Source organism: Castor canadensis, chromosome 1 (genome assembly GCF_047511655.1).
Source record: "Castor canadensis chromosome 1, mCasCan1.hap1v2, whole genome shotgun sequence".
Lineage (NCBI taxonomy): Eukaryota > Metazoa > Chordata > Mammalia > Rodentia > Castoridae > Castor > Castor canadensis.
Genome location: NC_133386.1, coordinates 9,220,478 through 9,363,611, shown reverse-complemented (window position 1 = coordinate 9,363,611; position 143,134 = coordinate 9,220,478). Strand labels below are relative to the sequence as shown.

The following is a 143,134-nucleotide window of genomic DNA, read 5'->3' as shown; positions in this document are numbered from 1 at the left end:
GTATGAGTTGGCAGTTTTTAGCATCATTACCACCTCGGACTGCAGATCCCTGGACAGTCCACCAGGAAAAACTGGGGCTTTCATTAAGTTTTATTTTTATCTAATACTTTTTGGTGATTTTGGATTGCTTTGTAACACTTTTCATCATTCACCTCATGTGCACATGTATTTAGGTGTGCACATATTCTGCATTAATGTGGTTCCTTTTTACTTGTCATTTTTATCACTGACCATGAGTATCATTTAGTCAAAACATTACATTTTTTTACAGCTGGTGTTCTAATTGAAAAAAAATCCAAAAATCTATAGTGGCCATGCTTCTACACAGAGGTGCCTGGTTGACTTGCACTCCAGCTTTGCTCCCATCGGCCGCTACTGACACCTGGTAGTAGCTTTGGGAAAGGGGTTCTGTCCCATTCCTATATGTCCCAAGTGTAGGTTCCACTGGTCTGAGCTGAACGCTAGGCCTGCATAGGTACCTCCTCACTACCTGCTCTGGGTATTGGGTTTGCTGCAGAGTGGAAGGTGACCTGGATCGCTGTGGGCTCTGTTTTGCAGGAACCAGCTTTTGCACGTGCCCCTGAGGCAGCACCAGGTGAACTGCTGCGACTGGCTACTGAAGGTCATCTGTGGGGTGGTGGCCATCCGCACAGTGTATGCCTCGCACAAGCAGGCCAAGGCCTGTCTCATCTCTCGCATCAGTTGTGAGTGTGCCGGTGCTCGCTTCCACACCCGTGGCGTGAATGATGACGGCCATGTTTCCAACTTCGTGGAGACTGAGCAGGTGAGGGCCAGGCCTATCAATGGCACTGAGTGGTCAGATTCAGTGCAACTCAGGCAAACATATGTTCTGTTGTGGGGCAGAGGAGGCCTTGATGTGTGGGAGCTGATTTCCCATCATGGCTCCTTCCTGCATGTGTGTAATTGGAGCCTTGAACGAAAATGCTTGCCTGGCTTGTCTTTTTTGATTTACATCTTATTCTGGGAAAATGTTGCTGAGCTAAGGTATTTTTAACTAAAAGGAATCAGGAATGGTTGCTGTGGTCAGAAGGGTGTGTCTTATTCTGAGAGCAGCAGACAGATGAACCAATAAGAGTTGAAAAATCTTTTTAGGACAGAAAAAAAAAAAGATCAACATAATGGAAGGATGAAACATTTTTAATTCTCCCTCAGTAGGAGCGTCATCCAAAAGTGTGTTAGCCCCTGGGAGTTGTGAAGTGTGTGTTGAGCAGCATGTTGCACTCCCTCCGAGTAGAACCATCTGTGCCATTCCTCCCTGATTCCTTTTCCTAAATTCTGTTCTCACTCCCAGAGACGCTGTCTTACACCTGTTGTTTTTTGCTCTGACTTGCACTCTGTAGGATAATGCCACCTTGCAAAATAACAGGTGGAATCGGCTGGAAGGAAGGAAATCCCCAAGAGAAGTACAGGTGTGATGCTGCTCAGGGTGGCAAGTTCAAGTTCAGTGGCTTCTGTATCACTCAGCCTGAGAGGCTTCAGGCCAGGTTAATGGAGCACACAATGGTGCGTTTTCCTCCACCACATGTGAGCTGCGTGCTCAGTCTTCAAAGGCCAGTCAAACCTGCATGGTGCTCTGCTGTGCAGGAACAGGTGGTGGTATGGAAATGAGGCAGCTGCTCTTGAATAAGGCTCTTTAGGAGAGGCATTGGGCAGGAGCCTCAAGTGAGAGCAGGTACAATTACTTCCTTGGGGCTCTGCTCAGAGTTCACACACTCCTCCATACTGACAAGAGAGAGAAATAACTGTGTGGTTAAAAATGAGAGAGAGAAACAGAGACAGACAGACAGACACTATGTGTGGAGGCTGCTCTCTTTTTTCTTGCTCATACCTGCACGGTGATCACTTTCATTACCACTTCTCTGCTCTTGTTTTTATTCTGTGATGTTAACTTCAGATACTCATTTCATTCGACAGATCTTTATTTTCTGTCACCTGTCATAAGCTGGATGCTGTGCTGGAATATGGGCCTGAAGGCGCAAAGCACATTTGTACGAATCAGCATGCCAGAGACCCTGAACTTGGTGCTAGAGCCAGATTCCAGATCTTGTGCTGGCCTGGAGGGAGGGGTACCTCCACTCCTGCATCCAGCCTGAGAGTAGACTAGCCTTTATTTGGTCCTGGTGTTGGTGGTCCCCAGGTTTTTTGGATTTCAACCTTTTTTTTGTTTTTGTTTTTTGTTTTTCAAACCATGTTTTCATCTGCTATCTTATTGAGAATGTCAAGAAAATCTGTGTGTCACCATTCTTTCCTAAAAGATGTGACTTTTTAACACTGAGCATCAGAGGGGGCTGTATGAGTTCCTAGGGCTGCTATAAAACAAAGCCATACAGTGGGGAGCTTAAAACAACAGGCGTTTTTGTCTCTAACAGTTCTGGAGGCTGGAAGGCAGAAATCAAGGCTAAGCAGGGCTGTGCTCTCTTGAATGACCTTAGGGGAGCATCCTTCCTTGCCTCTCCCAGCTTCTAGTGCCCAGGCGTAACCAGGCTTGGGGCAGTATCACTCTGGTCTCTACCTCTTTTCCTTGTTTCTATCTTTATAAGGACACCAATCATACTGGATCAAGGGCCCACCCTCCTCCACTATGGTTTCACAACTAATTATGTCTACAAAGACCCTATTTCCAAACAAGGTCACAGTTTGAAGTATTGGGGTTTAGGTTTTTAACATACCTTTTTTGAAAGAGACACAGCTCAACCCATAACAGGACATAAACCCATGTTAAAGAACTGTGCTTTGAATGCAGTACATTTAGCGAAAGATACAGTCTTCCTGTGATCTTTGCTTTTCTCATATTCTAAGGGCTGTCAGACATCGTCAGACTTGGGCTGGGGCCTTTACTCTGTGCCTGGTGACTTGTGTGTCTGCTGTTTTCCCAGGTTACCTGTTAGGGCTTAGGAGCAGGGACCTTGACCATGTCTCCTGAATCTCTCCCTTGGGGCAGCCCCCCGCCACCCCAGCCAGATCTTAGAGAAGTGAACAGCCTGCCCCTCCGGCTCCTGTGATCTGTTTTCTATTGCTAGTAACATAGCACCTCAACCGGAAGGGTTATGAAGAGCTTTATTCTGGCTCACAGCTCTAGTCCAAGTTGAGGAGCCACGTGTAGTGATGGCTTTCTGCTGGCAGAATCCCTAGGTTCAGGGTATCACCTGGTGAGAGCCCAGGGAGCACACAAGAGGCCTAGTGAACTGGCTGTTGTTAGAAGACACACTCCAGATATCCGTTAATTGCATGAATGGATTAATCAGTTCATGAGGGCAGAGCCCTAATCGCCTCTTAAAGGTCCCACCTCTTAATATGTCATTATGGAGATTACATTTCAACCTGGGTTTCAGAGGGGACAAACTGTAGCAAGGTCATTGCTATTTAAATTGATTTCTTGGTTTCCATTAGCTTTTTCAGTCTCCCTAGTTTCTGGTTTTCATCCTTTTTCCTCCCCTGGGCTAGACAGTGCTGGTCTTTGTGAAGTCCCCCCTCCCCCCCAGCACCTACTCTCAGGAGCAGAAACCACTGATGGGCAGCTAGACACCTGCTGTTCACCCAGAGATACAGACAGCTATAGACTCTGGCCTGTGCTCGAACCAGAGGGTGTAACTTAACCTCACTGTGACTCCATTTTCACCAGACACATAACAGGCATAGGGTTGTGGCCTGTTCTTGAACTCAGAACAGTTCTTTGTTGGGCATGTGCATTGAGGGTGCTCCTCATGGACCACGTGGGAAACAGGGAACCCAGGATGGCTCAGGCCCTCAGAGACCCTGGGCAGTCTGACCATCATGATGCTGGGGAGAAGACAACCACCTGGGACTGGAGCATCACTCCCCAGAGCTGTGTCCAGGGGTGTCCTCACTGGAAACCAGGAAACAAACCCTTGGGCCCTTCAGCAGAATCTGCATGTGAGCCTGCCCCTCTGTGTTGAAGGGTGGGGTAGAGTGGTGAAGAATGCGGCAGGAAGGAGACTGGGAGGCTTTTGCCCTTTTGGGGGTGCTCAGCCCTTGCTTCCCATCTGGCCTTCTGACCACCTGCTGACAAAGGTGCTTCTAATGGAGCTGGGTGGAGGGCAGCTGAGCCTTTGCTGAGCTCAGGGGCAACTTGGTGGAGGGGCACCATGCTGTGAGTAGGGCCCTGCCTGTGACCTATTTCCCACAAGGACTGAGGTATTCCTTGGGAGCCTGGCATGTCCTCCTCTGGAGCCTACTGGGCTGGGACTGTGGGTCCCTTGGTCGATTTGGTACTGGGGCAGAGGTGTCCGCTCATGAATTAATTTTCAGGGAGCCCAGGGAGGAAAGGCTTCAGCACCTCCACTTTCACACTGCCTTAGCATTCTTCTCAGACGAGTAAGCAATCTTCCTCTTTCCAGGCTGTGTATGTGTGTACATACACATCTTTGTATATGGCATGAATTGCGTGTTGTGTGTCTTTTTCTGTGTGGTGTGTGTAGTGTTTGTATATTGTGTGCTTGTGTGCTTGGTGTATACTCGTGTCATATGTGCATTGTGTGCTTGTGTTGTAGGTGTATGTGTGCCATGTGGGTTTGTTTGTGCACACATGTGCTGTGTGTGTGTGGATGGCCTTGAAGGCTGTTGGGGAGAAGCCTGGAATCTTCTTGGCTCAGCCATGAGTCATATGAGGTGGGCTTCCTCTGCAGCAATGACTCATTGTACAGGAAAACATCCCCCAAAGTACCTCTGCCCAACACTGAAAGGAGGCAAGATGAATCTTTGGCCATTGCCGATGAGGCCACTGACCAACCCAGGGAGGTTAGGATGACTGCTAAGGCCTCCTGAGAGTGCAGACTTGGAAGGAATTGATTTATAATCACACATCTGGAAGTGGAAGCCCAGCAAAGCTCCATTCAGGTGAAAGTGCTTATGCATAGCTGCGTGCCTTCCTGCTTTGTCCCTCTTTTTGTGGTCCTTTGGTGATGATGGGCCACTCAGGGTGGCCCTTCTGGTCACCTAGTTTAAGGGCCAAAGCCCCTCTTGCAGCATTGGCTGGGCTCTCACCTTCCTGAAAGGGTTCCTGTTTGCCTTTTGGGGTCTTTGCTTATGCTGGTCTTCCTCCCCATCTTGTCTGTCCTTGGATTCCTCCCCCTTCTCAACAGCCTAGCCGTACCTGCCTTGGTGTCTGCCCCTACCCTAGTAGTCCTTGCTCTCTGAGTGACCTCATCCATACTCACAGCAGTGATGTTTTTTGAATGACTCTGGGCTGGAAGTGTGTGCCCTCATTTAGTCTTTATTCACCAAGTAGCACTGATTCCATTTAGAGAGGGAAACTGAGTCTGAAAGTGGTTTTGTAATGTACCCAGAACAATCCTGCTAGGCAGGTGGGAGTTTGCAAAATGGAAGTTGGACCAGACTGACCCTCTCCCAAAGCCATGTTATCACCTGTGTTGCTTTCCATCCCACCTCCCTCCCCAAGCACACTGTGAAGATGACATCCAAAGGCCAGGCTTGGTAGCAAACATCTATAATCACAGCTACTTGGGAGGCGCAGATAGGAGGATTGTGGTCCACAGTTGGCCAAGGTGAAACCACAAGACCTTCTGTGAAAAACAAACTTAAAAAAAAAGAAAAAAATGGGATAGGGCTGGTAGAGTGGCTCAAGCAGCAAGAGTGCCTTCCTAGCAAGCATGAGGCCCTGAGTTCAAACCCCAGTGCTACCAAAAAAAAAAAAAACAAAAACAAAAAAACAAAGGGCTGAAGGTGTGGCTCAAGTGGCACAGCACTTGCCTAGCAATCATGAAGCCCTGAGTTCAATCTGCAGTACCACCAAGGAAGGAAAAAACAAAATAGGCATCCAGGAAGTAAGATGGCCCCACAAGCGTTCAGATTCCTTCTCCTCCTCCCCCGACCCTTCCTGTTCCTCTGTCCCGAATCCCTGACTGTTCTTTTGCCCAGAATGGAAGCACAGTGGAGCATCTTTGCACCAGTGACTAGTTCTAGGCCTGATGGGAACACAGACATTTCCTGGGGAGGAAGGAGTGCAGAACTTTGCAGTGTCCTTTCTTCATGCCCCAGTTGGGGAGTTATCTCGGGCATTGCCTGCCCACTGGTGTTTTAGGAAGCTCAGGAGGAACGAGGTTGGTGCTGAAAGTCACATCACAGCATGTGTTCATGAGAGTGAAGGATGGGAGTTCCTGAACATAGGTCAGATGCAGGGCATTGTGAGCAGCTGTCTTTATGTAGTAATGTTGGCTGGGTTGTTTTCTTTCTCAAAACCTGAGATTATGCAGATCATGGTGCCAGTTAGGCATGTGTCCTTAATCGTTCTGTTGCAACCATGCCTGCCATGTTTGCAGCAAGCTGCTCTTTTGCCCCGCTTTATTAGTGGAGGGTAACACATTTGCTTGCAGTCAATACTTGGAAACAGGCAGCGTGTTTTTAACCAGTGCTTTTTTTCCTTTAGAGACTAAAGCTTAGAATTACAGTTCACAGCATAGATACCAGGCTGTGTCATTCCTGTGGTCCAGGAACTGTGGGTCTCATTGTCAAACCCTCTTCTTCCCCTGCAGAATTACTAATGCATGTGTGATCTGAGCATGATCTAGCCAGCATGGAAAGCTACCCTGTAAAGGAGCAGGCTGGTGAGCAATGGAAAGGGCTTGCAGCAGCGCTCAGACCAGCCCTGCCAGGCCAGGGTAGGGTTGCTCAGATAAAGGCCGGCATCTGATAACCACTGTGGCTGTCCCCTGAGGGTGCTCAGGACAGTACTTTTTGTTCTTTAAACTCCTATGCACTCCAGTGTCATTGGAGGCTTGCAGGACACTTGGAATAACTGGAGGAGGAGTGGTTTTTTTTTAAATGTGTCATTTGTTTTTATGCAGGAAGTGTACATTGTGGAGACTGTGTTGTGTGTGTTGACTGAGTGGCATGTTTAAGAACACAGTGGCACACGGCCAGAACCGAGAAAAAGCTCAAGTTGAGTCTTGTGTTGTTAAGTCCAAGACTGACAGGTGCAGTCAGCTGGGTCCTTTGGGGTACTGGTTGTTTTATTTTGTTCTGTCCTTTCCCAATAGCTTCCTGCTCCTTAGCAATTGGGCAGGTAAAAATAGAGGGCTTTCATGAAGATCTTAGCTAAATCCCAGGGCACATTTGCTTCTGTTCCTAACATGAGGGATAGGTAAGGTTGCACTCTAAAAGTGCAAATTCCCAGAGACCCTTAGGAGGCACCAGGTCTGGGCCCTGGGGCCCATTCCAGGTCCCTCCTTGGAGGCTAGTCAGCAGGCTGTGTGCCCTGCTGCCCGTCCAGTGTTTGGGGAGCAGCGCCAGCCATGCTGGGTGAGAGCAGAGGGCACGGGAGTCCACTGTCCGCCCTTCATTGCTGGTGTCGGGTCGCAGGCACCAGCTCCTGTTACCAGCCCAGGACGTTGGGTTTCATTGAAGAACACCTTTCCCTTTCTGTTTCCTTGTGCTGCAGACAATATACATGGATGATGGAGTGTCGTCTTTTGTCCAGATCAGAGGCTCGGTTCCACTCTTTTGGGAGCAGCCAGGGCTTCAGGTAGGTAATTTAAACAGAGAACAGCCTATTGTGTCATTATTCCCTTTTAACAGCTTTGGTTGGTTTTTTAAAATGTGTTTCTTTCATGATGTTGTTTTTTGTCTTTATCCTCAGCCCAGTTGTATTGATCCAAGCTGTTAAACTACACGTGTGTGGTGGATGGGGAGATGGCTCAGTGATAGAGCATTTTCCTTAGTACACGTGTGTGTGTGTGTTGTGTGGTGTGTGTGTGGTGTGTGTTTGTGTATAGAACATGCATGCTGGCTGCATCTTGGGACCAGTAAGTGTGTGCTGTGCTCACTGTTGACCCAGTGCAGTGTGGATGTCTGCTGAGGAAGTGAACCACAGAGCTCTTGGGTGGGATTTCCCCAAGTAAGACCCTAAGTCAGTGTATCAAGAATGAGTGTGTCCCTCACAGAGAGCTTCAGAAGGGGCTGTGGGGCCCTTTGTGGCCACGTCTTGGATCTGGCACTTGGTGGAGCCACATGAGGATTGCACAGAGCTCTCCCGTGGTTTCTGAAAATAACCCTGTACCATGCAATGCATGGTTGTGGTCAGTGCCAGAAGGATTTGGCTTCTGTGTCCTGGAAAGCGTTCGGGGCAGAGGACACAGCCCAAAACATGTGTATTATCAATGAAAAGATGCACTGCCTCCTCAATGGGTTCTAACAAGGTGGTCTGGGGGCAGATCTTCTGATCTCCTCTTCTGTCCTCAGGGAACATGGGGGTGTTCAGAAAACCTCTCTTCTGGGACCTTTGTCTCCGGTTCTTCTTACCAAGGGCTCTTGTGTGACTGTTGGGTTATCAGCCAGTGACTGAAGAGACCCAGGGCATCATGTGCCAGATTCTTAGGGGTGTTTGACAACATGGGGCTCAGAGTTCCAAGTCTTGGGTTCTGCTTCTTACCTCAGACCTGGACTTGACCCATGTCACCCGTCGATGAGCCTCTTGTCCTCTAGGCTGCCAGCATGCTGCGTTAACAGCACTGGCAGTGCCATGTCAGCCCATAGAGTGAGATGGATGGATTGAGTGTCTCATTTGTACTCTGAGTTCTCTAGGTGGAAAAGGCTTCACTGACATTCAGTGTTTCCCTCAGAAAGGAATAATTCAGACATATGAGCATGGTAAGTGCCATTGAGAGGTAGCACACACCTTGAGTTTGATGCTAACATAGAACACTATCTTGGAGCACTTCCTAAACAAGGTTTTGGACCCAACTTTGAGATGTAACTTCTATACCATAAACTCCACCCCTATGAAGATCAACTCAGTGGTTTTCAGTGCATTTATAGAGTTGTATAACAAGCATCTTGATCTAATTTTGGAACATTCTTTTTTCTTGTGCTAGGGATCAAACCCAAGGCCTCACATATGCTAGGCAAATGCTCTACTGCTGAGCCATGTCCCTAGTCCCTAATTTTAGAACCTTCTCATCACTGCTGAAAAATTCTGTGCCATTAGCAATACCCCTCCCCACTTGGGACTCAGACCTAAGCAACACTTAGTCTATTTCCTGCCTCCAGAGATTTCCTATTCCAGTCATTCATAAAGGGCTTTTGAAATTTGATTTTCTTTAAATTTGGGGGTTTCTTTCTGTAATGTCTTTAGCTCTGTATTTATGAGGATGAAAAACATAAATTAGGTAGACATGGTGGTGCATGTCTATAATCCCAGTACTTTGGAGGCCGAGGCCAGGAGGATCCCAAGTTCCAGGGCAGCCTGAGCTACATAGTGAAGCCTTGTCTCAAAAAAACAAAACAAGCGGGCTGGGGTGTGGCTCAAGTGGAAGAACACCTGTCTAGCAAGGGTGAAGCCCTGAGTTCAAACCCCAGTACTGAGAAAAAGAAAAAAACCCTTAGAAAATAAACTAAGCATAGGTCAAATGAGTATAGTATAAGAAGGAATCAGGGAGCTCTGTTACTTTTCATGCAAAATTTGTAAGAAATCTCCAAATTAGTTTTGACAGAGTTTTAGAATTTGAGAAGGAATGTTGTGAAATTTGCTCATTTCACCCTCCCACCCAACTTAAGGATCCTCTTTCTAGTACCTCAGAGAAGCCAGGCTCCAGGCCATACCTGGGGACAGCTCTGATTATCCACAAGTTCCAGCTTGTACTGGGCCCTCTCTGTCTCGACACAGTGTTCATGTATGCACAGAAAGGTGACTTCTCTGTGTGGGTCTCTTGCAGCCCTGGAGGTGGAGCCTCATGGTCCTCTGTCTCTCTCTTGTCTTCTCTGAGACCTTTCAACTCCTCTGGCCATCTTCTGTCCAGAAGGACTCCAGTGTTCTGGCCTCCTCCCTCTAAAGAACAAGCTCACACTTGTTTGTTATTCCCCCTCAGAATTTACCAAAAGGTCTCCAGCTTTAGGGCTGGGAATGTGGCTCAGTGGCAGAGCATTTGTCTAGCATGCTCAAAGCCCGGGTTTGGTCCCCAGCACTGCCAAACACAAAGGTCTACAGCTTAACCTTCATGGTCCTCCAGGTGCAGCCTGGCTCTGCCATGGGGTGACTGTGCCTCAGTCGGACATGAGCCAGCATCGGGGGGATGTGACAGCTGCATCAGCCTTTTAACTCCCTAACTTCTGTGCTTCCCCAAAGCCTCTGTGATGTCTTCAAATGCAGTTTCAAAGGCTTTAGCTCTCTGTTATACTAGGGACCTGCTAACTTTTGGGCTTCATACCTGTGCTTATTCTTTAAGGACTGTCTGTTATTGAAGAAAGATTAAGTCATTTTCAAAGGAGAGGAAGGGTGTCTACAGTCACCCAGCCTGAGCTAAGTGTCAGTTTGGGTTGTCTCCATTTTGAGCTTCCCTGTCCTTCTTCACTTATGTAGCATGAAGAGTGCAGAGGTTTGTGGGCAAATGGCTTGCATTCTAAGTTGCACTGTTGTACCTACTTGGGGACTGCCCCTGGGAACAAGAGCCCTGCCAGGGATGGAGGAAGGGAGGAGGAATAGGCAAAGAAGGCCACGAGTAATGAGCTGTCTGTACATGGTCGTGGGCATGCTGCCTTCAACACAAACTCCTGAGTCCTGAGTTTCTGTCTGGCATTGATGGACCTTTAACAATTTCATCTTTACCCTGTAAATAGGTTGTGTGGTTTATAAATAGCCACAGTGAAATTTGCCCTTATAACTCAGGGCTCCACTGGTATAACTCATTCTAGGGTGTCTTTATCATCTTGTCAGCCTGGGGAAGACTCTGCTCTCTTTGCCACTGTAAGACCTTCCTCCCTGTGGCATGCATAGACAGACACACATCTAGTACATAAGTCTGACCTGTGACCCTGTGACCTGACAGGACCAGCCAGAGAAGGATGCACTGTGGATTAGGGCCTCTTGCTTGCATTCGTTGCTTCTCAGTCAAATACAGTTTCTTGAATTCTTAGACGCGTGGCACTGCATGTGTTCATGTGTGTGTTCCTTTCTGTGTTCACTAAGGATGTGAAATGTGGTAATAGCACTTCCCAGGATAAGTGGCTAAAGGGGAGAAGTCCTCCAGATGGAAAGGGACTGCAGCAGTGCATGCGTGGGCTGGTGAGCTCTCAGGCAGCAGCTTCGTGTTTGTCTTGGGCTCTGACAGCCACCATAGAAGGAACCGAGATTGCAAGATGACTTATCACAGGGATCCAGAGCACAGGCCTTGCAGCTGTACAGACTAGGGTTCAAACTCAGGTTCTGGCATCCCATTTATGACCTTATTATTTTGAGAAGTTCTTATCCTTGCTAAGCCTTAGTTTACTCTTCTGTAAAGTGGGGTTAACAATACCTACCTTGTAGGACTCAAGTGGTAGAGCACCTGCCTAGCAAGCTCAAGGCCCTGAGTTCAAGCCCCAGTATTGCTAAGAAATAAAGAATTTAGCACAGTCTCTGGAACCCAAAATACTCAATGGTAGCTGTGATTATTAATAATAATGGAGATAAACGATAATATTGGGGACAAACTCAAGTTGCATTGGGAGAAGCATGCTGTCTACATGCCAAGGGCTGAGTAGAGTCCTCATGAAGACTCAGTGTAGTGACACTGCACCAGTTTCCCTTGGATGGACGGGGAATCAGCAATGCCACGCTGAGCTGTGAGTGCTCATGGAGTGTCTGCTGGGTGTGGGGGTCACCTGGGATCAGACGCAACCCCTGCCTTCAAGGAGCAGGGGTCAGGAACATTGACAGTGGTGTGTGATAGAGCTTTGACAAGAAAGCTGAGATCAAGTGGCAGCTCTTGGAAGTAGCAGCTGGCCAGGTCAGGCCCAGAGTTGTCCTTTAGGTTTCTTGTCTGGGAACACTTGGGGGAAACCACTCAGGGAAGAGATGAAACCCCAGCAGAGGGAACAGCAGGTGTAGTCGTAGCCCCTGAGGTCATGGCATATCCAGGGAATGGCTCAGTGCCTGGGGCCATAGGCACGGGCCACGGGAGAGGTGGGCAGTTCCAGGGCACAACAGCTGTGTTCGAAGGAGTTGGAATTCCACACCATGAGGCACCAACGCAGTGGTGGCTAATGCTTCCACATGTTAGAATCACCTAGGAATTTAACTGTCCTGATGCCCAGGCAGGCTATAGCCATTAAATCAGTGTCTGGTGGAGAAGCCAGCAGCAGTACTTCTGAAGATCTCTAGGTGGCTCCACTGTGCAGGAGGATGTGGGGACCACTCTAGTGTGCAGAGAAGAGTTTTCTTGGGATGTGCCTTGATCTGTAGCATCTGTCAGTTTCTGTAAACAGTTCCAGCCCGCCAGGGTGTCCCTGAGCTGGAACTAGAATGAACCTGCTCCACAGTCAGCCGGTGGGTCTCATGTGCTCTCATGAACACCACACCACTGACTGCACTGATGGCTTTGGGGTGGGGACGTGACTAGGCCTCAGGAGTGCTCCTGTGAGGCTGGGGGACTGGAGGCAAAGAGTCCCCATGGGAGCTGTTGCAGGTGAGCTGAGCTGGCCGGCAGCCTTCCCGTAGGAGCAGTGGGTGCTAGGAGTGCTGGAGGTACTCTGTGGGATGGCAGGGCCTCTCATTTGGCCATGGGGCCTCTGCTGGGACCCATTGCCAGGTATACTTGAGATGTGGATGATTAGTGCAGTGTGTAGGCTGTAGGTTGAACTAATGACCCTAGGGACCAGATGAGTTATTGGCCCTTTAGTCAGAGCAGGAAGGCTGGGGTGAAAGAGGAGGAGGGGAAGCTAAAAAAAGTAGCACACTCAGCTCCAGGGGCCCCAGGCCAATGAAGTTTCATTCTGCCCTGGCTGCCACTCCTTAAGTCTTCTGACACATGGGACCTTAGGAGTGACCCTAGAGGAGGGCCAAGCTAGTTGGCACTGGAGTTGGTCAGAGGAGGAGGGACTGGCAAGGTTGGGGCACGAGAGGCAGGATACAGGACTTGAGGAATCCTGCTAATGGGATGCATGGGTGATGGAGGAAACTGCTCCAACCCCTCCATTTCCACCTGACGCTCCCCTGTGCTTTAGGAAATGGGGGGACCCAGTCTGAGGCCATGATGCCAAGAGGCCACCGAGGCCCCTGTGGTTTGCCCTGTGGATGTGACCCAGAGCTGCTCTCCCTGTTGTGCCCTCCTCTGCCCCTTCACAGGCCTCTGCAACCTGAGCAAAGGGAAAGGAGAAGATAGGAAGTGAGTCAAGACCAGCCTGCCGGAACTGCCACAGGTGTGCATCGAAAGCACGGGCAGGGCAGATGACATTGCATTCCTGGCCTCTCCCTCGGAAATTTGGTTCAGCAAGTCTGAGCTGGACTCAAGCCCTGGCCTTTCTATCAGGGGCCCAGGTCATTCGTGCAGGGTGTGCCTTGACTTCTTTGTGCCCCCAGCTGGGTTTTGTCAGCAGTGATGTTACACTAGCCACGATGGTAGATGTGACCATGGTGACAACTGTTGTGCACATTCTGTCCCCATGGAAAGGTCATCTAAGCCCAGGGTAAGAAGCATGCTCTACCTTCCGGTCTGGGTCATGCCTTTTCTGGCCCGTAGCTGCTGCTTCCCGGCATCCTGTCTGCTTCCCACCTTCTGAGTTCCTGCCAATGTAGTGGAAGGGCACAGATAGTGAGGTGCCTCACCTCACCCCGTGATGCTGCTGTTCTCAATGCAAAAGGCACAGTCTTCCCCAAGCTTATTTGCACTTGCCATGCAGACTTGTTAGGAACTTTTCAGTGTTTCTGGGAATCATCCAGGGACTCTGTCTTCACCTCATTTCTGATGCCCTGTTGACTCCCACTCACTTACTCAGCAAGGGGCTGAGTTCAAGAGCCTGGGAATAGCACTGCCAGGTGTAGTCAGCTGGGCCTTGCAGGCTCTATCTGCCTAAAAGAAGAGCCTTTTATAATTTTTTAATTTTATTTTATAATTTTGCATTTACTTACATGTGTACACATTTTTTGGATCACCCCTCCCTTCAACCCAAACCGGTTCATCTCTATCAGACCTCTTCACTACTTCCTAGTTCTCTTCCCATAGTGGCCTCTGCCAGTTTAAGATTACTGTATTCGTTCCTATACAGTGAGCACATCAACTACATTCAGGTTTTTGGTTTCCTTCCCTTTTCCTATCCTTCCTGTGCATAGTCTCCCCTTAGTGTGTGACCCCATGTCCAGTAATATTACTGCATTTATTTTGGGTCTATAAGCTGCACATGAGGGAGAAAATGTGATTTTTGGCCTTCTGAGCCTAATTAACTTTGCTTAAGATGGTGTTCTCTAGTTCCATCCATTTACTTGGAAATGACAAAATTTCATTCTTCTTTGTGGCTGAATAAAATTCTGCTGGTGGGAATGTAAGCTGGTACAACCACTATGCAAAACAACATGGAGGCTTCTTAAAAAACTCAACATAAATCTGCCATATGATCCAGCAATATCACTCCTAGGGATCTACCCAAAGGAATGCGACTCAGGTTATTCCAAAGGCACCTGCACACCCATGTTTATTGCAACACTATTTACAATAGCCAAGCTATGGAAACAGCCAAGATGCCCCACTATCAACGAATGGATTAAGAAGAGCCTTTTGACTGTGATGCAGGAACACAGGCAGACCTATCCTATGCCAGAGCTCCTCATGACTAAAGACTGGTTTCTGAACTTAGACAGTTGACTTTGGTGGTCTTCTTCTTCTTCTTTCTTCCTTCCTTCTTCCTTCTTCCTCCTTCCTCCTTTCTTTCCTTCTCCTTCCTCCTCCTTTTCTTCCTTCTTCCATACTGGGGGTTGAACTTAGGGTCTGTTACTTGCTAGACAGGTTTGCTACTCCTTGAGCCACACCTCCAGCCCTTTTTCTCTGGTTATTTTGGAAATAGGGTTCTCAGCTTATGCCCAGGTTAGCCTAGACTGCAGTCTTCCTATTTGTGCTTCTCTGTGTAGCTGGGATGACAGTAGTATGCCTCACCCAGCCATTGGTTGAGATGGGTCCCTGAACTTTTTGCCTGGGCTGGCCTACTACCACAGTCCTCCCCATCTCCACCTCCTGAGTAGCTAGGTATAAACCACCTTGCCTGACCTAGTTCTTTGTATGCTCCCACAAGGACTACTGCCTGTCCTTGACTGGGAGATTTCTCATGCTGACTGACAAGTGACACGGAACAAGCAACTCCTCCCTCAGACCCCAGCCCTTGGTGATCTCAGAGTGCAGCTAAGGGAAGCACAGATTGCTCACCAGTGACCACCTCTCTGTGAGCCCAAAAGATGAGCCAACCAAGATGAGTGGTTTTCTAAGTACTGGATGCCCATGGGCGTTAAATTTCTGACATTTCCTCAACCAGGCATTGGTGGCCACTGGGGAAAGGAAAGCAAGGGAAATCCAAGCAGCAAAATGAAGACATCTGGCCAGGTCTTTCTTGGGGAGTTCCATTAGTTCAGAGCCAAGAGGCCTCATTTTATGGACTTGTTTCCCTTGTGACCACAATCTCATAGGACCAATAGGGATTTGCATTTGGTGGATCATTTGTATAGGTACCTTTCTCCCACAATTTCTAAATCTCTTGCTGAGAAACCCATTTGTTAGGTGCTTTCATGTAGCCTGCAGTGTTTTGAGCTGTAAGAGTAATTAATGCACAGTATACGCTCAGTAATGGCTGTAGCTGGTCATGTGGGCCAGTCTTAAGACACCACTCCTGCTGCTTTCCAAAAGAAGCTAAATACTTGGTACATTTTCCAAAACTTCAATTTCAGACCTACAGAAAAGTTGTAATAACAAAAGAGAGAGCTTCCCTACTTTCTTTATCCAGAGTCTCTAACTTGTCAACTGTGGTCACCACATGTGTGTTATTTATTTTCTCAGCCATTTGAGAGCAGGTTACTTGCATCGTGTCTTTTTGCCTATTAATATTTCAGGATGTTTTTCCCAGAACAGTTCTACTGTCTTGCAGCACCACAGCAAAGATACACATTTGGGAAATTTGACATTGACAGAATACCGTAATCAGATTGGTAGTCATTTTCCAAATTGATCAGTTGTCTCCGAAGCACCGTTGGTAGCACCTTTTCCCCTGGGTCACACTCTGCGTGTAGTTGTCACATCTCTTGTCTTAACCTGGATTGCTTTCTCAGCCTTTCTCTTTCATAGCAGTGACAGTTTTCAATATGCAAAGATACACAATGCCTTCTTTATCTTTACTAGGACAGTGTCTTGCTGTGGGTTTTCCTGGTGTTTTGGGGTATGGATCCTTGGCCAGAATGCTATTTTGTGACACTGTGTCCATCTGCCCCTCATGGTGATGTTAATTTTGATCACCAGTCAAGGTGCTCTTCAGTTTTACTACTTGCAATTATTGTTTTCTGTTCCAACTAATTTAACAGTCTCTGCTAGACTCTTAGAAGTCATGAAAATACCTTGCTGCTCACCAAACTGGATACTTTTCATCATTGGATGACTCTTGCTATTCTTTACAATTATGGTTATAAAATGATGAATTTCCACTCCTCCTCCACGTTTATCAGTTGAAGTTCTATAAGGAAGAGGCCTCCATTCATCCCTCTTTTCCCCATTTCCCACTCACACCCACCCATCTGTCCATCTAGCAGTCATCCATCGAGTCATCCGCCCATCTGTCCATCCATCCCTTCCAGCAGTCATCCATTGAGTCATCCACCCATCTGTCCAACTATCATTAATGAGGATGTGTAGATTCTGATTTTATTCATTGGGTTTTAAGCTACTACTGTCCTATAGTTCTATGGTCAGATTGCCCCAGATTTGATCAGGGAGGCTCAGGTAATGATTTGTATTTCAGAATTTTTTAGAGTAAATTGAATTTTAAATAGGTAGTTCTAAACATTAAGACAAATCAGATAAGTAGGATAATTCAGATTTTAGGCTTAATAAGGAGGCTGGAAAGCAGTTTCCCTGTCCCCACGTGGCTGCTTTGGATAGTTTAAGGACCTGACATCTCCTGTGGTCTCACTCTGGAATTTCTGGCTGTGGAAAGATTCTATCCAGCAGGGCCCATGCTGCAGTCAGGATCCTGCAGCAGCAGAGACAGACTGGAGGCTTCTGGGCCTGGCTTGGGAGTACTGTTAGCCCAGTCTAGTGAGCCTGACCTGCATGAGCAGAGAATGGATCACAGAGGTGGATGAATGGCTGTCTTTTGTGGCCCAGCTGGCAGGGAAAACCCTCAGTCCCTCCCTGGCAGAGCAGTACTATCACTCTATTCTCTCTCTTTACCGTAGGTTGGCTCCCATCATCTGAGACTTCACAGAGGCCTGGAGGCCAATGCCCCTGCTTTTGACAGGTAAGAACTGTTGGATCCTACCTGAGGCTTATCGTCCTCCATTCAGACAGTGGCCCCAATCCTGAATCCAAATCTGCCTTTTACTTTGGTTCTTTATGCAAGAAAAGAGTCATCAAGTGGGATTTTCACTTACTGTCAGGGTTGCCTGAAGACTCATCAGTCAGTGTTCAAGTAGTGCTTTGTGATTCGTGTATCAGTTCCTTCTTACAACTAAGTATCATGCATTTGTCCTGGTTAATACGGGATGATCTAATTTATAGGGTGATAGTAGCTATTTGTTTTTGTTTCACAAAGTACCAAAAGATGTGAAGTGAAAGAATACCCTAACTCCCAAACTTCACGTTTAAAGACTTTGCTAGTTTTAAGTATAATCCTGGACCAGAATTTTGACACATATATTTCACTTTTTAAAACACACTGGATCATAACACACTATTTTGCACCTTGCTTAAGAAAAGCTATTGCCAGGCTAAACTAGTTGTAATCTATATCTGAAATAGCTAATTGCTTGTTAAGTGATTTGCTTTTACATCTAAATATGATTTAAGAAATCATCTTAGTAACTATAATGAAAATTCTCAAAAGTAATTTCATGTGTTTAATCATTCCACCTGGGGCTTCATTGAGCTGTTAAATGTGTTTGCATACTTTCTGTGGAATGCAGCACTAGTTACATGAGCACAGCTGTGGCCCTAATTAGCATGTTACAAACAATGGGCTTTTGCTGTAAAGAGAGCTATAATCTAGTGATGAAAACACATTGCCTGTTTCCAGAGTGTGATTAGTGTGCTCTGAGGACCGTACACATGGACTTCTTTTGATTGACACTGATCTAAAAATGTTCTCAGAGTAGTAGACATGTAACTGACCTGAAACATGAGGAGAGAGTCATGCTGGGAGCATTTCAGAACCCATGCGTGGGAACTGAGCACATATACGTACTTACACTTGAATGCGGCACAGCCTAGTAAGGCCAGTGGGTGTGATGCATGTACCCGAGAGTGAGACCTCTGCTCACCACACCCCACACACCGCCTTGCCCCTTGGAAAGCTTCCCTAAATCTAGGAGTAAACTTAGAGCTCTTCTGCAAAACCCAGAACAACTTGCTGAAACTATTAAGTAAGTCTGTTTATAGATTCCTATTGTTTATAATTTGGCCAAGCGTTGTCTTTATTTATTTATTTATTTATTTTTGGTACTTGGGCTTGAACTCAGGGCCTTGCACTCACCACGCAAGCACTCTGCCATTTAACCCACACCCCAGTCTTTTTTGCTTTAGTGATTTTTCAGATAGGGTCTCAGGCTTTTGCCTCAGCTGGCCTTGGACCTCAATCCTCCTACCCTCTCACCTGTACCTTCTTAGTAGCTAAAAATGCTAGGCTTGGTCTTTGAAATAGGATTTCGCTGACTTTTTGCCCAGGCTGGCCTCAAACTGCAGTCTTCCTATAAGCAGCTGGGATTACAGACATGTGCCACTGTATCACAATAAAACTTCTTTAATGCTTTTTAACCATGAAATTTGGAAGGAACTTGGAAATTCCCTTGGAAGGAACTGCCCATTTTCATATTAATTGCTGACCTTGGTGCTCTCCTTTGAGAGTAGTACTTGAAAGTAAGGTGACATGCTGTGAGATCAGGGCTGCTATGACCCCTGAAGGGCAGCGAGGCGTCCCTGGTCTGGTATACCAGATCCTTCCCTCTGGGTCAGTGTTATGCAGGCAAGAGTTTTCCAGCTCTTTGATGGATTTGGTCGAGCAAATCTTTCTTTTCCCATCCTACAAAAAGCCTTCACTTGGGTTGGTTTCTTACCAGAGTGCTGTTTCCCCATCAGTGCTACCTTGGCTCGCTGTGTGTCTGGGCTGTCTGTTCTTGGATCTGTGTGCTCTGTCTGAGAAGGGGGTGTTTGGAGCAGGCCTTTGGCTGTGATTGCTTGAGTTCGGTGACCGGTTTCCATGGGTGCACTCACCTTTCATGAGGGCAGTGCCATGCCTGCAACTTAGTGTGGGCATAGGATTGGTCCCTCCCCAAAGTTGAGAGGAGGGAAGCTTCCAATGGAAATCTGACTGCTCTGAGACATGCCTCCCACCAGCAGGGAGAGGGAAGAGAAAGCACAGATGTCCAGAGCAACCAAGGCCAGGAGTACGTCTTCACATCACTGGCTTCAATGGATGCCAGATTCTTCCTATGCTCTGAGACAGTGAAAAGAATCTTTGATCAACAGCAAGGATATTATATTATTTTAGATTAAAGGCAAGGAAGGAAAAACCAGCTTCCATGTGCTGAGCACTGTCCTTGTCACTTTCATTCATCTTTTTTTTAGTCCTTGAAACTCTTCTTTGCCCAGAGAGGATGAGCTGAATCATGCAGCTGAAGGAACTGGATGATTTGGTTCCGGGGTCAGTGTTGGTGACGGGAGAGAGGATAGGAATGATGAGTAACAGTCTTTCTCGTTCAACCCTGGAATTTAGAGACAGTGAGAAGTAGGGCAGATGGAGATCAGACATTAGCCTTATTTCTGAGATGCTGCATTGTAGAACATGGCTTGGGTGTATGCCTACAATGGAACTTAAGTCACCCCGTGACTAGCAGAGCTGGTGACTTGGCTTTTCTCACTAGAAACACCAGGACACACCTTCTCTGGGCAGATCCCAAAGAGCTGATCTTTGCACATTATTTAGCCCCATCCCTGGGCTTCCAGGAACATTGCTCTAGCAGAGTCCTCCTAGAGACAGGAGACCGTGAGGAGGCTCGCCCTTAACTAAGGTCAGCAACCAAAATAAGTCCATAACATCCACTTCAGAATCCATTTCCTCTCTACTCCAGTGCTATCTGTCCAAGTTAGTAAGAGAATGGCTTTTTTTTTCCTCTTCTTGGACTAAAAGTAGTTCTTTTATGATTAAAAAAAAATCTGTTTATAAAAGAAATATGTCATTGCAGAAATTTGTAAAGGTGAAAAATGTTTAAAGAAAATAAACATTTATATAATCATACAGTGTTCCATCCTTTTATCATCAGTGTATTTTCTTACAGTCTTCTTTTCTATATTTACACATGAATTTAGAAAGTTGCACTACTAAGTTACAGTTTTACATCTGCTTTTCGTGTTGTATCTTTCCTTGTTTTTTAAAGCACTACATTTAAACATTTCTAACATTAAAATTATAAATTTACTTTTAACAAGCTGGAGATAAAAGGATAAATATTGGCCTCTCTCCCAAATATTTTAAAATAGCCTCTGATACAGGAATATTTTGGGTCCAGCATGATGAAATGCAGCACAGTTGGACTCTGTGGTTGAGGCTTACCCACCAGTGTTTATAGATTGAGGAGGATGAGCCCCAAGGGAAAAGAGGGACTAACTGTAGCTATCTGCATGTTGTCCTGACAAGACTGCTCCTGAAAGGTCAGGGGCTGTGTGAAATTTGATGGTGGCACTTTATAGAAAGTACCAGTCTTTGTGTAGAGGTCTGACATGCTGTGCATTACTCCTGGCCCCAGCTATTCATGCAAACAGCACAGAAGGTCTAACTGCTGTCTGTGGGATTCTGCTGAGCAGTGATTGTGGAGGCAAGGAAATGATGCCCTCCCCCATACACGCCCACTCTGGGCCAAGGGCACAGCCAGTTGTGGACCACTGATACTGAGAAAGTGCCACCCCTCCTGCACCTCCTCCCTTGAGGGGCTGCAGGGGCCAGTCTGGCTGATTCCATGGTGTCACCTCTGCCCTGGTGCCGTTGCAGGCACATGGTGCTTCTGAAGGAGCAGTACGGGCAGCAGGTGGTTGTGAACCTGCTGGGAAGCCGAGGCGGAGAGGAGGTGCTCAACAGGGCCTTCAAGGTAATGCTGCCCCTTCTCCACAGTTGGGTGACGGGGTAGGGACGCATGGGGTGCTGATCAGGTAGCCGAGCCCTGAGGCTCAGGCAGTACCTGTGGGCACTGAGGATGGTAGGTGACCCTGCTTAGGTTTTCAGAGGTTCCCCTCCCCCGCTTCTGATGTGTTGAGGGATGATGTGTTTGAGCTGAGGGATGGGAGAATTTGCTTAAAGTCAAAGCAAAGCTGACTTCCCAAGTGTCCCATGGGTATGAAGTTTTCCTGCTCTACTCTCACTTTTTTTTGGCAGTACCAGGGTTTGAGCTGAGGGCCTCATGCTTGCTACACATGTGCTCCACCTCTTGAATCATGCCCCCATCCTTCTAAAGTAGTTGCTGTAGTCCAGAAAGGGAGAAGGGGAAGCCCAGCAGCTGGCCTGGCTGCTCTGAGGGCCTTCTTGCCACAACTGCAAGGCATTTATGCCTCAGTTGCTCTTCAGAGCCCTGCTTTTCAAAACAGGACCTGTGTGGCCCCTCCCGGTGCCTGGGTGGCCTTCAGGTCTTTCATGGGACCATGTGCCAGCTCCTAGCAGATTCCTCCCACCTCCTGTGTGCCCATTTCAGGGGAGGTAGGTCCTCAACAGGGTGAGAAAGTGGTGTCTCTCCCTGGTTATTGTGCCCGGGCCTTCCCAAGAGCTCACAGTCTGCCACAGAAGACTCCAGAGTGAGCTGGGGGGATTCCTCATTCCTTGCCCATGCTTCCATACCCCCTGGCCTCAGCCTTTCATGCTGAGACCCTGTGGTTGTCTGAAGCTCAAGGAAGGACATCCCTAATGGAGAGAGCCTAAGGCCACCTCAGCAGGGGTTGAGGGCTCCCCCCTCTCCCCCTGTGGAGGTGGCCTCCACTGCTACCTTACCCCTGACCTTTGGCTGGAAGAAGCCAAACCCAGCTGGAGTACTTCTTTCACCCTGCTTGGAGAAGTCACATGCTTAAAGCAGGGACTTTCTGGTTCCCAGTTTTATTTGGCCAGACCTGCTTTTTCCTGTTTGGGGTGTTGCTATGAGCAACCAGCTCAGGAAATAATCTCTCTTCCTACCCATCTTGGCAGCGATGCTGACTTGCTTATTTTAAGGAGAAGGAATGGGAAAGCAAAAAAAAAAAAAAAAAAAAAAAAACCTTTTTCCCTTTTCTGCCTTGGGTTGTGAGGAAAGGACATCCTCAGTCCCTCCCCAGCAGCTGGTGGCAGTTCTCATGCCACCAAACTGAAAGGCCTTTTCTCTACCTAGTGCACAGGAGATAGCCCTGGCAGGGAGAGCAGGCAGAGGAAGAAGCGGCACTCCAGCTGGATATCTGGGGCATAGCCCCAACTAGGGAGTTCCTCAACCAACTGAAACTGGTGCTTGGCAGCTTGCCTGGACCTTGAAGGTCATCAGTCCACAGCTGGATAAGGCGCTGACTATAGAGTGTAACTCTTTAAGCCACTGAGCACGCTGTAGTTCCACAGGCTTCTTTTCCCCAGAAAGACTCTTAAAGATGGCAGTGTGTGTTGATTTACATTCTGGCCACCCAGGGTAACTTGGAGTCCTTCTGGTCCTTCAGACCTCAGAACCTTTGGCTGAGCAGATGCTGGCCTGATCTTATCTGAAGCCATGGTGCAGGTGCGATGAGGCTGGAGCTGGGAGGCCTGGGGTGATGGCAGCCAGTCTGTCTTTGACCCTGGGGTGCCTTGGTGGGAAGGCTGAGGAGATGCTGGGCCAGAGAAGCCTCAGGTGGAAGGGAAGACTCACCTCTGTGAGGAGTGTCCCGAGTCATCGGTAGTTCCAGGGATATGCTTCTCCCTCTGTCTCCACCTTCACCCTGGCTTCTGGATCACTTCTCCTGATGTGTCCTGGCTCCCATCCTGAGGTTTCACCATGCTACATGTCCCACTGGTCCCCAGTCTGGAGACTCAGCTGTTGCAGAGCCCACCTCCTTGGGGCTGGTGCCTGTCAGGATGGGGCTGGTTACCAGGGCAACAGGAGCTGGATTGTGAGCTCTGCAGCCTGCCTGCTATGTGCTGCTGTCCTTGAGGACTGGAGCGCTTGGGACACCTGAAGAACAGGGCAGCCCTTCCCTTGCCTGTGCCCTCCAAGAGCCCTGCAGGAGTGGGATGTCCCCAGGGAGTCACCCCTGCTCTGGGCTCTTTTGCCCAAAGGGGACCTTCTGCCCTTGTGCAGGCAAGATTTTCTTTGTGGCTTCTGTGCCCCCCAGAGCCTTTGTCCTACACTTCAAAGTCAGGGCTGATCAAATGTCTGGTCCTCCATGAGCCTCCCAGCTAATGTACACTCTAGTGGGTGACTGTGGTTGGCCACAGAATGCAAGCTACCAGAGGAAGTGTGCAGTCACTGCCTGTTGCCTTCCCCTCCCTGAAGTTCTCATGCCCTCCCCCTTTCCCTTTCAGAAGTTGCTCTGGGCTTCTTGCCACGCCAGTGACACGCCTATGATAAATTTTGACTTCCATCAGTTTGCCAAAGGCGGGAAGCTAGAGAAATTGGAGAACCTTTTGAGGCCTCAGTTAAAGCTTCACTGGGATGACTTTGACGTGTTCGCGAGGGGCAAGAATGTAAGTCCACGGTGAGTCTGGCTGCAAGCTCCATCTTCCTGCCAGGTGAGGAGCCCAGGGCTGCCGTTGCCTCAACGGGCCTCATCAGGGAAGTGTTCCCCTCCCCAACTGCTTGGCCGCTGTACTTGCAGTCTCCTGGGCCCTGTCACACCTCTGGGCTCCTAGCCTTCTTCCCTGCCTTCCTGCAGTCAGAGGTGTGCATATGAATTTTGTGTGCAGATGGTAAAGCCTGGTTCTCTAGAAAAATGAACATCCTAATGTAAGGGACTGTGTTGAAATTTTGAGCTCAAATGACCAGGCAGCTTATCCACACTGTGACAGGACTTGTGAGAGAGAGAAGGGACTGTTGCTGATCATAGCAGGAGAGCTGGCTTAAGGATGAGCAAGGAAATGGGGCTGTGCATTACCCTTTTCAGAGCCAGAAAGGAAGCTCAGCTTCCTCCATACACACACAGTCCATCCTCATTATTTACAGAATTCACCTACTCACTACCTGAATCAAGTCTGTCACCCAGTGTGCACGTGCCCAGTGAGGTCAAACAGGTGGCACTCTCCCTCGTCTCAGCTCTCATCCTGTAAGCAAGTGTCCTTTCACTATTTAGTGCCACATTTTTCACATTTTGTGCTTTGCTTGGTTATTTCAATGTTAAAATGGCCCCCAAGCAGTACTTTTGGTTGCATAGAACCTGAAGTACCACTTGGTGTATCTAAGAAGGCAGTGGTGACATGCCTTAGGATGCACATTAGACAAGCATCATTCAGGCAGGAGTTGTATTCCCATTGCTTGGGACTTCAGTGTCAGTGAAGTAGCCATTGGGAGATGCCCTTGTACTTAAAATGGGATCATCTTAAGTTGTGTCCTGATAAATTCATGGTATGCTGAAAATGTCTTAAGTCAAAATGCCTCTAATAGTCCAATTACACCTCAAAACTTTCTCAGTTGAGCCATCCTGCGGGCTGTCTGTATATATTTAGTAATGTATCTTTAAATAGAAACATGTAAAACAGAGTCGTTTTTGAGGAATTGATGGCACTGTTGTGGCCAGAGGCTTTCAGGTACTAACTGCACTTTTCGCAGGAGTAGGGCTTCAGTATTTGCTAATTTAGTGTCCAGCAATTTTATAGAAAGGCACTGCTGTGGAGCCTAAAGGACTTTCAGCGACCTGGGGGTGGAGCTGCTGAGAGCATGTTCTGGGGACTACTTGCCATTCCTGCAGGGGAGAATTCCTTTGGATGTGTCCCTGGGATGCAGGTGGGCTGCCAGGAAGGCCATGAGGAGTTCTCTCTTGGAACAAGTCTCCATTAGAGTCGATAGACTTAGGCTGTCACGCTATGGTTGCTCTCCAAACATATCTGGTAATTGTTCCCATTTCTTCTTGTGGTCCCAAGTTTTCAGAAAGGCACTTTGCGGATGAACTGTCTCGACTGCCTGGACCGAACCAACACTGTGCAGAGCTTCATCGCACTAGAGGTCTGTCCCCTGGACCATCTGCATCATGTTCCATGCCTTCAGTGGGGCAGGCTGGGACTTTAGCAGCAAGATAGGGTGGCTCCACTGGGTTGATGTTTCCAGTGATGGAGCAGGTGATGGAGATGTACTGGTACATCTAGAGAGGTTCCCTTGATGGATTCTTTCCTGTGCCACCATGAACCTCTCCTGTCATAGGCACACCTAGTCACATACTTTCTGGGATGCATCCCAGCCATGGTAGCCCAAAGGCTCCAGGCACCCTTGAGAAGCAGCACTTCTAGGTAGTGATTGTCATGACCAGTGGCCAGGGCAGTGTGAGGCTGGCTGAGATGAGGCTGGATCTGAAGCCAGGGGAGGGTCACACCCAAGTCTGTTAGGATGGACCTAGCTGCCTGGCTGACCTCTGAGCTCTGTCCTAAGAGGAGTGATCTGGAGTCCCCACACCTGCTGTACCCACTGCTTGCTACCTAGCTTTTTGGCAGTGGTGGGGTAGTCAGACTTAAGGAAATCAGAGGAGAGAGGCTGGGAGATCAGAGGAGGAGCACAGGGCCTTTCAGAGCCCAGAGCATCTGTGGTCTGCTGAATGAGGGGCTCAATAAGAGGCAAATTCCCAGGGACATTCCCATTAAGTAATCAAATGTAACTGCCCCTCATTTCTCCCCCAGGTCCTTCACCTGCAGCTCGAGAGCTTGGGGCTGAATTCAAAACCCATCATTGACCGCTTTGTGGAGTCCTTCAAAGCCATGTGGTCTCTGAATGGGCACAGCTTGAGCAAGGTGTTCACAGGCAGCAGGGCCCTGGAAGGAAAGGCCAAGGTAAGAACAAGTCAAAGGGAGTGCGAGGGGAGCCTCATGAATCCCTCTTACACCTGTGCTTGGGTTCACACAGGTGGGGAAACTGAAAGATGGGGCCCGGTCCATGTCTCGTACCATCCAGTCCAACTTCTTTGACGGGGTCAAGCAGGAGGCCGTCAAGCTGCTGCTAGTTGGAGATGTCCACAACGAGGAGTCAACAGACAAGGGGAGGATGCTGCTGGACAGCACGGCCCTTCTGGGTAATAGGCTCTTGCCCTGCTTGCTTGGGGGTGCCCCTAGCCTCCCAGTTCAAGGGCATAGGTAGAGGTGGTGGATGGAGCTAACCAGACCCACCACCCCACCACGAACCCACCATGGTGGGTGGCAGACACATCAGAGCTTCTGATCTGTGGTTTCTTGGTTGACCAGTTGATCTAAACAGCTTGGAGCTGTCCTGTCACTGCACAGTTGTACCTCTGTATCTGTGGAGCATTGAGTCTAGGATCCCTGAGGATACCAAAATCTGCAGATGCTCAAGTCCCTTAGGAAAATGGCATAGTCTTTACATAGAATCTACAAACATCCTCCGTTATACTTTAAATTGTCTCTAGATTACTTGTAATAATTAGTGCAAATGCAAACAGTTCTTCTGTGGTTTTATTAGGGAAAACGACAAGAATAAAGTCTGTACAGTATGTGTGCAATTTTTGTCAAACGTTTTCAATTCATGGTTGAATGCATCTGATGTAGAACTGCAGATGCCCAGGACAGATACTGTGTGGGAGGAATCCTGTGCCTTCTGGTGTCTTCTACTCTCTTAGCTTGGGCTATTTCCTAAGCCAAGAGTTGGGGAGGCAGGTAGAGGGCTCTGTTGAAAGTCTGTACTATTCTGAAAGTCTCCATGCCTCTGACTTAACTTACTCCAGAAACATCTTTAGCACCCTGGGCTCTTGAACCCACTGTCCTGTTCTGGGCCTTGTAGAAATAGAGAGAATACTGTTGAGAGCTAGGGGTTGAGGGGATAAAGGTATGTCTGGTCTTGACAGGACTGTTGGGGATCCACCAATAGCTAGAGGTTTTTTAGGGGAAATTTTAATGGCATCTTAGTCCCTGGAGCTTGTGAACTTTGTAGGTCTAATGAAAAAGAAAGGGAGACTCAGCATTTTTCCTTGTAAGAGTAAGTTTTAGAAATTCTTGATGTGTTTGAAAGAGGAGTGAGCCCATGTTTAAAATGGCTTCATAGACCTTTTCTCATTCTTCCACATTGGGAAACACTAATTTGGCCTCTGATAGCCAAGGTGGCTTTTAGTTTCTGCTCTGGGGCTGACTCCAGCTCAGGTGAAGCTGAACAAAGTTCCAATACCATAGCAAGGCTTGTCTGTGGCACAGCAGAAAGGATTTGGATTAAATTACTAGTTGAAAAGATTAGATATATTTTGCCTTTCTAAGAGGATGGAGATGACGCAGTGTCTTGATTTTGTCCTAATGCCTCAAGTCTGAGGCCAAGTAAACAGACATCCAGGCTTGCAGGATGGAAGGTCAGAAATGCATATATGGGGGTTTTGGTTGATATGAGTTAAAATTTTATATACATGTAATTTATATACATATCATTTATTATTGCTTATATATATACTGCATGTTTATACACATGCATTTATCTGATCCACTGCATGCCCCTTTGCTCTCATTCTTGTTCCTCCTTCTATGGAATCAGGGCTAGGTTTTCTCCCTGTGCGTGTGTGACATTTCCTATGGCCTGATGTCACATGACCTGGGGCAAGAGCATGGAGGGGAGAACTTCCGGTCCTGCATTTTCATACCTCTATTGCAAATGGGGAAGTGTAGCAGTTACTGTGGTGTTAGCTTTTAACCATCTTTCTAACACACATGTTGGTCCATATCCATGGGCTTGTGAACAAGTTTTCCCTGCCAGTCCACCCCTCCTATAATTTTGGAAGATGTTTGATATTTGGGCATCTTGAGAAATGTGCCCTTTTTTGTGCCTCTAAACAGTGACTCCCAGGATCCTGAAAGCCATGACAGAGCGTCAGTCAGAATTCACTAACTTCAAGCGGGTCCGAATCGCTATGGGGACCTGGAATGTGAATGGAGGAAAGCAGTTCCGCAGCAACCTCCTGGGGACAGCAGAGCTCACTGACTGGCTGCTGGATGCACCCCAGCTCTCAGGAGCTGCTGACTTCCAGGGTGAGGGTGGTCACTCGGTAAAGAACAAACACAATTCTGTCTAACCTGCTGCAACAGCTTGACCTTCTCCATAGCTTTGCTTTTGGGAATTTAGTATTTGGGATTTTCACTCCTCAAAATGTTTATAAGGACCATGGTCAAACCCACTAGAACACTGCCTAGCCACTTAACTGTGAGCCTCCTTTTTTTCTCAAATGTTTGGAAGTTATCAGAGGGTGGATCTGTTTTCTCTTCACTCGCACAGATTCTGTAGCCTTAGTTTGGGGTCGTTAGGACCCAATTGTCATCAGAAGGAGATGTATGTGGCCTCTAGAGCTGAGCTACTGTCAGGAGGCAGCTAGAGCCAGGTTCACAATTAATGATACTCCCACCCAAGATCACCCCTGTCTCAAGCTAGCCAGTTTGGCTATCCCTAATCTGGGACTCTGAAATCCGAAATGCTCCCATGTCCAAAACTTTGTGAGCACCATTGTGACACCTCAAGTGGAAAATTCCATTCCTGATCTCATGTCATGGGTCTCAGTCAAAATGCAGGTGCACTAAAAACGTATAAAATGCCTTTCAGACTAAGTGTATAAGGTATACACAAAACAAATGAATTTCATGTTAGACTTGGGCCCCTCTCCAAAGGTGTCTCATTATGTGTATGCAGATGCTCCAAAATCCAAAATCTGAAATTCATCTGGTCTCAAGCATTTTGATAAGAGATACTCAATCTATAAATAATATTCATCCACTGTAGTCACAAAAGAATTTTTATGCTGAGAACAAAATAACTCCACATTTGTCTCTTTGTCATATCCTGTTCAGTGACCTCAGGACTCAGATTTGAAGAGCAAATGGTTTTTGCCCAGTGTTAACTCAGGAGCCTTGCTTTTTTCCACATTTTTAAACTCAGGAAGAGGTTCGTGACTGAACGAAAGTAGCTGTGATTGGTGGTCCCTGATGGTCTATGCTTAGGTGCTCAAGTAGTAAGAGCTCTTGTCTAACAAATGTGAGGCCCTGAGTTCAAATTCCAGTTCCACACATACAAAAAAAGCAGCAATGAATGCCACCAGAGGAGAATGCCCTCCTAATATCAAAGGATCCCCTTTCTCTGCCTGCAGGAGAGGGCAGTGGTTACAGTGCACTGGTGGCTGTCTTGCAGGATTTACAGGAGTGGGTTCACCAGAAACCTGCTAGGTTCAGGAGAAGAAGGAGTTGAACTTACCGTTGCCAATCAGAGCAGACTGAGGATAGGGATTGTTTCTTTTTTATTCATTCATTCATTCATTTATTTGTGGCACTGGGGTTTGAACTCAGGGCCTCATACTTGCTAGATAGGTGCTCTTACTGCTTGAGCCACTCCACCAGCCTGGGATGTTTTATTTGTAAAAAGAAAGTAGCTTTAAGCTTTATGCTTTCAGCCAGTTTAGCCAGAAGTGCTAGGTGCCTGTGTGACCAGTGGAGAAGGAAGAGGAAAGCCAGCCTTGCCTTTTGCTGTGGAGCCTTCTTCCTCCCCATAGAGCCCAGGGTGGGAGGCATGTCATATCCTGCAGCTGAAACCCTGTCTAGGCCTGATGGTGTGGGGACCTGGGTGTCAGAGGATGTGGCTAGAGATTCAGAAATTCCTGCAGGGATTATATGGAATCCTGGCCTCCTTTGTCAAAGGGAGCAGGGACAGATAGCAGCTCTGGGCTTGCTGCACAGCCAGGTGCTTCTGTAGCAGATCCCATCAGAGCACTTCCTGGGCAGCAGTGGTACCCACCTGGATCTCTTTTCTGACCACCAAACAACCAGATGGCACCATGTCAATCTGTCATTAACTGGGCTATGCCCAGCTCTGTGAAAAGTACTTAGGAGACACAAGCTAAATATGAGATGGTGTAGCCCCTGCATCACATAGGGGGAAGACTAGCTGGAGAGACTGGTCATTAGGAAGGGCCAAGTATTTCACTCACAGTTTCTAAGTTATATTCCCCAACCTCTGGTGAGGTGGTGATTACTGTCTTACAGAGATGTGCACAGGGAAGGCCGTGGATGGTGAGGGAAATAAGTACAAGAAAAGAGGGGAGGAAAGTCTCCAGTGGCTTGTCCCCTGTGAGTGGTCGGGTTGAGTGGACTCTGGCAGTGATCAGAGTGGCTCAGAAGAGAGAGAGGGAACCTCATGAACCAACAATGCAGGACTTGGCAGTTCTCATTTCCTTTATCTCCCACCTTGTTCTCCAGATGACAGCAGCCCAGCTGACGTGTTTGCTGTGGGGTTTGAAGAAATGGTAGAACTGAGTGCAGGAAATATTGTCAATGCCAGGTAAGGGGCCTAGTGTAGAGGACCAGATGCCCCCAAGCCAGGAGTCTGGCTGGGAGCAGGGCCCTGAGTGGTGCAGATCCAGCAGTCTATGGCCATGGCTTTGTGCACACTTCTGGCTGGCTCCTTCCCACACTCACAGAGGGCACTGCCCTGTACCTCTTTCCCTGCCAACTAAGCAGGTAGAAGGAAGGGCTGGTTTCGCTGTGTCTTCTATGAGGTGTTCCAGCCTGGGCCACATGCTAAGGTTGATTCATGCTGCTACAGGGAACTGGTATGTGTGAACCTGGAGCACAGGACAGGGCAGGGCAGGACTGGGAGAGCATCTGACTTGTGTTTCCTGGGGAGAGGTGAGAAAGTGAGTGGGGGAGGAAGTGCTTCTTTTTATACCTGGCACCAAGCAACGACCCAAAACTAGTAGATTAACATTTAGTGTAAGGGAATCCAGGCCTTCTCCCAAACTAGCTACTTTTATTTCCATCGTCTTTCTGAACAAATAAATAAAGCTAACTCTATGGAGCTCTTATGAGCAAGTCCTGTGCTAGGTGCCAGGGAATGAGGAGGGGATACTGTGATATATAAGACTCCTCTGAAAATATTTAGGTAGGACATGGGAGGAACCATATTGGGGTGCAGGCAGCATGGGATCACTTCTGTAAAAAGAGTACTACAGGGGTTTTGGGTGAGAAAAGGCACTTCTGCTCACGGTGAACAGCATGCTTCCTTTTCTTCTCCAGCACCACCAACAGAAAGATGTGGGGCGAGCAGCTTCAGAAAGCCCTCTCACGCTCTCATAGGTACATTCTCTTGACTTCAGCACAGCTGGTGGGCGTCTGTCTTTATATCTTTGTACGTCCATACCATGTCCCGTTCATCAGGTAAGAAGAACATTTAGTTTATAGACATCTGGGGAATGAGGGGCTGTGAGTCTTTGTGTTTTGTTCTGGGACTTCCTCTTAATACCCCACTCCTACAACAGGAATCAGGGCCTGCCATTATTCTAGATAAATGGAGCAAAACTCCTGAGGAAAAACAAGGATGAATAGAATTAAAAAGCCACGACAGAGAACTCCTAACTCAGGAAGCTGACCTCTGTTAAGCAGAGTGTTCCATGCTGGTTATCACCGATACTCAGTTCTGTGCAAGGAAGGGGTTTCTCGTTCATGGTTTACAGACAGGAAACCTCTGAGCAAGAGCTGAGTAACTTACCAGGAAATGCCAAGTCTTTTGTCTCTTTTTGAAAGAATTCTAAGTAGAATTTTTCTCACTTCATTATTATTTCTTCAAGGTGACAGCTTTGTGAGCGTGAGAAAGGAGAAACCTTAGGAAACAGGTCTCTTTTTATGAAAGTTTGTATGTGTGTTTTAAGATTTTGGAGGAACTTGATTTTTCCCTAATGGCCTCCTATTGTTACCTGGTCTTGATCATGGCATTCTAACTGCAGTTGCCAGGTGTTGAGCAGACCTTCCTCCGAAGTCAAGGACAAGACCTGGCCAAGCACCACTGGCATGCCTGTGGTGGCCCTTAGGCTCTGCTTTCACAATCCTCTTCGTGACCTTCAGAAGATGTTTAGGTCCCTGCCCCTCTGACTATGTTCCTGGGGCAGCATGGACTCATCCCAAGTTAGTACAGGAAGGGTCAGGGTGAAGGTCAGCAATAATCCTCAGGGAAGGTGAGGCAGAGGGCCTGCAATTTCCCACATACTGCCTGAGGTCTCGCCACTGTGTCCTTACCTTCCTGCTCCTTGGCCTCCAGCTTATTTAGCTTGTACACCTTTGGCAGTTGTCCCTTCACCTTGTCTACCAGCAAGTCTGTGGCCATGGCCTCCATCTGTGGCCTGGTCACAGAAATAAACAAGAGCTTGCATCATGGTTCTAGGGTCCTGCACAAGTGTGTGTTCCAGGTTGGCATTTAAAGTGAGCAGGAGTCTGCTTTGTGGGAAAGTCAACTTGAGAGCACTCCTGGGGCCAGCTCACGCCAGCCCGAATGACTGTCTCCTAAGTTCTCATAATGTGTTGATTGCCAAGTGAACCCTCCCGTGCTGTGCAGGAGAGCTGTGTGGGGCAGGCTGGGCGTCAGGGAAGTGCTTGCTGATCCTGCTGGTGGGAAAGCTGGGGCAGACACGGGTACAGTGCACCTATAGCTTCGCGGGTATTTGTGGAGGTTAACGCTCTTGCCTTGTACCCCTGCAAGGCCACACTCAGCAGCAAGGGGAAGCGGCCTCCTGACCCCATGGTCGATGATACTCAGGGTGACCTTAGCCGTGAAAGACCGCGTGAAACAAGCCTCTGGGCCAGTGCTTCAGGGTCTCAGAGCACAGACCTCGTGCTGCTGCCGGCTCTTCTCTGCGGCAGGTTGGCACTTTTCTCTGGTCAACTGAACATGCATGTTCTGCTATTCCAGGAATGTGGCCATCGACACAGTGAAGACTGGTATGGGGGGAAAGGCGGGGAACAAGGGTGCCGTGGGCATCCGTTTCCAGTTCCACAGCACCAGCTTCTGCTTCATCTGCAGTCACCTGACAGCCGGGCAGTCGCAGGTGAAGGAGAGGAACGAAGACTACAGGGAAATTACCCATAAGCTCTCCTTCCCTGCGGTGAGTGGGGAACCAGGGCTGGGGCTGGGCCTCCCTGCTCAATTCCACCACCTCTGGCTTTCTGAGCTGCTAGTAGGTACCAGGCACAAGGGCCATAACACACAGAGGGTCCCTGCCATGGTTCCATGCTTGGGGGGAGGGAAGATGCAGGCAGGGTCATACCTGGGAATGACTGTGGATGGTGTGACAGAGGAAGCCCAGAGGAACCCAGTTCTGCAGTGTTCTGTCCCCGCCTACCTACTTCCCCGATATCCTTAGGTACCCCAGCTTTTCTTAGGTGCATTTTCCAATTCAGGTGATGGAATGGGGAGAGAGAACCAGTGTGTCCGTGCTTTCTTTCCAGAGAACATTTGCATCCAAACAGTATAAGATTTCATTGTCTTGGGAGTGAGACTGTAGACTTAGTTTTCTTGGGATGCACAATCTTCGCATATGTTCTGTTACAGTGCAGCTAAGAACTCCCTCTTCCAAATCAGCCAATCATGATTAAGGAGCCTGGGTTTCCCTTCCCACACACACCATCTGCCCTGAGGTTGCCAATAATGCAGGCTAGACTGCCCTCTAGTGGTGGTCCAAAGGTGTCCATGCTGAAGCTAGTGGGTTTTTATTTTCCAATTTAGATTTTTAAAAATTTTGTTTATTTATTTATTTATTTTGTGGGACTAGGGATTGAACCCAGGGCTTCGTGCTTGCAAAACAGGCTCTCTACCACTTGAGCCATACCTCCAGTCCATTTTTTTCTGGTTATTTTGGAGATGGGGGTCTTATGAGCTGTTCCCCCCAGGCTGTCCTCAAACCTCAGTCTTCCCAATCTCAGCCTCTCAAGTAGCTAGCATTATAGGTGTGAACCACTGGTACCCAGCTCAAATTTTGATTTTAATGTCCTCATGCAAATATGTTGCCCTGCTCACCTCCAGCCTAGATGCCTGGGCCACCTCTTCCCCAAGGAAGATTTCACTTGTCCTTGCCACAATTTCTTCCAGCCTCTGAGCAAGGCTGGCTGGGACCTGGAGAACAAGACAGTAGAGAACAGGGTTCCTAGAGAATATACCTATTTCCTTTGAAAACAGATCCCTTAAAACTGACACCCTATCAACTGGGATGCAAGTCTGCAATGCAAAAACATTCTTAATTTTCATTCATCATAGTTTTTGATTTTTGGGGGGAAAGGGGCTTGCTCTTGCAAGGCAGGTGGTTTACCACTTAAACCACATACCCAACCCTTTTTGTTTTAGTTTTCATTCATTTATTTTTTTTGGCAGTACTGAAGTTTGAACTCAGGGCTTTGCGCTTGTTAGGCATGTGGTTGACTGCTTAAGCTGTACCTCCAGCCATTATTACTCCGGTTATTTTGGGGACAGGGCCTCACATTTTGCCCAGACTGGCCTGGACTGTGATGCTCCCATTTCAGGCTTCCTGCCCCTGCTGGGGTGACAGGCACACAACACCATGCCCAGTTTTTTATTGTTTGAATTGGGGGGTCATGAACTTTTTGCCTGGCTGATTTTGAGCCACGATCACCCTGATCATAGCCTCCTGAATAGCTGGGATGACAGGTGTGCACCATCCTGCCACACTTTATTTCTTGTTGTAAAGAATGAACTACATTTTAACAAACGTAGTTAAAAACAAAGTCCAACCCTTCTTGCTTGGGTCACATTCCAAATGATTAGTTTATAGTACGGCTCTTTTTCCCCCCGACAACAGAAATATTGAGGGCACCTGTACATTAATTGTCAATACCTGTAGTATCCAATACAGTAGCCACTGACCACAAGTATTCATTTGAATTAAATTATCCCTTGCACTGGCCACATAGGAAGTGCTCAGCATTCCCTGGCATGTGGTTAGTGGCTCCCATGCTTGTAGAAAGTTCCGCTGGACAGTGCTGTCTGCAGACTTGTTTTATTTGGTTGTGATTATCTTGATCTTCTGTCTAGGTCATCATTATAGGGTGAGGAAGTGGGAACCCCTCATGGCAAGGGGTAGTAGATACGGGTTTTGAAACTAGGCAGATCCAAGTTCAAATGTCATATCGTGCACCAGCTGTGCAGCCTTCAGTAAGTTGCTTTGTTTCTGAATTTTTTTTAACCTAAAAGAGAGCCCATAGAATCTGCCACCAAGGTGCTGCTGTGAGGATGGGGTGCACCCAAGTAAAACCCAGCCCTGTCTGTGGACAGTGGTTGCATAGCAGCTGCTGTTGTTATGGGGGAGAGCGCTCCAGGACTGAGCTGGGATCTGTGGGCTGCTGGCACTGTGCAGGATTGGGAAGAGGGAGAGTGATGGAGAGTCACAGGCACAGTCCATCAAGTATAGAAGCTGTACATTCTCACCACTTTGCATAACTTTCCTTAAGCCTAATGCTGTTTGTGCTTCTTAGCATGTGGGCATTGCCAGCTATGGGCCTGTGTTTGTGGGGGGTCAGAACTGGTGGAATAAATACTGGCAGTCATGCTTCCCAACTGGAGTTAGACCTTTGTCTGAACCATTCAAGGACACTGTTTACAACAGAAAATCCTTTACAATAGAAAATCCTGACATGATTTGTAAGGATTTCTCAGTAGGTTCGTGGGATTAGTGAAAAAATGAGAGACTGTAAAAGAAAACCTAAAAGTAACAATTTAAGAAAAACTCCTGTGCTGATCTCCCTCTGATGAGTTGTTTCCCACCCCTCCCCCCATTCTGCCTTCTTTGCAAGATGGACTGGAATAATTGTGGTTTTCTTTACAATTTTAGGGGAGAAATGTTTTTTCTCACGATTATGTGTTTTGGTGTGGCGATTTCAACTACCGCATTGATCTTACTTATGAAGAAGTCTTCTATTTTGTTAAACGCCAAGACTGGAAGAAACTTCTGGAATTTGATCAGTTACAGCTACAGAAATCAAGTGGGAAAGTAAGTTGTGCTTTTAAGAGATTTTTAGCAGCTGTTCTGATGAGGAGTGAACACCTCATTCCAGTACAGAACAGTGTCTGCTAAATGTATCTGCTTAGTGCTCGGCAGAGTGAGTTCCATGAGTGGTCTCAGTTGTGTTTCTGACAGGGTAGAACATGTGTGGGGCTTATGAAGTTAGGGAAATAGGAACGTGTGTCCATTCCCACAATTTCTGCCCTTTTATTTTGGTTTTTGGGTTTTTTTGTTTGGTTGGTTGGGTTTTTTTTTTTTTTTGGTGGAACTAAGGTTTGAACTCAGGACTTTGCACTTGGAAAGCAGGCATTCATAAAGCAGGCACTCTACCACTTGACCCACAACTCTAGTCCATTTTGCTTTGGTTATTTTGGAGATGGAGTCTCGCTAACTAGTTTCCCTGGCTGACCTTGAACTGTGATCCTCCAGATCTCAGCCTCCCAAGTAATTAGAATCACAGGCGTGAGCCACAGGTACCTGGCTACAATTTGAATTTTGCTCAAAATATTTTGGTGATATCTCTATTGTTGGTGAAAACACTAACAAATTATAATAGTATATAATATACTATTCACAGCAATTTGTACATATTATTTTTAAAACTGCGCTAAAAATAAGATGTTATAATCATTTTATGGATGAAAAAACGGAGGGTAAAGTGAGATTACTCGTTTAGGTCACAGCCAGTACACCAGGCCAGGATTTGGTTGAAGATGGTCCAATGCAGAACCTGTGCCTCCCCTCCATAGCCCATGTGCAGGTTTCTAGGAACTCCGTAAGCTATGGCATGAATAGGAAAGATTCAACTATAGAGTCTTTCCCCAGGGTGTCAGACTCGTGCCAGCCAGCTTCCTGATGTCCCCAATTTGTCTTCTCCTCCAGCTGATACTGTTGCTATGTCAGTATCCTACGTTCTAGCTGGATGGGCCAAGTCAGAGAGGTACATCCAAATAGCATTTGCCTTTTGAGAATGGGGTGGGCCTGGATAGGTGTCTGAGGAGAGGGAATTTAAGGTTTCTTCTCCCACCCCCTACCTCCACCTCCTGAGAGCAAGACTTTGAGGTTTTCTCTACCTTCCTACCTTAGTGCCTGCCAGTGCCTGGATCACTGAAGGTAGCCACATGGGCAAGTGACCACACCAGACCTCCCAAAAAGGATTTTCTTTCTTCTTCCTACCAATATTCTTACCCTGTGCACTGAGAGAATAAGTGAGCATTTGTTCTGGGCCTTCCAGAGCAAATCCAGGCCAGATCTAGAGCTAAACAGAGGTGAGCTTGGCTTCCACTCCCTGCTTCCATACTCAGCCTGTTTACTAACAAGTGCTGATTCAGGCCTTGTCAGCCATAGGCTGGGCATTACACAGGCCTGGGAGTGCCCTTCTCTGACCCTGGGGGTGACAGCAGATGGTGGCTAGAGGGGATGCAGGAAGGAGGGAAGATACTGAAGTGGTGTCTGTCAGCAGAACGAGGAAAGGCTCACTACCCTTTTTGCTACTTAAGAGCCATATTTATGTCCAGTATAAGACTTGCAAATATTACACAGATTTTCTTACTTTTTAAAACATTCTATTTTTCTTTCTTCCTTTTTTGGGGGGAGGGGAATTAGACTAGGATTTGAACTCAGGCCTTTGCACTTGCAAAGCAGGCACTCTATTGCATGAGCCATGCCTCCAGTCCCTTTTGCTCTGGTTATTCAGCCTCCTAAGTGGCTAGTGTTACAGTCGTGAGCCACCAGTGCCTTTTTTCTTAAGGTGACCTTGTCACTTTTTTCTCCCAATAGATTTTTAAAGACTTTCATGAAGGAGCCATTAACTTTGGACCTACATATAAGTATGATGTTGGCTCTGCTGCCTATGACACAAGTGACAAGTGCCGTACCCCAGCCTGGACAGACAGAGTGCTGTGGTGGAGGAAGAAGCATCCCTTTGATAAAACAGGTGTGTGACAGGCAGGCCAGAGAGCTGGTCAGTGGTGGAGAGTAGAAATACCAGAGGGGGAGAAATCAGTCCTCAGCCCAGTGCTCTGCTATGTGTATCAGTTTTCCTCATAACCCAAATTACAAAGAAGCACCCCAGATATCAAACCCTTTGGAAGCTATGCTTTGGGGATCCTATCCTCCCTCTGGCCTCTTTCTGGACTGCGACCTACAAATGGGTCTGTGCTGGGGTGACCTGTCTCTGCATCATGGTGCCTCTACCCAACCCTGTGCCTTTTGCCCTGGGAAGAAAAAGGAGCAAAGTATCAAGGGCCCTCTCCCCTCCCCATACACCACTCAGGTACTTCTTTTTTTTTTTTTTTTCATTTTTCTTTTATTATTCATATGTGCATACAAGGCTTGGTTCATTTCTCCCCCCTGTCCCCACCCCCTCCCTTACCACCCACTCCACCCCCTCCCGCTCCCCCCCTCAATACCCAGCAGAAACTATTTTGCCCTTATCTCTAATTTTGTTGTAGAGAGAGTATAAGCAATAATAGGAAGGAACAAGGGGTTTTGCTGGTTGAGATAAGGATAGCTATACAGGGCATTGACTCACATTGATTTCCTGTGTGTGGGTGTTACCTTCTAGGTTAATTCTTTTTGATCTCACCTTTTCTCTAGTTCCTGGTCCCCTTTTCCTATTGGCCTCAGTTGCTTTAAGGTATCTGCTTTAGTTTCTCTGCGTTAAGGGCAACAAATGCTAGCTAGTTTTTTAGGTGTCTTACCTATCCTCACCCCTCCCTTGTGTGCTCTCGCTTTTATCATGTGCTCATAGTCCAATCCCCTTGTTGTGTTTGCCCTTGATCTAATGTCCACATATGAGGGAGAACATACGATTTTTGGTCTTTTGAGCCAGGCTAACCTCACTCAGAATGATGTTCTCCAATTCCATCCATTTACCAGCGAATGATAACATTTCGTTCTTCTTCATGGCTGCATAAAATTCCATTGTGTATAGATACCACATTTTCTTAATCCATTCGTCAGTGCTGGGACATCTTGGCTGTTTCCATAACTTGGCTATTGTGAATAGTGCCGCAATAAACATGGATGTGCAGGTGCCTCTGGAGTAACAGTCTTTTGGGTATATCCCCAAGAACCACTCAGGTACTTCATGCAGCCTGTTTTGTTCAGCCAAACTCTTGACTGCTTAAAGCCCCAATTCCAAACTGAACATGAACATACCTGAACGTTACATAGTAAAAATAAGAGTATTTTTTCATCAGTGTGTTGTCAAGTATGTTTTGAGCAGTTACTCTGCCAGCTGAGAAGTGAGGCTTGTTAACCTAGTGCATAAACAACAGGCCACATTTTGAGAGAGATCTGCTGAAATTTCAAAGTCAGGGAACTACATTTGCAGGTAGAAGGGAAATTTTTTTCCTTCAGAGAAGTCTGGGACCATCTGCGTGGCCTGAGGGCATTGAGAGGCAGGGGCCACAAGAGTCTGGCTTCTCAGCCTCTGCACCTGTCTGTGCAAATGGCTGTAGGTTGCCTGTAATTCCTGGTGCCTGCAGGGCAGAAACCCAGAAACTTGACTGACTGCATCCTGGACCCACAGTCCACAGGGAGGAGAGGAGATGGTCGTGGTCATCACTGTTCAGGATAATCTGCATGTGAGGAATTTCTGAACCCCAGGTCCCAAAGCAGCCCAAGCCCAGGTTTGAGCTCAAGAGGGTAAAGCAAAAGAGCCTGAGCCATAGGTGGTTTGAGGCAGATCTGTGCAGTGGTTGCTTGTGATGCCCTTTGTGAATATTGATACGATTTTATGTTCTCATGGGTCTCTTGATGGAATCCTGTGAGCAGCTGGAGAGCTCAACCTTCTAGACAACGATCTAGATGTCAGTACTAAAGTCAGACACACCTGGTCTCCCGGCACCCTCAGGTACTATGGACGCGCAGAGCTGCAGGCATCTGATCACAGGTACAGTCCTCCTGAGGAAGCTAGTGCCTCTTCCTCGTGTGTGTGTGTGTGTGTGTGTGTGTGTGTGTGTGTGTGTGTGTGTGTGTAAAATACACCATGGATCAAAGACAGACTGTGTGTGTGTGTGTGTGTGTGTGTGTAAAATACACCATGGATCAAAGACAGACCGAGTACCCACCACCAAGCATTAACAGTTGTTAGTATTGTGTCATTGCTCTGTAAGGTCAATGATGTCATTTATGAAAATAAATGTAGCCTATGCAGCTGTCTTTGAAATGTTCCTATGCAGTGTTGCACATGGCCTGTTTTTCTTGGTGGTATTTTTGAGCTGCAGTTTTGGTAGTATGGATCAGGTTCACACATGTGTGACTGCTGTCCAGCATTCTGACAGACTTATGAAATGGACTCACTGACCTGTTAATGAAGAGTTTTTCTAGTATTCTGTTATAAACACCATAGGGTTTTTATATCTTGGATTCAGGGCTGTTAGATGCTCTGAGCTGTTGGCTTGGCCATGGGCACTGTGCACTGAGGATGGAAGGAGACAGCAGATGGCAGGGCAGGTGGGGAGATGGCAGAGGGTGGCATCTGAGGGTGGGTAGGAAGAGTCTGATATTCTTTAGATGCCCACTGTTGCCAGGACAACCCTAGACATGACTCTGGGGAGCTGGGGGGAGAAGGCAGTAGAGCAAGTGGTGAGCAAAACAGATGAGACTGTGCTTCATGGACTTTTCTAGAAGGGACAGATGATAACATATAAGTGCAATAAGAGAAAACAAAGTGGTGGCAAGGGTCAGTCACACAGGCTTGGTTCTGTCTTCTACCCACTGTCTAGGGAAGGCCTCTGGTTAGATGGCCTTAGAGCAAGAATGAGAGTGGGAGGCATGTGGATGTCTGAGGGAGAGCATTCCTGGAGGGCACAAGTCTGCCAATACCAGAGAGCCTGGGATAGTAGAGAAAATGGAGCAGAGGACTAGGGGAAGAGCCACCGGTGGGAACAGCTGCACCCCCGGGCCCTGTAAGAGTTGTGCTGAGCTGAGGAGGGCCTTGCCCCATACAGGCTTGATGGAATCAGTCACCCCACCAGGCTCCAGTGGGACAAGTGTGGGCTCAGAGAAGAAGTAGGGCTGGCTTTGGCTTGGGAGCCTTGGGTCCTGGTGGTGGAACATGGTGCCTTCAGTGGAGACCACTGGTTGCCCACCTATGTCAAGAGCTCAAGCCTTACCATTGCCGAGTAAATAAAGCTGCCTGCTCCAGCCAGTCCCACGTGAGGGGCTCTTCCAAAAGGTGCTTTTGCTAAAGTCCCTGTGTAAGGTTTCTACAGAGAGAGAGAGAGAGAAAGTGGGGAGCTAACACTATAATAGTCTCTGATTTTAAAGGTGAAAACCTTATTATCTTTTTTTTTTTTTTTTTTTTTTGAGACAAGCTCTCAATTCCTGCGCTCTAGCAATCTTTTTGCCTCAGCCTCCTGAGTAGCTGGAGCTATAGGTGTGTGTCACGGCTTGGCAACAGCCTTTTTTTCTTTTGTGGTGCTGGGGGTCTAACACGGAGCCATGCCCATGCTAGGCAAGTGCTCCATTACCAAGCTGTAACCCAGCCTGCCACCTAATTATATATTATTTCATATTATACTTCATTTCCACCTAATACAGTGTTGTAAATCTTCAGTAAGATTACATAATTTTAAGCTTGGTACCACTGGGTCACACCTGTCATCCTAGCTACTCAGGAGGCAGAGATCAGGAAGATCACAGGTCGAAGCTAGCCCAGGCAAACAGTTCATGAGACCCTATCTTGAAAAACACCCTTCACAAAAAAAAAAGGGGGGGTGGCTGGTGGAGTGGCTCAAGGTGTAGGTCCTGAGTTCAAACCCCAGTATTGAAAAAAAAAATTACACCAATCTTCAGAAGGGATTTTCTATATTTTTGTAAGCACAGTATCACCGTCACAGTAAGGATTGTATCACTTTCTGCTCACCTGCTCTCTGTGTCTGTCAGACGATTTCCCCATCCTCCCCAAGGCTGTGCAGCACTTATCACCTGGGTGATTATATCTGCCTGCTGTGAGGGAATAGATTGTTCGCTTTTTCCCCTCCCTCAATAATGCTATAAACAGTCAGCCTTTCATATAAATCTTCACGTGAGCCTCTGGTCATTTCCTTGAATGAAGTTTCTAGAAATGAGATTACTAAGTTAAAAGAGATGGATAGTTTTGAGACTTTTTTTGGAGGAGGTACTGGGCTTTAATCTCAGGGCCTTGCACTTGCTAGACAGCTGCTCTGCCACCTGAGCCATGTCTCCAGCCCTTTTTGCTTTAGTTTATTTTTCAAATAGGGTCTCGACTTTGACCAGGCCAGTCTGGAACTGATTTCTCCTACTCTCTTCCACGTAGCCTGGATCATTTTTGATATAGGGTCTTGCTAACTTTTTGCCCAGATGGGGCTAAAATTGACATTCTCATATCTCCACCTCCCAGGTGGCTTGGATTACAGATATGAGCCACCACACCTGGCCCTAGTTTTGAGACTCTTAAAACAGAAGGTGCCACATAGCCATGTGAAGAGTTTAAACCCTCAGCAGTGTGATGACCATGTCTCCACATCCTTGACAGGACTAGGGATTGTCATGTAAGAAGTCCTGGAAATGACTGCAATGTTCTTTTTCTCCCTTAAATCATCCTTGGATAGAAATGCCACAATACTACTAAGACTGGGGAAAAATAAAGACTCAACCCCATGGGCTTACGGGTTCACAGTACAGCTTACAGCAGAGCTCCGGGAGACAGAGGCTGGGGTTGGAGGCAGGTGTGACACCTGCCCAGGTTAATGGTTATCCTCTCTCTTCCCTTGGTGTCTGATGCAGACCTGTGCTGGCCATCGTGGAGGTGGAAGTACAAGAAGTCGACGTGGGTGCTCGGGAGAAGGTTTTCCAGGAAGTGTCCTCTTTCCAGGGCCCCCTGGATGCCACCGTTGTTGTAAACCTCCAGTCACCAACCCTAGAAGAGAAGAATGAGTTTCCTGAGGACCTGCGCACTGAACTCATGCAGACCTTGGGGAATTATGGGACCATCGTCCTCGTCAGGTAACCACTGCCCCTTGGATGCAGGATCTGTGAGTACTCCTGCTGTTGTGAGTCCTCCTGGTGTTGACTTGACTCATCTCCTGTGTTCCAGGATCAACCAAGGACAGATGCTTGTGACATTTGCCGACAGTCATTCGGCTCTCAGTGTCCTGGATGTGGATGGTATGAAGGTATGTGGCCTGTTGTCATTCCGTGGAGTGAGGCTGACTGGTCCCCATGTTTATAGAGCCCTGTCTTCCCCTGTCCTCTGGGCCTGATGTGCCCGACCTGTCTGTATGAGCAGATGTTGCACAGGGGATGAGCTGGGACTCTCCACCTGGGTCTTGGGTGTCTCCAGGCTGGGTCAACCCTGGCCACTTGCAGAAGCTTGGATCCCTGGTCATTGTCTGTGCCTCCATGGGGAAGAGTTTTCATCTTTCTCTGTGTTTGGGGGCACACAGCTCATAAGTAGTTTCTGTTTTGATAAAATCCTGATTTTAGATTCGTACAGGATGAAAAGCCAGTGATGATATTCAACTTTCATTTAGATCAAATGTGTGAGACCTGTGCTGAGCCTCCCTGAGGTCTGGACCTCAGTTTTTCCATGTGAAGATTGGCCTTGGGAGAAGCACTGTGTGATCGAGGGAACCAAGTGACTTTTGTCTTTTTTTCTTGCTTGTCATTCATCCTCCAGGTGAAAGGCAGAGCGGTGAAGATTCGGCCGAAGACCCAGGACTGGCTGAAAGGCCTGCGAGAGGAGCTCACCCGGAAACGGGACAGCATGGCTCCCATGTCCCCCACTGCCAACTCCTGTTTGCTGGAGGAAAACTTTGACTTCACCAGTTTGGACTATGAGTCAGAAGGTTAGTGACCCTGTGAGGAGGGGCGGGCAAGCAGTTCTCTCAACACTGGGCAGGCAATCTCAAAGATGCCTCCTCAAATCCTACTCCACAAAGGTTAGAGGACCTTTGAAGTACAGCACCACATCTGTGTGATGGGTGCGGTCCAGTGTTCCTGTGTAGAGATGATTCAGGAATCGGGGAAGGGACCCAGAGATATCCAGACTTACATCAACAGTGGCTTCGAGGCTGACTGTCAGGGCTGTGAGCATGAATGGAGGTAGAGAGCTGGCCCTGGGATTGTGGCTTCCGTGGCTGGGACATTTCTCATACCATCCTTGTATTTGTTGCTTTAGCATCACATCACCAAATACCTGATATAAGCAATGTAAAAGGATGAATTATTTATTTTACAGTAGCAGGAATTGGAACCAGGGCCTTGTGCTTGCTAGGCAAGTACTCTAAAACTTGAGTCCAGAATTACTCATTTAGGCTCATAGTTTCAGAAGTTTCAGTCCATATTTCTTGGCCCCATTGACTCTGGGCCCATGGTGAGGCAGAACTTCATGGCAGTGGGAGCACATGGCAGAGGCTACCGACCTCACCTGCCAAGAATGCAAGACAATGGTGGCACGTGGGCTTTCTCCGTTTCCCTCTTTTATTCCCCCTGGACCCCAGCCTAGAGAATGGTGTCACCATATTCAGTTAATACTCTCTGGATATGTCCTCACAGACACCCAGAAGTATGCTCACCGGTCTTCTGTGTTCTTCTTGATTCAATCAAGTTGACAATCAAAAGTAACACCACAGTCCTGATGTCAGCCAAGACAGACCTGCTGGTGAAAGGCCGGGCCATTGTACCATAATTACCACCCTCACTGTCATCCATTTTTCCTCCAAGGGGATGTTCTTGAAGATGATGAAGACTATTTGGTGGATGAGCTTGGGCAACCTGTGGTCTCAGATGGTGAACTGGGTGGAGATGACCCTTCTGATGCCTCCAGCTCTGCAGCAGTGGCACCTGCCAGCAGGTCACCTGCACTAATCAAAAAGAAGCAGCATCCAACATACAAAGGTAGTTCAGCCTGCCTTTTCTCACTTGGGCAGGACAGTGGTCAAGTCAAGTCTTCAGGTCCCAGGAGAGGCCTAGCCCAGAAGGCAGAGGGTGGTAGAGCCAGGTTCCAGGGAGGGGTCCAGCCTCCACACACTGATTTCTCTAGGTATTTCTTTCTTTCTTTTTTCTTTTCTTTTCTTTTAACAACCTGTGCCCCTACAACACACTAGACTTGAGAGAGCATTCCTTTTATATTCAAGTGGTCACAGTTCTCAACTAGTTTACATTACTGATTCTACCCGGCAAAGCTCTTTGAGTCAACCCCTTAAAAGGCTTGTTTAACATCTGTGTCCTGATGTATTGTTTCATTCACACAATATTTTATATAGTCATATTACACAGTGGCATCATTATATCATGTAGACTTAAGAGCAGCTAAAAGGTCTTAGAACTGCCTCTCCCTGGAGCAAATGCTAGTCATTCTTTTGAGTGAGCATTGCATGACTAGATGCAGTGTAATTCACATTTCAGTGTTAAGACAGTTTGATGCTATTCAATCTACAAATGCCCAAACCACCTCCCACTTTGGGTCCCAGTGTTCCCCAGTTGGAGGGCAGCTCTAACAGCAGGTTCAGGAGCTTAGCTCCATGTCAGAACCTGTGAGCTGGGGCTGGGAACAGAGAGTAGGGCTGAAAGGGGATTAAGGGACTTCCCAGGGAGGAAGGTACCTCACCCGAGACAGACAAAAATCCCCATGTCCCCTTATTGTGTCATGGTCCTCAAACTGAGCAGTAGCTTACCTGACTAGAACCATGGGGAGTTTTTAACCTTACAGGTTGCAGATCCCTACCACTGAATTTTGGATCTGGCGTTTCACAAAGCTTCCCAAGTGGGTGGGATGTACAGCCAGGTTTGGGAAGTGGCTCCCAGGTTGGAAGCCATGGCCTTTATCAGAGTATGGAGGGGTTCTGTGCATTGCTCACAAAGGGACTTCAGCCCTGGTGTAGAAGTGACTGAAGGCAGGTGCTCTTCAGAGCAGAGGCGACTTTTTCTCCAGGGCTGGCCATCATTCAGGCAGCCTCTGGGGTTGAAGCGAGTGCAGTGCAAATGCCTCTTTGAATGAAGAAGTGATAGAGCAATGTAGGATACTAGGCTGCCTTGGCCCATGGCATCAAGAGGGTACCTTCTCCATGCTGTGGGTGTTCATCCATTCTGGCCAGAAGGAGTCCCTGCTTCTCCCCAGTTCATCCTTAGACATGGAGGGAGCTGTTGGTCTCTTAGAATAGATGGCACACTCTTGGAAGGTGGCTGGCAGAGGCTTTGGGTGTTTAGGAACTTGTCACCAGATGCCAGGCTGGCAAAGAAAGGAGAATATCCTCAGCTTCTGAGCAGTGGTCATGTTTTCGAGTGAGGAATGAAAGACTTGTCTTCCTGGTTAGGTAAAGCCTTAGGGGCTCTGGTTTCCCACGGTCTCTTCCACTCTGTGGATGACTGTTCCAAAAGAGAACAGACCTATTCTTTAAAATACATAAGTGCCTCTCAAATCTGGCAAACAAACCACATCCTTGGTTTACTGAATGTTCCAAGCAGGCATTAGATGCCCCCTGCCCCAGCAGAGAGAGGTGCCAGTCCTGAGCAGGCCCCTCCAGCTGACTCACAGTGGCTCTGCCTGCTGTGGTCGGGTCTGTGTTTGGAAAAGACTATCTTTCTCACCGCCACCATGTCCTCCAGACGATGCTGAACTGGTGGAGTTCAAGCAGGAGCTGGAAGCTGTTGGGGATTTCCGCCACCGTTCTCCGAGCAGGTCTCTGTCCGTCCCCAATAGGCCTCGGCCACCTCACCCACCGCAGAGACCCCCCCCTCCAAGTAAGACTTTGCTTGCTTTGAGCTTGCCACAATGCCTGCTGGGAATAATTGCACACCTCCTGCTGCTGAAAGCCTCGCGCTAAACCTGCTTCCTCCTGCCACTGAGTTTCCACGATGCTTTTCCCCACCGTGCACTCCTCCTTGTCTAAATCCAGGATGTGATTGGCAGCAGAGATCACTAGGTTTCTCAGGGCAAACAAAACAGGTCCTTTGTAAAGTTGTTTATCCTGTAGTCTGCTTTTGCTTCCAGCTGCCTTCAGCTTGTAAACCTTTAGAGTGGAAAACTGAGCTGGATTAAGGTGCACACCAGTAATCCCAGCACCCAAGACATTGACCCCAGAGGAGCACAAGTTTGAGGCCAGCCTAGGTTATATAGCAAGACCCTGTCTCAAAAAGACAGAAAGAAAAATAGAGTGGAAAGTGGAACAGCAGCCCCATTCTAAGGGAATTTTCTAGCTTTTCTAGGCTGAGGGGTGCTTCCTTGCCAGCTACCTAGGCCTCCCTCTGCTTCCCAAGATCTGGTGACCAAGGCTCTCACACACATTCCTGTGGCCCAGGCCATGTCCTCGCCTTCTGTCCTTGGCATTCCTAGCACTCTGAGAATGACCCTATCCAAGCCTGGGCCTCGCTGGAGAGTGGTTTTCTTTTGACTCCTCAGACAGTGCTTTTCCATCAAACTTGCCTTACTAATCTAAAAATAAAGTCATAAAAATAAAGTCATGACATGCTTTGATCCATTTCTGCTTACTACTACAGTTTGCTTCTTCCTCCCGACCAAACTATTTTCCTAAGCTATTCCTTTCAGAGTTAAGCTTATGACAGCTTTCATCACAGTCGGTGGCAATCACAGCACATAGTCGTTGAAGCATATTTTTGCCATTCTTAGCTTATCAGAAAATAAAATATAAAAATGACATAAAAATTTTATAAGCCAGGTGTGGTGGTGTGTGTCTGTAATCCCCACACTTGGGAAGCAGAGGGAGGAGGATTGCAAGTTTGAGGCCAATCTGGGCCACATAGTGAGTTCCATGCCATTCCGATGGGACTGGGGTTTGAACTCAGGGCTTCATGCTTGCAAAGCAGTGCTGGTCCATTTTGCTCTGGTTACCTTGGAGGTGGGGTCTTGAAAACTGTTTGCCTGGGCTGGCCTCGAACTGCAGTCCTCTCATAGCCTCCCAAGTAGCTAGGATTACAGGCATGAGCCACCAGCACCCAGCTCAAAAAAAACCTTTTAATAAATAAAATTTGTAGGTCACATATTGTAAACATTTTATAAAGACAGAGAACTATGAAGAAGAGTCAAATTTAAAATTTATTTCATTACCTGCAGGTAATAGCTGTTAACCTTTTCTAGTTTACATATATCTACACACAGTGTAAAAAGTTTTTGAACAAAATTGGTATCTAATTTGTTTGGTTGCTTTTCTTTCATTTAATGTGTCCTACTTTCTCTGTGCAATTAAATATTCCAAAGCATGACTTATTAATGGCTGTTAGAAGAATTTATTTCTCTGATTGAGGACTTTGGGGATTTTGTTTTCCCTACAACACTTAAAAATGTGGTCTTAATAATAGTTATGTGTCTTAAACCACTTAAAAATCAGTTGGTTCTTAACAGCAAATTAGAGTGCCCCAGAGGCTTAGACTTAAATTTGCATTCAAACCTTGTTTCAGAGAATCTGCATTAATAGGCCAAGCTGTTAGAGAATGGAAAGGGACACCTTTTTTTGTGGTGCTGGGGTTGGAACTCTGGCCTAATGCACACTAGGCAAGTGCTCTACCACTGAGCTACACCCCAGCACCAGAAGACAAACTGGAGCTTTCATATGGCCCACCCCTGCAAGCGAGTGTCCCTGTGCCATGTAACCTCACAGACCTACATGGCCACTATCTCCTTCTCTTTCAACTAGCTGGCAATTTGCGACTTCTCTGAGGCTGACATTGTACCCTCGTTGATTTTTACAGCAGGTTTAATGGTGAAAAAGTCAGCATCAGATGCATCCATCTCCTCTGGCACCCACGGACAGTATTCAATCTTGCAAACTGCAAAACTCCTGCCAGGAGCCCCTCAGCAACCAGTGAGTTCCTTCATTCTGCTCTCAGACAGGCATCAGCATTTCAAAGCCAAGGGGCTTCTCTGAGATCACGAAGCACACCTTTTAGCCCTCTCCCTGCAGCTGCCTCAGCCCAGGGCCCCTAACTCTTAGTATAGCTCCTTTGTCTTACTGGGTACTGTAGAGAGAGGCACCTTGGTGAATAATCCCGAGGGTCTCTGTGAGGCAGGGCCACTGGCTTCCAGACTCCTAGTTTCTCTGCCTCTGACCCTTGCCTTTGCTCTTGGTCTATAAAGCATTGGTTGGCAGAAGGAAAAAGAGAAATTGAGAGTGCTGGTTAAGGCTAGTTGACAGAAGAGGCTAAAGAGAGACCTACAGGACCAGAATAACCAGGTAGAGAGGAGCACGGGGTTGGAGGGTGGATGCGGAGGTACAGGATGGCAGAGGGGAGAGGCCAGAGCTGCTTATGGAGTGTGTGGATGGTCAGCAGGGCAGAGGTGAAGGAGGGCAAGCTAGTGCCGATGTGGCCAGCCCAGGATATTATACATGGTGGCCAGCTGGGCTGGACAGGAACGTGCAGTCATGGCAGGTGTGAGGGTAAACCAGGTAACAGTGTGTATAGGGATGAAGGTGGGGCTGTGAGCTGAGCAAGCCGGGTGAGGAGGGAGCAATTGCACTTTTGGGGAAATGTATCTGGAAGGTGTCTTCATGCTCAAGTAGTCCGTGGAAGGCACGGCCACAGTTCTCTTCCCTGGCTTTTGAAATTAAGACAGAAGATGGTTTGCCCCCACTGCAAAAATCTGTCCCACCACCCAGTTTAGGAGAGGAGGGACATGAGCTCTGACCATGATGGCATGGCTCTTCTTGCAATGGGGTGCTCCTATGGGTGGTGGGGTAGATGTAGTGTTTTCATCACCATCTGGTGGGCTGTGCACATCTTACCTCCACGGATAGACCACCTACCACCTGTCCAGACACGGAGGCTCGTTTCCTGCCCATGTTAATATGCTTCTCTCCCCGATTCTGTCCTCAAGCCCAAGGCTAGGACTGGAATAAGTAAACCTTACAACGTCAAGCAGATCAAGACCACCAACGCTCAAGAGGCAGAAGTAGCGATCAGGTGTCTCCTGGAAGCTGGTGGAGGTAGGTGGGCTCTTGGAAATCTCCCCTGGCAAAGGGGGAGAGTATACTGTTCTTTGGAGAATCGTTTTTGAGAGACACACCACTGAATGGAAGTAGCCTTGAGCAACATTTTATTTCCTCACTTACATCTGTTTTCCATTTCAGATTACATGTTCAAAATTCAGTAAGTGTATAAAACAATCCCAAGATATTATTAGTAAGCAACACTGAAGGGAGAAATAAAATGAATTTTTAAAAAGGTTAATGCAGCAGGCACGAACTCATTATGCCAGCCCTGTGAAAAAGACAGTTGTGGTGTGTGTATGTATTTCAGGCACAAAGCCTACTGTTTATGTCACTGGCAAGTATAAATAAAGGCAGGGACCTTCATCCCATCACGCTGCCTGTCAGTTTTTCACTTCTTCACTGAACCCACGTGATCAGGCTTTACCTTGCAGTCTCTCCCCATTCCTTCACAGTCATTGCTAACTAATGTTTGTTGCTTTGGTTTTGGCCTTGTTCCACAGTGTCTTCCGGAGAGAGGTAATTATGGCCTTTGACAAGGCATGTATTTCTCATTGCCTGATTTGCTTTTAGTCAGTGTATTTAACCTTGGAATTCTTTTTTTTTTCAGTACTAAGGTTTGAACTCAGGGCCTTGTCTTGCTAAGGCAGGCCCTCTACCACTTGAACCATGCCCCCAGCCCTGCTTGGAATTCTGTAACATTTAAGGAGGGCATGAGTTAGGAGGCTACAAAATACTATTGTAGGATTAGACAGAACAGATGGTTTCTTTTTTAAATACTAATAAATAAATAAGGGGTAGGTACAGTGGCTCATGCTTGTAATCCTAGGTACTTGGAGATGGAGATTGGGAAGATCATGATTTGAGGCCAGCTCAGGCAAAAAGTTTGCAAGACCCCATCTCAACCTGTAACTGCATAGTAGTGTGCTCCTGTCATCCTGCAATAAGAAGTGTAAATAAGAGGATTGTGGTGCATGCCAGCCCTATCTCAAAAATAACCAAAGCAAAAAGGTCCAGTGACATGGTTCAAGTGATAGACCATATGCCTTACAAGTATGAGGCCCTGAGTTCAACCCTCCAGTACTCCCAGAAAAAAAAAAAAAAAAAAAGGGTGGTGGTGCCATACTTGTAATCTCAGCTACTTGGAAGGTAGAGATGTGGAGGATCACAGTTAGAGGCCAGCTTGGACAAAAAAGTTAGTTGCAGGATCGCTGGTCCACCAATCTAACTGGGGGGGCGACTGGAGATGGAGAAAGGACAACGGATAGAAGACAAAGCTGCATAAAGTTGGGGCCAGGTGTGCTGGGTGCTCGGATGGAGACACACAACAGCCTCATTACTTCTTTTCTCTAATAACTCTTATGTTGCTTCTTTTCTTCTCTATTCTTTTCTGTTCTTTAAAGTCTCTTTCCTTAGACTCGCACTGTCCCATGTTTTCTTTAATCTCTCTTAACGTCTTGGTCCTCGTACTTGCAGACACACGACAGCAGCCACGTCTAAAAACTGCATTAGTATAACTCTTAAAGTCTTGGTCTTTAGATTTGCACTGTCCCAGGTTCTCTTTAGCTTTTCTTTAGCTTAGCTTTTCTAAAGCCTATGTATAAAGTTCTTAGTGCAGAAAGCTGCTCTGATGGAGACACACAACAGCCAGCAGCAGCAGCAGCAGCCTCACAAGCAGCCCACAGGCAGCCAATCAACAATCCTCCATCCTTCTTCAGTGAGTCTTTTGCATCCAGTGGTAAACAAGAAGGAGGAGCAACAGTTCTCTGGGAGGGTCATGACATTGTAACAAAAGAAACCTGCTTTCCTGCTTCTCTGAATGTAAACAACTTAGGAAAAGCAGCTATGCTGCATTTTGTTTCTCCCTCTCTTCTGCGGCTGGGGCCATGCCACACACAGCCTGTAGATCACTGAGCACAACTGTGCATGTGTCAAGTTCTCATAGACTTCTCATTATCTGCTCCTCACAGTGAGACCCCACCTCTACATGAGAGGCAATCACCATCTAAGGCCAAACCTGGGTAAATAGCGTAAAACCCTATCTGGAAAATAACTAAAGTATAAAAGGGCTAGGGGAGTAGCTCAAGTTGCAGAGCACCTGCCTAGCAAGTCCAAGGTCCTGAGTTCAAACCTCAGTACCACCAAAAAAATAACTAAAACTGTGGGTGTTAGAACACATATGTCCAGCAACTGATAAATGTGTAAACAAAATATGGTACATATGGTATGTCCATACAGTGGAATATTAATCAGACGTGAAAAGAATATATGCTACAACATGGGGAACCTTGAAAACATAATGCTAAGTGAAAACAATCAGACACAAAAGGCTGAATATTGTGTGATTCTGTTTATATGAAACATCCAAAACAGCAAATCCATAAGGTCAGAAAGTTATTAGTGGTGTCCAGGCTAGAAAGAGGGAAGGGGCATGACTGACACGGGTATGGGGTTTCTTTTTTGGCACAATGAAAATGTTCTGGAATTAGATAATGGTAATGGCTGTACACTTTGTGAACATATTAACCACCACTGAATGGTACGTATGAAATGGTTGAGTCTCATGGTATGTAAGCTATATTTTGATAAAGTTGTCACTTAAAAAACCTGTGGGACATAGACACCAGTAGTGGTTTGAGGTTCAAAAATCTACCCATAGTCCCAACGTAGCATCTTCTGGGTTATGGGCCTATTGAGTTTTTGGATCCTCTCCCCCGAGAAGTTTAAGTATGCACAAGGCTTAGCCATGGTGTGAGGGTCTCACTGACCTCTTGTTGGGACCGTTCATGGATCCCAGGCCACCTGCCACTGTGGGGAAGATGAGTGTGAAAAGCCAGGGCCAGACCCAGCTGGCTGGGCCTTAAGGACTTTTGTTTTAGATAAAAGGAAATGCACTGCTTAGTAACTCCTCACTGATATGTAGACTCTGTCCTCAATGCTTGAGTCATGTGACTTTATGTTTCAGGAGCCCCAGAAGCAGCCCTAAGTGCCATGGCCCTGCGGAACCAAGGATCCTCCAGAGCAGAGCCCACCCCCGGGGAGGCTACACTAGAGACCTCCCAAGGGCCCCCACTCCTGCCCCGTCGGCCCCCACCCAGGGTTCCCACCATCAGGAAGCCAACTTTGAGAAGGACAGGAAAGGTAAGAGCCCTCCACAGTGACCCGCTTGCTCCTAAACTGCTCAGGTGTCTTGTCAGAGAAAATGACATCTCAGACAGAAGTCTAGCTGGATTTGATTTCTCCATCCACGTCCCTGAGCTCCTGAGCTGCATATTTAAGGAAAACAGTTCTCTTGGCATCTGCTTTACCCCCCATTTTCCTGTTGGGCAGAACAAGGAACTGACTATCTCCTTCACAGGTTCTTACTGTGCTGAGAACAGTTTGGAGCGATGATGCTTCCTGAATGACTGAGGCTTTTTCCCGAGTGGTCCACTGCTGCCATTTGTGTGTTCTATGTGTTGTGCACATGTGGTTGCACACGCATGGGGTTTAGTTGGTTCCTAGATTAGCAATCCTGACCCTCACGCGGCCCAACAGCTTTTCTTGCCACTTTTCTTGCAGATCGTTTTTTGTTCTCGCTCTCAAGCTTCTCAGCCTTGCTTACTGCTTCAAAGACATGAGTTTGTAAGGACAGTAGCTGCTCAAAGACTGGCACCTATAGACACATCTGGCTCTTCTGTTTGATCCGGTTCTAGGACCGGGCTACTCGGTAATCGCTGCCTGGGCGTCCGGGACCTGCTGCCTTCTGCCTGCCATGCAAGAGGCGGTTCTGCAACTCTCTTCACTGTGCTTGCTGTGTTTTCTCAGTTGCGCTCTGTCCCTCATTGGCTCATAGCTGTTTGTCCATTTTCCATGCCTTTTGTAAAAATGGACCTTTTCCCTCTTCCTCTTCTGTACTTTTGCTTTGTCTTTTCCTTTAAAAGCCAGGAGCAGAAGTGGATTCAATTTGGGGTCCATGGCACAAGGCTGGTGGAGAAGGGATTATGATTTAGTTTGTTTTCTAAAGAACCAAAGGAAACATTGGGAAACCAATGCTTACCTCTTGATTGCCCCTTCCACGCACAAGCTTCATTTCGTGTTGTGCAATTGTTTTCTTTGTGTGCAGTTCTCTTTCTTCTGTACTGAAGTAGAAGAAATTTAAGGAGAAGGTGTCCCCTAGTTTTTCAGTTAGCTTCATGCTCTGAGTTCCTTCCCCTAGCATGGCACTGACTGTGAATTACCTGCAGAAGCTGCAGCCTCGGGAACACTGAGTAAGAGAAGAGCTAAGCTAGTTCTTAAGTTAACAAAGATGACTTTGTCTCAAAACAGCCACTGCAGCTCTGGTTTTAAAATCCACACTCATCTTTCATTGGATACTGGGCTGACCTGGTCCACGTGTGCTTCTGCCATGCTTCTTTGTGTCTGGCATCCCGGACATTCCCCAACCCGAAATTGGCTGGAATGTCAGCCCAGTCTCATTCTTCTCTGTTCCCCGCTGACCTGAGTGTTCTCTGAGTCTCTTCCTCCCCAATGCTGGCTTCGTATTTACACTGTGCCTTGCCTTTTCTCAGCCCATGTCACCAGAAGAACACGTTGAGCAGCAGCCTGTCTGTTTTACAATCGGTCCCCTGGACTCAAGCCTGGAGACCCCTCCTTTGTCCACAGCCCCTCGAGTCCCACCTGTTCCCAAACCGAGAACATTTCAGCCTGGAAAAGGCACCGAGAGGAGGCTCAGCAGCGGAAGGCCAGCACCAGATGAAGCCCCTGCCCTAGCAGGAGCCACCGAGCTGCCACCTCCAGAGGTTTCATCCATGGCACCCAAGGTGCCCCCGAGGAGGAAGAAATCTGCGCCGGCAGCTTTCCACCTGCAGGTCCTGCAGAGCAACAGCCAGCTCCTCCAGGGTGTCACGTGCTGCAGTGATAGTGGCAGCAGCCGTCCACCCGGACTCCAGCCTGATGCTGACTCTGTCTGTCCACAAGTGGATTTTCTTGGCACTTCATCTGTCACAAGCCCCAAAAGTGATGGCCCCAGAGGGACAAAGCTAGAGACAGCCTCTCTTCTTGGTGACTATCAGGATCCCTTCTGGAGCCTTCTCCACCACCCGAAACTGTTGAATAACACCTGGCTTTCCAAGAGCTCTGACCCTCTGGACTCAGAGGCCAGGAGCCCCGAGAGGGCACAAATAGACCCCACACAGGCCAGCGCGCCAGCAGCTGAACAGGAGCTGCCACTAGACCATGAGGAAAAGAACTTCAGTCACTGGGTGACCATCAGTAACAAAGACAAGAGGACAACTCTGCAGGTGTTCGACCCACTGGCAAAAACATGACCAAGCAGCTTTGACAGCACACTAGCACAGACCACTTACTTCTTCCTGTGGGCATCTCTTGACCGGGTCAAAGGAACATCTATTTAAAGGCACACTGGAAAAACCACTCGTGCATCTGTCATTCTTGTGTCGTTTACAAAAGCAATGTCTCTTATTCGATAAGATTATTATGCAGCCACCAAAATTTGTTTACTTAAGAAGTGTGCGTTCTAAGTTTGCCCTCAGGGGAATGGGTGCCTCTTGTTCAGATTTGGAGCATGGATTCTAAGGAAGGAAATATAGCCAGTGAGGCCCAAGAAGTTCTCTCCTGCTGAATTTTAAATGGTTGTTTAATTTATGTGTGTGTGGTGAGTTTTTGTTGCTGTTGTTCTTTTTGTGTTTTATAGATTTGGACTGTCTTTTGGATGACCCACCTGAAGGTGGGTGCATAAAAGATGATATTAAAAGTAGTTGGGACCTTTAAAAGCTGTTCTGGCCCACTTTAAATCAGGTTTAAAGAAATCAAGATTTGGAAGCAGCGATTAGGTCAGTCAGACTAGAGTGTGCAGTCCGGAGCCCTCAAGTCTGTAAGTCAGCTCTTCATAGCTGCAGGTTCTCCGGCCACAGGTTCAACCAACTGCCGATGAAAATACTCAGAAAATTGCATCTGAACGGAACATACATGCAGACTTTTTCTTGTCACTGTTCCCTAAAGAACACAGCACAATGATTTGCATAGCATTTGTACTATGTTAAATATGCTTAATAATCTAGAAATGATTTAAAGTACACGTGAGGTCATGCATAGTTCTGTGTAAACAGCAGACCATTTTATGCAAGGGACATGAGCACGTGGGAATTTTTGTATCTAACAGGGTCCTAGAACCCATCCCCCACAGGCACTGAGGGATGACTGTGCATTTATATTAACTTTGATTGTCTGTGAATCCTTTGGGAGCTGGTGACATACACTGTTACAGTTCTGTAGTATGTAACATTAGCTTGCACTTGGTTTAAACTAGCTGAAAACTCCTGTTCCATGGCTTAGACACTGACCTCCCTGTGTGTTGCTACAGTCTTGAACTGTATGTGCTGTTTAAACTAATTTGTGTCCACCAGTTGTGCCCTTATCCAGCCTCGCATTCATTTTGTATTCCGTATCCCATAAAGACACACAATGAGAAAACTCATACAGGCACATAAGTTTGTCATTATGGTATAATATTTGTTTCAGCCTCATCTGCCTGGCTGTGGGTTTAGGAAGGAAAGCACTGTGTGTCCCCAGGGCAGTGTGTCTGGGTTTGCTGCTCTAGTGTGTTTCTTTTTTTTTTTTTTCTCTTTTTCTTTTTTTATGCTTTATCTACTTAGGTATATCCTTTTTTTAGTGTGTTTCTTTTTGACCCGTACATTTTTCTTACATGTTTCCAACCACTCATCACCTGTTCAAGGACTGGAGAAGACATCACCATACTGTTTTATGTTAAAATAATGTTATAAGGTCTTGGGTCCATTTAGAGCAGATGCCATACTTTTGTTAAGAAGTTCAATTGTTCAGGAGGCTGAGGCAGGAGGATCATGAGTTCAAGGTCAACCTGGACTACAGAGCAAGACCCTGTCTCAAAAAAAGAGAAAAAGAAAAAGAAATTCATTGCAATTCTTATTGTGCCACCTGCATATTTAGGAGTCTTGAGAATCACAGAATCGCACAGCTGTGTACTGTGTCAGTCCCCACATGACGTGGCTGAATGCTAACACTTAGTCATTTTGTCTGGGACACACTACTCTGTTTGTGACCCATCAGCCTCTGGGATTTCAGAATTCATTTCATTGTCACTATCAAGATATTTTGCAAGTTACTTAAATGCAGCACTCACAAACAAAATTTCACATACCTCATTTCATCTGAAAACTGCTCATAGAAAAAGGAACTAGTGACCCACAGAGATAAACAAGTACTTGACCAGATATAAAAGGTGATTTTTAGGTGATTAGGTCACCTTCTGTGGCACTTACATACTTGAAAGGAGTAAGTTGTTCACCGCTTGTGTTTGTTAGAGTTAAAAATCTTATAGAAAGGTTTAGAGGGAGAAAACAGGGTGGATTGCTTAGAGGAGTTAAATGAGTGGGCACGACATACACCACTATTAACAGGTACATCAGGAACACAATTGAAGGCTGCTTCTTTCAAGTGCTGTTGTTCCCAGTGGAGAGGAGCTGACTTTGAAAGCAAAGCAGACATGTAACCAGTGAGAAAAGCAGGGGTGGTCAGCTCCACAAAGTTGATCATGAAGTCAGGAAGAGGCCTAATTTGTAGCAAATGAGAAGTACGGGGAGCAGGTGTTCCAGGAAGACAAGGACTCACCAGCCAGTGGCTCTTGAGTATGTGACAGTGTTAATATCAAGCATTGTGTTCACCTGAGGAAGGTCACAGGAAAAATTACAAGTAGTTAATGTTAAGAATTTTTGAGGTGTGGTGGCTCCAGCTTGTAATCCTAGCTACTCGGGAAGCAGAGATTGGGAGGATCATACTTTGAGGCCAGATTGGACAAAAAGTTCTGAGACCCCCCATGTCAACCATAGGCTGCGCACATCATCCCAACCGTGTGGGATAAGTAACAAGGTTGTGGTCCAGGTTGGCCCCAGCATTAACGTGAGGCCCTATTCAAAAAGTAACCTAAGACAAAAAAGTGCTGAGGGCATGCCTTGAGTGATAGAACACCAATGTCACAAGCACAGTCCCCAAGTTCAAACCCCAGTACTGCCAAAAAAAATAATTAACAAGTGTTATTTAATCATGGGAGTTCAAGTGTAATGGGCAGCATAGACTGGATTTTGAGTTGGTAATATGTATGGTTCACTTAAAAAAAACCAAAACAAAAAGCAATTGGAATCACCTTACCTATTTTTTAAATCAGTGCTCACCTACCTGGGAGGTTTCCCAAGTCAGCAAGCAGAGTCAACTGGATAACCTTGATCATGAACAGCTGCCACTGAGGGAATTTTATTCTGTGGATTTTAAGTTTTGGTGTGCCTTTGATGCCACCACAGGCCTTGTTATTGTGACCTTGTCCTCATTACCACTGTCTGTAGCATGATACAGTCGTCTGCAGAGGGTTTTAGGTACAATATTTTGCAATTTACCTCTGTCTCTGGCCCTTTTACAACACAATCTTCTTAGACCCTCTGCCCATTTTTAAAACTTGTTCTAGTAAGTGATTGAAATTAGGAAATACGCTCATGTCGTTCCTGTAAAAGCTTACAGTTGTTGAAGTTTCAAGACACGTAAAAATTTTCCCTGCTGTGCGTGAGAGTAAGCAAAGGAATGTGTTAAAGCTTTCACTTTGTAAAGAAGTCATTTGGGAAGCTGCAAAGATGATTTGTTGGGGTGCTAGTGATTAATAAAAACCTTGTAATATTTTTTGAGCTATAACGTGTACTGATGTATAGGATACCTATTAAATACTTTTGGTTTTTTTTTTTAAGTTGGACTTATTTTCAGATATGAAGAGAACCTTGAAATATCTTCTTTGGCTAGGCTTCTGTTCTGGACAAATGTAATTGCTAGTTATTCCTCTGTGTGAGTTTTTTTATTTGTTTGCGTTCTTCTTTTAGGTACTGGGGTTGAACTGAGGGCTTCTTCACACTTGCTAGGCAGGTACTCTACAACTTAGGCCTCATCCCCAGGCCTCATTCATTTTTTTTAAATGATCAGGTTTGTTGAAAAAGCAGGAAAGTAGTAAGATTAAAGATTTCTGACTTGAAAACTGCCGACAGGACCCACACCTATACATACATAGTAACTGTTCCACTGTGTAAGACTTCAGAGATTCATTTTATAGGACCTTCCGGCAAACTCAGGACAGTGTGAACTGCTGGGACGACCTGAATACATTACTGCAGAGAGGCAGGGAAAGGAAAGACACATTCTTTAGGCTCTGCCCAGGTTTAGTCTAAGCTAATTAACACACAAAGTACAGGTCATACTGTTCTTTGGTGGCCTTCAGGAACAAGAATGTACTGGTAATCTCCAAACCGTAAATTCAGCCAGTCCTTCCTGAGCAGTAGGAAGTACTGCATTGAATTCACTTGATCGGAGCACCCAGCACAGAGACGTGGATGAGGAGGAAGGAAACAGCCAGTTTCAGGACCTTTGTTTTTAAGGTAGTGGTGGTGGGCCTAAAACTCTCTTTCACACATGCGTGTCTCAATGAGGTAAGGAGAGCTCAGTGAGTGATGTCAGCAGAGGGTTAGGGAAGATTTGAAAGAAGAGTTAAGAATTTCTGACACTGTGTGTCTTTCATTAAAATTTCTCCCTGCTTCCCCATTCAGCCTCCCCTATTATCAACACCCTGCAGCAGAATGGTGCGTGGGTGTACAACTGATGAACGTGCCTGACTCATCAGTGTCACCTAAAGGCCGTGGTTTAACCTCAGGCTTCGCTCTTGGTGTTTGTGCATTCCAAGGGTTTTGGCAAATGTACGTGGTGTATCTACCACTGTAGGATCACAGCAGTTTCACTGCCCTAAAAATCTTCCGTGCACCTCCTGTACCTTCCCCTTTCCTCCAGACCGGAGCAAGCACGTTTTTTACCTTCTCTGTGGTTTTGCTCTTCCCACAGTGTCAGAATTCGAGTTGATACTGACCCTTTTGCTGAGTGATGGGATGCGGGATCCGGCACCTCTTTTCATGGTTGGCAGCTTGTTCCTCTGTACTCACTGCCCCACTGTCTACATGGACCACAGCTTATTCAGTGAACCTACTGAAGCGTCTCTTAGTTGGGTCCCCGCTATCAATTATGAAGCTGCTATAAATTCCGATACGAGGTTTTTGTGTGGACACATTTTTTAACTCATTTTGGTGAATACCAGAGAGTGCAGTAGGGGCTTTGTAAGAAACTGTGACATTGTCTTCCAAAGTGACTGTACCATTTTGCGTTTCCGCCAGCAGTGAGTGAGTTCTTGTTGCTCCACATCCCTGGGAGCGTCTGGTGTAATGTTTGGATTTTAGCCATTATAATAGCCATGTAATGGTATCTTTTTAAATTTGAATTTCCTAATGTTCTGTGATGTACATATCTTTTCATATACTTGTTTATGTATATATTTGGTGACTTGCCTCAAATCTTTGGCCTGTTTTTTAGTTGGGTTGTTCATTTTCTTACTGTTGAATTTTAAGAGTGCTTTGTATATTTTGGATAACAGTCCTTTATCAGATGTGTCTTTTGCAAATATTTTCTTCAGACTTCTGGTTCTCTTGACATTGTCTTTTGCAGAACAGAAGGATTAAGAATTTGAAAAGCATGGATTGGTGGAGTGGCTCAAGTACTAGACTGCCTGCTTAGCAAATGCCAAGGCCCTGAGTTCAAAATCAGTACCACCCAAAAAATTTAAAAGTAAAAAAGTGGATTTATGCTCCTGGAAAGGATGCTCACTGATGAGAAAGACAATTTCAGAGGGCCTTAAATGGCAGTTTAGGGTTTTAATCTGTAGATAATAGTGGGCAGTGGGAGTATGAAGTCTACGGTGGAATGAATCTGATCACAGGCTTTAAATGAGCTAACAGCAACTCTTCAGAACATCTAGAGATGGTGTGAGGTAGGGCTCCCACATCTCTTCTTGAGGAATAATTACACTAGTTCCCATTATTAAATAGGAAACCATTGCTCTTGCTTCTTTTAGTAGGCTTCTCAAGAAGTTAATTTTACTGACATTTTCAAATGGTGAGATTTATTTACCCTAATTATTTTTATTTTAAACATTTTCACTAATTTCAACTTTAATTTGTATACTTTTTATTTTTGTTTTCCTTAATTTAATTAAAAGCACTGGGTTTCATTATTTTTAGTCTTCTGTACTTAACAATAAAGATGGTTAAATTTTTTATTTTAAAGATAATTTTATTGGCTTGTGACCAGAGAATATGCCCTAGAGATACTTTTTTTTTTTTTTTCCTCAAACTCACTCTTCTCCTACCTCAGGCTCCTTGAGTGGTGAACATAAAATTTGTCTGGGGCCATGTGCAGGACTGATTTTTTAATTGATTACATTAATATAATTTTTTTAGTTGTAGGGCATAGATAGATTGTGTGCATGTGTGTGTAAAGAGGAAGAGAGAGATAAGTTTGTGAGTTGGAGGGATGGCCTAATTTGTTACATTAGTTCCTCTATACCTTTGTGGGACAGGTTGTCTGTGGGACAGGTTGTCTGCGAGACAGACCTTTGGGGGTTGGGGGAGGGCTCAGCCCAAACTCCATTGCAATGGTCTCCCACTGTTCTTAACAAGATCCCTAAAGATCTTGCTGAATAAATGCTTCTTAATTTGTTTTAAGCCTTTTGATGAGTCTTTGAATGATGGATTGCCTTTGCTAATTTTGACCAATGTCAAAATTGTATGAGTTCCTCATACAGAATTCTGATCCTCTGAGCTCTCAGTTCTGTGCCATTGGTCTGTTTATCCCTGTGCCAATACAACTCTGTCTGGTTTCATTTCACTTTGATATCTGGTAAAACAACCCGTCCTACATGATTCTTTTTCTTTAAGAGTATCTTCCCTATTTTTGACTCATATATTTTAGAGTCAATTCATGAAGTTCCATTTTAAAATGTTGGCCTTTTTGCCTGAGACTACATGGATGGAACAGTTGAGTCTTCAATCCAAGACCATGGTGTATCTCTCCACTGGAGGGTTCTATTAATGTTCTCAACACTACTAATTCATTTTAAAAATTGAAAGCATACATAAAATCAAGAGGAACAATTTGAACCCCTATATATCTCTTGCCTAGATTTAATACTAATTAACATTTTGTTAAATTTTTTCCTTTGTCAAAATATTTTAAAGCAATTCTATTACATTTGACTCCTAAATACTTTTAATATATCTCTAAATATCATTTTCCTTCATAACCTTAATACTTTGATTATATTTATCAATAATTCTTATTTTCAAATTTCATTTATTTTTTGCTAGTATACTTATCAGCAATCTTGCCAAACTTTCACAAACTCTAACAATTCACTGTATTTTCCTACACATATGTTCCATCTCGTGCAAGGCACGCCACATGTGTCATTCTTCTTAAGACTGACAACTGAATTATGGCAAACCATGTATTAGAGATACATTCCAGTTGTAGAGATGTTGGAATTGAAAAACTATAGCATGTATCAATTCTTTTGGACTTTTTATATAGCCAGTCTCCTGTAAACAAAGTTTTGAAAGTTGATATTTTTGCCATTAAGTATGATGGTCATTGTTTTTTCTTCAGATAGCCTTTACTGAAGAAATTCTCTTTCTGGCCTGCAAAGTTTCTTTTTCCTAAATGGTTGTTGAATGTTATCAAAAGTATTTCTGCATGTATTGAAATGTATTCTTCATTTTGTATGCTGGTATGGTGAACTACAGTGAGCAATTTTTCAAAGCTAAGCAAAGCTTGCATTTTTGGTGCAAATCCAGTATTGGTGGATTTGGTTCGTCAGCACTTTGGCTTAGGATTTTACCACGGAGTTTCTAAAGGAGTCTTTGTACTCCCTTGTACAGTTTGGTATCCATCAAAGCTATGTTCACCTCAGATGAGTTGAGTGCATCTTTTCTATTACCTGGAACAATGTGATATTAGAACTACGTCCTCTTTACGCTATTGGAAGCACTCACTAGCAATGTCTATTGGGTTTAAGAGTTTGTGAAATTTTTAGGCACTAATTGTGTTCCGTTAATGGAGGTCATGGAGCACATGGAGACTCGTGTTTTCTACTTCAGAGTGATGGTTATCTTGATGATCAACTCCATCGGATTGAGAAGTGCCAGAAGCACCTGGCCTTTTCTGTCTTCTTGAGATAAGTGTGCTCATCTGGCTGTACAGTCAAGTCTTAAATGAATGTGTTCTCCATTCCTTGGAAGCATATCTTGGTCCAACTATTCCAGTGTGTTAACTCTGACACTCACATAGTTCACATTTTACATTCTCTGCCACCCCCACCTTTTTTGGTCTCCTATGCTCTCAATACCAAGAGATGTGTTAAAATCTCCCATGGTGTCTATTTCTTGTAGTTTTCTCCATTTTCACATTGTGTAATTTTTTTTTTTTGTGGCACTGGAGTTTGAACTCAGGGCTTCACACTTGCTAGGTAGGCAGTGTAGCACTTGAGCCACATCAGCCCTTTTTTGTGTTGGTTATTGTTGAGATAGGGTCTCGTGAACTATTTGCCCGGGATCATCCTGATCTCTGCCTCCTGAGTAGCTAGAATTAAAGGCGTGAGCCACCAGCACTGGGCTGCATTGTATAATTTTAGATGATATGCTCAACATTCATAAAAAATTAAAACACTTTCTAGCAAATATAATTTTATGTGTGTGTGTGAACAGCAGAAAAAGATCATGAAGCATAGGCCTACCACAGGGAAGGGCAATGTATACATTCCAGCCCATTATCAGGGTGCAGACATGAGCTTTAGGCTTAAATAGAGGAAGAATTGGAGGGAGGGGAAGGTATGCATAATTATTCAATAGTCCTGGTCATGGGTGTGATCTGGTTGGTCATCTTGTTGCAGGAGGCTTTTAGCGGAGATTTGAGACACTGAGGCAGTTTAGCAGGAAGCAGTGTTTGTTGTGCCAACACAGACCCAGCAGACTCGTGTCCAAAGGCTGAGCCCTGAGAACAAAGGGGTCTCACCTTATGTACCCTTGCAAGCAGGTTCCAGAGGCAATAAATTTTTTTTAAAAAAAGGTTTAACCCATATATGGTTCCATGCAATTCTATAGGCTACTTCACTCTAGTGCCTCTCTACCCCTAGTGCTATGTGACCTTCTTCACCTTTGAATCCCTTAGGTTTTTTCTCTCTGCTGTGCTATCCCTTCCTCCCCTGCTACCTTATCCAAACTCACGCCTGTTTGTTTTCTGATCCTCCTCCCTGCTACAATCTTCAGCCTGGTCACAATGAGAAAGTCACTATTGGCTGGGAGTAGTTTCAGCTCACGTCACACTGCCAAGCCTGTCCTTCCTGGATTCTAAGGTGGGCTGCAAGGGAGCTGCTCTTGACGCTCTTGACCAGTGTCCTCCAGAACAGGTGTGGCCAGGCTCCCAGAAGGGGCTGTCTCCCCTCAGACTGGACACTTTCTCAGGGTAGCAGCTCTTACCCTTGGTCTGTGTAGCCCAGCTCCCATAGCCTGGGGCCTGGTTCTCCCCGGTACAAGGCTGAGGATGCGCTGAGTGCTGCCTGGCTCCGCCGTCAGCTGGCAGAGTCTTCAGGAGCAGGGTCTCGGCAGCTTGTTCTCGCGCTGACCACCAGCTCTCCACTGTGATCCACTGGCCTGTTGAGGAAAGCAGGGGAGGAACAGTGGGGAGACTAGCCAGAGAACCCCGGAAGACAACTAGGGGAAAGAGTTGGAGAGAGGGACCGAAAGGGGACCAGGGCAAGGGAGGAGCTGTGACTGTTACTGCACTGAAATGACCCTTATTTTCTCGCCCTAACGTCTGTTTGGCTAGCCATGCGAGCTTGCTGTGGGTGACTGCGTGACGTCTCTTCATCTTTACTTGGAGCCTTCCTGCACCCTGGTGCCGGTGTGGCTTTGTGTCCAGTCTTCCGCTTTGCCTCACCGGGGCAGTCACCCGTTTACACATATCATAACCACTGCTGTACCTGGGGGTTAACTATGCTATTTTATGCTCTCTTGGTTTCTGTGGCTTTTGCTTTCTCTGTATCTTTTGGATTTTTATTCCCATTTCCTCCTCTCCTAGTTTGGTAGTCATCATCCATGATTTTTATACTTTTAGAAATCACACGGATCATTAAATTCAGTGTAATGTTGATCAAGACCTCCTTCCTCAATTCACGTAACAAACGTGGAGCATGGTAGTTCCATTTTTACCTCCCAACTTACATGCTATACCTGCTGTGTATTTCTTTACTTATCTATATTAATACCCACTTGATACATTATTGCTGCTTTGTAAAATCAACTTTTAGTTCATTTATATAGTTGACCTGTTTTTTCATTGTTTCTTCGGGTCTCAGTCCCTCTGGCTAGATCACTTACCTTCTGCTGAAGAACACCTTTAACATTTCCGTTAATGAAGTTCTGCTGGTAGTAAGCTGTTTTACTTTATATAAAACATTTAATCTTAATATTTTCTGGACATATAATTCTCCCGTGACTGGTTTTCTTTCAACGCGCTGACCTGTCATCTTGGAGTCTTCCTCTTCCATTGATGCATGACTTTAAACAAAAGCAGCTCTGGACTGGGCAGTTCACACGGTTGTGCACTTGGCTAGCAAACACGAGACCCTGGGTTCAAGTTCCATATTGCCAAAGAAAAACCAAAACAAACCAAACCCCCAAACCAGCAGCCGCTCTGTTGTTCCTTTCCTGTCACTACTTTAAAGGTTCTCTTATCTCTGCATCATTTCCCTCTGTTTTATCCAGATGTGGATTTGGTTGCTTCTGCTCTGCGTTACATTTGTTAACATCCAGTGGTGCCTTTTGTTAGTTCTGGAACTTCATCATTTCTGAATTTCTGGGACATTTTTTCCTTCCTTTCTAGTGCACTAAACAAACTTCCAACTTTGTTTTTACCTACTGTGTCTAACTCTCATTCATATTTTCCAGCTTTAGTCTCATACTGCATTCTGGACATTTTCTTACTTCTTCAGGTTTGTCAGTATAATTTCAACTATTTTTCTGATCTAGAATTTATTTTTGGTACTTTATATAATCTAAGTCATTATAATAGTTTCCTGTATCTGAAGAAATGCCAACTTTCTCTTCAAAACAAAAATCATAGGAAGCACTGGTGTTGTAACCATGTCTGGCAGACCTGTTGTTTCCTGTGTGTCGTGTGCAGAACGGGTGGGAGTATGGGGTTCTGTTCTGTTCTCTCTCATTCGTGGTATTTTATTTCCTTACACACCCAGTTATCGTATATGAATCTTGAAAACATGCTAAGAGAAATAAGGCAAAGAAGCCACCTGGTGGGTAATTCCATTTATTTGAAATCTCCAGAGTATGCAAATCCAGGGTAGACTAGTGTGTACCGGGGCAGGGGACAGAGAAGGCAGTAAATGACTGCTGATGAGTGGGGCTCATTGAGAGATTAGATGTTCTGAACTGTTCTGAAATTATGCTAGTTGTGCAACTCTAACTATACTAAAAACCAATGAACTTTCAGGTACATTTTGGGCTGGGGATTTAACTCAGCGGTAAGAGTGCCTGCCTAATGTGTGAGGCCCTGGATTTGATCCCCAATACCACAAAAAAAGTCAATTTTAAGGTAGGTGAGTTACATACCGATAATGCTGTTATTCAAAAGATAAAAAAAAAAAAGGTCCATCAACATGATTTCCTAGAGTTAGTCAATTAGTACTACTTCCAAGAAAGCAAGAAAGACAGGTATCCTTTATTTAGCCAAAGAGAATCTGAGAGCCTTGATACCAAGTACTGTTAGTACATTTAATGACTTGGACTAGTTTCATTTCTTACTCTGATCAGTAATGGCTTAGCTATTTTAGCCTTATCAGGAAACATAAGCACAGCAGATACGATCTGGAATTACTATAAGCTAGAATTTTTTTTAAGAAAATTGTTCTCAGCAATATGAAACAGAAACATACAAGGCAACTGACCCATGCATAACCAAGGCTATGAAAGGCCAGTGATGATGTGTTGAGATTTAAACAGAAGTTAAAAACTAAAATTTTATAAAACTGACATTTAAAAATGTTACAGCACATGGATCCCCACAACAAAACAGTCTTTTATGTTCTAGTTCATTCTACTTTAGGTTCTCTTGTGGCATCATTTTTATGGTAAGTGGAGTTGCCAGTGGCCTTCCCACTAGAACCTGCCAGGGATCCTACAAGAGCTGGGAGCGTCCCAGCCACAGCAGCTGTGCTCCTAGTCAGCAGACCCAGCACTCAGGGGTTTAAGTTAGATGAACCCAACCTAGCCCCTCCTCCCGGGATGGCCAGTTTGTGTCCAGTGTGCTTTCCATTGTGCAAATGGAGCGTCACGTTCTGCTATCTGCACCATGATTCCAGACCATGCAGAGGCCGTACTGACAGTGTTTGCAGGACTGCTTAGCACTTAAAAAAAGAGACCGCCAAGTTTCTTGCAGCACTGTATTCACATGAAAATGAAGACATCAGTTTTTGAGGTCTTTGGCTAAAGTTTCACGGATGAATTGCAAAGTACGTTGATATAAAAAAGCATCCTTTTTCTTTGGCTTACAAATGTTCAAATGGTTGACATCCACAGGGATCAGATCTCCAATGCCTAAATCTGAAGAAAACAGAAATGTCAATAAAGCTGAGTAAAAATGAAAAGGACCCAATAGATGCTGTACTTCAAGTTCCACTGTAGCTAAGCTACAATGACACATCTTGTGAGAAGGGGATCTCACGTTCTGACCTGCTTCCTAATTTAACGGGGCAAGCCTGTGTGCACTGACATTGCAGAAACATTCCTACACCTGCAGGGGTATTGCTAAATCATCCCAGAGCTTCTATTACAGACTTCAGAAAGAGCTCCCTTTTCTAATGAAAAGAATGGGAATATCTCACATGTGACTCGGTTTATTACTCAAATCCCCATGATCACTTGATGGCTTGAGAAACCTAGAAGGGTTTCTGATGGCTTAGTCTGACAAGTCCACCTGGATGGAAAAGAGGAGTCACTAAAGATTGCAGGTGACAGGAAGGAAGAAGAGCTTCCTGGTGATGTGGAAGGGGCAGATAGAATTATGACAAGGCTATGACACTATAAGCAGCTGGTTATGATACTAACTTTGATTTTACTTCAAAATTTCCAAAATTCTTTTTTTTTTTTAAAGACATCTGGCAGCTGTTCTAGCCGCTCTTTGAATTCCTAAGTAAGTACATAGAAACTCCACACCCATGGCCTGTTACCTTGAGGTAAAGTTTCCTTAAGATCCATTATAAAGTACCAAGTATTTTCCATTTTACTTAGTGTATAATGAGGACAAAACTCAATATATGTATGCTGAAGAGTCATCAGGTAGGCACTCCAGATCACTGTCCCTGGCCACAAGGAGCTCATTATGGCTGAGAGCTACCAAGACAGCACCTAAGTCAGCCTCAGAGGTGATCAAAAAGGAAGGAACCTCAGAGATGACAGACAAGTTGAGGCAGTGGCCAGTAGGGAAAGCATTTCAGGTAATGGAATGCATGTGCTATCCATGATACACAGAGGAAGTTATAAAGAGGTAAGTGTGGGACCTACACTCAGCCTGTAAAACATTACAATACAGGATCACGAAGAAATCACATTTTCACACTAGTTTTTTGCCCTCTTTAAAATAATTCCTGCTTGAATATTTCCCCTATATCTTCCACATTTATCAGCAGGTTTTAAAAAGGTTTTTCTATGCAGCTAGCAATTAAAAAGGTTTTTCTATGCAGCTAGCAATCTGTAAAATAAACACTGGTTTTAATGTAGCTGAGAGAAGAGCTTGGTGTTCCTACCTTAATGCAGTAGACGTCAATGTCAATACCTAACTTAGAGTTGGCCAACTCATTTTTGTCATCTAATCAATTAAATAAAAAGGAGAGGAATAATGCAAAGGCTGGATCCTTGCAGTGAATTTTCATCTATGCCTAAAAAGAATGGCATTGGATTCTAGGTCTCCATAAAACTTTTCCCTGAAAGTGAGAAACCGTATGTAAAAACTGACATTCACAATTAAGTGCCAGACACCAACTACGAGACATCCGCTGGCCAGCTACAAGAGTCAGTGTACAAGAGTCAGTACCTGCCGATTCCACAGGCACCACGTGGAGCTTAATCATGTTACCAATAAAGGTTGGCTGAGTTTCTACAAAATTCAGCACCTGGAAGTCTTTCTCTTTTGCAAACTGCAGAAAGTCATCCTGTAGTGTTTTAAGTGCAGGACAATCTGAAAAATTATAAAGAATAAGACTGTAATGAATTGTGTTTCCCCAACTCAGAACAAAATGCATTACTCTTTCCCATTTAAAGAGGACATTAGGATTCTGACTCTTACAACCTCAGAGACAGAGCCTACTGAAGAAGCAAAAAGGCTTTTAAAAAAACACTAAGTGTTTTAGAACTTCAAAAAATAATGGAGCCATAAAATAAAAGGTATGAATAAAAACAAACAGAGAACAAGAAATAACTTGTGGAAAATAAAGTTGACTTCCTTCAAGAAAGTTAAACTGGAAAACCAGAGGTGGTTGAATAGAGGCGAGCAATTCAGCACAGAAGAGCCAGGGTAAAAAAGGAAAAACTGTTCAGAGGACAGTGAGGACTCTGGAACTGAGTGTGGAGTTACAGCAAGTCTAAATAGCATGGAGAGTTGGAGGGCAGCCTGCAACTTAACCAGGCACCTGTGTTTGCCCGGGGATCCCTACAATGCCAGGAAAAGGTAAGAAGGAAAGACCCCAGCTACAGCAGCATAGCAGCAGTCCAACTGTAGGAGAATCCCACAGCCCTTACAGGCTTGAAATCCAGTTTGGGAAGCTGACTGGAATAGTGGTCACTACAGACTGGGGAGGCAGGGAGAAGTGGAGACAGAAGTTTAATATGGGGCCCCAAAATACAGAAAGGAGAAATTCTGTTTTTTCTATAGCACAGTAGGGCAACTATTGATTTAAAAAATCAATGATATTTCAAAATGACTAGAAGAATGTGGAGTTATCAACACTTAAAAGTGATTGTTTGAAGAGAAGAAAATGCTTACTGACTTAATTTTGTAATTACGCACTGTATACACGTACCAAATTATGCTTAACCCTGTAAAGATTTACAAAAGTTATGTCTCAAAAAGTAAAATTCATCAGAAGACTTAGAAAACATTGAAAAACTCTCCACAAAGCAAAACAAAGAGCCAGGCATGGTGGTTAACACTTATAATCCCAGCTACTTAGGAGGCTGAGGCAGGAGGATCAAAATCGTAAAGCCAGCCTGTGCAACTTAGTAAGACTCTTTCTCCAAATAAAGTTGAAAGGGCTGTGGCACAGTGGTAGAGAGCTTGCCCAGCATGCATGAGGTCCTGGATTCAAAATAAGAGGAAATGTGAGCAAACATTAAGGCTAGAGGTGTTCCAGAGAGAAAATGCTCATCAATCAAAACAAATACAGTGCTTGGTAATTAATATGCTGAAGTCTCCAAAGCTCATTTATATTTTAATGGCTGATGATTTTCCAAATTCATGGAAGAAAGCATAAGTAAGCTTAAAGCAAAGCATTGCATAATTGTTCTAGTTTGAAATACACAAGGCAAAATCAAAATTATAGCTATCCTTGAGTAAATAAGAATGCAAAGAAGATTGTGGATGAAAACTCAAGCCCAAGTCAAAAATTCTCCATAGACGGTCTAAACACAATTATATATGAATAAAAAAATGAAGCCAGCCCCAGTACCACCCAAAAAGAAAAATGAAGCCAGGAACAGTGGCTCATGCCTTTAATCCCAGCTACTCAGGAGGCAGAGGTCAAGAGAATCATGGTTCAAAGCCAACAAAAAGTTCACAAGAACCAATCTCAACAATAAAAGCTGGACACGGTGGTGTGAGCCTACCATCTCAGTTACACAGGAGGCGTAAACAGGAGGACTGAGGTCCAGACCAGCCCAGACACAAATGTGAGCCCCTAGTCAAAAAACAACCAAAGCAAAAAGGGCTGGAGGCGTGGATCACTTGCCTAGAAAGCACAAGGCCCCAAGTTCATACCCCTGTACTGCCAAAAAAAAAAAAAGATAATACATTCAAGGAACTTTTTTCCTCCTCCTCTTACACAATTAATATTAACACAATCCCAACTTCCTTCACAACAGAAAGGATTACCCTTGCTGAGTTCTTTGACTTCCAAAGAGGGAAAGAGAAGGTACCGAACATTAACTGAGTATTCAGCCAGACGTGAGCCGTGATGAGGGACACTGTAGAAAATGATTCCCCTGGTGTTGTTGATCAAAGCGCTCAGCTCTGGCTGCCGAGAGGCTTCCAGCAGCATCTTCTTCACAAGAAGACCTGCCACAGAAGAAAGAAGAACAGTGTGTAAGCTACTTTTCTTACCTCTAGTATTCTTTAAAAAAAATATAAGCAAAACAAGAAACACACAGTGATGCTAAGAAATCTTCAAACAACTTTTTGCGGTACAAGAAATAGGGCCTTAAAAATAATAAAATGTTAACACTTCTCCTTGAGAATGTATAGTACAAGCCTACAAACAGGTAAACTCATTTGTAGGGTGGACCTTCTACCACAGGGTGTGCTGTCCTGCTGAGAAAGACCGGGCCCTGAAGGGGCTGCAGTAGCTGGTGTCCCCACCTGCCAGGAGAGTACTAATGTGCAGTCACAGTCCCACCAAGGAAAATCAGCTGCTATGGGTGGGAAAGGCACCTTCTCTCCTCCACTTGCACCAGTAATGAAAAATCGTAGAGACGGTGACAGCGGATCTTTAGGACGGGAAGGCCAACATCCACCTTTATCTTGCACAAAGCCCCAGCTCTGGGTCAGCCATCACGAGACTCCCTAGCTGAGGTTGGTAGGCAAAGGATGTCTGCGAGGTGGATGGGGAAAGCTGAAAGCCGGGCTGGGGAGAGGGCAAGGAGGGCAGGGCATGCAGCTGGAGCTGCAGCACCAGGACCTGAAGTGCAGCAGTCAGGCATGGTGCACGGTGGCTGGGAGCTGAGGCTGTGAGCAAGGAGGCAACAATGAAATCTGCAATGGTGAAGGGTTCAGGGAAGAGGAAGGGGAGTCCCTGGGGCCACCCAGGGATGCATATTTAACTAAGCCCAGCTTGTAGACACCCTTCATCACCACGACACAAAAGCAAAAGCATCAGATTACCAACCCAAGCCCTCCTGCGTGGTTTGTTAATGGTTGTCCCCTTCTAGAAAAACAGCATGGAGGGAGAGCAGTAACTTTAAAACTCTTAGCCATAGCCCAAACAGTAACTTGGGGGTGCAGAAGGGCTGTAGTAAGTAAAACTGAGATGCAGGAACTTCAGATGGTCACTCTGTGAAATAAACCCATCCTTACCTCCCATGCTATGTGATATCCAAATCACTGGCCTATCCCCAACACCAGCAGCTCTGAGCTTGCTAAGAAGTTCGTTGCTTCTGAACGCAATGGACTTTCTGAACAAAAATGAAAACAGCAGGCATGACAGGAGGCATCGGTCCCCCAAATCTTGCTTCCTAACTTTTAAAATCAAGAACTTCTACTGATTGGATGAATGCTATGAAACTACTTTGGAATAAGGAATATTCTTTCTGCTCAGATTCTGAAGTTGCTCATTCTCTATCTGAAACTTACGCACACCGGGCTGCCTAAGCCCCCCCCCACCCCGAACAGGCCATTCATATATTAAACAAGCATTGTTTGAGCATTATATTTGTCTGGCAATTTTTATAGGTCGAACTTAAGTCTCACCCCAGCTTCCCCAGCACTCAGGGTGTGCGTGTCCCTTCTCATCCTGTGGCCTGAAAATAAATGTATCCCTGCAGACTTGGTTGTGTTGTCTGAGTTTTAGCTCCACCTGTATTTACGCCACAAATCTTAAACTTCCATCATTTTGGTTTGTTTAGAAATACTAGAAAACTATCCAAATCAGAAAGTTCAAAATAAGTGGTTTTCAAACTAAAAGGGAACTTCAAAACCATCCAGTCTGGCATTTTCACATTGTTTATCTATAGCTACAGTTCTTCAGAACAGAGGTCCCCCAGACATACTCCAGTAGAAACAGAGGGGGCCTGGGTCCTGCTTGCTTGCCCTGGCCCCCTTCTCAGGCACTTACGTGGGATCTGTCCAGAGAGCTCAGTTTGATAAGCCTGAAAAGACCACCTCTTTCCATCTGTGGACAAAGCTTCTCAGACAATACATGACTTGTCCAAGGGAGGATCAGGCTACAATCTAGGTCCTGTAACCCAGGAACCTAGTGCTCCTTCCTATGGGACATAAAAGGGACACAGGAGCCACAAGTGCCCAGCATATTTTTCTTTTGTTTCCTTTAGCCAGTAGGATTGTGAACTCAAATGCAAAAAAACATCACTTTTACTTTCAGTAGTAATGAAGACTTTGACATGGAGTCTATGGTCTTTCACTATTGAAAGAGGAGTTCAACATCAACACTGTATCTTAGCCTTCTGCTATTTTATTGTTTAGAGCCAATTCCTTCTAGAAGGAAGAGAAAAGAGGTTGTGGAGCATTTGCCTAGCATGCACAAGGCCCTGGGTTTAATCCTCAGCACTGAAAAAAAAAAATCTGCCTAAGTCATCAAACAATAAAAATAACCTTCCTTCCCAGGGGATCTACTTATGGCCTGAGCCCTTCCACTTCCTCCTGGTCTAACATCCCCCCTAAAATTACCTTTCCATGGGGCACCTTGCTCTCCAGTCACTGAGGCTGGTGTCGTACTCCACAGAGATAATTCGGAGAGCAGGACAGTCTTTTGCTAACCATGTCTAAGTAAAATGAAAGGTATATAAGAACATGCATGAATTCCTACTATCCCAGTTACTTTCTAGTAATTGAAAAGAGGCTGGCATGGTGGCTCAAGCCTGTAATCTTAGCTACTTGGAAGGTAGAGGATCATGGTTCAAGGCCAGCCCAGGCAAAAAGTTTGAAAGACCATCTCAACCAATGGCTGGGGTAGTGGTACACGCCTCTCATCCCAGCTAAGTCACAAGGTCATAGTAAAAGCTGGCCTGGACATTAAGTAAAACCCTATCTTTGCGTTGGCAAAAAAGTGCAAGAGATTTGGCTCAGTGGTAGAGCGCCTGCCTCACTAAGCCTAAGTCCCTGAGTTCAAACACTGTACCACCACCACTACCACCACCAAAAAAAGACCTCTTTCAATGGACAATTAAAGATGGCATTTAAATAAAATTTGAAGGTACCTATAAAAATAAGTATTTTATTTTTTTAATCTCTGGTTACAAATATGATAGACCAATCAAGTTGTGATGAGAAATTTCTGTTTTAATCTGCTGTAACAAACTCAAGGTTTGTTTTTAGAGACTACATGGATGTAGCTTTTAAAAGCATTTAGTATAAACCTATGATCTCAGGAAAGACTGCACATCCTGAGGGTGCCATCTGGACCTGAGAAATTCACATATACTAATGACAGTCATAGTTTGTCTCTGGGGAACTTGGGTTAACAGTCATTCTCCAGACTTCAGCATTACCAGACAGAAAGTAAAAACCAGTCTTGTTTTCTTTTACTTTTCTTTTTTTTTTCCCTGCGGTACTGGGGTTTGAACTCAAGGCCTTGTTCTTGCTAGGCAAGCACTCTATGGCTATCATGAATACAACTGCAGTTATATTATTTGTTAAAGCATGTTTCAATGGAAGAGAACTATTACGCTTTTGCCCCTATTTTTACTTATGGGATATTCTTTTACAGTCACAGACTACACCCTAAGTAGAAATTACGCAACATGGGATCACAAGCCCAGCTGTTAATGTAATAAGCTATGGGTTTCCAAAGGGAAAGAAGAACTGCACAGGAAATCCAGTAAAAAGAGACAAGGCAACAAGTCACAATGAGGTTGTGACAGCAATGGCACTTCAGTGTGTGTACAGAGGGGGCTGGCCACTGCTGCTGCTCCTTACCTTGGGCCAACATGTAGTGTACCTGTCTTCATCCCCCAAAGCATTTTCAATCAGAGCCTTCTCGCTGTCCTCCTGGCGCCAAGTTTTGAATGCTGCTCCCATAAGGCCATGAATAAAAAGGACATCGGCTTTAATGGGCTGACTAAGAGGGAGAGAGGTTTAAAAAGAAGCAGAACAAATGAGTTACTACTATGTAAGAACCTAACTCTGCTTTCTCTGCAGATGGTGCTGTAGCAGGTTATGTGACATACAGCACAATTTAATACAGCAAGCTTTACAACCCAGGCCTGCAACGCATCCTAGGAGTTTTGGCAAAGACACACAGAGTGTACCCACTGTTCTTTCTATAAAAAGTAGAAACATATCTAGCCGGGTCAATGTACTACAATCGACTGTGATGAGTTCGGCAACTGACCAAGTGACAGGTGCCACTGTCAGATTACCCTGCAAACAAGCTGGTGGGATTATTCCCCAAATCAGTGAGAACATGTAAGAAATTAGGTAAGAATATGCTGATGAAGTTTCAAAGTCATTATACATAAAAGAGATTTCAAAATTAAGGAAAGTGATGTTTATCAGAACGAGAGCAAATCAAATTTTGAAGTGACCTTCTTTCTTTGGATATAACATATTAGAAATTACAGATAACACATCAATTACAAGCTATTTACAGTAAACATGTACATACATTCACAAAATAATTACAATATTTTATTAATAAACTGTAATTAATTAACCAGGCAATCTATTTTTCAAATTTAAAAAAGATTTTTACAGAGTTTTTTTTTTTTAATTACCCTATGAAAATCCAAGAAATAGGGACCTTTTTATTGCAATCCTTTCTGTACTCACAGCCTTAGCAAGCTACAACTAGAAATGGCGGACCAGCAATGAGTCAACTTTATTCTGAGTTATTCCTTCCCACGCATGCTGTGACATCTAGCATACACAGTCTCAGGAGCTCTGAGCCAGGGCCAGGCCCACCTGCTTGTCTGCATACAATAGTGTCTCATCTCCTTCCATTCAGATCGACTTCTGCAATCCAAACCAGTTATTAACTCAGGGCTAAGTGAAAGCACCTTGAAAAGATATGCATTGCAAAGGTAGGCACACCCCCCCCCCCTCTGCCACCAACAGGTGAATCCAGCCTTGTTGAGGGTGAGCCCTTTGTAAAATAGCCCTGAAAATTCATGTGTTCATGGCAACCTTTAATTCTTAGCTTACTATGGACAAACTGTTTCTTATTTATAAAGCATTTAAAGGTATTTACTGGACATGGTGATACATGCCTATAATTCCAGCCCTCAGGAGGCTAAGATAGCACTTAGGAAACTAGTCTGAGATATACACCAAGACTGTGTCTCCAAAATAAACAAATAAATATTAAAAAATAAAAGGTATTTATAAGGTATTTGGCTTCTCTAAACTATGCAGAAGTTAATTACAATGTTAAGCCCTCTGGATTTAAGTTCCTGAAGAGGACAAAGCAACTGTTCTGCTTGCTCACCTGGCTCGGTACTGGGGATGGAGCACGTACACACCATCCTGGTATTTCTCTTGCACAGTTTCTCGGTCCAGATTAGCCAGGGTTCTAGCAGCATGTGAAGCCTCCATAATGTGGTGAGATTTCAAGGCTTCAGCCATGATGGAAACCCAGCCTGGAGAAGAGAACAGATCTCTTAAACACTGATGTGAGTCCATCTCAGATTTCAAAAGAGAGGTCAGAGAAAGGGTAGTCTCAAGTGTGTGTCTCGGGTGGGGAAGCCAGCCACTCCAGTTTCATTCTGCTGGAGTCCTATGATACAATACAACTTCCTGACAGATCTCAAAGAAGGAAAGAGGGGAGCAAAAGCCATGTTCTCTACTTAGGAAATTTAGTATAAATTGTATTACTGGAGGTGAGGTCATCAAAGAGAACAAAAAACTAAGATGTCTGGCTTTTAAGTCAAAATTATAAAACCCGGGGTTTAACACTAATTACTTTATCCTGATTGTCAATCACATTAGCATCTTTTAATACAATTAAGGAAACATTTCTTAAAGAATGGGTTTTATACACAATAGTTTTACTAAACCTAGAACTCAGAAAGGAAAAACTTTTTTAATATTACTTTTTTTGGCTGGACTAGGGTCTGAACTCAGGGCCTCGTGCTTGCTAGGGAAAAACTATTTTTTAAAAGCAGCAAACAGACAAGGCATGGACAAAACTGTGTGAACTATGACTCCGTAAATACGTGTGAAGATGCACACAGCCACCCATGTGCACAAGAGCACATAAAGGCCTAGAAAGCTACAGAGCACCAAACTCACCAACAGGAACCACACTCCCTCTCAGGAGTGGAAGAGGATCTGTTAAAAGGGGAAGTTTAACATTTGTTGCTTATCTGTTTGCATAGTATATGTAATGTAAAATAAGGCAGAACAAGGGCCTGGGGTCACAGACGGGCTCAAATTTCTGTTCCCCACTCATATACTACAGAACCTTAGTCAAGTTATCTGGCAACTCAGAGCTGGAGGAGGCTTAACTCATTTATGTATGTGACCCCTGCTGCAGGCATTCTATAGCTGACAGCTACTCCTGTGTTTTCCCCCCACTCTTTATGAAAGAAGTGGTGAAATCAGTGTGATGCTGGGAGGCCAGCATTTCAAAAGCCAAAAGAAAGGGCTGGTGGAATGTCTCAGGTGGTAAAGGTACCTGCCTAGCAAGTGTGAGGCCTTGAGTTCAATCCCCAGTGCCACCAAAAAAAAAAAAAAAAGACCAAAAAATGAAAAGCCAAAAGAAGTTTCAGACCTCATCAAACAATATTCAAATTTATGTCAGAAAATTCCTCTTCAAAATCTATTAAGAACCTGGCCCAGAGGCACATGCCTGTGAATCCCAGCATCACCACGACACTTTTATTGATTGAGATGGGGATCTCTTGAACTTTTTGTCCGAGACAGCCTTGAACCAAGATCCTCCCAATTTTTGCCTTCCAAGTAGCTGGGATTACAGGCATAAGCCACACTGTTCCAGTTGCAATACAAGTTAATTAGCTTGACTTAGCCACTCCACACTGAATATGTATTTTACAACAACGTGCTGTACCGCATAAACATAGGTAATTTTTATTTGTCAATTAAAAGTTTTTTAAAAAAATGCAACCATGGGGGAAAAAATGAACAATTCACCAGGAAGAAAAATCTGATAGAACCAAAGGGAGAAACAAACACATCCATCCACAATCATAGCTGAAGATTTGGCACACCTGTGAGTAACTGAGAACCAGACGACCACCAGCACAGATCTTGAAGACACGCCCCTCAACAGCCGAGGAATAAAACAGACTGGTTCTCAAATAAGCCTTGATGGTTTCCAAACACTGAAACCTTACACTGTGCTCTCTGATTGCTAGAAAACCCTCAATACTTTTAATTACACACACGTGAAGCAAAGAAGAAATAAAAAGGGAAATTAGAAAATATTTCAGAATGAATAAAAATCTACAAGCAAAGTTGGAGGGAGATTCATAACTTTAAATGTCAACATGAGAAAATATTTGTAGTCATTTCAAAGCATGTCTTCAAAATCGTTGACACTATTCCTATCAAGAAATGACAGGCCAGGCACAATGGCTAACCCCAGTAATCCCAGCTACTCAGAATGCTGAGATCAGAAGGATGGAGGTTTAAGGCCAACCAAGGCAAAAAGTTAGCAAGACATCATCTTAATCAGCCAGGTGTGGCAGAACATGCTGTGATCTCAGCTACACGGGAGGCTGTAGGTAGGAGGATTGTGGACTGAGGCTGGTCCCAGGAAGAAATACTAGACCCTATCTGAAAACAAAAAGGGCTGAGTATTGCTTGAGTGGTAGAGTGCCTGAGCTCAAACCCCAGTCTTGGTGCTATACTCCTTTGCACAACCGTCTGTCACTCTACCTCCTTTCAATGGCATCCTAATAAATCTTTAACTAGAGAGTGGCTCCAGTGGTACAGCACCTGCCTAGCAAGCATGAGGCCCTGAGTTCAGCCCAAGTACTGCAAAAAGAAAGAAAGAAATGAGGGGTCTGAATCTCCTCCAAGTATTAACTTCTATCAATAGATGAGGGTAGAAGTTACTTCCAAGGATGGGTTATGAAAGAAAAATTTACACCTGACCTCTTCTCTTGGAACATTTGCTTTCTGGACCCATCATGCTTCAAGGTCATGTGGGAAGAAGCCAGTGTCCAGGCTGCCAGGTGGAGCTGTCCCAGCCCAGCTCCATCAACTCCCAGTCATGTGAGTTAGCAGCCTCCATGTCTGCCCAGTACCCACAGCCAATGCTACAAGGGCAGATATACACCTTTCCTATAGAACTTGGCCCAAATTTCAGATTCATGAAAAAACAAAACAAATGACAGTGCTTTATCACAGAGTTCTAGGATGGACTGAAACACAGCAACAGATGATTGAAACAAGAAAAAGGGTTAAAATCAGTCATGTAAATTTTTACCTTAAGAACTTATAAAAAGAGAGCTGATCATGGTGACTCACAGTTGTAATTCCAGGTATACAAAGGCACAGTTGAGAAGGATCACAGTTCAAGGACAGCTTGGAGAAAAAAATTAGTGAGGACCCCCATCTCAATCAATAAGCCAGGAATTGGTAGTGCACACCCCAGCTATGCAGAAGGGCAGACCCTATCCAAAAAATAACTTTAAAAGCAAAAAGCCATAAAATGCCTGCCTAGCAAGTACAAAGTTCTGAGTTCAAACACCAGTATGGGGGAAAAAAAAGCTATAAAAAAGGAACAAACAGTTCAAGTCCAGTTAGGGCAAAAAGCCAGTGAGAGCCCATCTTAACCAATAAGGTAGGAGAGTGGCACACACCTGCCATCCCAGTTACACTGGAGCATAAATAGGAGGTTGGCCTGGGCAAAAATGGTAAGACCCCATTGGAAAAATAACTAAAGTAAAAAGGACACATATGTAAATACTGCAATGCAGCCCTGTACAAGTATTACATGCTAATTTTAAAAAGGCCTGGGGGCATAGCTCAAATGGTAGAGTGCCTGCCTAGCAAGCTCCAGGCTCTGAGTTCAAATTCCAGTACACCAAGAAAAGCTCACAATAAGTATAAGGAAGGAAATAATAAATAGTAGCTTTTATATTTGTAAAGAGTTGTATAAAAACATGGAAGAATATGCAGCAGAAGCCGTATTTAATTCTCAAAGGCTACTATGTTTTCCACTTGGTCCTTTATTAGGTTGCTGATCCCTGAATAAGACTTCATACAAATTAAAATCTCTGCTCTTAAGTGTAAAGTCACAGCTTCTTACATATGTATATGAATGAATACATGCAGGCACATGTGCACATATCTATGAACTTAATGTATGTGTGTGTCTACAGCATAAAAAGCCAAAAAGGAAAGAAAGGCCAGGAGTCACAAATACCACTGGCACCTGTATCATTCTCCGCTTAAAAGGAAATAGATTCCTCAGAGAAAGGAGCCTGAAACACCTTAATATACCAGAAAGGAACAAACAGCCCTCCGGGGGTATCACCCAACCTAACACAGATGCCCATCAGAAGTAAAAGTGAGCTGAAGTAATGTGGTGTTGCTACAACACATTAAGTGAAGTGATTCAAGATTCCTGTAATTTAATGACCATGAAAGCCACAATACGTTCACCTGCTTAGAAAAACCATTCCTACCAAGTGCATACTTGTGACACAAGTGTAGGTTTCATTTGCCATATTAATGTATTTGCCCAAGCTGAAACTTTCATTTATTCAATTTGATAACTCCTTCTCTATTGCATGGTAAATCTGAAACTGCTGTGTCTCTAAATGTACTCAATAAAGGATTTATAAAAATTAACAAGAAAACAGAAATGCCCCTCTGAAATGACATGGGCTGTCACAAGACTTAGGGTCAGCTTGCTGAGGCTTCCATGCCACAGCTGAGATGATTTTGCATCAGACTACTAAGCACAGCAATGAATTACAAAAGCACTGAAAATGGTGATCCATGTGCCCACACTGACAGAGAGGAAGGGAGGGAGGGAAGTAGAAGGAAGAATCGAAAAAAGGGAGGGAGGGAGGGACGTAAGTACCTCCCTCAAATGGTGTATGAGTTGCCAGAAGAAAATAGTTACACAGTGAACCTCCTTTTGGTCTATGTCTCCTGGCATCAGCAATTATACAATTAGATGGTCACCATGGCAAAACGTGCTCTTCTGTGATCATCCACATGTTGATTTAGTGTGGAGTATCTACAATCTCAAGCAATGCCTTGCCGCTACCAAAATAACATGCTCTAAGGACCCATAATAATCTTAAGTCTACTAAAAAGTGAGCGTGTCAGGAGCAGTTACCTGAACGGATGAGAGCGGGATGAAGACGCTCACTCAAAGCCATATTTCCGACGATGCGCATTATATTCCTCTGCACCTTAGGGCAGTCCTTGTGAAGTTGGTACAGCCTCTGAAGGAGCTGTAGGCCTCCATTTGCTTCAATTCGATCACAGTGTGCAGGTATCTAGCACAACAAATGAATGAAGGCTCGTGTTGTGGCGCACAGCTCTCTACACAAGACACAGCATGCTGACAGGGACAGCCAGGTGGCTTCTACTCAAGGGCACACACGCAGAGCAACTTCAAAACTCTCCTCAGCAGAGTGACATATGTAAGCAAACCCTACTTAGGTGGGAAGTACTTCAAAACCACTGACAAAAGTCCCAAGAGGCACATCTCATCAGACTTTCTAAAAATTTTTTTCTTCAAGTTATTTGTACTTGGTGGGATGTACCTGACAATGTCATTATTACAAAATTGCTCCAATTTATAGTGTTATTTTGGCTTGAAATTACCTTAAAATGGTTCTCTAACTTTGACAGATCTGCTACAGGAAATGGTCCTCTACGCAAGCAGGTAGATTTTGCTTCTATAAACAAAGCCTCACAATGATCAGGCAGGTGATGTTTGCAGCCCTACCTGCCCTACTCCTCAGTGCCCACAGTACAGGGCTCAACTAACACTCAGAAGTTGAAAACATGTCTCAAAAGAGAAGTATTAGGGCTGGGGATATAACTCAGTGGTAAAGAGCTTGCCTTGCATGGGTTAAATCCCTAGCACAGAAAAGAGAGAGAGAGAGAAAGAGACAAAGAGCAAATAAAAATAAAGAAAAAGGAACTTTAATTTGTGTGTGTGTGTGTGTGTGTGTGTGTGTGTGTGTGTGTGGTGCTGGGTTTGAACTCAGGGCCTTCACCTTGAGCCACTCCACCAGCCCTTTTTTGTGAAGGGTTTTTTAGGATAGGGTCTCGAGAACTATTTGCCTGGGCTGGCTTCAAACTGAAATCCTCCTGATCTCTGCCTCCTGAGTAGTTAGGATTACAGGCGTGAGCCACCGGCGCCCAGTGGAACTTGAATTTTTAGTGGAAAGAAATAAATCAAAGAAAAAGAAGACCAAATGAACTGTGTGTACTTAGGGAAGTAACAGAATTGACCAAGTTCTTATAGTCATCTGACATGTCACTAGGCACAGCTTTGCCTCTCCCATCACTAGTTTTACTCACTAATATGACACCATGCTACAAATACACAACAATTCATTTTCTAAATGTTTTTAATTTTAGGGGGGGTGGTACTGGGGTTTGAACTCAGGACCTGTGCTCGCTAGCCAGGTACTCTACCAGTAAGTATTTTTAGTTTTATCCCACATTAAATGCACTGAAAAAGTATGCCTTTTAGATATCTACCAAATGAGATCTGTGATAACCTGAGAGATTTCTAGAAAGACAGCTGTAACACCCCCCCCCCACCACCGACACACACACACACACAACACTCTGCTTTCTGCTACAGTGGTGCCCACTGCTTCAGGCACCACTCAGGACTCACACTCAGCTGGGTTCCCACATCTGCTCCTGTACTACAGTGCTGTGTTTACTCTTTTTCCTGCTCAGTTTCATTCTGCAGGTAGGAATGAAAGATGATTAGGCAATACCATGTTTTAAGTCATGTTTAATGTCATCATCTCTAGGATGGTATTTCTGTGACAAGGGGTGGACCACCTGCACCAACCTCACCAGGGATGCCAGCCCTAAAGGCAAATTTCCAAGACCCCATTCCAGAGCCCTAAATTAAATCTGCCAGAGGCAAACAGGAAATGTTTAACATGCTTCCTAGGATGGTGATGTTTATGCTTTATGTTTGAGTACCACAAGGCCTGTTGCTTTATTCTGTTTTAAACTATGATCATGACAGAAAAGTTTCCATAATACCAAAAAGCTTAAAAATCACTGATATTTAAGTCTTGTCCTCTAATATTTCCCTTCTTTTTCTATCTTCTGTATCTTTGACAGATGTTTGCATAGAAATTAACTATCTGATGATATGCAAAACTGATCTGAGAACCAGGCACAGTGGTACGTATCTGTAATCCCAGACACTTGGGAGGTTGAGACAGGAATATTTGAAAAATAAACTAAAAACAATAGAACTAGGGGTGTTGCTCAAGTAGGAGAGGGTAAGGCCTTGAGTTCAATCCCCAGTACCACCAAATAAAACAAACAAAACCAAGATCTGAGAAAGGCATTAGAAGGCAACATAATACAAAGACAAATTCAAATTTAGACAGTGGGTTGTGATTTAAAACTCTTAGAAACATTTAGTAAAAATGAAACTCATGTTGGTGCTAAGTTATGATTATTAATTCTAGCAATTATAATGGGAAACACAGAATTTAAAAATAACAAGACGGGTTTTTTTACTTTTAATAAGAAAGGATTATTTCCCTTGCACGAGTCAACTTGTAATTTTTTCCAATGTAATCATAAAAAGTAAACCACAGTTTGGGAATGTAAGTTACCTGTGAATGTTTCACTATAGCTTCTAAACTGAACATTTCCACTGTAGCTGAAGGAACTTCTCCAAAACTTTCAGCATAAGGAAGTCCATTTCCTCCAAAACACCATAAGCCACCCTGCAATTAAGATAAGTAAATTGTTTACTGAAAAGTGACTAGTTTTTGTACTATACACAGTAGCAGAAAATTCTAATACATAAGAGACTCAAAATACTTTGGAAATTTCTGCTGCTTATGAGTAGAGCACATAGGATTACTCCCAGCAAGAGTGCTTTTCTCAATCTTTCCTCTGTGTCTTCTCATCAGGAAATCTGAAGACTTGTGGCTGAGTAATATTCCACTGTGTATATATACCATAATTTCATGATCCATTCGTCAGCTGTAGGGCATCTGGGTCATTTCCAGAGCTTGGCTGTTGTAAATAGTGCTGCAATGGACATCAGTGTACAGATGTCTCTATTGCATCCTATTTCACGTTCTTTTGGGTAGATGCCCAGAAGCAGTACTACTGGGTCATTTGGCAGTTCTATCACTAGTTTTTTTTTTTTGTTTGTTTGTTTATTTTTTCATTTTTCTTTTATTATTCATATGTGCATACAAGGCTTGGTTCATTTCTCCCCCCTGCCCCCACCCCCTCCCTTACCACCCACTCCGCCCCCTCCCGCTCACCCCCCTCAATACCCAGCAGAAACTATTTTGCCCTTATTTCTAATTTTGTTGTAGAGAGAGTATAAGCAATAATAGGAAGGAACAAGGGGTTTTGCTGGTTGAGATAAGGATAGCTATACAGGGCATTGACTCACATTGATTTCCTGTGCGTGGGTGTTACCTTCTAGGTTAATTCTTTTTGATCTCACCTTTTCTCTAGTTCCTGGTCCCCTTTTCCTATTGGCCTCAGTTGCTTTAAGGTATCTGCTTTAGTTTCTCTGCATTAAGGGCAACAAATGCTAGCTAGTTTTTTAGGTGTCTTACCTATCCTCACCCCTCCCTTGTGTGCTCTCGCTTTTATCATGTGCTCATAGTCCAATCCCCTTGTTGCTATCACTAGTTTTTTGAAGACTCTCCATAATCCTTCCCATAATGGTTGTACTATTTGCATTCCCACCAGCACTGAATAAGAATTCCTGTTTTGCCACATCCTCACCAGCAACTGTTACTGTGATTGCTCTTGATTATGGTCATCCTAACAGGGTGAGATGAAAACTAAGCATAGTTTGCATCTCTTTTATAACCAGGGAAGTTGAATACTTCTTCATGTATTACTGGCCATTTGTACCTCTTCCTTTAATTCCATGCTTAATTCATGTGCCCATTTCTTCATTAGGATATTGATTCTTTGGGAGCTAAATTTTTTGAGTTCCCTGTAGATTCTGGATATTAGATTCTTATCGGATGAATAGCTAGCAAAGATTTTTCTCCCACACTGTGGGCTGTCTCTTGAGTCTGGTGATTGTTTCTTTTGCTGTGCAGCTCTTTAGTCTGATGCAGTCCCATCTGTTCATTATTTCTCTTAGATGACGAGCCTTCTGAGTTCTGTTTTAGAAAGTCATTCCCTATACCTGTCTCTTCTAGTGTGTTTCCTACTCCTTCTTGGAGTTGTTTCAAAGTTTTAGGCCACAAGGAATAATGACATGGGGTTTGAAGTAAATGGATGCAATTGGAGGACATCATGTTAAGTGAAGTTAGCCAAGGTCAGAAATACAAAAGACATATGTTTTCTCTCATATAAGAAAGACAGATCCAAAGATAAACATACACAACAACAAACATGATCATATACAAACTCAGTTGTAGAACATGTTTGTAACAGTGGAACTACTCTATGGAACTCAGGGAAAGAGGGAAGGGAAAAGAGAATGATACAGCAACAGTAATATTGCATACCACAAGATGTGAAGGTAGAGGATATAAGGATGTGTACTGAAAGATGTTGAAAAATGGGGTGGTGGGAGGTAAAGGGGTAAGGGAGAGTATTCGAAGGGACTGAACAGACCAAAGTAAAGCACACCCACAGAGGGCATACACTGAGACACCCCTTTGAACATCAACTCAAATATTATAATGAAAACCAGCACTTTAAAATAGTCACAGTGTGTGTGTGGAGGGAGTACTAGTGGGAGGGGGGAGGGTGAAGGAAGGAGATTAAGGAGATGGTATATGGTAGATGGATTTCATATACCTATATGCAACAGAGCTAGAAAACCTCTTGCAATGCTTTAAGTGGGGTGGGGAGGGGGCTGAAAGGGAGAGATGGTGGGGGCAATGTAACTAGTGTACAATGTAAGTCTAATTGGAATTATCATTATGAAACCTTCCTGTATCATGAACATATTCTAATAAAAATTTATTTTTAAAAAAAGAAAGTCTGAAGACTACCAATACTTCACCAGTTGATCAAGTTCTCATGTCATCTCTTTCAGCACCTAGCAATTCACATAGTATGTAATTTTCCAGATGATGCTAACAGAATTTACTGAAAGCCTATGAAGCAGAACTTTTTTTTTTGGTGCTGGGGAACAAACTCAGGGTCTTGCACTTGCCAGGCAAGCACTCTTACACTGAGCTAAATCCCCAACCCCAAACCAAAACTTTTAAAAAGAAAAAAAACACCACTGCACAATTTAAGAATAAAGACCATGATGACAGAGCATTGCACTGAATTCTTCCCAAGTTGAAATTCAAGGTTATATGAAAGAATAGTTCACAAACAAGAATAGTTAGGAAAACTATAAACAGAAGAGTAGTGGGGAATATTTCTAATAGATATTATTAAAACATTAGGGAGAATAAGATGGGGAAAAATTTCAACTCTTACAATACATCAAGGGGTAATGTCCTAATATCCTTATATACAGTCACCTCCTTCCTACAAACCCATGTGAGACATAGCAACACTGCTGTGGAAATATGAGTAGCAGTCATAAACAGAAAGTTTATAGGGAAATAAATGTAATGCCTCTAAAACATGAGGTATGTAAATTCAAACTACAGAGAAACAGTTTTCATGTATCAGATGAGTGAGGTTCTGGGGAAAGAGGAAATCTTATCACCTGCTGCTGGTAACATCAATGGTGCAACTCCTATGGAGGACAACTGGGCAGTAGCCATCAAAATTACAAGTGCCTATGTCCTTTAAAAACTTATCCTACCAAGAAACACAGCAGAAAGGGACAGAAATTGAGAGATCTACAAATTTACTCACTGCAGCACTGTTTAGAAGAACAAAAGGTTGAAAATTAAAGTCCATCCACGGGGGTCAGTTAAATATATATGGCACAGTTGTACAAAGTAGTGCAGCTATAAAGTATTAATTTCTTCATATGTTCACATACACAAACTTCCAAGAAGTGAGAAGGCACAAAACAGTTCATTTAAAGAGCTATCATTTGTCATAAGAGTGTGCAGCACATGTGTGTGTGTGTGTGTATATGTGTGTGTTTTGGGGTAGGAGAGATGGAAGGGTTGGAAGGAACACTCACTACTGCATCTCCTTTTGAAGTGAACTAGGAGTCATGTGTGCATACAGACCACCTGGTAGCAGCTACAAGGTAGTATCTTTTAAAAAAAAAATGCATATAGGGCTGGCAGAGTGGCTCAAGTGGTACAGCACCTGTCTAGCAAGCATAGAGCCCTGAATTCAAACCCAGTACTGCCAAAAAAAACATGCATACAGAAAGTTCACTGTCTTCCATAGGAAATAAAACCTATAAAGTTCTGCATTTTGAATTAGCTCATAGGGCCCATGGTTGAGTAAACAAACTAAATGTTTGAAGTACATTTGGGCCATCCTACAATTTTTAATCATGCATTCTTCTCAATACAGTACTTTGTTTTTTCCAAGATTACATGCTTGGATCTTAAAGATTCACACTATCTAAATTGAAAATTGTGAAGGAACTAATTCTTTGAAAGTCATTCTCTTAACTAGCAGAGATAATGCCATAGAGAGTGGGTTGGTAGACTTTCGGGGATGGGAAATTTTTTAAGATTTATTACCACACCCTAGCATGTCCAAGGCTCTGAGTTTGATCTCTAGCACCAGGAAGGAAAAAAAGAAAAGAATTATCATCACAACCTGGTGATAAATATTTACTTCAGAAATCTTATGTATGAAGTACTAGGTACCGAGGAGGTTGCAGGCTACTGGAAAAAAGAGAAAACTAACTAAATAAATAAGAACACAAAAATCACAGAATGGGGGCTGATAGAGTGGTTCAAGTGGTACAGCACCTGCCTAGCAAGTGTAAGGCCCTGAGTTCAAGCCCCAGTACCACAAAACAAAAAATAAAAATAAAAATAATTACAGAATGGAATCCGTGCTATGAAGGGTTACCATTGTAATGAACATTTGAGATAAAGACAAGGGTTTCCCTGAGAAGATCCCAGCAGATCCTAGACCTAAGGATGAGAAGGAGCAGACACATGGCAAGCTGGAGACACAGAGCTCCAAGCAGAGGAACGTAAGTTGATACACACTTAGCAAGTGCCAGAAATGGGAGAAAAAAGGCCAGCAAGGCAGGACCACAGTAAGCATGAGGGAAAGTGGGAGGGGACAGGTCAGAAAGACACTGAAGAACCCTGTCTATAAATAGCATGGCCCCTAGATAGCTTCAGGAGAGGGACTGGCATCAAAAAGACCAGGAAGGATTAGCATATTGGGACTTTTAGCTCTACCCTTCAACCTGCAGGGAGGGAAGAGGGGCTGAAGGCTGGCCAGTGGCCAGTGATGTAACCAGTCCCCACAAAAACCCCAAGGACAGGGTTTGGAGAGCCTCTAGACTGTGAACACATGGAGATTCCGGAGGGTTGTGGGAGAAGACATGGAACTCCACAGACTTGGCCTCTGCATCTCTTTCATCAAGCTGTTCATCTGCATCCTTTGTCATATCCTTTATGATAAATTGGTAAGCATGTGCTCTGTGAGCCATCTAGCAAATTAAGCAGTTCTAAAGGAAGAGTTAGGGGAACCCTTGATTTCTGGGCAATCAGAAGCACAGGCAACAACCCCGGAATGGAAACTGGTGTCTGAAGCAGGGGAAGTCTTGGGGACAGACTCCTTAACCCATGAGCCTGACACTATTCCCAGGCAGTGTCAGAACTGAGTCGAACGAGGAGATACTCAGCTGATGTCTGCTAGAGAACTGTATGGTGTGTGGAGAAAACTCTCCACACATCTGGTGTCAGTAGTGTTAAGTGGTATGTAAGAATAGGAAAACTCCTATCTCTTTCAGTACTGTAAGAATCAGCTTAGGTCAGGTCTTTCTGTCAAAGAATTGAATCAGCAATAACCGCCTTATAAATTCGTTTCCCATAGGCTTGCTTCACGGAATCAGCTTAATAGGATAAAAGTCTCTATTAAGAACAAAGGGTTGTTATCCTCAGCTGGTCTGGAGAAAGAATTCTGCTTGGTGCCCTGGTTCCAGAGCTAATAACCAAAAACAGTTATAACTTCCCTAAACTTTTAAACTTCTTTGTTCCCAAAGCCCCTCCTAACCCGGCCCCTTTCTAATTAGCCAACCATGTAGACAGTGAGCCCAAAACCTGCCCAATCCAGGGGTGGGACAGCATGGCATCAGATAAAACCCCTGCAGACTTCCCACCCAGTATGCTTGCCTCCCAGACTTCCCGGTGTGCACCCTTCTGCAGAAGTAAATTTTGCTTTGCCTACTGACTTCTGAGTAGTGTCTTCTCTCTTGTGACACCCCAATATCTTAAAGATATTTCTAACAAGTACAGTTTATTTTTTTCCTAATCAGGAATGTTCCTAGAAGCATTATTCACAGTAGCCAAAAAGTAGAAACAACGCAAACATCCATTAACTGATGAACGGGTAAATGTTGTACAATCATACAATGGGAAATGATTTGGACATGAAATGAAATAATCTACGATGTTGATGAACCTTGAAAAGTTATGCTAAGTGAAAGCAGTCAGACACAAAAGGTCTCGTATTGGATGATCCCACTTGTATGAAATGCCCAGAATAAACAAATCCAGAGAGGAGGAACAGCCGGGGATGAGGGGAAGGGGAAGGGGAAATGGATAGTGACTGTTGGTGGTCACAGGGTTTCTTTTTGGGGTGGTAATAATGCTCTGGAATTGAATGGTGATGACTGCATACTCAGAGTATCAGTAAAATCCAATGGATCGTATACTTTAAAAGGATAATTTTTCTGGGCATGGTGGTGCACTCCATGGTTCCAGCTACTCAGGAAACAGAGACAGGAGAATCACAGTTGGAGGTCAGTCCAGGCAAAACTTCAAGACCCTATTTGAAAAACAACCTAAAAACAAAAGGACTGGATTATGGCTCATGTGGTAGTGCCTAGTGCCAGTCCCTGAGTTTAATCCCTAGTACTGGCAAAAATAAACAAAAAATAAAGGGTAATTTTTATTTATGTGAATTAGTATCTATCTAATCTATTCAATTAGATCAAAGTTCAATTCACTGCAAGTCAGAGTGTGGTGACAGCAGCAGTTGGGAGACCCTGTTGAATTTGAATTCAAACTAATTGAATTGAAAATGTCATCATGAACTTAAAGCCTTTTAAGAGAAAAGGTAGTTGTTCTGTTCTGTTACTTAGAAGTCTAAGTACACCAAGGTCCACCTGCTCTACCTTGATATAGAAAATATGTGTTCATGGTGCCTGACTTTTGCACTCTAACACTATTTCACTAGGAAAAACCAGATCTCTTTGGAGGAACAGTCAATTCATGTGAGCGGGCAGAGTAAGGAAGAATCAAGGACATCTTACTATCAGAAAACTAGGGCTGGCAGAGTTACTCAAGTGGTAGAGCATCTACTTTGCAAGCATGAATCCCTGAGTTCAAACCCCAGTACCATCAAAAATAAATTTAAAAAAAAAAAGAAAAAACTATCAGAAAACCAAGGTGGGACGTGGTACCAGTGGCTCACCTTGTAATCCTAGTTACTTAGGAGACTGAGATTGGGAGGATCATGGTTCAAGGCCAGCCTGGGTAAAAATTTGTGAGACTCCAACTCCAAAATAACAAGAATAAAATGGACTGGAGGCATGGTTCAAGCCGTAGAGCCCGAGTTGAAACCCCAGTATCACTGCCCCCAAAAAAAAAGAAGAAAAAAGAAAACCAAGTGGTTCTTAGGAGTGGAAGTATAAAAGGAGGTCAATCCAAAGAAAGGGACAGGCAATGGCATTCTGAGCATCAGAAAGGAAACAATGATCAAAATTCATTGGAGTGATTCCAAAACACAGCCCAACAGGGGACATTACATAATGCACACTAGAAAATCCTATCTACTGGTGTGTCCCTAGTTTCTTATAAATGGAATGAGAAAAAGATGTCATTGTACTGGCAAAAGAATACAGAGCATTATTATTTGTTTTACTAATAAAACACTTTTCCCTTTCTGCACAGCTCTCCTAGTGGTGGGTATTTAATTTCTCTTAGAGATTCAATGAAGATTTTATAAAGATAGAAAATCTGCTAAGATACAGCACAAGACTGGAATTTGGTAACAGCCATAGGTGGGCCTGAAGTGGGAAGCTACTTAGGATGGCACGCCTATAACACAGTCCCTTGATTCACTTGGAAGATGTCCTCAGGTATGTGTCAGGAAGTTTTAGACCATTACAAATCCAGTTGAGTGGGCCCACAGCTAAAGCAGGAGGAGCAGGAGACTCAAGGGGTGGGAGAGAAGTGAAAATCTGTATCAGAATAACTTTTCATGTCTGAGAGCCACTGCACTCCAGAGTGTGGGGACAGCAGCAGTTGATGTCCCTGGTTAGCATGTGTCAACTCTGATGAGACTGGACCTACAGCTCAGCTGTATTCTCCTGATCCAAGTTAGGTTCTCCTTTGCTTTTCACACCCTTTGTCACTAAACAACTTTATATCCTGCAACTGCCTACTGGCAACCTCCCGCCAACCTCAGTTCCGTCCTTGGGGGCAGTCACACTGGCAGACCAGTACCTGAGCATGATTCCAGCACAAAATGGAAAAGGCTTAGGTTTAACAAGTAACAGGAAGTCTTTGGAAGGCGTTAATCTCGCCAGTGTTTTTTATAAGACTACTCTGGCTTTACAGTGAGGAAAAGGAACTGCAGAAGCAGGTAAGGACTTTGCCACATGGTCTAGCTGAAGGGTGATGGGGACATAAAGAGGAGGTCTTCTCGACCCAGCAAATGGGTGAACTTGGCTTCTACTAAAGTCCTCCCACCACAGGCTTATAGGAATGTTTGATAAAATATAATAAACTTTTAAACTTAGGCAATCTCTAAAGAAAGAAAGAAATCAAAAGGAATCCTTGGAGCTAGAATTGGAAACAGCACATAGAGCCAGGATGCAGATGGAAAGTGCTAACGAGCCCCTGAATGCAGGACTTGAACGGGCATCCAGTGCCAGGGCAGGAAGTGCCATCTTGTGTCTCACTCTACGGGAGCTGAATTTGAGATCTCTGCATAAAGTGAGGCCCTGGAAAGGTCCCTGCAAGAAGGTCTGGAAAACTGCCTACCAGCCCATGCAAGTAACCAGAAAGCCCACTTCTGCTCAGGGTTTTAGGTGGGAAATCACAATGTTAAGGCCAGGCCATCTACATATGTATATGAATTTACACTACCTCAGTGCCACAGCAGTCCCAAATTAAGAAATGAATGTGAAGATCTAGTCCCAAACAATGAATCTCCCAGGATATCCAGGAGAAGCAACAGAAACATCGTTCTGTAGGGACAAATCTATAATCCATGGTTCTTGGGACTCCCCTAGAAAATAATCAGTTCAGCCAAAGTTAAACTTGCAGTCAAAAGGTACACCCAGGTAAAGAAACCACTAACTACCATAAGGGGGAGCACAAACTGGCTCATAAGAAGTAAACCAGTACAAGATTCTGAAAGAGATTTGGAAATTATTTAGGAAGTAAAAGAAAGAACAGAAGCCAAGATTAAAGACCAGAACACCATGGAGAAGTGACACTGGCCAGAAGCAGGTGGTTGGAGTAACATGGGGAGACAAATGCCAGGAGTTGCTGATTAGTTGGACATGCAAGAAAGGAATCGAGAAGTTTTTCTAGTGTTTGGCTTAAGCAACAAGGTGGATGCTCTCCCAATCACTGAGATGAAAAGACCAAAGAAGAATTCTGCAGAGTGAAGGCAGGTTCAACATGCTAAGTTAAGGCTCCTCCCATACATCCAAGCAGAGACACCATGTAGAAGGCTGAATATTCAAATCTAGAGCTTAGGTTAGAACTCAGAGCTAGAAATGTCAATTCAGACATCATTGATGTACAGCTGATACTTAACAACTATGCAAATTACTTTCTTTGTTTGCTTTTGTTTTTTTTGTTTTTGTGGTGCTGAGGATCGAACCCAGGGCCTCAAGCATGCTAGGCAAGCACTCTACTATAAGACACATCCCCAGCCCTATCTATTGACTCCTTAAGATGTAATTTAAGTGAAAAATAACTAAAAAATAAAGATTAAAAAAAAGATGTAATTTAAGGGTTCCCTCCTAGGAAGCCGTAAGGACTCTTGAAGTAAACTGTACCTCTCTTACACACTTCTGTGGATGCTTATTACATGTCTCCCTCTTATCCCTGACACCTCGCCCAGTGCATAGAACACAATCACAAGTCAGAATGTTTACTCAGTAACTGGGTGAATGACTACAGCTCTAAGTGCTAGCCCCTGGTACAATATCTTGAAAAGAGTAAGCACTCAAACTAGTTACTGAATGAATAAATAAGCAAACCTTCTGAGCAGCCAGGCTCTGACTGCTTTCATTAAGAGCCAAGGATGTAAAATACTGGATACACTCATCTAAATCTGTTTGAGGTAAAGAAGCCAGCAACTTTCTGAGCTCCTCTTCAATGGAAGAATCCTGAAATAAAAGGAAAAGAAAATCTTCAGACACAAACTCAACTGAGTAAAAACATCCAAAGAATCAAAGCCGAAATACAGACATGCACTCACATATACGGGGGTGTGTGTGTGCGCGTGTGTGTGCATACACACAGAGATACATTAGTGCTTTCAATCCTGAAAACAGTCACCCCCAAGGTAAAGAATCATTTATTTTTCAGATCTCTCCACTCATGTCTGCTACTGCATGAGAAGACCTGTTGTAAATTATCAACTCTCAATTTTCACATCATAGGCTTCTTGACATCTTGACTCCAAATGAATTTCTAACTAAAGCTGTCTTTTAAATCCAGAACTTGTTACTATCTCATTTTCCCTGATAAAAAATTCATTCTTCTATTTTTCAAAAATCAACCGGTTGCACAAGTTTTAGGAGTTTCATTTTCTACTCTAAGATAACTGGTCTAGCTGGGTGCTGGTGGCTCACACCTGTAATCCTAGCTACTCAGGATGCAGAGATCAGGGAGATCATGGTTCAAAGCCAGTTCTGGGCAAATAGTTTGTGAGATCCTATCTCAAAAAGACCTATCACCAAAAATAGTGGTTTAAGCAGTAAGAGCGCCTGCCTAGTCAAATGTGAGACTCTGAGCTCAAACCACAGTGCAGCCAAAAAAAACCCAAAACCAACCAACCAAACAACAAAAAAAATCCACACACAAAAAAGTGTTGAGGTAGCAAACTTAAAACAAGGGATCAACTCATAGATGTCGGTAAACTATGAAGTTACTCTGCAGCGAGACTCCCAAACCCCACAGGCAGAAAATATCAGAGGAATAGACTCTCCTGAGGAATCAAATCACTACATGTGAAAACTAAGATGGCACTTTTACAGCCTAATTTATGTGCTTGTGAAAGTTAGCTAATAACTACTATTTGAAAATTATACCCAAAGTAAAGATAATACATCAAACAATTTTTCACTCTCTGGATTATTTTATTTACTTACTTCCTTTAAAGATGGCAACGGAGGTGGAGGAAGAAAAAAGCGAAGATCACTCTCTTTGCTTCGTGCCAAACCAATAAGAGTTCTTGGGTCACAAGCTTGAGCAATTATTCTATACTGATAATCTGTTGTAAAAGTATATTTTTTGTTAACGTTACATTTACTTTATAGTTGTCACAAGGATTAAATAGACAAACCACCTGGGAGCTACAAGTTTGTAATTCAAAATTTCTATGTATTCTCTCACAACTACATTGCATTTACACCTTTAAACTCAGTACCTGATGACAGTTCTACCACCAATCCCACAACTTTCCATATTTACCTGGGGACCAGGTCATGGTCTGAGAAACTTTTTGAAAAAAATTGAAGCTCAAATGTGAAAAATGGTAAAATCAACTTAACTTTTGATCACTACTCAAAAACTGGAGGCTGCGTTGAAGTCTACTGTCTGCTGGAGATGGTATCATGCTTTGGCACCTGTGTTGGCCATGAATGTTTAGTATGAGGTTCCAGATGGTATCAATCTGATTTAAACATGTCATCATTATGTATCAAAAACTAAATTCCAACCACTGAAGCAGATATTCCTTTCAATAATGGCAGCTCATAACCTAGGTTAAGTACCTCAAGATTAGGAGGGGAACTTTTCGAAATCGACATGCCAAGTCTCCTCCCCTGATTTAGTGAGCACACTAAGTCTGCAATGGAGTCCTGGAAGGCAGATTTTGAAAAATATATTTTTAAGTCTCCACTAACTACAAGTTAGCTTATAATTATATTGTAAGTTATTACAATATCACAACCAACAAATCAATGACTTAATTTGTCTCCTATTCTGAGACTTAATTTTCTTTTCTAATGCTGACCTTTTTGCTTTTCAGTTGTGGGGATCAAACCTAGAGCCTTGCACATGCTAGGCAAGTGCTCTACCACTAAGGTATACCCCCTGACTCTACCAATTAATTTTACAAGATGAGGACTCTACTAATAAGTTATAGTTTAGTCTAAGTATTAAAATTGGAGATTTCACCTCTTATTCATGTACCTTCACTGCAAAGCTTATTATTTTTAAATAAAATTAAATATTTTAAAATATTCCTTCAAAAACATTTATATATACACTCACACAAATCTGGTATATTTAGCTAATTATTAGTATTAAAGCCAAGTAGATTTTATCAAAGTGAAAGCAAATATAATCATATAAGCAATCAACTATATTTCATTAAATATGAACCAAAAGAAAATGCTAGAATGAAGACTCTCTCTCAAGGAAACACATAATCAAACAAAATTATGTTCGGGTAGAAAGTCACATGAATGTATACACACCTCAGTTTTGAGGTTGCTCTTACCAAACACATCTCAATCTTCTCAAACTTCTGAACATATGTTTTTTATGTATTAAGACTGCCTGAATTGTCTTCCTTCCTTAGTCTCATTCCCTTCTCTTTTTATATCAGAAATCAAGAGCTAGCTAATGGTGTACCCAGTTCGCTGGCCTCATTACCATGCCAGTGGTGGGTCTCTGACATTTCCTGCACAGCCTCCAGTCGAGCGGCTCTGTCATCTGCCTGGCTCTTCCTCAGGAGCAGCCACACAGCACATTCGTAATCCTCTATGTCAACTGTACTAAACGTGTCTTTGCACAAACAAAAAGACAAACACATAAAAAACAAGACAACTGAACAGTTAAAACAGCATTTTTATCCTCACTTTTACTTCAGATGGCAGTTTACAAATATTTGGAAACTACAATAGAATGAAGTCCATATACAGGTACTGATGACTGATAATGTGATCTCAGCTATGTCATATTATTTCTTCATATTCACTATGAGTGTTATGCTTATGTGCTCTTTTATGTACTATGATGTCTTTCACTATGGGGTCCTTTTTTTCTCTTTCTCCCTAAAAATCATTTTGCTTTGAAATAAATATATGAAGAATTGAAAGAATGATATATTAAAATCATATGCCCATCACATCTAGATTCGATAATGGTCATTCCGTATCTGCTTTATCCACATGCATGTATGTATATAAGCCATCTGAAAGGAACCCCTTCATGGTTCAAGTTGCATCTCTAAGAATGAGCCAGCATTCTCTCACATACTTGCAGTGTATCACACCCAGGAACATTAACAAAAATCTTCCAAAATTATCTAAAATTCAGTCTAACTCCATATTCAAGTTTTTCCGAGACATATCTTTAGCAACGTTTTAAAACGAGGATTTAATAAACTCTCTTTAGTCTCTCTCATTCTAGAAAGCTTTCCTACCTATTCTTCAGATATCAACTTTTTAAAGAGGTCAGGTCAGCTTTCTTATACCCAACTCCACATGTAGATTCACCTAATTGCAAAGTTTACATTTTTGATGCAATATTCTCATTATGAGAAAGCCTGAGAGTGATTTTCTAATAAATTTTAAGTTCTGGAGCACTCATCAAGAGAATAGAATATATTGTAACCTCAATATTCATTTACAATATTTAACAAAGATGAAAGAAAAATGTCCAAAGCATTAAGCCCTTAAAATTAAATATAGCCTAAGAGAATAATATTACTTATTATTTCCCCACAGACATTAACAATATTAGTATAAGAATTTCTTTTAAAGTCCTAGGTTGGTCATTTAAATAACTCTCAGACTACTGATGAGGACTCAAGTTAAGTGTATGATACTTACCAGCAAATGGATTCCGGAATACCTGGGCTGACGCTGCCAGTACTTTCCTCACTGCTTTGTGAAGTTCTTTTCTTGCCTGCCATGCAATCCCTAAAATGATGACAATTTTTAATAAAACCAAGTATTTACTAGTTTTTGTTTTGAGGGTTTTTCTCTTCTTCTAAACATGCAATCTTAAGTATTTGCCAATACTTCAAAAAGAAATGCACAAACTAAGCTCCAAATTTTCTCACAGAAACTATAAAATATGTGACCCCAGCTATTCAGGAAGAAAAGACAGAAGGAACAGTTTGAGGTCAGCCCAGGCAAAAGTTTAATAAGACCCTATCTCAAAAACCAAGCCAGGAATGGAGGCACACTCTCTAATCCCAGCTACTTGGGAGGGAGAGGGAGAAGGATCATGAACAGCAGCCAGCCTGGGGAGAAAAAAGTATGAGACCCTATCCCAAAAATACCCAACACACACAAAAAGAAGGGGCTGGCAGAGGGGCTCAAGTGACAGAATGCCTGCCTAGCAAGTGTGAGGCCACATTCAAGCCCAGTACTGCAAAAAAAAAAAACTAAAGCAAAAAAAAAAGGGTTGGGCTGGAGGCATGTTCAAATGGTAGAGGACTTGCCTAGCAACTGCAATGCTAAGTACAAACCCCAGTACTGACAACAAACAAATAAAATCAGGTATCTGCCTTTTTATTATCACCATCAAATACAACTAAAACATAGAGCTCTAGTCTCCAAAATAAGATGACTCTCCAAGCTAAGGAAGAAATAAAAACAAGAACACTAACTAATGCTATCAAAAATCCTCATGAGTAGGTCTGGGATGTAGCTCAGTGGTAGAGCGCCTGCCTAACAAGTGTGAGGCCCTTGGTTCTATCCCCAGCACCAAAAAAGAAAAAACAACAGCAAAAATCCTCATGAGTAACTTAAGAACAGCAATATTCAGAAAAATGTTCTTTTAAATAGCTCGCCTAAAATTAAAATTTGGAGATCCTGCAGTAATGAGACTAAGCCTCACTAAATACGTAAATTAAAAGATGTAAGAGTAATCCATGTAATTAAAATCATAAATGCACCATAAGGGCACGCAGAAATACAGGGTAGTTGTCAATACAAACAAGACAAGCATGGAAACAGCTCAGGTCAGAGCAGTGCAGCCTGCCCCTTGCAGGGCTCCTACCACATGCAGGAGCACATGCAGCACACACCATAGGAACAGGCAGCTGCAGTCAAGAGCAGGACTCAGCTACCCACAGCTGATGAAAATATTCTCCCCTGCTCTAAAACTGCACGTTCACCGAGCAACCAAGAGGCCTGTGTGCAACCTCAATACCCATCAGGGTGACATTCGAAATGGATACACTTTTTGGCCTTTGTGACAGGACGTAGTAATAAATGAACTGGTATTCGTGTTTATGAGTGCATCTCATGAGCTTGTTTGCATGAGTAAGTCCCTTGAAGCAAAAGTATCTCTGAGCTAAATGACAAAATGTTTTTGTACTTGCCAAACTGAACTGACAGCCCACACAGAAGCGCAAACTCCAGGTTCAGACTCAAGCAACCGGCTAGTCCTCACTTAACTTTATCCTGGGAGAATTACAAACTTGGGTAAAATACACAAGTCAAAATTTAGTCTTCAATTGACGCTTTAGGAACTTGGTTCTCACAGGGTTTGGTGATTCTCTGAGTTAGCTGGCTCTATCTCATTAATACTGTGTTTTAAATAGATTCATTTTTAAACTCAATAACTAACATCCATTTTTAGAAATACAAGATTACTTTACAATAATCTTACCATAATTTTCTCCTTTGTCTGAAGAAATGGTGCGCACATATATATATGACTTCATTTTTTCTCTTTCTACCACTTCAGTATCTAATGTCAAAGACTTCTTCAGGGCCAGAACTTCGTATGTAAGAAATACAGAACCCCTTAAAAAGAAACAAAAAAAAAAATCCATCATAAATATCATAAATATAGGATCTAAATGTGAGACAAGAGCTTTTCACAGTGAACTGGTTTCTTTCCTGTTGGGAAACCTAACACGCAGTAATGGGAACATGACACTTTATGTGTGTGTGTTTATGTATATGTGTGTATATATACACACATATACACACATACGTATATGTGTTTATGTATATGTGTGTATATATACACACATATACACACATACGTATATATTTCTTAGTACGCGTGTATACACGTAATATATATACATATATATATATATACATATATATATATACATACATATATATATACATTTCTTAGTTTAAAATAACAGCAAATAGCTGCATCATAACCATATTCAGGCAAGAAACAGAATATTAACAGTACCCCAGAAGCCCACAGTGTGTTCCTCCCTGATCCTGATTCATTCTCTCAGCTCTAACTGGAATTATTATACTAATGTTCTTGCCTTAGTTTTACCACCTATATGTACATCCTTAAACAACAGTGCTTAGTCCTGCCTGTTTCTGAATTTCATTTGAATGCAATTCAACTAAATGTATCTTTTTTTTTTTTTTGCAGTACTGGGGCTTGAACTCAGGGCCTTCACCTTGAGTCACTCCACCAGTCCTATTTTTGTGAAGGGTTTTTTTGAGATAGGGTCTCATGGAACTATGCCTGGGCTAGCTTTAATCCTCATGATCTCTGCCTCCTGAGTAGCTAGGATTACAGGCATGAGCCACCGGCACCCAGCTAGATGTATCCTTTTGCTCAGTTTTATGTTCGTGTGACCCATCCAAGTTGTTGTATGTAAATGTAGTTCCTGCATTTTTATTTTGATTTGTTAAGCAATTCACCCACAGCCCATTTATCGACTCTACTGCAGACGGACATTAAGGACATTCTAGTTTGAATCTACCGCAAACTATTACACATCTCACACATCTGTATTGTGCACATGTGCGTATGTTCCTCTAGAGTGCTTATCTAGAGCAGAATTACTTACTTTTTGACATGCCATATATTGTTCAACTTTACTATGTAATATCAAACTTTTTTCAATAAGATTAGTCACTTTATACTCACATCAACAGCATATAAGTTTCTCCTTTTCTAAGAGGTAAACCTAAATTTGTTTTAATATGAGATACAAAGTTGTTTCCCATATACCTCAAATGTAGACTTTTTTTCCTGTTCAGATTGACCTGCACCCCTTAATCTAGACACAGAGACTACATTCCACCTGGACTCAAAACTCAGCAACCTCAGTTATCCTACACCTGTGGTTTCTGCCCTAAAGCAAACAGGTGAGGCAGAAAGGACAAACCCGGGCCACACCAGAGGAATACAGAGTAGGTGTTAAAGAATCCTCTGCTCGCTCAAGCACCTACCTAACCAGTAAAGAACAACAAAGGTCTTCTGTACCTTCACCATGTTTTCCAGGAAAGACAAAGTCCTTTACTAAAGTTGTGATTAATTTTCACTATATTCCTGAATATGTGATCAAAACAAAAAAATTGCTGCAGCGGACAAAAGGGTATACATTTACCTTTGCCCAGAATGAGTCAACGGGAAAAATCACCTAAATATGTTTTGCTTTACATTACAATGTCATGAAGGAATGTAGGGATTTAGATAAAATGCCAAATATATCTTCTTTATCATTAGCCAATTTTGTATTTGTGCTAGTGAAACAAAGTATTAGCAAATAAAATAGTATTACATATGCATTTAACATATTTATCCCTTACCCTAAAAGGAAAAGCGAATGAAAAATAAGTTATTAGAAAGAGAGAGGGTCACTGCAGTCACTGAGCAAGTGTCTTTGATGGCAGCCGCAATCTGTTGGTTTTCTCAGCCTCAATTTCTTTTAAGAGAGCTTCATAATGTTTAAGAGCTTTTCAAAAACAATTTTGACCACGTTGATTTTGAGTCTTTTCCCCCACTTCAAGATCTAACACACAATGTGATTTTAAGTGTGTGAAGGCTGACCAAATGCCCACTATATGTGTGTCTCTTCACAGCACCAGATAGGGCCAGGTGTGTGGAATCCCCGGTGCACACTCAAACCCAAGAGAAGAAAGCAGAGTAAAATGGATTCAGATAACATAAAGTAGTAGAACCAGTGATTAAATTATTGTGATCATGCTACGTGTAAGTTCCCTTCCATTGAGACTTAGACTAGTAATATAATGGAGCCAATTAGTATTTTGCAGGAGGGCTGGCGGTGTGACTCAAGCAGTACAGTGCCTGCTCTGCAAGCATGAGGCCCTAAGTTCAAACCCCAGAACCACAAAATTTTACAGGAGACACTTACCCTAAAATAAGAGATCCAGTAAATTTTATTATATTTCCTTCAAAAAGAAAAGGAAAAAATGTGATGAATGTCATTTCTAACAGTGTGGCAGGAAATAGGCAACAGTGTAAATCTATTTCATATATAATTGGACAAGTATTGAAATTTTTCTATTAACATAATCAGTTACTATCAATACATGGTTTCTTAGCCCCAAAATATAAACCAACCAACCAGTAAGCACTAAGTGTAAAAATATAATTTATATTTATAGCTTTTCACACTCATTCTCCTCTTTCTTGACCTCCTATTCTACCATCCCCCACCAAATCACTAGGGACCCTAGTCCCTGTTCCACTACTGAGAGTACCAGGCCCATAGCCATCCATGGAAAGCAGCCTCCAGGAAGCTCGCTTCCCTCTGACTCCTCTTAGTGAACAATTAAATAAAGGAATGGGGAGAGTTATCCCAATCATAATAGGACTATACTGAGGGATCATATTTATTGAATGGGGACACAAAATGATATTTTCTAAAGTAAGCATGTTATAATTGCTGGTTAAGTCCCATATTTATATTATAAATATAAATTTATACTTTTTTTTGGAACTTGGAAAATAATTTGTAACATTAAAAAATTTTGGGCTGGTGGAGTGGTTCAAGTGGTAGCATGCCTGCCCAGGAAGCGTGAGGTCCTGAGTTCAAACCCCAGTGCTGAAAAAATCCTACTGGTAGACTGTTAGTTACCTATTCAATACACAACACCTATTCAAAAATACTCAAATTCCTAGGTTACTTGGTAGCTATGCTGGCTGTGCTACACAATCAGGTATCAGTGTAAATCTATGCGAAGGATCAATCCCTCCCCAAATAAAAAGACAGAGCCTCATAAGATGGGGCTTCTGCCTTCTTGATGCCTAGGGATTCAGCAACCATCTTGTGACCATGAGGAAAAGATAATGGCAAGAATACAGGAAGATTGGTAAGACACAATTCCTGCACTAAATTTTCTGAATCTTGAATTCTTGTTATGTACGAAAAATGAAAACCTTGCTAACTTAAGCCACTGTAATCGAGTTTCTGTTGCATTTCCTGAACACAAATTTAACTAGTGTATTACCCATGATGGTCAGATATGGAGGCCAGCCCACAAAAATCTACATGACTTACAATTTATGGGATGTATAAAGGTAGCCTTTGTTCAGATTGTCCGTTTAGGCTGCCAAGAAGACATCTGTCCTCTCTACTGAGGGGTAAGGAACTCTCCTTCACTGACTTCTTATGCATCAGGCAATGGACATTCCTCATGAACTCTAGGATCCTCATGGTGGTTCCAGAGTAGGGAAGAAGACAGTTTTAGGAGGTTTGTGGAGATGAGACCAAAAGTTGCTTCTAGACTATGCAACTCCTCTAGGACAGTTCTCATTCCCAGATGGCCTCCCTGACTTCCTGCCCATCATCATGAACCACTGTTGCCAATTGTTGCTTCTTACTACAATCTCTCTCTCTCTCTCTCTCTCTCTCTCTCTTTTTCCTTCCCTCCCTCCCTCCATATAGATAGGTATTTTTCAGTGCTGGGAATAGAACCCAGGGTCTGCGCATGTTAGGAAAGTGCTTATAATGAGCATTTGGTGATACTAGGATTTAAACTCAGGGCCTTGTGCTTGCTGGGCAGGCACTCTTATCACTTAAGCCATGTCCCCATCCCTTTTTGCTTTGGTTATTTTTGAGATAGGGTCTGTGTTTATGTCTAGGCCAATCTGGACTCCATCCTCCTATTTATGCTTCCTACGTAAGTGGGATATTAGGCACACCCAGCTTTACTAGCTGAGATGGGATCTCAGAAACTTCTTCCCCTGGGCTGGCCTTGAATTGCAATCCTTCTGATCTCTGTCCCCAAGTAGGTAGGATTACAGGTGTGGGCCGTCTCTGTTAGAGAATGTCTCCTTTTTACTGGGCACATGGAACAGAATACAGCCTCACAGACTTTTCTCCTACCCTCAATAAATTAATTATTTTTAAGTTTGATGTACTAGAAGAGAAGAAAACCACCCTTTTCTGTCCCCTCTTCTCTTTTATATTGAAAATAACCAGAATTTTCTAGACAAAAGATCTAAAATCTGACCTATCTTAAAAATCAAAAAGTGAAGAACTTGAATGAATTGTGGCTATTTATATCATGCTTTCAGAATTTGCGTAATTATTTTTTATTATATACGTAAGGAACAGTTTTCTAAATATTTTAACTTAAATTTTAAAAAATCAGGAAGAAGGTTCACAGGACAGGGACTTTGTTTTATTCAACATTGTAGCCATGGGGCTGGGAACATTGTAGCCATGGGCCTGGCACATGGCAGGTGGCCAGTAAATGTTTATTGTCAAATGAATGAAAGACGTGCTAGACTAATTTAGCTAGACTGGGGTTTGAACTCAGGGCTTTGCACCTGCAAAGCAGGCACTCTACTGCTTGAGTCACACTTCCACTTCATTTTGCTCTAGCTATTTTGAAGATGGGGTCTCCTGAACCACTTGCCTCAACTGGCTTTGGACCACAATCCTCTCAATATGAGCCTCCCATGTAGCTAGGATTACAGGCATGAGCCACTGGCACCCAGTTCCACTTCTCTTATTTTACTAATAAAAAAAATTAGTGCTCATTGTAGGCAAGTTATTTCATTCTTCCACTCAACAAATACTATTTAAACATCTTCTGTATGTCACAGATAATAATAAATAAGACACTGCCCTCACAGAGTTTACAGTCAATGGAAGAAATCAGATAATTAACCATGTTCTATACAAACTCTACCAATAACAAGTGACAGATCTAAACTGGCTTAGGATGCCAGGGAAGCTTTTTGGAAGAGCTCATGGATACTGTGAGGGTAGAACCAGAGCAAATCACAAGCTCAACAGGACAAGGACAATGGTCTCCTTGCTCACCACTGTATTCCCAGAACTTAGTACAGGGGTCCGGTGGCACCTTGTTTTGCAAGAGCTTAAACATTATCTGCTGAATGAGAATGCAGTGATATTTAAGTTTAGAAGAATAACTATGAATTTGACAGGAAAAATAGGAGAAGAAAAAGAATTCCCAAGAAAAAAGATCATGTATGGCTTTAGGCTTACAAATTTAGGGTGAACTATTAGTACTAAAAGACATAAATCAGAGACTTATCATGGGTTATTAGTTTTTGTGGTCCACCCTACAAATGTAACCACAATTCTTCACTGTTTCTATAAGAAAACTTTTTTGTTCAAACTGTACTTACGGATATCTCTCCAGTATGTGTGACTTTTTGGCGGAGAAGTAGAGGTTCCTATTCTTTTGCAATAGATGACACAGTAAGCACCGAGGGACATTCTGTGTAGGTACAATTGTAACAAATTTAACTTAGCATCTAATTAAAAACTGTTCTTTCAACTATAAGAACATGTTATCATCACAGTAGATTGCCCATGAAAGATTTTAACACTAAGAAAATGCTTTTTGATTAAAAAAAAAAAATTCTCCCTTAAAAACTTAACAGATATGAGCATAAATTTTGCAGGTATTTCGATTATTCTTTTTCAAGTCCTGCCTAGTTGTGAATAATGATTAACAGGAAACCAGGAAAATACAGATTATTGATCAGAATATCAATATAGGTATTTAGATTTTTAAAATGCTTAAAAAATACATATGCACTTATGATACAAGCACAGTGGCTCACACCTGTACTCCTAGCTATACAGAAGGCAGAGATGAAAAGGATCACATTTGAGGCCAGCCCAGGCAAAAAGTTCAGGAGACCCCATTTCAACCAATGGCTGGATGTGGTGATGTAAAGCTGTCAGTTCAGATATAGTGGGAAACACAAATAAGAGAAACACAGCCCAAGATAGCCTGGAGATAAAGTAAGACCTTATCTCAAAAGGGTGAGTGGAGCAATTCAAGTTGTAGAGCTTCTGTCTAGCAGGAGTAAGGCCCTAAGTTCAAACCCCAGTGCTGCCAAAAAATACATATGCATATATAATCATATTTATTCCTGATTACTGAGGGCCCTCCAGAAATGAAAAGAATTTTTGAATGGAGGATACATTTAGAAAACATACAAGTGTTTAACTTTTCTCCAGTTCCTTCAAGAGAGTACCTGACATTTGTTTAAAATCTTTGAAATTTAAATGCTGGCATCCTATCAAGAAACTGTTGATAACTTATCAAATAACTTATCCACTAAGAAAAGGTACTCTAATTGTGATGCAATTGTTTCTATAACAACTCAGTATTCTAGAATCATCTGAGATCTTTGAAGACCAAGGCTTTGTTCTTTTTCACTTTGCTAGTGAAGGAAGATGCCTTGAAGGACTCATGTGAAAAATGGTCCTTTGGCTCAACATACTGAAAACATGTAGTAGCTTGACAGGGGTTGGGGTGAAATTTCTTGGTGTGAGTAAGTAAGAAGAGCTGTTAGAGATAATTCAAAACCAACAGCTTTGAAACTGTTTCTTGTGATTCCATCCCATCAGCTGGTGACGAAGCTATCCCATTCAGGTAATTTGTGAAGGCCACAGAACTAATGTCATGTTTCTAAACTCTTACTTACGGGGTTTGCTGCCACTTAACTATGAGACTCCAATAATGGCAAAATGATCAAAAGAAGAAGGTGTTCACAAAACCAAAGCAAAGTTTGTGCACAGCTTTGTATATCAGTTGCTCCATGAAAACTGCACTAAAAATACAAAGCAAACATATGCACTGCTTCCTTCAACCCTGATACCACCAGGAGAGCAGTCAACAGGAAAACATAAATATATCCTTTAGGATTACTTCTCTCCTCTAGCTTCTACTGACACCCTGTCTTCTAGCCTTGTTTTCATATCTGTGATTACCCTTTCCCATTATTTGCTCAACATTTATTATTGAGTACCTATCACCTGTCAGGGACAGGAATCTGAGAAATGAATACTTCAGCAGAGCTCCTACCCTCACTGGACTTTGGACTGCCTCTGCAGGTAGTCTCCACTCAGCACTTAATATATTAGTATTCCAGTGGTTCCAGGGGTTCCACCTATGGTCCTGTTTATTCTCATGCTACACTAGCTAAATGATTTCAATCTTTACCACAAAGCTTTACCTGTAAGCTTATGATTCTCAGATCTCCATGATTAACCCAGATATCTCTGCTAAGTATCAGACTCATATATTTAATGAACATCTCTACTTTTTTTAAGTACCACAGACATCTAAAACCAAGAATGTCCAAAATCAAGTCATCATACTCTTAAAGTCAACTGTCCCAATACCATTTATTACTAGACCAAATTTGCACTTTAAGAATAACTCCTCCATCCACCAAGGTCTACTTTATGATAGGATCTATTTCTGGACAATTCTGTCCAATGCTATATCAATGATGCCATGTCTCTGCGTCATTATGAAATGTCTTTCATAATTACTATAGTTTTTAACAAGCTTTGACAGCAAACTACCACCAACATTCCTTCAGGATTGTTTTACCCTACTGGGATTTTGATGAGAACTGAATTTGCAGATAAACTTGGGGAGAATTGATATTATATGGAGCCTCTCCATTCATGAAAGTGCTTCAAGTCTTTCGGATCTTTGTTCATTTTCTTCATGAAGATCACTTTTGGGTTTTTGGTTTTGTTTTTTTTTTTTTGCTGTTGTTTCTTCATAGAAACTGTAAAATGCATACAAATGTAGAGAGAAATAAAACGAACCCCTCCAGTCAGCTTTGATAATTGTCACCATGTGGCCAGTCACGTTTAATCTATACCTGCTCTATCCAACAGAACCTCTGCATGATAGGCATTTTCTGTATCTGCCCTAATATAACAGATACTAGCCACATGCTACTACTGAGGACCTGAAATGTGGCTGATGTGAAAACAGGGCTAGTATGACTAAGGAACTGAAATGATCTGATTTAAATCATTTAAATTGAAATAGACACATATGGCAACTGGCTATCAACAGTGCAGTCTTTACCCAATTCCAATACACTTTCTACCACATTTAATTATTTTGAGGCAAAACTAAAATGTTGTGTCATTTAACTGCAATTACTTTAGCATATACTTTTCCTGAAAAAAGAGAACCATCATACCCCTGAAACAGAATTCCTTAGTATCATCTCACCAGTGTTCCAACTACTTCGTGAACTTTCATTTTGTTTTGTTTTGCAATATTGGTCTGTTAGAATTAGAATCCAAGCAAGGTTCACACATTCCATCTGGTCCATCATGTACCTCTTTTGTAGAGTAAATTGCTTCTATAATTATTGGTTTATTAACATTTTCTTTCTTGTTGAGTAAGTCTTGGTAATATCTATTTTTCAAGAAATGTGCAATTAACTTCAAAGTCATTTTATAAGGTTTTTTTCTTGCTATTCCTGAGATTTTTTTTTTATCCTCAAAATTATCTACTTTCTTTTGTTGCTAATATTTTCTCTGGCTTTTTTTTTTTCCTTTGTGGGTACTGAGGTTTGAACTCAGGGCCTCACCCTTGCCAGGCAGGTGCTCTACCACTTGAGCCACTCTATCAGCTCTGTTTTGTGTTGGCTATTTTTGAAATAGGGTCTCTCAAACTATTTGCCCACGCCTGGCTTTGAACCATGATCCTCCTGATCTCTGCTTCCTGAGTAGCTAGGGTTACATGTATGAACGACAGGTACCTGGCTCTTTGGCTTATTTTTTGAGATGGGATCTTGCCATGTAGTCCAGGCTAACCTCAAATTTGCAACCCTCCTGACTGCCTCCAGAGTGCTAGGATTACAGACATGCACCACCACACCTGCCTTTTTAAATTCCAAGCAGTCTTCTAGATGTTTATTAATATAAAAACTGTTTATTAGTTTTTCCCAAGAATCAGTCATTTGTTTTATCATCTCTATTTTATTTCTGCTCTTCTTTACTTTCTTTTTAATTTACCCTAACTTCTTCAATAATGCTAATATATTATAACACTTCTTTTGCTTTTACAAATGCACTTCAGACTATAAATTTCCCTCTCTAAATTTCTACCATGACTTTTTGTGAACTGTTCAGAAATGTGGTTTTTAGTTTCCAAACTTGAAATTTCTAACATTTCTAAGAATGGGCAAATAGTTCTCAAGACCCCATCTCCAAAATAACTAAATAACTAGTTAATAATAATATTATTAATATTTATAACTAGTCATAATAATATATAACTATATAAATAACTAAATAACTAGTTGATATTAACTATTATTAATAACTTAATAATAAGCACATGGACTGGAGGTGTAGTTCAAGGGGTAGAGTACCTGCTTTGTGAGTGTGAAGCCCTGAGTTCAAATGCCAGTCCCTCCAAAATAATAACAAAATAGTTGCTTTGGCTACTGGGCTTAGGATTATTATATGATGTTGCAACAAGCCAACGTGTGATTTCTAAGTTTTCCTTTACACTTTAAATGGTTTTGTTTTAAAGTCTCTCGGGAACCACCATTTCTAGTAAACAGGGCTGCCTGGGCTTCATGGCGCTTTGTACCTTTAAGAGCTCATCTTCACTGGGAGTATTTCTTATGGGAATGCTATGTGCTCTGGTCTGTAGTACAGTTTCAAGTTTCTCTTTGCCAACGTATCACTGGTATTATAAACTGATAGATTCAGTTTTGGTTCCCAGCATTATGAGGACACTGTGAATTCAACCCCACAACAAACTGGATTTAGAGTTCCAATTTCCACTCCTTCACACTCCTGGTAAAAGTAAGTTTTCACAGCTTCCTCAGTCTAATGGGAGGAAAAGACTGTCACCTACACACTAGGCTGACTTCTGCTCTACAACCACTGTAAGCCTCACCAAGTGATTGCTATCTCCCCAGATTCTGATAACAATGTAGTAAGCTTCAACCTCTCCCTCAGTGCCTTGACTTTCTTGTTTTCTCTTCCTTCACAATTCCAAATTCTTCTGCTATATTTTACCTAGGATGTTCATGTGCGTGGAGGGAACAGAGGACGTTGCTCTCAGTCAATCCAGCTTTTTAAATCTAAGCACACTATTCCCCCCACTTTAAATCACTAAAACTGTTTCTCTGAAAAATCAGTGGTGGTTAGTTGTCTTCAAGAACAGTGCAGGCATTCCCAGGTTTGGGCACATGTGGTCTGTCACATACCTCCTGAGTGCTAGGTCCACACTGGGGCCCTAAAAGCCAAAAAGCCAAGGGGACAGTGGTGAGGAAACACTCCCCAACACTCACCTTTGTGCCAGGGAGACATTCTTTTGAAACCCATTCCTAAAATAATTAAAGTTTTATTTTGTTTTATTTCCAAGTCACAGCCCCTGAACTTTGTACGACTCTCCCTGGACCCTTGGCTGCTGGCCTCTGCTGACTTCAGCTCTAGAGACATTGGCCCAGACGTCCCTCAGCTCACCCTGGGCTCACATCACCACTGCCATCACACAGGGTGGCCTAAAAGTTGTAGCCTACCTATACTCCAGGTGGAGTAATTAAGCCAAGAAACATTATAGTCTTTTTTTTTTAAATATGTCGCAAAAAGATCCATGCAAGAAACAAGCCTGCAAGAGACAGAAGTGTTTACAAGCCAACAACTACAAGGAATCCAAGTGTCAGGCTGTCATCCAAGAACTGCGCAAGTGCTGTGCTCGGTACCCCAAAGGAAGATCTCTCATCTGCTCAGGATTTGAGAAAGAGGAGGAAGAAAACCTGACACTGAAGTCTGGTTTAAAGCCTAGTTCTGAGGGAAGTTAAATGCTGTTCCAGGTTTCCACCAAGCCTGCCTCATTTATACTGTGGAAGGTCAGAAGGCCAGGAAGCAGCACAAAGCAAATGAAAAGGTCAGCTATGAGAGTGTTGCATGTAACACCTGTGTAGAACACAAATACAAATGCACTGAAGGACAAACACACAGAATGTAATAGAACTGAGCTGCTAAAATACACCTGTCTTAAGTGGGGGAAAAAAAGAACACTGCAGATTACCTCTCAGCTTCAGGAGGAAAAAGCAGTGTAACAATTTTGTTCATACGCTTTTCATTTTTAGATCCAGTAATAGTCACCCTTTTGAATGTACAGCTACAAGAGTCTGGACAAGCACAGTCAATTCGAAGTATAAAAATTCTATCAAACCAAACATTCTATGCCTCTCTGAAGTCAAACCTCTTCCCACCCAGCTTTGGAAACTGCTACTGTCCCTATAGTCTTACCTTTGTAAAAATTTCATGTAAATGGAATCATACAGCGTGCACCCTAACTCAGAAAAACGCACTTGACAATCACCAATGTTGGTGGTGTTTTTGTTGTTGTTTTGGGTGTTACTGGGGTTTGAAATCAGGGCCTCACACTTGCTAAGCAGGCGATCTACCACTTGAGCCATTCCACTAGTCCTGAGAATCACCCATGTTGTATGTATCAAAGTGAGTTCTTTGAAACATACACAAACTAGACACACTAGTTTGTATATTCCCCAACTGAGTGGCATTTGGATTGTTTTCAGTTTTTAGTAATTAGAAGAAAGCAACTATAAATATTTGTATCCTGGTGTTTATATGACTATCAGTATTCATTTCATACTGCTGGATTTGACTTGCCAGTATTTTGTTAATGACTTGTGCATTAATGTTCATGAAAGAGGTTAATCTCTAGTTTCGTATGATATCTGTCTTGTCTTCATATCAGAGTAATACAGGTCTTATAAATTGGTAAATGTTTTATCTTCTTCTATATGCTAGAAGAGTTTATAAAGAACCTTTATAAACCTTTTCCTTAAAAGGTTTTTTCTTGGGGACAGGGGAGGGAGGCAAGAAATACAACCCAGGGCCTCAGACATGAAAGCACACACTTCCACTGAGCTACTTCCTTAGCGCCTCTTCCTAAAAAGACTTTAAGTAATATTTCCATATTGTTTTAGGGCCTAAAGTGATGTCCTCTCTTTCATACCTGATTTTAGCAATTTGTGTCTTCTTTATTTTTCTTGCCCAGCCTAGTTAGAGATTTTACTGATATTTTCAAAGAACTAGCTTTTAGTTTCATTGAAGCACTCTGCTTTCTATTATCAATTTCATTGATTTGTATTATTATTCTCTGGCTTCTGTCTACACTGATTTCACATAGTTCTTTTCCTAGTTTCTTAAAATTGAAGCTTATGTCACTGATAACAAGAGTTCTTCATTTCTAATGTAAATATTAATGCAAAAAATGTTCCTCTAAGTACTGCTCTCTCTACAGCCCTCAAATCTTGATCTGCAGGGTGGTTTTTTCTTTCATTCAATTAAAAATACTCTATTTAGTTGAAACTTGACTCATGAGAAGTATGCTAATTAATTCCCAAGTATTTGTGATTTTTCCCAGTTATCTTTGATATTTTAATTCCACTGTGACTGAAGAACAGACTTTAAGTTCAAACTCTTAAATTTTGTTAAGGTTTGTTTTATGGCACAAATTGTGACATGTTAATGAATGTTTCATATGTTGAAAAGAACACATATTCTGCTGCTGTTAGGGAGAGTATTCTACAAATGTCTATTAGGTCAAGTAGGCTGATAGTATTTTTCAGGTCTTCTTTTCCTTACTGGCTTTCGGTTAACTCATTCTGCTGAGTGAGTTTGAAACTAAGGGCCTTTCAAGTAAGATAAAAGAGTGGATGCTTACTCTGAGTTACACGATGCTGTTTGAAAATTAACCTTAAGAAATGTACTAACACATAGGGCTGGGCATGTGGCTCAAGTGGTAGAGTGCCTGCCTAGCAAGCACAAAGCCCTGAGTTCAGAGCCCAGTACTGCCAAAAGAAAAAATGGGAATAACACAATGAAAATTTTCATTGTTTTTAGAAAAATTAACAAGATGGAAAATAAGACTGGAGAAGAGCCAAACTAGAGAAGAAATAATATGGAGGCTTTTAACAATAATCAAGGAGAAAAATGTACTTAAAAGTTAGGCAAGTGCTCTGAGAATTATCAAGAAGAAACCAATTAGCCTGACATAGTGGTGCACATCTGTAATCCCAGGTACTTGGAAGGTACAGGCAGTAATATCTTGATTTTGAGGTCAGCCTGGCAAAATCAGTGAGACCTTTTTTCAAAAAAAACAAAATACAAACAAAACGACTAGGGGCATGACTCAAGTGGTAACGCACTTGTTTGGTATGCATGAAGCCCTGGGTTCAATCCCAACTACAGAGAGAGACAGACAGACAGACAGACAGGCACACCAGACTTATGAAATACTAAGACAATAGAATCACCAAATCTGATAACCAGTTGAACAAGAGCTCAAGGAGAATGGGTTAAGTGGAAAGAGGCAAATATGGTTCTTAGTTTCTGACTTGAATTACTAAGTATATAGGGATAAAATTTACCATGACAGGGAAATACTGGAAAAGAAATGGATTTGAGCAAGGATGAATTTCCAACTTTCACATGTTGAGATTAAGGTTTTTGTGGAATATTCATTCATGTAAGATAGCCAATAAGCAATGTGGGCTCGGCAGAAAGGTCTTATCTTAGATTATAGGCATAAATGGAAGTCATCAACATATATTACTAACCGAAGTCATGGGTTTGGATGAAGTTATCAAAGAACAGGATATAAAAGTATTACTCAAGGCCTGCCTAGCAAGCATGAGGCCCTGACTTCAAACTCCAGTACCACCAAAAAACAAAACATACCACACACACACACTACTCAAAATGTCACCCAAGGACTATCTGCAGAGGTACTTAATAAAATGCAGGTTCCTAGACACTACCTTACATATAATTTCTCTACTCCAAGTCTCACAAGACAGAAACCAAGGTGTTGGCAGGGCTGCTTTTCCTTACTGAAAGCTCTGAAGGAGAATCCTCTTCCAGGCTCATTCAGGTTGTCCACAGAGTTCAGTCTTCAGCTTATGAACAGAATCCAGTTCCATTCAGCTATAGAATTGAGGTCCTTATTTCCTTGCTGCTGCTAACTGGGCCACCCTTAGCTCCTACAGGCCTCCCTCTGGTCTTTGCAAGTAGCCCTCTATATCTCAGAACCAACAAGAGCTTGTCCTTCTCCAGTTGTCCCATCTCTGTCTCTTCTGCTTTCCTATTCCATTTCAAGGACCTATGTGACTGAACCAGACTCTCCCAGATCACCAAAAATAATCTCATTTAAGTTCTGAAAGCTTCATTCCAACTGCAAAGTCCCTTGTGCCATATAGTAAAACACAATCCACAGGTTCCAAGGATTAGAGCATGAACATCTTTGGGGGATCACCAATATTCTGGTACATCTTTTTGTGGATATATGCTTCCGTATCTCTTGAGTAAGTGCCCAGGAGAGAAACTGCTGGGTCACAGGAAAGATACGTGCTTAACTTTGTCACTGCTAAATATTTTCCCAACACAACTGTACTTTACACTGCACCCGACAAAGATGGAGTCTGAGGATTCCAGTTGCTCCACATTCTTGGCAGTATTTTATTTTTTATCTTTTGGTGGTGCTGGGGATTGAACTCAGGGCCTTACACATGCTAGGCGAGCACTCTACCACGTGAAGCCTCCAGTTCTTTTTGCTTTAGTTTGTTTTTATAGGTCTTGCACTTTTGCCTGGGCTGACCACAAACAGTAACCCTCTCACTTCTGCCTCCTGAGTAGCTGGGACCACAAGTGGGTGTTACACAATGGGCTTGTTTTTTGAGATAGGGTCTCACTAACATTTTGTCTGGGCAGGCCTGGATCCATATGGACCCTATCTCTGCTTCTCTTACCAATATCTGATGCTATCAGCCTGTTTTGATTTTAGTCTTTTTAGTGGGTTCACTGTAGTATCTCGTTGTGCTTTTAATTTGAAACTTCCAGAAACTAACCATGTTGAGCACTTTTTCAAATGCATGTTAACCATTTAACATATTCTTTTGTGAAGTGTCTTCAAGTCTTTTCCTCATTTTTAAATTGGTTTGTGTTTTCTTTAATGCATTTCAGTTCTTTATACATTTTGTAAACAAATCCTTTATCAGATATATGTACACATATACTGCAGTTATCTTCTCAAAGTCTATGACTTATCTATTCATTTCCTTAAAGGTACCTTTTGATGAACAGGAGTTTAATTTTGAAAATCCAGTTTTATCAATTTTCTTTCTTTTTTGGTTACTGCATTCTACAGCCTATCTGACAAACTGCTGCCTCTTTCATGTCATATTCTGCTATGATTTTATCTAAAAGACATCTTTGTTTTAGCTTTTACAGTTTAGGTCTATGATCTACCTCAACTTAACTCTTGTATCAAGTAAGATAAAAGTTGAGGCAGAATTTTTTTTCTACATGGATATCCAATAGTTCCAGCAAAATTTGTTGAAACAATTTTCCCTTTCTCATTGAAGGGACTTTGACCTTGTCCAAAAATCAACTGACTAGAACTTATTTCTGGACTCCATTCCATTCCACTGATCTGTCTATCCTTATATAAATATACATTGTCTTGATTACTGTAGTTTTCTGATAAGTCTTGAAGCTAGGTAGTGTACATTTTTTTCAGCTTTTTTGGGTTGTTTTTGAGACAGGGTCTCACAGCCCAGCCTGGTGTCAAACTCCTGATCCTTGTGCCTCAGCCGCAGTGATGCCAGGATTACAGGTGTACACCAGCACACCCGGCTTCTTCTTTTTCAGAATGAACTATTTTAGTTCCTTGGTACTTCCACATAATTTTATATACATACACACATACATACACACACACATTTAGGTGGGACTTGGGTTTGATCTCAGAGCTTCATACTTGCAAAGCAGGTATTCTACCTCTTGAGACACACCTCCAGTCCCACCCTCTCATTCTTCTTAATATAGCCTAAATTGTAGCTAGGCAGACAGATAATTGAACAAAGATTACATTACCTTTCTTTCTTTCTAGTTAAGTGTGGTCAGTGACTAAGAGTCAACTAATAGAATATAATAAGTGGCTGTGACATGTGCCACCTTCTGATAAGTGTCCTTAAAGAGTATGTGCCTTTCTTCATTCTTCCCTCCTCTCTCTTTCTAGAATAAGCAAGTGACAGTGGTATTAAATGGTCTGTCTTGCTAAGGATGGCACAGCAGCAAGACAGAATAATTCAAGTTTCTGATGGCTGCTTTACTATGTATGGATGGCCTACCTATGTAATCAGGCCATTACTATGTTGTATTTTCTGTGTAATAGAACTAAAACTAATCCTAACCCATCCCAGCAGTAAATATCTACATGCCAGTGATTCCAAATCTTTCTAGACTCAACTATTCAACTGCTGCATCCCCAACAAATACTTCCACTTAGCTGTCCAATAGATCTTTCAAACTTAACTGTCCAAAACAGAATTAGAACTCTTTTTTTCAGCAGTACTGGAGTTTCAACTCAGGGCCTCACACTTGCTAGGCAAGCACTCTACTACCTGAGCTTCACCAGCAGCCCCAGAATTTTTTTTTCCCCAAAACTATTCCTCCACTCATCTCCTCCATCACCATCAACCAAACTGTACTGGTTTTTGTTGTAAATAAGCTACCTTGTAGCTAAAGCGAAACACCTAGATGTTGCCACTGATTCCTTATTTTTTCTCCACTCTATGGCCAAGCCGTGCACAATTCCTCTCTGTCATCAAAACATATCCCAAGGGCTGGTGGCATGGCTCAAGCAGTAGAGTGCCTAGGAAGAGGCCCTGAATTCAAACCCCAGTGCTGCTAGAAAAACAAAACAAAAACATATTCCAGAGCAGTCTACTTTTTGTCATCGTCATTGCTACTAATCTTGTCTAGTTCAAATCACCATCAACTCTTGTTTGGAGTGACACAGCAGCATTCTTAACAGTGCTTTTTATAACAAAAAAATCCTTCTTAAGGGCTGGAGGCATGGCTCAGGTGCTTGTTAGGAGGCCTGCCTACCAAGTGCAAAGCCTTGCCAAACCCTGGTACTGTCACCAAAAAAAAAAAAGAAGAAAGCAAGCAAGCAATCCTTTTCAAGAAGCTGTAAAAGTTCTGGAGATGGATGGTAGTAATGCTTGCACAGTAATATGAAATCCACTGAAATGTGGACTGACATTCACTAAAGGTAAAGCAAGAAATCTTTCCTAGAGACAATAGTCTCATATTTTTTCTAAATATCTTGCAGATGCATCTTTCAGTCACGTTTAGGTCTTTAATCCACCTGGAAATTACCAATGTGAATAAACAGCCTTTGCTTTTATCTTTGCTTTGTGACACCACTTAGTGTACTAAGTATCACATAGGTACCTGGTGTGTTTCAAGGCACTTACTACGCTCCATGAATCTCCTTTTATTGTTTTTACATTTACTTACATGTGTATACAATGTATGAGCCCCCCCCAACCCCCCCCTTGCCATGGATCTACTTTTTTATCCCAAATCAATACCATACTGTCTTAACTATTACAGCTTTCATAGTAAGGTTGGATACCTGATAGGGAGGGATCATATTTAATTTTCTTCTTCAAAAATGATTTAGCTACTCTTGGTTTTTTGCCTTTCTATATAAATCTTAGGTTTAATACCTCGAGTTTCAGGAAAGACCATAGTGATTTTAACTGGCACTGCACTGAATTTATACCATTAGAGAACTGTCATCTTTTTTGATACTGAGTCTTTCCATCCATAAATATTGTATAACTCTTCATTTATTAGGTCTTCTTTTACATGTTTCAATAGAGCATAATAATTTTCTTCCTAAAGAATTACACAGGGGCCAGGCACTGGTGGCTCATACTTGTAATCCTTGGGAGGCAGAGATCAAGAGGATCAAGAGGTTCGAAGTCAGTCTGGGCAAATAACTCAAGAGACCCTATCTTGAAAATAACCAACACAAAAAAGGACTGGCAGAGTAGCTCAAGTAGTAGAGTGCCTGCCTAGCAAGTATCAGGCCCTGAGTTCAAACCCACAAAAAAAGACCCTATCTGAAAAACAAACTAAAAGCAAAAGGGTTGGAGGCAGGGCTCAAGTGGCAGAGTGCTTACCTAGCAAGTGCAAGTCCCTGAGTTCAATCCCCAGCACTGCCAAGTGGTAGAGTGCCTGCTTAGCAAGCATGAAGCCCTGAATTTAACCACCAGGAACTCAAAAAAATAAATTTAAAAAAGTTTAGCTGAAGGTGTGTCTCAAAATTTTCAGCATGGGGGAGAGGAGAGAAGAATTACACACCTTTAGTTCTGGGTGCCATTGTGAATAGTATCTCATTAAAACTCCTGGTTTATACAAATTTAATTTGGAAGTCTTCCTGAACTGAAGACCATTTCTGATTCCTCTTGACCAAAGTAATTCTTCCAGTCACTATCACATTACATCTGGTACCTTCTTGTTCACTGACTTAGTGTCTCTCTGTTCCCACAAAGTTAGTTACTTGTTCACCACTGTACCCCAAGGGTCTAGTATCCGGTACATGTCAGAGGTGCACAGAAACGTTTGTTGAACAAGTAGGCGGAGGTTTTATATCTGGATAATTTGGAGAAAAGCAGGTTTTGAAGTGAGGGTGAGAGGTGAAAATGAGCTCAGTTTGACAAGCGGAGTTTAGATTACTCAACAGGTCATTAATGTGCAAACCTCAGTCGGCACCTGGAGCTGGAGTGGCAGTCCAAAGTGAAGATACTCATGAGATGGATGACTGACTGTCAAGGATCAAAATGGAGTGAAGAAGGAAAGAAGCGAAGATACTTGGGGACAAATATGAACGAGAACGGAAAGATACGGTAAGATTTGAGAGGCAGAAACGGGAAAATAAATGGAAGGCTATGTTCGTAAGAGATCACACGCGCGCACACAGAGCAAAAAGCAGCCTGGGCTTGATGTGGAAGCACAACCTAACCTAAGGAACAGAAAGCAACAACCTCCTACCAAACTGGTAAAAATAATGAACTCTGTTAGACCACAGGTTAGAATTCGGGAACCTTCTAGAGGCTTTCATTCGAAAATGCCCTTTTGGGGGTTTAGAGACCATCCGTATGCGATCTATTCAATGTCCCGGGTCAGAGAAAGGGCAAAGAAGCTGCGGCCTGGCGGACTCAGGTGTGACTAAGGTGTCTGCCTCCTTGTTATTCCTACGGAGGCCGGCACGATGCATCGGTAGGTGCTTTTTCTCTGGGCCTCGGGCTGCGGAAGACCGGACAGAGGCCCTCACGCCCGCGGCGGGTCCTGGGGTCCGTGGGCCGCGCGACTCACGGCGGCGCTTCATCCCTCTGGGGGTCGCCGTCCTCCCCCACACCCCGCCGCGACAAACCCCTAGCCCCCTCCCCTTCCTACCTGCCCGTGGGCGGATTCAGCCTGCCCCCAACAGCGCCCGAGGGATCCCGCCGACCTGCGAGTAAACCTTCCTCCGCCGCTAGCAGCAGGCGTCCTCAACCAGCTGCCGAGGCACGTGACCCCGCCCCTGCCCCGCCAGCCCCGCCCCGTCAGCTCCGCCCGGCCCCGCCTCCTGCCGGCGCGCTCCACCCACAAGAACGTCCCTGGCGCGCTGACGTAACGGCACAGGCGCACTTTGTCGGTGACGCCGAGGCGCCGCTGGGTCTGCTGGTGGAGGTGTGTGTGGAGCTTCGGAGCCGCTAGGGAAAGTGGAGTGGGTGCGATACGGCATAAAGCGGGGAGGAGGAAAAAAGACCCAGATCCTGGCCTGTTAGCGCTGGGGGTGGGGGGACGGGCAGGACCGTGTCCTTCATGCTCCCACGTGCCCGGGTCGGGCCGCCGTTCCGTGCTTACTTCGCGGGTTTCCTGTGGGGGCGAGTGACCCCGCGCCCAGGTGTTGAAGTTGAAGGGTTAGGTTGGAGCGCACTGAGCGGCGATCTTCCTGCGCAGATCTTTGAGGGATCCTGTGGCTTATTTAACGAAGGAACACGAAATCTGGCCATCTGTCTTGGATTTTGGGGGGGAGGGGCAGAAATTATGACTTAAGTCTCCCACTCGGTCTCCTTTATAAAATAAATTGGGCAGGCCAGTGCAATTTTTGAGGGTCCTTTCAGAACAGCTATTCTGTAATTACTACCTCCCAGGATCTCACACTTATTAATTGGCCCTTGCTAAAATTTTGTTTGCAAGTAAGATTCATGCCTTGTTAATATGCTAAGTAGGCTCACTATGGTTTTGTTAAGATTGGAATTTATGTTTTCTTAGTATTAACTGTCTTCCATGGACTTAAATATTGACATTTAATATTTTGTCTCATTTCAGAGATAAATCCCCAAAGTATATTGAAGTTGATGCTTTTGAATTTTTTCTTTGTTACTTTATCCTTTTTTATTAGCATTCTTGAGGTCATCTGCACCTAGCTGGGAAAAGATGGTCAACGTCTTGAAAGGAGTGCTTATAGAATGGTTAGTAGCTTTGAAATTTCATGAGTTTTAAAGTTACATTTTGAATCTTGATTTACATGTATGCGTTTTCTAAAATCCTATCTGGTTTTTCATTTTGTTGCTAAGTTTCTTTCTGATGCTACATTTAAGTGTCTCTGTTGAATTGATGTAATTGGCATTGTTTCCAACAATTTTTTTTAAATCAGAGGCAGTATATTTGTTAGACGAGTTCCCATTAGAAAATCTGTTTGCATTTTCCTCAGACCTTAGGAGTTGACTAGTTATGTTAGGGCTGGCAAGAGTTCAAGAACTTAAGTCTTCCCCATTATGAACTGTGGTGTTTAAAAAAGAGAAAAGAGAGCCATTTTTCCCACTAGGAGAATAAGAAAGGACCTTGGAGCCATAACAGGGTTGAGTTCCTCAAGGCAATCTGAAATGCAGGGCTTAGTTATCACCCAGTCCTCAAACTTGCACTTCTGGAACAACCCTGCAGTCTTCACTTGATTGTTTTTGCCCCATTCTCTCATCTGGGAAGCCTGCCTTGTGGACATTCCAATTGTCTGATAATACTATCTACTTTTTTTCATCTCTAATATGAGCTGTTGCATGGGTAATGTTACATTTACTGTGTTGGCAAAGCTGGAGGAGGAACAAGGCCAAACCCTAGAATACCTCCAACACTTAGACTAGCACTGTCCAATAGAAATATAATTCAAGCCACATAAATTTTCTAGTAGCTAAATTTTTCTGGTAGCTAAATCTAGTCTTAAATTTTCTAGTAGCTACATTGAAAAGTAGAATGAAGTGGGTGTGATGATACACACCTGTAATCCCATCTACCTGGGAGGTGGAAGCAAGAGGTTCTCTAGCTTGAGGCCAGCCCAGGCAAAGTTAATGAAACCCTATCTCAAAAAAAAAGAGGTAGGGCATGGCTCAAGTAAGAGTGCATCTTTAAAGTTAATACAACACATTTTACAGCACATCTCATAGACTATTTTCAATGTTCATAGTCACATCTGACTAGCAGGTTACCTTATGAATAGTACAGATTTATGGTTTAGGCAGAGGAGATTCCAACAAAGGCAGTGAAGAAAAAAACAGCTAGTGAGGTAGGAAGGGAATCTAAGACAGGAAGTATTTCAGGAAGTTGATGGCTGTACCAGTGAGGTGTGGGATGAGGCCATAGATGAATGCTGCTTTAGTGGAGTGGTGACTGGACACCAGATTGGAATATCATCCATCCCTGGGGGATGGAGTCCAAGACACCCTAATTGATGCCTAAAACTGCAGATAATACCACAAGTTAAAACCCTCTCTCTCTCTTTTTTTTTTTTTTTTTTTTGGCAGTACTGGGGTTTATGCTCAGGGCCTCAGGTTTGCTAGGCAGGTCCTCTACCACTTGAGCCACTCCACCAGCCAGCATCTGGTTTTTTTCAGTTCCTTTTATCCGTACTGAGGATTGAACCCAGGGCAGTGAGCATGCTAGGCAACCAATCTACCAGTGAGCTGCATCGCCAACTCAAGAACTTTCTCCTGAAGAAAGCAAGAAGACAGAACCATAAAAAAATGAAAGATTACATCAGGTTATTTATGGTTCCTTTTTTGCATATGGATTAAGGCAAAAGCAACTTCATTATCATACCAATTGAAACTGACCTATTTAGGAAAATCTGATCTGATTTCTCTGCAGATCAGATAAACAGTTTAGTGACTTGAAAGTTTAGCATGAGTGACTCTATTTTTATTTTTAGCCTAGTCTTTATTGGAGCTTAGTCCAAAACAATGACCTGTAATTTTTACTTACAGAGTCTATAGTAAAGCAAATAAACCAATTATTTTGGTGGCCATTTGGGCCTAACTTTAGTAGACTGAAAAATCAAGGCACTTCAATGTATGATTCTTTCCTCTCATGGCTTATCAAATACCAAATCGAAGGTGAAGGTGCTGGAGTACAGTTCAGTGTTAGAGTTTGTGTTTAGTGTATGTGAGGAAAGGGTTCAATCCTCAAAACAAAAAAAACCGATCTGGAGTCAAGTAAAAAATGTTTATGAATTTGTATTTTTATATCAAAACAAGGTCAGTGAAAACATCTTTTTTGGGATGTACCATCAACTGCCAGACTCACACCCAGCATTTGCTCGAATCTAGACAACCACAGTGATTACTGAAGCAAGCAGCATATGCCAAACATATGTCCCTGTCCAATTCCAGGTGCTAGAGCAGACCTCTGGTGTGCAGTTACCACAGTTAGTTTGACAAGTGCTTCATCAGGGAAGGTTGTTTTACAGAGGTACAAATCCCAACCAGTTTGCAGCACATAAGCAAACAATTGGAGGAATATGTATTAGTAGGTCAGTATTAGGTATTTAGGTAATTAGGTAAAATTATTTTTTGTAGGTTTGGCTTCTAAATGTGTTGCATGAGAGAAGCAAGAACTCAGGCAAAACTAATCTCTTCTTTCACAGTATTTATAATTCTTTTGTCAGTCTTTGCTTTTTTGGAGGGCCATGTTCATTGAAGTTTCTCAGGCATCCAAACGGTACCCGAAAAAAAAATTATACACACATACATACATACATATATACACACATATATATTACTAAGTTCTCATGTACAGATATATGTATGTATATGTGTGTGTGTATATATATATATAAATCATTTCAAGTTGACTAGAACCTATGTTTGTGTAGGAAGTGCTTACTAAACATTTGTTTACTAAATGAATTTGGTTAACAGAATCAAATCAGGTTTTATAATCTCAGCCTAAATCCTAGGTTGTTAATGTTCCTTGACATCTTCTCTCTTCCCACAGGGAGAATCATAGTAGGTGAGAGTGTTGAATAAGGCTTACAGGAGGCTATTGTTTTGAACTAGGCTCCAGCAGACTAGGCTAAAATCAAAACATAGTCACTTGGGATTTAGCTTTCTGAGTCCAGTACACTCTTTGGAATCTTGTGTCTTGAAAACAGAGAAACCTAATCGAGAATTAGAGGCTGAGGTTCTGGATAACTCACTGTCCCCTGTGGTATCACTTTTTTCAGACCTTAATATACCATATAGTCATTGAACACCTACCATACACTGGACCATAATCTAGACACCCATATCTCATTTGGACGAAACCCAAATTCAGAAGACACTTGGAAATTTATCATTTCTTGTATCTGTTTAAATGGGTGACTTTTGCACTCTCTCACCCATCTATAGCTATTGCCGCCTTTCAGTCTCTTGTCACCATTTGCCTTGAGACCCATATGCTCTGTAATTATGCCCTTTGTGCCTCCTTTTCCTGTTTGTTGGTCACCCAAAAAGCCACAGACTCCCAAACCATCCCTCATCCTTTAGATTTTCATTATCTTATAGCTTGTATATTGTAAGAGGGAAGTAAATCAGCAGAACTATTTCACACTCATTTGACTCCCAGGAAATACAAACTTTATAAAGAATACGTTAAAAATTTCAGTTCATATACCAGTTGGCTAATTATTACCTGGGAGGATAGTTTACCATTGATAAAGCCAAGATTATCTTTGTAATTAGAAGGGACCGTGCTTACAACTCTGACCATTTAATTTTGTGGTCTGTTTTACAGTTAACTGCATGATCTTGGTAGACCCAGTCATGGTATTAGACTTTTTAGAATCTTTTTTGTTGTTGTTTTACAGTACTGGTGATTAAACCTAGGACCTTACAGATGCTAGGCAAGTGCTGTAGCACTGAATAACACCCCAACCCTAGAATCGTATTTTATAGCTCAGATTAGACAACCCCAAGGTTGTTTAGGAGGCAGTCGATTGATCTGCTCTTCATATTTCTAAGGCAAAGAAATTTTTTCCTGCTATATATCCTTGATCTCAGGGTTTCAACCAAGTATGTATATGCACTTAGTTTTAGAGTTTTTCCCTACCTTGCCATCAGGATTCTTCCAGAACCCCCTTCTATGAAGAAGTGAGATAGCCCTGTATTCAGACTAGAGTATTTGAGGCCCTCCATGTTTCATATCAGAATGTCCCTGAAACTTTGTTGTTTTTTTTAATAGAACATGTTTTGAATTATTACAATTTATATTTTAAGTACATGCTTTAGAATTCAACTTGACTTCTTTTTTCTCTTAAATTTAGTGGGAGGGCTGGAGTTGTAGCTTGATGATAAAGTACATGTTTAACATATGCAAGGCCCTGGGTTTAATCCTCTACACCAAAAAAAAAAAAAAAAAAGGGTTCAATTGAGGCAACTGACATTAAGAGAAAATTATTTCATTGTCTCATTGGTCGGTCAGCCATTCTTCTGAGCAAAACTCATTTGCTAGCTGGCAGTTTCCCCCAGATACTGGGGGGTTTAAATTATTGGTGTTTAAGATGATTTTAGGGTATAGAACACACAAGGTTTTTCCCTATGACCAGTTTAAATTTTTTTGAGAGGAAAAAAATGGAACTTAACACATTAAAATCTTGTATTTAATTTAAAGACAATTTAAAGAAAAATACGGAGTAATTTCCAGTGAAGATGTTATAAGAGGTGACTAAACAACAGTGATAAATATTCGAATGGCAACAATTCTGGAAGTGCTGGCAGGATGATTTAGCAGGCGAGCCCCACAGCGGTCCTTTGTTTCTTTGGTTTATCTTTTACTTCATTGAAGTGATATACGTTTGTTCCATTCAGAAAATTTCTATAGATACTAGACTTCATAACCACTTATCCTTGCTGTCCTTAAACCTCTTAGTCCAAACCAATTATTTTTATTTTATTTATTTATTATTTTTTTAATTTTATTTATTTATTTCCAGCACTGGGGTTTGAACTCAGGGCCTCACACTTGCTAGGCAGGCGCTCTACCACTTGAGCCACTTCACCAGCCCTCCAAACCAATTACTGAGAGTAAATTTGAATCATCTATGAATGCCCTAAACTCAATCAGTGACAAAATAATATAGCACATTTAGACAGTAATTTTGTAATGTCTTGTTATTATTGCTACATTTGGAACTGAAGTTTATTTTATAAAACAATTGTCCCTCCCATTGTGTAAATTGTATTTCTTCCAAGAAACCTCTTGAATGTATGATTTTTATAGAATATATGAGGTTTTTGTGGGAATTGAGACAGTCAAGGACAAAAAGAAGATAAAGTGACACCAAGGTCACCACCTACATCTTCTCTTGTCTCTTGTTTAGATGGAAACGAGGAATCAACTTGGTTATAGACGACTAAGCTAAGGGGTTTTGCCTATCTCCTTTATCCCCCAGCTCTCACACCTGCCTCTTTCTAAACTGATCTTTTATTCCCCACCCTAACCTCACACCCATATTTGTATAGCAAAGTGAGTCTGAGAAGGAAAAAAAACAGTAGTTTCAGAGGAGCTGAAATTTTGGTTTCCTGGTCCTATGGGCCTCATTTTCTTTTCTGCAATATCATCTGGAAGCACCCTGTTAAACTGGCTGCATCAACCCCACAGTCCTTCTAGAATTGCTCTTTAATTCCTTTTTCTGTTTCTCCCAGGGCTCTTTGTCCATAATGGATAAGTTGTTTACCTCAGTGAGATTTCTCAGTGTATAGTTGCTGCTGCTTTAGAAAGCTTTTTATTTTTTATTCAGTATAATTGCCAAAAAATGTGAAATTTAACATTTTTGTATCTGCTTAGATCTGCGACTATTGTGGTCTCTTTGCCATTCTCACTCCCACCCACCATCATTTGTTTCTCCCTTTCAGTCCTATGTCTCAGTTTGCCTGGAGACCCTTATTCTTATTAGGCATTTTGTGCTTCCTTTTCCTGTTTGTTGATTACCCAGCAAGCTGCAGACTCCCTAACCATCTTTCATCCCTTGGAGTACCATTATCTTATAAATTTTCTTCTCCTTAATCCTTTCCACACTGCCTTCTGGAATGTAGCAAGGAATCAGCAGCAGAATCCCATGTCTTCTTTCCACCACCGTCTTTTCCTTTTTGCTACAAGAAAACTGGACTTTCTCCTATGTGCACTGCTTCCACAGGCCTACCAAGTGGTAACTTTTTCCCTCTAATAGCTTCTTTTTACCCCCAGTATTGGGATTTGAACCCAGGGCTTGCAAGGCAGGCACTCTTATTCCTTAAGCCACGCCATCAGCCCCCTCTAATACCTTTTGTATCACTGGATCAGAAAACAGGACAGGTACTTACCTTGCTCCCCACTGTCACATCTCCCACCCTATTCCACAGAAATTCCCAGTTATGAATCTCAGATTTCAGGCTTGACCACCCATTAACCCTCCTTTTTTATAATCATCTACAAACATCCAGATCTTTCCTAAAGGTTTTTCCTTGAAGGCTACTTGTTAACTCTTCAGTAGCTTTCCTTTTACATCAGCCTATCTAGACCTGTCCTTTCCAACACCACCGTCTCCTCAGAATCTTGTTCTCAGGCATCTGACTCTGACCACTACTTCCTCTTCCCAGTTGGCTCTGTGTAGGACCCTCTCTATATGATTTCTTCCAGTTTACCAGACCTGCAATCTGTTCATCTCCTACCTTTTCAGCTCCCATTCTCTTTTCTGTTTGCTGTAGCGAAATTTCTCAGAAGATCTTCTATTCACTTTCTTTAATTGCCCTCCTATTCTAAAGCCCGCTCCTGGCACTCCACCCAAATTATTCTTGTCAAGCTTGGTCACTGAATCCAGTGGTCACTTCTCTGACTTTACCTATTAGCAGTATATGGCGCAATTGCTCACTCCCTTGTTCTGAGTAGCCTTTGTTCACTGAGCCCTAGGACTTCAGAACTCTCTGCCTCTGTGACCGCTTCTTCATGATTTTCTTTACTGAGTCATTTTTTTCCTTACCTTTTGATACTGGAGCACCCAGGGCTCTATCCTGGACTCTTCTTTATAGCTATACTCACTCCTTTGTCAGCTTTAAATACTGTTTATATCTTGATGACTGAATTTTACTTTTCACCACTGACCTCCAGAATTATGTAACCAGCTTCTTCCTTTGGGTGCATAGGCATGTTACGTGTAACCTACCTAAAAACAAAGTCTTGATCTTAACTGCAAAGCTGTTCTTTCCACATTCCTCCTTATCTTAGTAAAAGATTGTGCCATCCTTCCGTCTGCTCAGACCAAAACTCTTGGAATCTCTTTGGTTCTGTCTGTGAAAACTCACGTCTAGACTCAAGTTACGTTAGCTTGTTTTCAACCACTTCTCATCTCCACTGTCACCACTGAGTCCAAATCATCTGCTTGGATTATTGCGGTTACCAATTGCTTTCCCTGTTTCCACCCTTGCCTCTGCCTCTCCTGGTCTTTCTCAGTCAGCAGCAAATACGACCTTACATTTAAAATTTAAGTTAGTTTGTAAGTTAAATCATGTCACTCAGTAAAAGCCCAAATCCCCCAGATCATCTCCAACGTGATCTAGTAATTGAAATAAACACATGGATAGCTTTATTTAATGCCCATGTTTATACTTGAAATCATAAAAGCTTGCTTTTATTGTTTTCAGTAAATTACATGACCACTTTTGTATTAAACTGTTACCTCTGTAATTGATTAAAAAAATCTGTATTGACATTTTTATCATCTTTTGTTAAATACATTATTATTTTTAGATCTAAAGAGTTGTCCTGTATCTTGATTCAGGGTTTTTATGAAAGAGTCATATTGCTGTAAGTCTGTACTGCCTGTCAAGAAATTAATTGTATTTCTCTTTCCCTTTGACCACCCTGTTCATTCCAAACTAAAAACAAGTAAACAAAATTTAATTTGGATCTCTTCTTTGAGCTCAGTAGTCACAAAGCAGTTTTATTGTTGTTGTTGTACTGGGGATACATTGTGACATTTCCAAAAGTTCTTACAATATATCATAATTGGATTCTCCCCTCCATCATTCTCTTTTATCCTCCCTCCCTCCACAAAGCAGTTTTATTATTAGGATTTCTTTCAAAGAATCTTAGTGATAGTTCACACTAGTTCAAGTCTAAATTTTAAGAAGGAAAGAATCTTGACTACCTACTGCTAGCCCAACACTGTCCTTAGTACCTTTTGCCTTTAATTTCCATAACAGTTCCCTTATGTGGGCTCACTTATAGTTGGGAAGAGAGGCTCTGGAAGATTCAGAGTTCAAGCCCCAGTACCACAAAAAAAAAAAAACTTGCTTTAACTAAAGTTGTAAAATGAAGTCATATCCATAAATCTCTCTTGAGGCAGAGAGGAAATGAGGGGCTGAGTAATGGTGCACAACTTTAAAAAAATCATCTTAAAAATTCTGGATGCTCAAATTTAATTGCTCAAGTCTTTGTGCTGTGGTTTAACCACAAGATGTCTTGTAATCATGTGTTTGTCTCTACAGCGATCCTGCCATGAAGCAATTTCTCTTGTATTTGGATGAGTCCAATGCCTTAGGGAAGAGGTTCATCATTCAAGACATTGACGACACGCATGTCTTTGTAATAGCAGAGTTGGTTAATGTCCTTCAGGAGCGAGTAGGTGAATTAATGGACCAAAATGCCTTTTCTCTTACCCAGAAGTGAAAATGCTGCATGTTGACCAACTTAGGAATTATAAGCAACAAATATGAAAGATGGCTCCCTTCATTCATTATCTTATGTGACTGATTAGACTTAGAAGATTGTTTAGGAGCATGTTGTGGGAAAGAACATAGGATTATTTGTTCAGACAAAAGCCCCTGAACTGATTTTGTTGTACCTTAGAATTTAAAAAAAAAAGAGAGAGCACAAGCATGCCCGCTTTAACAAATGGCTGTAATTTGGCTTTTATTGCTCTTTATTAAAATGTTTCTTTTTTAATATCAATTTAATGCATTAAGAATGTAATGGAGTATGCCTTTAGATTATCAGTATAACCTAGATAACTTACTTTGCTTGTTTCTGTTAATAATTGTGGATTTTTTTAGTATACATGTAGTTGGTTTTGTTTCAATTAGAAGCTTCACAGATTTACTGCTTAAATATGCCAAGGTGAAAACTTTGGCAATACTTATATCTCAAAAATAATAAAACCTACTAGCCAGCTCTAGTGGGAACATGTAATATTACTATAAATTACAGTTTGCATTTCCCTGAAAGTAATTTTTTTTTAATGTAGAGAATTAGAAACAACCAAATGCTTTTCCTTGTTCAAACTTTGTTGGTCACATTTCTCTGTCAAAGTGAGTGTTCTGCCAGGTGCTGGTGGCTCACGCTTGTAATCTTAGCTACTCAGGCATCAGAGATCAGGAGGATCATGGTTTGAAGCCAGCTGGGCAAATAGTTCTCAACACTTGATCTCAAAAAAACCCATCACAAATCAGAGTTGATGAAGTGCCTCAAAGTGTAGGTCCTGAGTTCAAACCCCAGTACCAAAAAAAAAAAGTGAGCACTCTGTTATTAGGAAATCAGAGCAGAGCAAATTAGCAGCTGAAGTGTGTATGTGTGTATAGCCAATAGCTGGAAAAATACCCACAATCATATAATTATTTTTGGGGAGTACGGTAGCAGGACTTGGATGTTGTATTTCGTAACACCTATACTGTATGAAGCGATAAATACATACATATATAAATATTTAAAATATACACATTGTAATGGTTAAAACATAAAATAAATACAGTCAAAATCTGCATTAGTTGGAGTAGATATTACATTATAATCCATATGCCCTAAAATCCAGTTAAACCAGGTGATCCTCTTCTTTTTCATACCATTTGGTATTCTGGTTTAGTGTACATCTCAGAATAATGGTACTAACAGTATAAAGTATACTTCATACAAAAGGAAGTATATTGAAATTAATTTTCAAAATGTTTTTAAAAAGAGAAAAATGAGATTTATTTATACCTTATCCTCTATGAGAATTCCTATTAAACTTGTCCAAAAAAGAAAGGAACAAGTTGGGTACCATGGCTCATGCCTATAATCCTAGCTAGCTACTCAGGAAACAGAGATCAGGAGGATGGTTTGAAGCCAGACCAGGCAAATGGTTTGAGAGAACCTATCTCGAAAAATCCTATCACAAGAAAAAGAAGTTGGTAGAGTGGCTCAAAGTATAGGCCCTGAGTTCAAACCTAATACCTCAAAAAAAAAAAAATACAAAACTGAATACCTTTCATATTAACCCGAAACTTAAAGGAAATTTTCTTAGGATCTTACAGTTAAAAAGATATGAAAAAGCAGAGTATCAGTCATTCATGGTTCACGCCTATAATCCTAGCTTCTCAGGTGAGATCCAGGGGATAGTTTTGAGGCCAGCCTAGGCAAATAGTTCATGAAACCCCCATCTTCAAAATGGACTGGAGGTGCGGCTCAGGCACCTTCTTGCAAGCACGAAGCCCTGAGTTCAAACCCCAGTCCCCCCCCACACACACAAGAAAGATATGAAGAAAACTATACTGCCAAAGACTGCAAAAAGTGTTGAGTGAAGGGAAATCTTTATTTGAGCTCTTACTTTTAAAAAGTCGTGCACAGGCAAATGTTAAATCTCTTTCTCCAGACACTGTGTTAAGAAAGATGAGACCATATGACAATGGTGAGCCCGCTTACGGCCACGTACCTGACTTCTGACTTTCCAACTATTAATGAACGGAGAGAACTCCAGTGACATTTTATCTGGGCTCTGTTTCTTGGAATCTGATTGTCTTTATTTGATTTGGCATATTTTAGGTGTCCATGACAAGAGATGGCTGCTTATCACTGGAGCTATTTATTACTGCTTTTTTACTTTTAAAAAAGTCCTAAATATTCTTGTTACGGGTTTTGTGGAGGGGGGTTCTGGGTTTTTTTGTTTTGTTTTAAATACTTTGTCAGGTCAAAAACTCTTAATTCCTTGAACCCAGATTTTCTTGTAAAATTTAGTATGGTTCTCTTAAAATTCTAGGGATCTGAGTGTGCATCACAGTTAACATAAAAATCTGTATTAAATTGGACATGATGGTGCGTGCCTGTAATCCCTAAGGACTGGGGACATTACTCAATCGTAGAGCAAGGACTCAGAGCAGAGGTTCTACAACAGTAGTAGTGCACAAGGTCCTCGGTTCATCCCTAGCACTAGCAAGCTGGAGGCCCTGAGTTCAAACCCAATACTGTCCCCCAAAAAAGGTTCTGCTATAACTATAATACTGGTATTCTGCCTCAGTGAATGGGAAAGGGTATATTTTTTGTTGTTGTTACTTTTGAACTCAGGGCTTCATGCTTGCTAGGTGGGTGTTGTACCACTTGATCAACTCTGCCAGCCCTTTTTGTGTTACTTATTTTTGAAATAGGGTCTCTTGAACTGTTTGCCCAATGCTGGCTTCAAACCGTAATCCTCCTGATCTCTGCCTCCTGAGTAGCTAGAATTACAGGCATGAGCCACTGGAACCCAGCTGGATAAAAAATATTTTAAACATGTAGAATAAGGTGCAGTTTGCAAATAGAATCAGTAAATATTCTCAAATGTACATAGCTGTATTTCATTTGCAGCAAAAATAAAACTGAAAGATCTGTTGAGGAAATTGTTGAATAAGCTTTTTAAAACAGTGTTGTTGAGCCTGGAGGCATGGTTTAATGGTAGAAGCTCTGGCTACAGTAGCAGATCCTGGCTGGCTAGCTTAGGGATCTCAGACATGTCATTGAATTTGGATTTCTCTGTGCCTCTGAGTCCTTGTCTGTAAAAATAGGAAACCCACCTTCAGAGATTGTTGGGATGATTGTAAACTGGCACTTGTAAAGTAGATAGCTCTGAAATTTAGTTTCCTTGAATCTGGAAGAACACAGCGATAAATCTCGCGAGCTTCATGAGCTCTTGTCCTACTGACCTAACTGGGGGCTACTGGAGATGCAGAAAGGACAAAAGATAGAAGACAAACATGCAGTAAAGCTGGGATCAAGTGTGCTGGGTGCTTGGATGGAGACGCATAGCAGCCTTGTTACTTCTTTTTTACTTCTCTTCTTTTACTTTGCTTCTTTTCTCTATTCTTAAAACCTTACTTTTCTGTTCTTTAAAGCCTTTCTTCTTTTCCATTCTGTTAAGTGTGGGTCCTCAGACTTGCACTGTGCCATGTTTCTTCCAATCTCTAGCATAACTCCTAAAGTCTTGGTCCTTAGACTTGCAGACACAACATTGCCATCAGCAACATCAGCACAGCGGCCAGCAGCCAACCAATTCCCCACATCCTCCTTCAGCAAGTCTTTTATATACCATGGCAAACAAGGAGGTGTAGCAACAGTTCTTGGGGAGGGGTATAACACTGTAACAGGAGGAACCTGTGAATGCTAATTCTCTGAACATAAACATCTTAGGAAAAACAGCGGTGCTGCATTTTGCCCTCACCCTCTTCTGCAGCTGGGGTTGTGCCAAATTCAGCCTGCAGATTATTCCATATAGCTGTGCTTTTGTCAAGTTCTCATAGGCTTCTCATACTCTGCTCCCCACAGATAAAGGAAGCAAAAGAAACCAGCACACAAACACATTCCTTTTCCCTATCCCCCAGTCACCATGAAGTTCAGAAGCAGATGAGGGAAAAGGGAAATTCCTAGAAAAAGAGCATTGTGTAAATTGTTCAACGGGAGTCCACTGCTGTCATGTGAAACTGTCTCTGAGAGAGTCAGGAAATATCTGAGCATCAGGAAAGCTATCTGGGAGATTTAGCATAAACCTTTGCTGTCTTTTTTTTTTTTTTTTTTTGATGGTACTGGAGCTTGAACTCAAACTTGCTAGGCAGGCATTCTTATCGCTTGAGCCATCTAGCCAGCCCTTTTTTGTGATGGTTTCTTTTAAGATAGGGTCTTTTGAACTATTTGCCGGGCTGACTTTGAGCCTTGATCCTCCTGATCTCTGCCTCCTAAGAAGCTAGGTGTGAATCACTGGGGCCCAGCCTACCTTCATTCTTGAATAACTAGTTTTATATAAAGTATTTGGGTAACAATCCATTTTCATCCAAACTGGGCTATTTTTTTCATTGTCCTCAGACATTTACTAAGTCCAGATTGGATTTTTATTTGGTAACTTCAGTTTAGATTATAGGAGTGTTAACTCACCTCTCTTGTTTTCTCACCCTGCTGCTCTTTTCCTATTTGGCACAGTCCCTCTCTCCTATTCCTTTAGTCCTCTGCAATATTTATTATTTCCTTGACATTTTTATAAAATTCTTTTATTGATGTATATTAAATTGTACCTACTAAGGGGTCTAGTCATCGTGATATTTCCATACATGCATATAATGTACCTTGATCATATTCACCACTTCCCTAGCTTGCATAAATTACCCTTTCTCCCTATTTTCTTTCCTCTTCCACCTCCCTAGTAGTTCCCTTTTTGTGACCTTGGTTTTGTTTGTTTTGTTTTCCCCCTTGCTTTCACAAATGAGAAACTTGGATACTTGTCTTTGTGTAACTAGGTTGTTTCACTAAACATGGTGATTTCCATTCTGTCCATTTTCTAGCAGATGACATAATTTCATTCTCCTTAATAGCTGAGTAAACTCCATTGTGTATATATATATACACCATATTTTCTTTATGCACTCATCCATTGATGTCACCTAGACTAATCCCATAAAATTATGAATAGTGCCGTGAGAAACATGGGTATACATGTGTCTCAATAGTAAGATGACTTTGATTTCTTTGAAATTTTAAAAGTTAGCTGGAGTGTGTATATCACTTGTTAATTTTGCCTGGAATTTGTAAGACTTCTTGATTTCTTAAAATTCAGGTGGTTTGTTTTGCTTTGCATGGGGAGGATTCTTTTTTTAAGTTTTTAGATGAGCAGGTTTTCTATTGTAACTTTTAATACCTCTTTTTGTTAACTATTTTTTAATTATCCATGATTTACATCTTATTCTTTTTTAAAATTTTTGATTGACACATAATTATTCATACTTATCAGGTATAGTGTGATAGTTTGATAAATGTGTACAATGTATGATGATCAAGTCTGGGTAATTAGCATTTCTACTTTCTTAAACCTGGGTCATATCTTTGTGTAGAGAACCTTTGAACTCTTCTCTTTTAATTAACTTAGAATAAATTGTGATAAGCGGTAGTCACCCTAGTATACTATTGAATACTTGAACTTATTCCTCCCACCTCTGTATTGTTCCTCATTATCTACATTTTTATTACTTTTAAATTTTTCTGTTCCAGGAATGCTTTTCAGATTTGTTACTAAGCTTGATTTACTTTAATGAAAATGTATCCCTATCACTTTCACCATGGTTTTATCTTGGCTACTGAGCCTTTGTTACATCATACTCTTTTTAAATTGCTCCTTGTTGAAATGGTTTTTGTTTAATGAAGGTAAGATCCCCTTATATCTTTTTGATTTTTAATTGAAGTTCTCTTTTTTAATAAGCAATGCATAATTATTGTAGATAGATTGGGAAAGAGATGCAAAAGGCAAATATACAGCTCATCCATAGTCCCAACACCCAGGAATAACCATTGTTAGAATTTTGGTGACAATCTTCAAACCTTTTTCCAAGACTAAAAACAGACTTCCATCCCAATGAGATCACACCATTTTGACTCTTGCCTTTTCACTTATTTTTTAGTGATCTTTTATTTATTGGAAACATGGAGAAGAATTTCTATTTCAGAGGAAGGTTTGTTTTTATTTTTGTTTTTCAGATTTCTTGAGTATGGTAGGACTAGATTACATGGGGAACTTTTAAAAATATTGATTCCTTCCTATAGTCCCCATTTACTCAAATTCAGTTATTCTGGGATGAGACCAAGGCATCAACATTTTTATTTTACTTGTTACTTCCTTTTTTTTTGTTTTTGCAGTACTGGGGATTGAACTCAGGGCCTTGGATCTACCACTTGAGCCACTCCCTCAGCTCACCATCAACATTTTTAAAAGGCTTCCCTGGTACTTCTGTGCGGTCAGCTGAGAACCCCTGGTCGGTTGTGTGCAGTAGAGACTTGAGACAGGAGATTTTTATTGAAGGGTTTTGTTTGGTTTGCAGTAGACTAATTCGCTAGCACATTTGTTTCCTTTCATTGCCAAGGAAATGCTGAGCCTACCCAGCAAGGAACCGACTTTTATTAATTAGAACCAAATTTTATTAATTAGATAACCAACTCCCCACATAGCTGCAAGAACTTATTTATTATAGTCGTATAATTAGTTTGGCTTAGATCCTTTGGCTAGGTTGTATTTATGATCTAGTATTCTATTATGAAAAGTACTTAAACTCAATTAAAATACCAAATGTAAGTTTATAGGTAGTCCTTCTTGTATCAAATCTGATGAAATCTCCATTTCCCTCAAAGTTTTCAGACTGTCAGGTTAAAGCTAAGGAAAATTACATATTTCTTATTCTTTTTTTGTTTTTTGACTGGCCTCTAATTCACTATGTAGCCCAGGCTGGCCTTGAACTTTTGATTGTCCTTCCCCGAGCTCCTGAATTCTGGGATTACACATTGTGCCTCACTGTTGTTTCCAGTTCTTGATTATGAGAATCATTAACATCTCACTGAGGGAAAAAAACAAAAAACTTTGACTCAGACCAATGACTTTGTTTGGAATTTTGGGGGGCGGGGGCAGGATGGTATTAGGGTTTGAACTCAGGGCTTCAAGCTTGCTAGACAGGTGTTGTACCACTAGAGCCACTCTGCCAGACCTGTTTTGTATTGGGTATTTTCAAGATAGGGTCCCACAACTGTTTGCCCAGGCTAGCTTTAAAACTCCATCCTCCTGATCTCTACCTCCTGAGTATTTAGAATTACAGGCATGAGCCACCAGAACCTCTCTCTGCCCAATGACTTTGAATGTGAATACAAAGAAAATAATGTGGAATTATAAACAACAAAACTATTGTATTTCTTTATGGGTGAGTTATCTGTCTTTCCTATCATTAACATATATAACTAACATAATAGAGAAATAATAAAAGAAAAAATTGTTTAATGAAACAGACACTATGATCATGTGGGTAAGTTTTGACTATTACATGTGTGTTTTATATATTTATCTCCCAGAGTTTAAATGGAACAAACCTGACTGAAGTTTCCTTTTAAAAAGTTAAAGATTCAGCTAGGCATTGTAGTACATGCCCGTAATCCCAGCTACATGGAATGGGAGGATCGTGGTTCAAGGCCAGCCCAGGTAAAAAGTTATGGAGACTCCACCTCAACAAGAAAGCCAGGTGTGATGGCCACACCTAAGATAGAGGTAGGAGAATCACTATCTGAGGACCCACCCGACAAAAACATGAGACCCTATCTCTGAAAAATAGGGCTGTGGTTCAAGTGATGGAGGGCTTGTCTAGCAAGTGCAAGGTCCTGAGTTCAACCTACTGCCAAATAATAAAATGAAGTATGGTTTGTACTGAATGTGTATCATTTTGGCACTAGTATAAAGTCAGACTGGGGATGTAGCTTAGTGGTAGAGTGAGTGCTGAGTATGTATGAGGCCCTGAGTTCAATCTCCAGCACCAAAACAAAATCATAAATTGGGCCATTCTGAGTTGGGTACCATGTGTATTGAAATTCTAAGATGAAGATAAAAATTGCCAGAAGTGAGAAAGGAACATTGATAATTAAGCAGTGACAGTCAAAAATATTAACATAGCAAGTCAAACAAGTATTTAGGATTCTAAATCTATAAACAGTGCACATTTCTAGATTTTAATATTTGTAGAAGGGATAAATGCAGAGGGAATAATACAAACAAGAAGCACAGTGGAAAAATGTCTCCTTTGTAGATCTTAATTGTTTTTTGTCTTGTTTTGGCAGTACTAGGGTTTGAACTCAGGGCCTTGAGCCACTCCACTACCCCTCTTTTGTGCTGGGTTTTCATTGAGATTGGGTCTTGAGAACTGTTTGCCCATGGGTGACTTCAAACTGTGATCTTCCTGATCTTTGCCTCCAGAGTAGCTAGCATTATAAGCGTGAGCCACCAACACCCAACTGCTTGTGTTTTCTTAAAACCTAGCTTAGGTACTTAATAAAGTTCACAAGACTTTATCCCCCATCCCAAAAAAATATAATGTGTTACTTACTCACATAACACTTCTATTTGGGAAGAACAAAAAAAAGCAGCTTAGCACATTAACTCTTCAAACAGGTTTTTTGAAAATATTTGTTCTTACAGCTGATCTTTCTGCCAACCAGGAAGGTGGCAAAGCCCTTCCAAATGCACTGGAAGTTACTCATCTGAGGCTATTTTTAAATCATTCTGCCTCAAGGGCAGGGAGGGCCTGATCTCTCACAATCCTCCAGAATCTGGCATTCCCCACACCCAAGCTGCATGGCCTCAAGCTGATGAACTGAATGTTCTTCATCTTACCCTCTGCATCTTCTGATCTTGTCATTAAGCCAGGAATCTCAGAATCACCACAGTAGTAGCTTCTTCCCTGGAAAGCCAACATTTTGTGGCTGTTAGACTGTTCTAGGACATCCCCAAGTGAGTGGAGAGAAGCAGTGGCCTCCATGTTGGAAGTAACCCTATGTAATTGGAGCCCCAAGTACATAGGGGTCTGGAAGTCCCAATAGAGGTGATAACCCAAAGGTGTCCCCCAAACCAACAGCATTGGCCTCAGGCTTGGAGCCCATTCCAAATTCAGGGTCTGCATTTCAACTCATTCTCCCAATGAGTTTTATGCACATTCAAGTTGGAGAACTGCCATGAAGGATCCACTGTTTTGGACAAAGGAAAGAATTTGAATGTTGACTTGAGGCCTTTCCACAAAGTGGTGCCAAAGGTGAAGAAAGAAGCTCCTGCCTCTCCTAAAGCTCAAGCCAGAGCAAATGTTTTGAAGACCAAGAAGGCAGTGCATCCACAGCTGCAAAAAAAAGATCCTCATGTCACCCATTTGCCAGTCCAAGACACTGGCGCTCTGGAAGCAGCCCAGATACCCTCAGAAGAGCAATCCCAAGAGAAATCAGTTTCACCACTATGCCATTGTCAAGTTCCCCTGACCACTGAGTCCACCATGAAGACAGAAGACAACACACTTGTATTCGTTGTGGATGTCAAGACCAACAAGCACCAGATCAAACAGGCTGTGAAGACGCTCTATGGCATTGATGTGGTCAAAGCCAACTTCCTAACAGTGCCTGATGGAGTAAAGAGGGCATGTGTTGGACTGGCTCTTGCTAATGTTACTTTGGTTGTTGCCAACAACAGTAGTATCATCTAAACTGAATCCAGCCAACTAATTCTAAATATACACTTTTTTCGCTAAGAAGAAAGGAGGGAGGAAGCTAGATAGTTGTCTTGGGGTATGTAAGAAAAATGATCTTTTTTATCAAAGTATTTGTTTGTTACCCTCTTATGTTACTTAAAAATTCCTCAAGTCACCATCTTAGGTGACTTGCATGTTTAAAGAGTCCTTGCTGCTTCCGGATTCATGTATGGCTCCATTACCTGCCAAACTTTATGCCTAGCCCATCCCCCAAGCCTTTTAGCCAATTGAAGGAGATTGTGAACGTTTGACCTGGACAAATCCTGGATTGGGGCAGGTACAACTGCATCAGGGATATAAGGAGGAGCCATGGTCGGCCATTTTGTGCTTGCATGTCTGCTCAGCTGGAATAAGTACATGCTTTCAGCCTTTTGATCAAGAATTTGCCTTGTCAAAATTTTCTGTCTCTTGTGTGTCTGTTTTTGGCTTGGAGGGTCTTTAATTCCAACAGGGTACCACAAGAATGGGCCAATTAAGGGGTCATATGAGGGTCTCTCCTATGCTTAATGTCTAGCTTTTAATCAACCTATTGCTTTACAAACGTGTGACTTGAAACTCCTTTCTACTCCCTTAATTCTGGGGAAAACCTGAAGATTAAAAAGAAGTGATTGCTATGGTGTTAATGTGAATAGCTTTTATAATGTCACCCAGTCTAGAGGGGGACAAAACAAAGCCAGAATGAGTACTTCACAAGAATAGGGTCAAAGTTATATTAGTAAAAGAAATTCCAAGATGACCTACCTTACAGATGGGAAGTGTAAAACTGCTATATACAGTGTCTGTGCAATTTAGGAACTTGGTTTTGCTATAGATTTTGCTACAGTACCTTCAGTTAGAGAAAAAGTACCCTTTTTCCCCTAGTACGTCACCCCCTCCCTGCTGTCCTGGCAAAAGGATGCTCTTGAGTACAATCTAAACCAGGGCTGGAAATTGGCACAGAAAAGATGATAATGTGATGGCAGGGCAGCTAACTTCCCAAGTTCCTTCCAGCTATCCCAATGAAGTAAATTTTCATTTACTAGTTTTATACAACATTAAAACAGAATTTAACCTACTTTGGATCTAAAGTCATTAGGTATCTACTACTTATTTTTAAATAACTGATTTTTCTCCTTATAAGAACAATATGACATTATAGTAAAAAATAAGAAAAAAAATGGACACATCACCACTCATTTCAAACCCAAGTTAGCATTTTGTTGTATTTCCTTGAAATCTTTTCTCCTCTGCTGTGCTCTACTGCCGTGTGGATATCTGGCCCAGTGAAACATTCCAGGCTCTGCATTTGGGGAAGATGGTGTTTGAACTCAGGGCTTTGTGCTTGCAAAGCAGGCACTCTACCCCTTGAGCCAGTAACACCTTTTGCTCTGGTTGTTTTGGAGGTGGGGCCTCATGACCTGTATGTTTGCCCAGGCTGGCCTTGACTGTGATCCTTCTGATCTCAGCCTCCCAAGTAACTAATATTATAGACATGATCCACTGGCACCCAACTTAAAGGATTTTTTTTTTGAGAAAACAAATCATAAATTAAATACAGCATGGAGGTGTAGGAATAGCTCAGTAGAGCTTGTTAGGTAGAGCACCTAACAAGCAAGCACAGAGCCCTGGGTTCAATCTCCAGCACTCCAGAAACTACTAGAGCTGAAAGAGCAAGTATCACATAGGCATGCTGGTACATACCTGTAATTCTAGCACTGAGGAGGCTGAGGCAGGAGGACCATGACTTTGATGGCAGCCTAGGCTACAAAGCGAGCCTGTCTCAAAAAAATTGTGTATGTATGCATGCATGTGTGTGCTAAATAGTCCTTAACACTATTAAAATTTAATGTATAATCAATTATCTTCCTTCACAGAAAACTCCATACCTAGTTTAAATTCTATCAGACATTTAGGAAAGAAAGTTTTTTTGGGAAAATAGTGGAGAGCACTCATTTTATAAGGCCAATATAACCCTGACACCAAACCTGTGCAAATATTCTTAGAAAAATTAACCAAAATTTCTCATGAGAATAGACTCAAAATCTCTAGCAAAATATTACCTAGTGGAATGTAAAAATATGTTAGAAGGTTATATATATATAATGTATATATACTGTATAACCTAGGGTTAGTTCAACATTTGAAAATCATTAAGTGCAATTCACTACTACTAAATACAGGAGAAAAACCCATGTAATAGATGCAGGAAGCCCATGTAATATCTGATAAAATTTAACACCCATTCATGACTTTTAAAAAAAACTTTCTACAAACTAGGAAAATTAACAAACTACATGATTGTGTATGTAGAAGACCTTATGAAACCTGGGGGTGAACTTGTTCAAGGCACTCTGTATGCATCTGTGGAATTATCACAATGAAACCCCCTTGTGCTATTAATGTATGCTAATGAAAAAATAGTTTAAAAAAAATCCAAAACCTGCAATTAATAATTGAATTTAAGATAACATTGAGGGGTGAATTCAACTATGATATATTGTAAAAACTTTTGTATATGTCATAATGTACCCCCAGCACAACATTTTTTAAAAAACAAAGATAGCATTGAGTACTGGTCAATAAAAACTTTTTCATAATAACATTAAAAATTGGAAAATGAAATTTTAAAAATATTATTTACTATAGCATTTAGAAAATCAATCCCTAGGAAATAGACCATACATGTTTGTTCAGTTGAATTTTTACCGAGGAGCCAAGCCAAAACAAGTTAAGTCTTTAACTAAATGGTGCTTAGCACCTAGGGACCCTCTTCATACGTAAAAATTAGGTTGAGATGGTCATTGACTTAGCAGCTAGAACTGCAAATCTTTTAAACAGAATATTGGAGAACATCTTCACAAAAATTGGTAATAGAACATAAAAACTAACATTTTTCCTATCAATATATTTAAAACTCAGATTAGGAAAAATAATTGCAATATTTATATCTGATAAATGAGTCATATCCAGAATAAATGTAGTACTTCCACAAATCAGCAAAAAGACAACCTGAATCTTAAAATGTGCAAAAGACTTGAACAAACACCAAAAGAAAACATTCACAGAGCCAACCAGTATGTGAAATTTTGCTTAACATCATTAGTCATCAGAGATGCAAATTGAAATCACAATGTGATCACATTTTACACTCACTAGAATGGCTAAAATTAAAAAAAGACTAGAATGGCTAAAAAAATACCCAATACAGAGAAAGATGTGGTGCAACCGGAACTCTCATTTATTGCTGATTGAAATATAGAGTGGTGTAACCACTTTGGAGAACTATTTGAGCTGCTCATTAAGTTAAACAATCGTCTCTTGCATTACCAATAATGTCGCTCGTAGGTATTACCCGAAGAGAAATAAAGTATATTCCACAGTGAACCTGTATGATAATGTTTACAGCAGCCTTATTCACAGTAATAATATGCCTACTCATGTTAATATAAGGATAAGAGGTATTCACAACAGCAAAAAGGGAATCATCTCAAATATCAACAGAAGAGTAAATAAATTATATATGCACACATTGAAGTGACATCAATCAAAAAGAAATGAAGGACCAATCTTGGTGGCATACTCTGTAATGCTAGCACTTAGGAACCTGAGGCAGGAGGATTGCAAGTCTAAGATCAGCCTAGGCTACAGTCTTGAGGGAAAAAGAAGAAATGAATTGCTCAGCCATAGTAACATGGTTAAAACTATAGTGAGAATATGAAGCAAGATACAAAAAAGTACATACTGTATGGCTCTTTATTTGAAGTCAGACAAATTTATAATAGTGGAAATTAGAACTGTGGTTTTCTGGAGGGCTGGGGGAAGGAGTAACAGGATGCAAGGGAACTTTTCAGATTGACGGAAATAAAACTTTCTTACTGTGGATATATTTACATACATTTGTGAATATCATCTAACTGCTTAGGTTTTATTCATTTTATTGTATAAGTGTACCTCAACAATAACAAAAACAATTTTCAAAGATTATTTCAACATCACTGACTCAACACTTTAGAATCTTTCTTAAATAAATACTGAAACATATTCCACTTAATCCATATTTGTGGCAGCATAACCAGGGCTGAGGTAGAGGATTTACCTGCCTGCAAGGCCCAAGGTACCATCAAAGAATCTGGAAATCTGTAGCTAGATTACCTGGGTTCAAATTCTGTGTCTGCCATTTACCAGCTGTATGACATTGGGCAAACTTTTTTTTTTCCCCAAATCATTTCTGTCTCATTTTTCTATTCATGAAAGGAAAATGTTAGTAGTATCTCCCTCATGTAATTGTTGGGAGGATTAAATTAATATATTTAAACATTTAGTATAGTGTTAGATAGTGTTAGACAGGTTATAAGGCCTATGTAAATGTTAAACAAAAATCTCACTGTACAGATAAATTACAAGGGACATGGGGAGGGGATAGAGTGTACTGAATCTTAATCTGGCGTTCCGATCCATGGCATTGGATAATTTATTCCAGTAGGGGGAGCTCTGACCAAGCACAGGCACATGCCAAGTTTCCTGCTGGAGGGATCCAAACCTTCCACACAGGAGAATTTGTCCTGACTTGTCTCTGGGTCATGGTAGGGAAATAAAGTACTGCTACAACCTATGTATTTTTTCTCAGAGATGGTATATTGTAATAAATGAATTTAGTTTGGATTTCTTTCCACAAGAAAAATAATGCATTTACATTGTATTGGCAGAAGAGTGTAGTTTCTTAGTTTCTAAACTTCTATACTTGGGGGTTACACAGTCTCTCTGTATTTTTCCCTTGCTTGACTCAACTATGTAGAATAATTTACAAAAGATTTCATGGCCTCGGACCTCAAATTTATCATATATGTATACATATAAGACTCTGGAGATCATGTCCTCATCAGCAAGAGGCATTTTAAATAGGGTTAATCACCAGAGGAAAAAGAGATTCTAGACTAAAATTAATATTTTCCAAATCAACCTCAATATCCTAACTTGCCGGGTGCTGGTGGCTCACACGTGTAATACTAGCTACTCAGGAAGCAGAGATCAGGAGGATCACAGTTTGAGGCCAACCCAGGCAAATAGTTCATGAGACCCTGTCTGGAAAAAACCTTCACAGAAAAAGGGCTGGCTCAAGGTGTAGGCTCTAAGTTCAAGCCCCAGTACCACACACACACACACACACACATCTTAACCTGTGGATCGCGTAGTTTTGTTTTTCCTCCTGAAGTTCATTGCACAATATGAGCTTTTATTTATATTTTTAATTTCATAGTTGCCCTTGAAGAGCTTGATTTAAAATCAAGTCAAGAAAAGGGGAAATGTCTCACTGATTTCAGGTTGCTAGGCAACTGGTCTAACACGTCTCTTCTATTGCTCAGGAGATGTGGAAAGGTTGGGGAAAAGCATGTACATGTAAGTCATACATGTATATGTGTATATATATATATCTATA

General features: G+C 42.6%; 3 protein-coding genes and 1 pseudogene across 17 annotated transcripts in view; 3 read left to right on the top strand and 1 right to left on the bottom strand.

Moving 5' to 3' along the window:
• The window catches only part of Synj2 (synaptojanin 2), a 103,463-nt gene extending 42,014 nt beyond the window's left edge, over window positions 1-61,449 (top strand). For 4 of the 10 annotated variants that reach the window (XM_020156868.2, XM_074071447.1, XM_074071471.1 and 1 more), the window contains 24 exons: window positions 559-784; window positions 7,439-7,522; window positions 17,177-17,238; window positions 20,980-21,076; window positions 23,491-23,663; window positions 25,042-25,123; window positions 25,789-25,938; window positions 26,012-26,177; window positions 27,934-28,125; window positions 30,334-30,415; window positions 31,150-31,290; window positions 32,816-33,008; window positions 35,745-35,903; window positions 37,695-37,851; window positions 39,696-39,813; window positions 42,675-42,893; window positions 42,985-43,063; window positions 43,567-43,735; window positions 44,613-44,786; window positions 46,497-46,631; window positions 48,597-48,709; window positions 49,720-49,828; window positions 52,797-52,972; window positions 54,382-61,449. In XM_020156868.2, the coding sequence (XP_020012457.1) occupies window positions 559-784; window positions 7,439-7,522; window positions 17,177-17,238; window positions 20,980-21,076; window positions 23,491-23,663; window positions 25,042-25,123; window positions 25,789-25,938; window positions 26,012-26,177; window positions 27,934-28,125; window positions 30,334-30,415; window positions 31,150-31,290; window positions 32,816-33,008; window positions 35,745-35,903; window positions 37,695-37,851; window positions 39,696-39,813; window positions 42,675-42,893; window positions 42,985-43,063; window positions 43,567-43,735; window positions 44,613-44,786; window positions 46,497-46,631; window positions 48,597-48,709; window positions 49,720-49,828; window positions 52,797-52,972; window positions 54,382-55,140 (4,015 nt within the window). In that variant the 3' untranslated portion in view covers window positions 55,141-61,449. Of the gene's footprint in view, window positions 1-558; window positions 785-7,438; window positions 7,523-17,176; window positions 17,239-20,979; window positions 21,077-23,490; window positions 23,664-25,041; window positions 25,124-25,788; window positions 25,939-26,011; window positions 26,178-27,933; window positions 28,126-30,333; window positions 30,416-31,149; window positions 31,291-32,815; window positions 33,009-35,744; window positions 35,904-37,694; window positions 37,852-39,695; window positions 39,814-42,674; window positions 42,894-42,984; window positions 43,064-43,566; window positions 43,736-44,612; window positions 44,787-46,496; window positions 46,632-48,596; window positions 48,710-49,719; window positions 49,829-52,796; window positions 52,973-53,392; window positions 53,541-54,381 lie in introns of all 10 variants that reach the window. The other 6 variants (XM_074071501.1, XM_074071510.1, XM_074071521.1 and 3 more) reach the window with 3 other exon arrangements.
• A 4,637-nt stretch (window positions 61,450-66,086) lies between these two features.
• Serac1 (serine active site containing 1) lies at window positions 66,087-118,661 on the bottom strand. Of its 5 annotated transcripts, none has more exons than XM_020156864.2 (17): window positions 118,535-118,661; window positions 104,584-104,675; window positions 101,333-101,369; window positions 98,857-98,993; window positions 97,065-97,154; window positions 95,884-96,015; window positions 94,374-94,495; window positions 93,258-93,386; window positions 83,539-83,652; window positions 81,045-81,207; window positions 76,215-76,365; window positions 74,708-74,849; window positions 73,460-73,554; window positions 72,131-72,228; window positions 70,934-71,116; window positions 68,882-69,025; window positions 66,087-67,392 (listed from the first exon to the last, which is right to left on the bottom strand). In XM_020156864.2, the coding sequence occupies exons 2-17, from the start codon at window positions 104,672-104,674 to the stop codon at window positions 67,256-67,258; spliced, it is 1,965 nt and encodes a 654-aa protein (XP_020012453.1). In that variant the 5' UTR covers window position 104,675; window positions 118,535-118,661; the 3' UTR covers window positions 66,087-67,255. The 5 variants fall into 5 exon arrangements, with proteins under 5 accessions (XP_020012453.1, XP_020012455.1, XP_073927648.1 ...); XM_020156866.2 differs by having other exon boundaries at window positions 68,961-69,025; XM_074071547.1 differs by lacking the exon at window positions 68,882-69,025.
• LOC109681905 (cx9C motif-containing protein 4 pseudogene) lies at window positions 109,825-110,049 on the top strand (annotated as a pseudogene).
• Window positions 118,662-118,725: 64 nt separating the features above from the next.
• On the top strand, window positions 118,726-129,672 carry Gtf2h5 (general transcription factor IIH subunit 5). 2 transcript variants are annotated; one of them, XM_020156862.2, is made up of 3 exons: window positions 118,726-118,810; window positions 119,529-119,598; window positions 127,903-129,672. In XM_020156862.2, exons 2-3 carry the CDS (start codon window positions 119,564-119,566, stop codon window positions 128,081-128,083), a joined length of 216 nt encoding a protein of 71 aa, XP_020012451.1. In that variant the 5' UTR covers window positions 118,726-118,810; window positions 119,529-119,563; the 3' UTR covers window positions 128,084-129,672. The 2 variants fall into 2 exon arrangements, with proteins under 2 accessions (XP_020012451.1, XP_073927539.1); XM_074071438.1 differs by having other exon boundaries at window positions 118,776-118,851.
• The last annotated feature ends 13,462 nt before the right edge of the window (window positions 129,673-143,134 follow it).

Excerpts from the sequence above, each read along its gene's own strand:
- Serac1 (XM_020156864.2), bottom strand. The coding sequence starts at position 104,674 with ATGTCCCTCGGTGCTTACTGTGTCATCTATTGCAAAAGAATAGGAACC. Across the intron at positions 101,370-104,583 it reads CACATACTGGAGAGATATCC|GAAATATAATAAAATTTACT; the intron begins GTAAGTACAGTT and ends TTCTTTTTGAAG. Across the intron at positions 83,653-93,257 it reads AGAGCCTGGCTGCTCAGAAG|GGTGGCTTATGGTGTTTTGG; the intron begins GTTTGCTTATTT and ends TCTTAATTGCAG.
- Gtf2h5 (XM_020156862.2), top strand. The coding sequence starts at position 119,564 with ATGGTCAACGTCTTGAAAGGAGTGCTTATAGAATG. Across the intron at positions 119,599-127,902 it reads AAAGGAGTGCTTATAGAATG|CGATCCTGCCATGAAGCAAT; the intron begins GTTAGTAGCTTT and ends TTGTCTCTACAG.